We start from the raw sequence: 143805 nt of genomic DNA, 5'->3' as shown, positions 1-143805 counted from the left end.
TATCCAAAACAATGGAACCCATAGGAGCAATGCTCATTGGGCAGAGAGTTCAGAGAGTTCAGATCCTCCAAAATTTTTAAGTGAGTTGTTACTCAGTAGGATGCATCCTGATGTTCTGCTCTTTTCCATAAAGCAGGTATGATGAATCTCAATTTGGTGTCATCAAAGAAGCGTAGCATCACTAAGGGTGGAGAAGACCTCTGAGATCACCTAGTTCAACTGTCAGCCCACGCCCACCATGCCCACTGACCATGTCCCTCAGTGTCACATCCACACGGCTCTTGAACACCTCCAGGGACAGTGACTCCACCACCTCCCTGGGCAGCCTGTGCCACTGCCTCACCTCTCTGTCTGAAAAGAAACTGTTCTTAACACCCAACCTGAACCTCCCCTGGCACAACTTAAGGTCGCTACTTCTCATCCAGTCATCTTTATTTAGATTTTAATCCCAGCTGCTTTATGTACCTGCCTCCTTCCGTGCACCCACAAGGTCGCTCCTTCCAGTCCTACTCCTATGAGACTCACAAGGGTGTTGGTGGGCACCAACCCTGCACAAGTTAATCATGCATCATCACTGAGGGCTGGCAGCCCACTGGTTCCCTACTTTCCAAGCATGGCTGCAGAGCTCACCATGTGCTTCAGCACTATTGATTAAGTTCATGTGGTTTAATACACCTCACTTTGCAATTTTGTGAAACCTTCCAGATGCAAGAAATGCTTGTGTTTTGATGCCAAACACAGATTTTTGTACTCTCAGATTGGTGGCAACAGAAACTTCAGTTGTGTTCTTCAGGATGATGCTTTTTGCCCCATCCTGAGCTTAGATACAGCTAATAGAAGATTGGGAGGAGACATACACAAACAGAACAGAGTCAGTGACACAAGCAGATGGCATATAAAAGTACCTCTGCACTTCGGAGGTGAAGAGATACAACCTGCACTGATTTAGCCAACACTTTGTGTATGCAAAAAGGGTCTGACAAGCAGTGGGAAATGTGTGGATTTTTCCTAGAAGTAGTAACAAGTGCTGAAGTGCTCTTCTAGGGGAAGAAGGGATGCAGCTCCCTTAACTTCTGGGGAACATGATGTTTTATGAGATGCAGAAGAGAGCTGCTTGTCTGGCACTTCCTATCACTTCTCTGCCTGTGCTGGTGGAGCTGGAGCTGTGTGCATTTAATCCAGTGATGAGTCCAGCCACAGGCCTGATAGAAGCAATCCATGCACGGTTTTCATCCCAATTTAACAAAGCCCGATTAGAATTGGAGTAGTTAAAATGATCCAGACTCAGAGGGCATCCCAACAGGAGATGTGTAAACCTCAGGAAAGCAGTGCAAACACTGAGCATGAGCCAGCCCTCTGCTGTGTTCATTTTTTGTAACCATATTGGGGCAAGTTGGGCTGTATTGTTACTCAGCGTTAATCTGACATCTGATGTCTGCCTCGCATCACTCAATGTGGCACAGCTGGATTCAGCCCAGAAACACCCACTGGCCTTGCATCCTTCACTTCTCATTTCCAAACACTCGGCACCTTATCTGCAGGAGGCCGAAAAGGGGCTGGAAAAATCAGTCATGGTATAGTATGGTAAGACAGCCTGTTTTGCATTGGCAGGTAAACGATGCTTTGCAAGGCACAGGTGGCACAGCATTGCCACGTTTTCTGTTACTCTGTGTTTGACTGAATTTGGCCTACCTCAAGGTTAAAGGGGCTCCCCAACCATGAGAGAAGGGGTGGATGGGGCCCTGGACAGCCTGAGCTGGTAGGGGCAGCCCTGCCCACAGCAGAGGTTAGGGCTGGGTGGACTTTGAGGCCCCTTCCAACCCAAACCCTTCTGTGATTCTATGATTCCATGATTCTTTGATTCTATGACTCTATGATTGCAAGCCTGCTCACCGCTGCAGCTGCTTTCACACCTGCCTTCCACTGACTGCTGAGCGATCAGATCTTTTCCCCCAAAGTCACCGCTGCAGGTTCACTGTGCAGTTCGACTTGATTATCGCAGTTATTAGCACAACTCTGGAGTTAGGTCTTGAAGGTATCAGTTGTTAACTTAACACAGCTCTGCAGCGAGGATAAGAGCCAAGGTCGCGACCTTATAATGGCCCACCAGCCTATTAGTTTAGCAGTGCGGGACTCGAATGTCGCTCCAGCACCAGTCGGATGCTTGAATTTATTATCCAGAAAGCTCCTTACTTGAAAATGATGGGATTTTTCTGCCAGAAGGCCCCTTTTTAAAAATAATAGCTGCAAATCTGCACTTTAAAAGTTGTCTCTGTGCTCTCTAACCGGGAGGGTGACCTATGCCGAGTGAGGAGGCAGAGCAGGTACAGACATCATTGGAACCTGTGGGCTTCAGAAAAAGGGGGGAAAAAGCAAGATAAAGAATAACTGCCAATCAAATTTAAATGATGATCCCATTAAATAATGATTTTCATTCAGACCTTGCCTTCCACAGTTTTCACATTTGTGGTTACATCTTACGGGATACAAATTCTGTCCCTTTATTCCCTCCCCCCCATTATGAATTTGTGATATTCCATGATAATTTTAGTTGAGGGGAAAAAAAAACACAACAACAAACCAAACAGAGAGAAAAAAACTGACCAAAAAAATCTTGCTGCATTCAGTCCCCTGAGAATGTTGGGTCGAGTTTTTTGATCCCTGTTGCTCATTGATTTGAGGGCTGATGTAGTGCAAGGGGTCCCTATTAGTGGCGTCTGTCACTGCTGTAATGTTTTTGTTATTTTTCCTCATTTGTTCGCTCTGACATCATGTCATTACAGAATGGTGCTGTTCAGGCCCTGCCTTGGCTGTTCGTTAGCGTGTGTTTAATGAGCAGCTTAATTGAGCTGTCTACTAGGCCACCTGTCACCCTCCGGACTTATTAACATACTAATGGCCTGACATTGTATTCTCTGACAGGCAACAGGGTTTACTGATTTGATGTCTGGACATGGGGATTTTATGCAGGAATGAGAGAGGATATTGGGAAGGAGGTTTAAAAACGCAAATTAACTCTTTGGTATCTATGTATTTATGGCTTGCTTGTAAAAGTTCAACACAAAGTAGCAGGGGGAAGCGGCCTGCTTAGCCAGCCCTACTTTGTCACTGCAATTGCAGCACGTTTCTACAGAAGAAAATATGCTTGGTGTAAGAAGAGCAGGCTTTACTTCTATTACAGTATTATTGTTGGTGCTGCTTCAAAGGAGAAATCTTCTTAAGCACAGAGGAAAGTTTTGTGACTAGTCTTTTCTCTACTGTGGCTAAACAAATGAAAGGCAAGAAATTTCCAGTTAAGGGATTTAAGTGCATGACATTGTTCCCACCTTTTAAATCCAGATGAAGACATTCATAGCCAGTGAACACTGTGCTGAATTCTAAAGGTTCAAAGAAATGGCTTAAGTACATGCAAGCTTAATAAAACCACTTGTTTTGATTTTGTTGTTTTTTGTTGTTGTTGTTGGTTGTGTTTGTCTCCAGCAGAGGAGAAGCAGACCTTCTGTCACAAGAAAACTCGGGTTACCGAGCAGATAACAGATCCAGATGGGGCGGCTTTAAGTCCAGCACCACAGTAAATCCACCTCATATGCATACTGCACAACCAGACACCAGGCCGTGTTTTTGGGTGGCTTTCTTTTCCTTCCATGCAGAACAGGCTGGAGCCAGGATGGTCTTATCAGACCCTTGCACAGGTTCAACCAATATTTGCCAGCAGCCCAAGCAGCACTGAGATCCAGGCCCAGAGAAAACCCGCTGCAGACCATGGGGTTTGATTCCACAGTGCTGAGCACTGTGTTCGTCAGCACCTGTGAATGAGTCAGAATGTGGAGAACAGGAAGACAGACTGCATGGGACAAGGGAAGCCTCACCACCAGTGCTTGAGTGACACACGAGCCAACATGTTTATGGTGAACCACTTTGACCCCATCCCAGTAGTGCCATGTTTACCAACTAGTTCTGTGTTTGGCCTTATACGACGAAATAGCCACACTCCCGGCAATACTGTAGAGCTAGGTGGGACGAGGCTTGGGAGAATCATAGAATCAATAAGGTTGGAAAAGACCTCTAAGATCACCTAGTCCAAGCATCAGCCCATCCCGACTATGCCCACTGACCATGTCCCTCAGTGCCACATCCACAGGGTTACTGAACATCTCCAGGGACAGTGACTCCACCACCTCCCTGGGCAGCCTGTGCCACTGCCTCACCTCTCTTTCTGAGGAGTTTTTGAATGACTTTCTTTTAGGCATCTAATTGAAAACCAACTACCCAAATCTCTCCAGTTTTAATGGACCAATGTGTGGCTAGAGTTCCAATTACCCAAACTACGGACCATAAGAGACTGTAAGATCAATAGACCACCATTGTGATTACATTGAAAGCACATTTTGGTGCAATATGATCCATCAACTTCTGCTGTGAGCTGTAACTTCTAGTTGAGCCAAGGCAAGCATCTCTGAGAGTTCCTCATTATTTGAGGGAGATGCAGGGAGCGTGCACAAGAGGGAACTGGTGAGTGCTAAACTTCAGTGAAACTGCCCTAAAGTGGTGTAGGAGAGCAGCTGATGGCAATGGTATTTCTTATTTGTGGAGAGAATGTCATTTTGGTCTCTTCTGCCAAAGTTTGCTTTCTGGAAGTTGGTCAGAATCCCAGGTCAATTCAATCAACAGCAGCAACCAGACCAGCTATTTTCTATCTGCCTTTGGCAAAGAGAACTGTTCTCTTTCTGCTCAAATGTGGATGTTGCTAATGTGGTCTGTGCTTTTTGCCATGGCCACATCAGATTCTGTGTTTGGTTTCCTGCAAAATCAATGCGGAAAACAAAGTATAATATACAGAGGCTTGCTTGCCTCCAGAAACACATCCACCCATGTTCTGGGTCTGGTTATTTTCTGACCATCAGTTTTAACTCGGAGAGTACACTGGGTTCTCAGAGCTTGAACTGGCCTGTGGTCTTCCTCCTGTGGTCTTCCTCCTTGGAGATCCACCTGTAGCTTCATGGTACCACAGAAGAGACGAGCTAAGGAAGGGGAATTACTGATGTGTCATTTGGGGACTCCCTTGGCTTTGAGTTCATGCCACAGCACTCTGTGGGAAGAAGCCAGATCACACTGGACTTAAAAGGCTGCTGCTGCTGCATTCATTATTTTGGGTGTGTATCTTTGTGGCACACAGGCTTGTTGGCATAGTTCCTTTAGAAAACATCAGAGATATTTTCTAGGAGCCAGAAGGGCTTTCTTTGGTTTTGTGTGAGACTGGAGGGAACACTAGTATCACCAAGTATCTCTGTTCTCCTTACTTAGATGGAGTTATGATCACTTGGGACTGTGGTGTGTTATTGAGTTAGAAAGGCACGTTCATTTTTTTGTGTAGAGGAGCACGGCACTCTGTGACCAGAGGTGTGACATTTTTGTCTGTAATGTTATGCAATTGCCTATGTAATGCTATCTGGGCAGAGGTCCCATCTATGTCTGATATCTGGCTGCTATAACAGGGTCAAGCATTGGCCAAGGACAGATCTGCATGCAACCTAATTCAGGTTGCTCTGATGGCACCAAATTCTGTGTATTTCTGGCACAATGCTCCTAGCAGCACAAAGACACAGATTTATTTTATTTACCACCTGTAGTGCCTGCTGGGTGTCTGGATTTTTCTCTGGCAGATCTATGTACAAGATTATGCCTCATGATCAGCTTTCTTACTGTGCTCAGTTTGGTATCACCAAAACATGTGTCCATTTTTGTGAAAGGAAAGATCACCGTTACAGATCTGAATCACACCTGAGGTTAGTGTGACTCAGGGAAGCCCATGAGAGCTGCCAAGGGTGGGATGGCAACAATATACCTACTGGACAAAGTCCCGGAGGCTTTGGTTTTGCAGTGATAAAGAGCAATCTCTGCTCAGGTGGATGTGACTAATCAGAAATCTCACCTTGTGAGTGATTTCAGTAGCTGCCAAAGAACCAGCGAAAGTCAGCATGTGACAGCAATGCATGAACTTTAAGAGGAAAGCAAATGAATTTCCGTAGTAGTTTCCAATTAGTAGTCAAAGAACTCCAGGCCTCATAGCTGAAGCTCCAAGTACTGTATTTCTGTTTTCTGCAAAGCCGCACTATGTCTGAACAAGGCCCTTTTGCACACAGCATCTGTCTTTTATTTCCACCACAAAGCAAGTTCCTTTCTGTCTTCTCTTCCAGGATCCCCTGTGTGCGTAATGGGATGGGAAAACCTCAGGAATGTCATGTGGAAAACCTCAGGAAGAACTGAATGTTGAATATTTTGGATGGCGATAAAGTATACTGCTACCAGAGCATTGAAGACTACATTTTTGGCATCAGTGATAACAGAAGCTTATTGCTGCTTGTATCTGTGTAGCAGTCAGCCAAAATGCTTATGGTTATTGCATTAGAGGTTGCATGAACAGGAAAAACTGCCCTGCAGTGCTGGAAGGTTAAGGCTGAAGAATTTATTGCTGCAGGAAGAATGATTACCACCACCCAAGTAAGCAGAATAACCAAATATCTTTCTGCCTCAGTGAGAAGTGCTGAGAGAGCTCAACAACTTGTTTGCAGGTCACAGCTGGAACAGAGAAGGTCTCCAAGAAGTAGAAGATGGACATGAATCCAGCTCTTTAAAGCGCTTGTCCAGGATCTGAACCATAGAGTCAGTCAGAGTCTTGACTTGGGAACTGCTTTGTGGGGATCATTTTTTAATAAATAAAATACATGATAGAAATATTGTGGTCTAAATCTATACAGAAGGACATATCTGAAGTACCAAGGAGTTAATAATCCTAGATAAAATGACATTAAATGTGCTAACTGCTTGATCCCAAAGAGCTTTGAATAGATATGGTGAGATTTATCCAAGTTGACCATTTTATCAGACAGAAACTCGTCCCATCCCTGTATAATGACTTATTTCCTTTCTGCTCAGAATATTTAAGCTATTTCAGCAGACTTCTCTGAAGTCAATGACATTCACTACTCACTCTACTCATGGCTCCAGGTGTGGCTCCATCTCTGAGGCACCCTGACACAGGATTTAGGGGTCCAATAGCCCTCAAAGTTTCATGACCCTTCTCCCTCCCTATCACATTGTCCATAACTCTTAGCATTTGGGCTCTTGGCACACCAGCAGGCAAACCAGGTGCCCCAGACTTTGGGGTTTAAGGCTTCCTTGCCCTTTACCATGGAGCAGAGAGCCAAGAAATCCTGGCAGCCACAACGGGACCTCTAGAAACTGACACCCGGAGCTCATGGGTCCAGCCCTGGTGGGAAATTTTCAGGACAAAATATTTGAATAATTTCACAACTCCAAGAACTTCTTGCAGAAAAGAAATGTCTGTTTCCCTTAGATCCAAAAATAAGGACTTCTGGGGAGTCACCAAGTACTGGTCACAAATCCTCTCCTGATTCAAGTTACACCATCACCTGGGTATGCTTCTCTTTCTCACAGGGCTCTTTCTTTTAAGAAATGGTGGTTCCTACTTATCAGTTTCATTGAATTTTCAGTGTTGTCTGGCTGGTTGTCTCATGCCTTTGTGAGGGCATTTGCCACAGGCTGCATACACAGAGCTGCAGACTCAAATACGCTGCCCTGACCAGGTCTTGAATCAGGGGGCTTTGAGTTTAACATCTATCATTCAAAAATATGCTTCTCTTTCTGATGAAAACTAATTGGATATGGTTTTACTTGAAAATGTGAGCTAGCTTTCAAAAAGCAATTTCCCGACACTGGAAAAAACTTATCTCTGAAAAAGAAGGGTTGGGTTATCCCACCAATGCTCACTTCTTCAACATGGGTTTCACCAGTTCTGTTGAGGCTTGCACCACCTCAGTAAGAGAAGACACAAGTCTGCAGCTAAAGGCTAAGCTCATGCCTCTCTTAGGAAAGCAAGAGGATACTTTTGTGACCAAGAAGCCAAATGGACCTATGCCAAGGACAGAAGCCCTAGTGGTTGCATTGCAGGTCTTTGCTCCACCTCTTACACTTGCTGGTTTAGCTGTAATGGAATCATTGAGTTTTTCCTTTACTGGTTGGTCCTATCCTCTTCCTTCCAAGGATTTCTAATGGAACGGATTATATTTTTTTCTGAACTTTTAAATTTAAAAATCTCACAAGAAGGTCATTTTAAACTAGCCAACATTTCTGATGAACGTTATTTGTTTGTCAAAGCATACATTCCTCATTAAAAGAAATTGAGAAAGCAAGGAACCCAAACTTTGTGGCAGCATGCGCTGTGGGTAATGATGGCAAATTGGCTCAGGTAAGTGTAGGGCAAGGCTGCAGAGATGTGTCTTTTTGTTCCTGAAAATAAAGGGCAGAACACTGAAGCAAGGGAGAAGGTACAGAATGTTTTATATCTATTCCTATTCAGTGTTTAATTAGACAAAAAACTATTTGGCTCTACTATCATTGAAAATATGCATGTAAAATATTATTTATGAAAAGGTAAAAAAGTATATTTATAAATTCACTGCCATACTATTCAATTTGCGCTTGAATGAGAGGGAACACAAAGCGTGTGCCCCAAAACCATGGCAGCTTACTGCAAGCACAGTTTGAAAGGTCAAGTACAGTCCAAGGACAGAGACTTTGGTGGGATGTTCTATAGGATGAAATTACAGACCTGTACCCTGTGGAAGAGCACAAATGAAAAGATGATGGTGGAAAATTTAAGGGGACTGAGGGGAATAAATGAACTTGTGCCTCAGGGAAGAAAACAGTTCCAGGCTTGGTTTATCAGAAAAAAAAGGCTTGTATAAACTGCTAGGTATCTGCAGCTTGGAATAAGACGGAGCTGTCAGCTAGAAGCAGCAGAGGGGTGAGGACTTCCATACTTTAGAAAAACAAGAAAACAAAACTAGTTTATGATAAGCTGTGGAAACAGAGAGTTGGTGTATCATAGAATCATAGAATCATAGGGTTTGAAAGGGACCTCTGGAGATCATCAAGTCCAACCTCCTGCTAAAAGCCGTATTTGCTTCTGCTTTTGTATCCTCACCACCCCATGGAGCTGTATGCTCAGCCCATATTTCTTCAAAGTATAACGACATGGATGTCTAAGTAGCTGTGCAGAGATATGGACTCTGGGGTTCCACAGGCAGGCATAGAGGGATACAAACCATGTGGTGTGGTGATGTGGGGAGTAGGACTTATGCCCCAACCACTGCTTTGGGCGTGCTGGGTCTTGCTCCATCTATCCTGGATGTTTCAGAGGAGGCTCATATGCCACTCCGAGGTTGTATTATTTTTGTAAGGAAAACAGTGTTTCTCCCAGGGAGGTGGTGGAGATGTTCAAGAGCCATTTGGATGTGGCACTGGAGGACACGGTCAGTGGGCATGGTGGGGATGGGCTGATGGTTGCACTAGGTGATCTTAGTGCTCTTTTCCAACCTTAATGATTCTGTAGTTCTAAGTAGAAGAATCTGGAAAAGTGTTGATTTTTATGCACCTTAAAAATGAAAATAAAAAATCATTAAACTTTGGAAATGAAATGTTGGATTGGTCAAGATATTCCATATTGGTTCCTGTTGGTCTGCCTATATTTGTTGTATCATATTTGCTGTAACTCAAAACCAAAGCATTTTGATACAAACAGCAGGGACAGGTAGATCAGAACCTGACAAGAAATGAGCAGCATGTTTAGAATCACAGAATCATTAAAGTTGGAAAAGACCACTAAGATCATCTAGTCCAACCATCAACTTACTTATCACCACTATGTCCACTAAAGTTTCCAAAGGGCCAAAATATACATGCAGAATTACTGGGATCTTCCCTCTAGAAGAAAAACAGCAGCAAAATCAACTTGACTGATATTTGTCAATTTAGATTATTGTACCAGATGCATGATTCAGGTTATTAATAAGAACTTTAGGCTTCAAAGTACAAATTCACAATCTCCTGTAATAGCAAAGACCAAGATCTGTCTTAAAAGGGCCTGTAGCTTACCTGTATATGCATACTGTGCACTTGCAACCACTTGTTATACCAGAGTGATTCAAATCCAAGACTGACAGAAGCCAACTGGATCCTTTTTTGTGCAGGTTCCTCAACCAACCTTGCAGGGGCTGCACTGTCACCTGATGTGGTTTGCAGCAGGATGTGTTATTACAGGGGACATACAGATCATGCAGATGTGTCTGCCAGCTTCTGTTTCTTTCCAAGCAATGCATTATTTTTATTCTTGGCATTTACCAAGCAGGAAAATATGAAAATTGTTGATGTTATCCTGTCAGTTTGAGATGTAGCTGGGAAAAATAACGGCAGTGAAAGAAATGTCCGTGTGGTTTTCTTACACACAAAAACCAGAAATTTGAAAGCACCAATTAGCCTAAAACAGAAAATAAATATTCATTTTTGAAAATAATAATATTTCTCTTTAAAAAAAATAAAATAAAATTGTTCATAGGCTAAATTCCCAGGCTAGGAAGGTTTCCGCTGGGGGCAGAACCTTCCTCTGTATCATTTCCATGCCACACCTTCTCACCTGGCTTCCCCTGCTATTGGCAGCACTGCACCCACCCTGCTGCCTTCTCAGATCACTTCTTGGATGTGCCACCTTTGTGCCCTCTGCCCCGCACTGCCCCTGTCCCCTTCAGCAGGAGGATGAGGTGCTCAGGGCTCTCCCAGCCCAGATGCTATCTGTACTCTGTTGTCCCTTTTTGTCCCAAGAGGCACAGCCAGTGTTTTGGCTTGTCTTTTCATTAATTAAGTGTCCTTGTTGCCATGGATATAATGATCACCTCGATCTTTTTCCACTGGGCACTCCTCTGTGTACTTCTGTTTCTGAGGCTCAACAGGTTTATGGGCCATTGTGCATCCTAAAGGATCACTGCTCATGTTTCTTTGCATTCAGTGTGCAGAATTTCTGTGGAGCCCAAGGGGAAGCTTTTTTCCCAGGTGACCCTCAAGGTCTCTGTTGTGGTTGAGGCATGTCAGACACTTTTGGTGAGCCTGCACACCCCTTCTGTAACACCCACCAGCAAAAAAAAAGGACAAAACAAAACAACATCAAAAAATGGAGATTTAAACACTTTTAGGAAACACGGTTTGTGGTATACTTAGTTAAAGCAAAAAACACTGGCACTAGGGAGGAGCAAGAAGTGCTGCACTCTCAGAGAGATGCTTCCAGTTTTCCTAATCCTGAGGGTTTTCTAAGAGCAATGCTGCAGTGAGCATGTGGAAACGTCAGCTTGTATTTGCTTCAGTGCCTGGTTTTGTTCTCGGCAGCGTGCTGCACCCAACAGGCAGAAAGCATGCGAGGATGGCAGTGTCCTTGCTGCCCTCTGACACTCCACGTCCAGGCACAAGTCTGCAGTTTGCTTACCTGAGCTGGGAAACATTTTAACAAAAAGCACAGGCAGCCTCTGTCCCACCTCAGGGGCAGCGATGTCGATGTTGTGGCTCTCCCCAGTGTCTTGCTGCCCCCCTGGGGACACGGGATGCTGCTGTCCTATGTTTGGCACACTCAATGAGATCACAGAATCATAGAATTGATGAGTTGGAAGGGACCCTTAAAGGCCATCTGGTCCAAATCCCCCTGCAGTGAGCAGGGACACCTACAGCTCCATCAGGTGCTCAGAGCTCCATCCAGCCTGACCTTGAGGGTCTCCAGGGACAGGGCATCCACCACTTCTCTGGGCAACCTGTTCCACTGCCTCACCACCACTATCATAAATAACTTAATCCTTATATCCAATCTAAATGTCCCCTCTTTTATTTTGAAACCACTTCCCCTTGTCTTATCCCAACAGACCCTGCTGAAGAGTCTGTCCCCTTCTTTCTTACAGACCCCCATTAGGTACTGAAAGGAAGATGACCCAGTGCTCACTGCAGGTGAAAGGCTCACTCAAGAAAATCTATAGGCTAGGGAGATGCTGTCAGTCTCCCTCAGAAATCTTTCCACTTCTTAATGGTAGCAGTTGCTGATCTATATGGACACCCATTTTGAAGACAGTAACTTTATTCTCGTCAGTAATTCTATGCCCTGTTGTCCTTGCAAAACAGGCTGAGCTATTTCTGAGGTCATGGCCCAGATCTGTGTCTCTACAATGAACTTTGACTGGGGTCATGCATTTAGTTTGCAGTGTGTCTGCAACTGAATGGACATTACGCTGACCCTTGCTAAAGAAGCCAGTACTGAAAATGCTGCCTTCAATAATTAATAGTAACTCGCTCAGATCCTCAGGTCGGCCAGTTAGGGCAGCAGATGTTGGGAGAAGCTGGGGCAGATGGCCTTGAGCCTTGTCCTGCCACCAGTTGGGGGTCACAAAGTATATGGACTCTTGTTCAAGTGTGCTTTCAGTTCCTCTTTTTTGCCCCAAATCAAATGATAAAGCTGATAATTATCCTTTCAATTCCTGTACGTGGGAAGAAGGAATAGGAAAACTTTGCTATATTTGAGTCTGATTCTGAAGGAGGGATGTAGCAGTAGCATTCTGTGAAGCTCAGGAATTGAAATATGCTACATGGCATCGTAACATATGGAAGACAAAGTTTTTTTACAAAGCATGTTAAATCTGATGGGATAGAGAAGGAAAGGACTGCTCTTTCCTCATTGTGCCTGGAGAGAAGAGAAGAAAGGAGGCATCTTCAGTTATAAATGCACCTTGAGGTATTTCCTTATCCAGTCTCATTTTTAGTTGCAAATTTAAAAGATCACAAAATACCCTGAGCAGTATTTTTTCTTCACAATTTATATTCTGTCAGAACAGTTCCTGAAAATTAGGATGGAAGAAAGCACATCTGTTTGATTCTACCTAAATAATAAAATAATAATGGAATAAAATAAACATGAGGTTTTTTTTCTAAAAAGCTGTAAAATTCCTTTTTTTTCTTTTTTTTTTCTTTTCTTTTTTTTCTTTTTTTTTTTTTTTGAGGCAGCATATCACAAATCTAGCAACTGCTTCGCCTTTTTCATTAATGTGAAAATACACTCCACTGGTCAAAGCACAACCTCTCAAAAAACATTGGCTTGCACATGCTTGAACAGACCCATTAGGCTTCAGCCCGAAGCAGGAGTGCAGGGCAGGCTTCAAATCAAAGTTGGGTCCTTCTGAAACTGACTGTGGGCAGCACCAGCAGAAAGGAGGACGCGTCTTGCAGAACTCCTCACTGGGAGCTCACGTAACCTCAAGATAAAAACCTCGAAGATCAGAGGATGCTGCTTCTCACTCATCAGGAGTCCATTTCACCTGTTGCCATTTGCTACATCATCACTGAAGCTCTGAGTTAGGCTTCACTTGACTTAACTCAGGCTGGATGGGGCTCTGGGCACCTGATCTAGCTGTAGGTGTCTCTGTTCATTGCAGAGGAGTTGGACCAGAGTCCCTTTGGACTCAAACGATTCTATAATTCTATCCTATGAACTCCTTTGTCATCCACAGAACATTATCTACGGACGTTCCCATGTGGCCTGTGCTGCCGCTGTAGAGGCTCCTTTGGGGTAGAACTGGGTTTCTCACCATGATTGTACCCAGCTAGCAGAGATGCCAGCTACCTGTAGTGCTTCTGCAGAAGTCTGGAATTATAAAACACAGCCTTCTTTTTCCTTTAAGAGTTTGCAAGAAGTCTACACGCATCCACATAGCCCTTGTCAAACTACATGGTAGCAAAGATTAACCAGCAAAAGAATGTACAGCTGGGAAAATAATAGAAATGAATATCATTACATGCATCTGGTTTGCGGGAAAATTAAGATAAGGCCATAAGCCCTTAATAAGGCTAAACATTATAGACATACAGGGAGGAGATTAGGAGAATACCAAATAACAGTGTGCACAAAGTGATTTAGCACAAGGCTGTGATAAAGTGCTACCATACCCTTCTCTGCACAAGATGCTTAGAGTCTGACTTATGAGTGAAGAGCATCAGGCTCTCCGGACACAGAAGTTAAAGGTGACAAGATTTACTACGCCTATTTAGCCCTGGGCTCACAAAGAACTCAGCTCTCATTATTTTCAAGGAGGCTGCAGTGCTAAACACGCCAGGGCTGCCCTCCTCACTTTGGAGCGCTGCCATTGTTGCCACCAAGGGCCACCAGCATGGTGTCAGCTGCACCTCATGGCCCCAGCACTCCACGCGAAGCCGGGCCGGCTGCAGATGGCAACCAGCAGCAAGCTGTCTTGTGAGCCGCTGAGAGCTGATCACACTGCACGCTGCCAGGAAGAGTTATAGGGTGGCCACTTAACCCCAGTGACATTCTCCTTCCACTCGTGGTAGACAAAATGATCTTATTGTGGGTTTCTGGCTGTTTATCACACTAGTGTTGGTCAAGGAAGCATCAAGGAGAGAGAGTTGCTGAGTATGTTTTGGTGCAGTGCTGGCTTGTGGTACCCCCGTGTCCTGAGTCTAACAGGTGTGAGTTGTGAATTATTTTGATTCCTCCTTTCAGAGAAGATTAAAAAGTTAAGGAAAAAAATTGCAACTCCATTACACAATACAATGGTTTTCATATCAGCACTATTGATTCACTGCTGCTCTTGACTGGTGCACACCAGCTATTCTCGAAGGCCTCAAAGGTCATTTAGAAGAATATTTTGTTTTAATACCACTGTTTCAGTCTCTGCTGTTTGCAAGAACAATTAGCTTCTGTCACACTGTGTTGGGGCATTGCCAAGAAAAACCTTGATCTGACAGCAAAGTGGAGTTCTGAATTTTACGGTCTTCATGTGCCAGACTGGTACTTGGCTGCTGCAGCTAACCCTGTGTGGCCTGTGGCCACACTCTGTATGCATTTCTAAATGCATTTCTAGATCAGTGGTTCGGGACCCAAGAAAAGTCACATTCCCATGTGCTTTGTTTTCAGATGCTGAGGTCAGCATTGCTGGCGTTTCATTACACTGGAAGCTAGGGCTGCTTTAAAGTTCCTTTTTCTTTTTTATACCATAAATAATTCTTTAAGTAACTTTGTTGTTTCTTCTATTTAGACATTGCATAGAATCATAGAATCATAGAATATCCTAAGTTGGAAAGGATCCATAAGGATCATCAAATCCAACTCCCAGCTCAACGATTCAATTTCGTGGAAAGCATTTTGCCCATTTCCCCAAATCTTAGTTGTGTTAAATTGTCCTTGTTGGAAACTGGAGATCTCCTGAAGGCTTTTGACCCTGGTAATTATCTTATTTTTGCCCAGCAGATCTCCCAAAGTCAATGTTTTCAACAAAAGTCACCCTTGCAGTAGCCAGGCTGATTAATGCTGTTGATCATAGGGTTACGCTGTAAGGACTTCTTGACAGAAAAAAAAAGAAACCTCCAATATGTTCAGGAATTTTATCCCTTGCTGAGACAGACTGGCAAGTGGCTCTTTTGATGGGGTGCTGTGTTATGACACTGCATGAAATCATCAAAGGCAGAGGTGCCAAGGGGCGCGCAGACACAATCAACTCTTTAATTTCCAGCCATCGAGGCTTCTGAGTTAGGGAAATTGATTGCCTCCAGCAGCTCCTTTGCAGATCCGCCAAGAAATTAGGAGCGGATCAAGGAAACAGAGTACCAAAGGTGTTCACAGTGGCTGAACACTTGTCCACTGCCCCGTGTCTACAGTTGAGCTTCACTTGGGAGCTTTGTTCACTGGTTTTTGCTGGAGCTGGTGGGGGAGAAAGTGAATCAGATTTTCTCTGTGGTCTATCCAGAGTCCAAGAGCAGTCTCTGGGACAGTAAGCCAAATAATTATTCACCAAGCAATGATAAATAGTCAGATGTCAAGATTTCCTTCCCTGCTTATATGTAGGCCACTCTGAAAGTAGTGTCTCATATTTATTTCCATGGAAAATACAACAGATATAAAGAACACAATAGCATTGTTTGATAGAGCAGATTCTCAGCTACAAAACACTTTTTCAACATAGTCACCACCATTATCTATTCATTTTTGCCCACAGTGACCAAGAGCCAGCATGCTGCACTCATAAAAATCTGCACCATTGGAGGTGACAAACTGTTTCATGGGTGCTATGATGGCATCATTGCCAGGAAAATGTTGCCCATGCAGTCCGTCCTTCATTGGCCCAAAGAGACAGAAGTCAGAAGGTGCCAAATCTGGACTATGCAGTGGATGTGATAGGCAAGTCCAGCCAAGACTGGCAATGTGCTCCGTGATCTTCAAATTGGTGTGGTGGCTGGTGTTACCAAGTTGCAAGGGAAATGTTGTCCTCTTCTCTGGCCTGACTCTGGAAGTTCAAACCTTCAGCTTAGTCTCTGTTGTGATATAGCTGTCAAAGATGATGGTTTGTCTGGGTTCCAGGAAATCCAGAAGGATCATTCCCTTCCTATCTCAAAAGACAGTGCACATCACTTTACTCGCTGAGGGCGGTGTCTTGAACTTTTTCTTCAGTGGGGAATTCATGTCATCACTCTGTGGACTGCTGTTTTGGCCTCAGCTTGTAGTTCCACACCTTTTCTTTATACATGCATCCATGTCAGACATCATTTTGTCAGACTGCCCTGCCGCTGCTGTCACACAGCAACGAAATGTAATGGGATACTGGCAGGAAGGTTCAGTCTCTACTGCCACACCAGCACCATTCACCTTTGATGTCATGAGCTGACATAATAAAACAGGAGGCATTACTTTCGGAGTAGCCCTCATGTATGATGGCCCTGAGTGAGGACATCTTCAGACCAGTCCACATTCAGACGTACAGTCAGAGTGTCCCTGTTTCAGTGAACTTAAGTCAGTAAGGTGGGCAGCACGGGAGACGAGGCAGCTCATCCTGGGAACTGCTGCAAATTGGTTGCTCGAGCATCGCCTGAGCAAATGAATGTGTGGGCTTGGATTTCAACACCTGCTGAAGCAGAGGTTTGGATCATGCAGGGCTGTAATGATAAATGAATCTTCTATTCAGAAACTGGGGGGAAAAATAATCTCGGTTTAGCAAAGTTGATAAGCGATTCTCTTCTTGTTTAGACAAAATCTGAAGAACTGCACCAGAGCAAGAGAAGTGTGGGAAGCCTGCTAGTCATAGTCCTCTTCTGGGCCAGGAAAATACAATTTCAAAGCTCCATCATGAGGTAGAGGGGTGTCAAACAGGATCTTGCTCAGGTGAATACTCCAACTATCACAGCTCTCTGAATAAAACTGGCAGCAGCTCTTCCTTCTGCTACAAATCCGGTCATTTGGGATTTGTAGTTGTTTTTAAACTTGGGCAAAGCAGGTAATGTCAGGCCATACTGCTTAAGTTACCCCAGCCACATGCACTTGAAGGTGTCATTACTATTTCAGTAATTACCCTTTCAGTATCTAAAGGGGGGATATGAGAAAGAAGGGGACAGATTCTTTAGCAGGGTCTGTTGGGATAGGGGGAAATGATTTCAAACTAAAAGAGGGGAGATTTAGGCTGGATATAAAGAAGTGTTTTACAGTAAGGCTGGTGAGGCAGTGGAACAGGTTGCCCAGAGAGGTGGTGGATGCCCTGTCCCTGGAGACACTCAAGGTCAGGCTGGACAGGGTTCTGAGCACCTGACAGAGCTCTAAGTGTCCCTGCTCACTGCAAGGGGGATTTGGACCAGGTGGCCTTTAAGGGTCCCCTCCATCTCAGATGGTTCTATGATTCTATAACTGTATTTGGATAAATTTAACTCAGATCTAACTGAGAAACTTTCTCTAAGACAGGAATTTTCACCCCTGTGACACCCCTGGGTACTGAGGAAGATATGGAGAGAAGAGGGATCCTTTAGGGAGTTATTTAGAGCTCCCAGGTGAACACAGGTCCCTCCCAATGATCCTCCTCTTGGGTGTCCACGCTGGGGACAGAGGTGTTGATAGCGCCCTATGGAGACTGAAATCAGTGCCTGGAGGTGATATGTGTTCATCAAGTATCCTCCACCAAATGAGGACAAGACCCACAGGGAAGCCAAGGGCAGGGTGCAGGACTGAACATCCTGCAGTGGGGATGCAGACGCCCGCAGCCCAGCCCTTGCTCCCACTCATCGTCATTGTTGCCTCCCACTGACCAGCTGCCTGTGCTCCCTGGCCCACAAGCAAAATGGGTAACACAGTCCCCATTCAGCAGAGATTAAATGCCTGAAATGAGCCACGCCTCCCAACAATTGCATCCTCCAGGAGGAGTAGCATTCAATAGCCAGAGATCCCATTGATCCCTTCCATAAAGGCGGTGGGGGCCGGCTGGAGAAAGGCTCCACACCGCCCCTTGCACTCACTCCCGCTCTCCAAGTCTCATTCCTCTGATGTTCCCCTCTGCCCACATTGCTGTCACACTCGGTGGCATTTGTCTCCCCATACAGAGATCACAGCCTCAAAAAATTCCCCTGTTCTTGCTGTAAGGCACCTCACTTCTCCATGATCACATTAGAACCATCATTTTACAACTCTCTCTCTCTAACAATTAGTTACTATCATTCACACTGTGCAATCAGCTGTTAAATCCTCATTTATGTTAATTTGAATGTGAATGTGCTGTTCAGCAAAATGTTAGATTGCCATGTTTACAAATATACTACAGGTATTTAGAAATTTAGATGATACAAAACATACTGTTTAAGCTACTTGTGATGCCAGTTTAAATAACTTAAGCCTATTTATCAGTTATTTAGCAATTCTTCGCACATACTGCTGTTTTTCTTCATGCCACTCCTTGTCACACAAGCAAAAACATGCTTGCTTTTTAAAAAATACATATATAATCTAATAATTGGTAATCTCAGTGATAGAATTTAATTACATATAACCTCCACATGGGTAGCGCGACTTAACTGGAACACGTCTTTCTAATCCATGAAAGCATTAAAGAGGAAAATAACCTCTTTGGCTTAGTGGTAGTTAGAAGCGCTATCTTAGAGACTGTAATATGTCCATGTGAAGTGATTTTCCCAAAGCCATTTCAGTATAATAAGCTCAAGAATTAGTTTCAAGTTAAAGTTTATCTCATTATGTGCTCTGACCTGTATGCATCTCACACTTGCCATCAAAGCTGATTTCTTCTAATGGTTTTCCTTCTATGTAGTTGGCAGGCTTAGTCCACTTAACTGCACAAAACCTGCCTCTGACACAGAAACTCTTCCCCTAACCCTTGCTGGGACTGGTTTTGGAGGAGGTCTCTTCGCCTGGCAAGCAGCCAGGCTCTCCTCTTCTCTCTGGGTAAAGCACTGCCTTTCTGTCCAGAGCACTGGAGTCAGGGCCACCCTCATCCCCTGTCCAAGGACAGGGTGGCATTCCCATAAGCGGCTGCCTGAAACAGAAATGCTTTGGAAGCCAAGGGAAACTGCATGCTCAAAGTTCTGGGGGCACCTGAGAGGTAATACTGGTTAGCAGCAACATGCATACGAGAAGGGCAGTAGATCTTAGATGGCACTGATTTACTTCCCAAATACAGCTGTCTGACACACTTGTCCTATCCTTCCTCTATCCAAAGAGTATCTCATCTAAGAGGAAAGGAACCAGCCCAAAATGAAGTTGTTGTTGAACAACATGAGTTCATGAAAGGCAGGTCCTGCTTGATCAACCTGATTTCCTTCCATGATTGAGTGACCCGCCTGGTGGATGCAGAAAAGGCTGTTAACGTAGACTTCAGCAAAGCCTTTGATGCTGTCTCCCACTGTATTCTCCTGGAGAAGCTGGCAGCCTGTGGCTTGGACAGGTACACTCTTTGCTGGGTAAAGAACTGGCTGGATGGCCGGGCACGGGAAGTGGTGGCGAATGGAGTTAAATCCAGCTGGCAACCGGTCAAGAGCAGTATTACCCAGGGGTCGGTATTGGGGCCCATCCTGTTTAATATCTTTATTGATGACCTGGATGAGGGTATTGAGTCCACCCTCAGTAAGTTTGCAGATGTCACCAAGTTGAGAGAAAGTGTTGATCTGCCTGAGGGTAGGAAGACCCAGCAGAGGGGACTAGATGATCTCAATAGTCTTTTCCAACCTTAACGGCTCTATGATTCTATGAGAACAGCATGCATAGATTCAGACCAACTGACCCGTTCAAAGGAGCAAGGATGTTGTCCCAAGGCACAGTAGCCTGGGTGCAGCCACAGATGAGTGCAAAAAGAAGGGTTACTGCTCAGCCTGTGAACATTGTGATTGGTACCACAAGCCTCCTGATACATCCCCAGGTTCCGAGGAAGCCCCATAGCCTCTGTGGAAAATTTCACCCCAGCAGACGTGCAACAACAGCACAGTGCATTCACTGAGGGGCAGTTTGTTCTGTGGCTTTCTGCTGTAGTTTGGAGAGGAGATGGTCTTTCAAACAAACAAAAAAAGAACAGAAAAATAAAAGTCTGGTTGTTTTTGTGATGCCTCTTGACTGACAGAGTGATGTCAGGAGGTTTGGCCTCCTCTGGAGCCATAGTCATCTATGAAGGGTGGAAGTCATCCAGGCTTCCTGCAAGCTCAGGTCTTTGTGCACATCTCTGGGATCTTTTTGCTGACACCAGTACCTGCAGCAATGACCCAGGCCAAGAGAAGGGGAGAAATGGAGCAACAGAGAGTTGCCATATACAGATGTAAGGCGGGTGAAGGTGGATGTAAGGAGCACTCCAAGCACCATGAAGTAGGGCAGGATAGTGGTGGAAGCCACATGTGTGGCACAGAGTCAGGCACTTTCTGCTCCACCAATCTTTCTTTTTGACTTTGCAAACAAGTTTGCCTTATAGAATGGAGAACAGCCCGTCATGTGCACCCAGAAGCTGAGACCATCCCATGCCTGCAAGGTAGCCTTCTTCGTGAGGCTGACAAGGCAGCCTTCCAGCTTCTGGTGCAGGAGCAGGCCTTGGCCTGTTTTTTCGATATTTTCACTAATTTTCATGCTTTCTTAGTGGAGTTCTCTTCCCTTTTCCTTAGTGGGAGCTGTGATCTGCAGGTGACAGTGGCAAACAGGTTGCTTTCCTTCAGTGGTCACTGTGGAAAGAGGGACAACATGCCCAGCAGTGGTACAGCTGTTCCCTAGCCAGATTTGTAGAATCATAGAATTATTAAGGTTGGAAAGGACCACTAAGGTCATTCAGTCCAAGCATCAGCCCATCCCGACTATGCCCACTGACCATGTCCCTCAGTGCCACATCCACAGGGTTACTGAACACCTCCAGGGAGAGTGACTTCACCAGCTCCCTGGGGAGCCTGTGCCACTGCCTCACTGCTCTTTCTGAGAAGAAATGTTTCCTCATACCCAACCTGAACCTCCCCTGGCAAAACTTGAGGCCATTTCTTCTCATCCGATTGATGTTACCTGGGAGAAGAGGCTGACCCCCACTTTGCCGCACCCTCCTTTCGGGTGGCTGTAAAGATCAGTGAGGTCTCTCCTCAGCCTCCTCTTCTCTCAGCTGAAGAACTCCAGCTTCCTCAGCTCCTCCTTACCAGACTTGTGCTCCAGATCCTTCATAGCTTTGCTGCCCTTCTCTGGATATGTTCCAGGGTCTCAATGACTTTCTCGTAGTGAGGAGACCAAAACTGAACACAGCACTCAAGATGTGATCTCACCAGTGCCAAGTACACGGCTGGCTGATTCCCAGCACAGCAATTTTTCTTAAAATATTTATCTGTTACATTTTTTTGAAAGTAGAGCTGCCTTCAAGAAAAAAAGAAAATAACTTTCATAAAGATGAAAAGTCAGTTGTTCAGACAACCTTCAAAGCACTCCACTTAATCCGCAGGGCCTGGTGCTGCCTTTCGCGCAGTGGATTCTCCCCGCTCACACACCTTGAGACAAAGGCCAGGACTGAGGCTGGGAGGGGGCGGGGGGAGGTTTTTGTGCAGGATGCGTAGTAAATTTATGCCAGAGACTGCCTGGAACAGGCTTCAGAAAATGGATGGAGTGTCTTCTGGAAGAAAAGGCTCCTAAGTAAACTCCGCCGCCATTCAGGAGATTTGCTCCGACACTTCACAAGTGGAGCGGGAAGAAAGGAAAATCTGCTGCCAGGTTTGGGGTGTTTATCAGCTCCCCTCCAGACACTTGACCCTGTGCCGGGGACCCCCTAATCCGCTGATCTGCATGCGGGAGCCTGGCAGGCCGGCCGCAGCAGCCGCTGGATGGGCCGGGGCCCCCTCCGTCCCCTGCTGCACATTGTGCGCCTCTCACCTTCTCCCACCCCCGCCCTGCTCCCCCCCAAGCTTAATTCTACTCACAGATCGTGAAATAAGTTGTTTGGGCTGGGTTGGCCGGGGGAATTGTCTCCCTAATGAAACGGGCTGTTCATTATACGGGGGTGGAAGGAAGGTTTAGCGCTCCCATACCCCAAGACCCATGCAGGTTAGCGCTGTGAGATCAGCGAGGGACAAAGGAATGAATAGCCAGCGCTGTCAAATCAGGCTTACAAACAGCTTGGCATACAAACAGTTACTGCTTGTGTGCATGTGGATTTAGGGTCCCCCATCTCTTAATGGCTCAGATTTGTCAGTACAAATTGCCCAGTGTTCAAACTGTTTGCGAAAGGAATGAAATGACCAAAAATTAGTTTGTTTTAGGAGTGTTTCCTCTCCTCCACACCACAGAAAGAAAAAGAGAAAGAAAAAAAAAAGGTGGACGGAGAAGCGCCCGCTCTGACACTCAGCAAAGGGCAACCTGGCTTTGCCAGCACCCCGAGCTGCTTCTTTTCAAAGCAGCAGAAAGTCCGACCGAATTAATTCCCAGATCTGTGGCCTTGCAGAATGCATTTAAATTCTCTCTGATGCCTGCTGATTGAAACCGTCTGCAATATTTTTTAAGTTTTTAATTGCAGTGATCATTAACTATCGCTATTTAGATTTATGAACTCCTTTGTTCAGAAACGATGCTTGAGCTGGGTGAGAACAGTTTGATTTTCATAGGGTAGGGTGACTTATTTTGACTAATGAATTGAACTAAGCAGAAATCCCAGAGTGAGAGTGCATTGTGGAAAATTTTTACCAGGTGATTTATCACCAGAGGGACACTTTAAATCTGGCTTCGTTTTATTAAATCTGCCATGCATTTATTAAAGCTGAAGCAGGAATAATAGCTGCTTGCAATATCACATAATGACCGTCATTCCACAAAGCCCCAAAATAGCCAGCCAAATATGTTCCTAAAGTAACAAACAAGGATAATCTCAGGACGTGTCTGAAATAACTTGCAAGCCTCATCCGACAGGCATTTCAATGACAAGTACCTGTTTTCAAAACCCTCTGCCTCCACTCAGGCAGAGGAATGAAGGTGAGCAAAGGCCTGTAGAATGGTATACCCTTAGATGGCTGCAAAGTTTTGGGTTCCAGCTGCGCTGCTGCAGCTCAGACACATGACAGAGACGAATACATCCGGGCCTGAAACCCACAAAATGGAGAAAGCACCTAGCTCTTGCCCAGCACCACAACAGGAGGAAGAATGGCAAAGATCTGTGCCCACGGCAGCAGCTGGATGCCTCCCAGGGTGGATCAGGCAGGAGGGACATAGTCAGTGGGCATGGTGGTGATGGGTTGATGGTTGGACCAGATGATCTTAGAGGTCTTTTCAAACCTTAATGATTCTATGTGAAGTGCAGGAACCTAGGTGGGAAGGGAATGGAGCTGGGGACAGGAGTGAATGAAACGAATAGCACAAAAGGAAAAGCCCGGGAAAATATTGACTGATGGCAAAAAAAAAAAACAAAAAAAAAAACCTGGAAGTATGTAGGATTGCTGGAGCTTGCGATCAGGTAGCAGAGGAGCTATTGCATTTTGGAAAGAACAGAAGGCTGTGTCCGTATGGAGGTCTGGTATCAGAATGACAGTTCTAATGGCATTGTAGTAGTTTTAGATGAAAGCATCTTAATAAAATGATATTGTTATTGAGAGCTGACAGTCTACTGAAAAATAAGGAGGAATGCACTTTATTAAAGCCTTATCAACAAGTGCCTTCCCCCCACTTTTTAAACCGCAGTTACCCAGAATTTCTGAAAATCAGAGCACAGTGTCTAAAATTGTCTGCTCCAACAATGAGCCTTCCCTTCTCCAATGTGCAGACCCTTCAGAAAACACAGGGCTGAGACTTGCCAGCTGAAAGTCTATAGCCCTGGGACACCTGGTCATCCTTCAAAACGCTGCGGAGGCTAAAAGTTAAATGTATCCCAGCTTTTGTAGAGACGCTGAAGGATAAATAGCATTGTGTAGATTTTTTTTGCCTGGTATCACATTAATGAGAGAAGACTGAGAGTTTTTGTGTACAAGGACGGACAGTGCACCAAAACACCCTGGTAACACTGAGTCACTGCGACGTTTTGTAACTATTTTCCGTGCCAGCGTTGTGGAGTCTTTCATCATTTAATTTAAAGCATTCACATCCTCTTGATGTAAATTACCATCTTATTTGTGGGTTTCCCAGGATCAGTAGGCATCACTAGCAGCATATGTACTGTTTATGCACTGTGCTTTTAAAACAGTTGTGAACTGTGTTGCCATTAGAAATGGAAACACAATACAGCCTGGCATCACTATTTTATGCTTTTATTAGTGTGAGGAAGAAGGGAAGATACGATTTTTTTTTCAAATTCAGCTGCAGCTAAAGGTCCATGCACAGGAGTTCAACAGTAAGATTTTTAAAATTCAAAACATAAGAATAAGCAGCACTTCATTGCAGAGTTGAAAGATAATTGTGCAATTAACTGTATGAGGTCAATAATGCCAGAGCTGGATGCTTCTCACAGATAGGAATAATCAATTCAGCCTCTGTATGAAAGGCTTGGAGGTAGCAATGGAAAAATAACACAGCACTAATGTTTCAGTGTTATAATGAACACCAGACAAATCATTATTGATTTTTTTTTTAACTTACTATAAGTGCTGGCACACAAGTATCTTCTTTGATTAAATGTAACTTTAGAATATTGTTGTAAGTTCATTCTCTGTCCCAGTCCAAGCAAGGATGTTAATTTGAACATGCAGTGAAGTCTTCTTGTTGCTGTTTCCGTGCACAGGTAGCTGCCAGGAGAATGACCAGAAATGATCATAGAATCACAGAATCATGAAACTGTTTAAGTCGGAAGGAATATTTAAAGGCCATCTGGTCCAACCCCCCTGCAATGAGCAGGGACACCTACAGCTCCATCAAGTTGCTCAGAGCTCTGTCCAGCCTGACCTTGAGTGTCTCCGGGGATGGGGCATCCACCACCTCTCTGGGCAACCTGTGCCAATGCCTTACCACCCCTACTGTAAAAACTTCTTCCCTACATCCAATCTAAATCTCCCCTTTTACTGTTTGAAACCATTTCCCCTTGTCCTATCCCAACAGACCCCACTAAAGAGTCTCTCTTTTACCCCCTCTTTATATAATGAAAGGCTGCTATCAGGTCTCCCCAATGATGTCCTGTTCTGTTTTGCTGGGGGCGATCACCTGAGCTCTCCTCATGCTTGAGTATATCAAAATTCATTTAAAGGTCAAAAGATGTCCAGTGGTGACTACAGTGATGTGGTGACACTGGCAGAAAATGAATCATCCTCATGCCATCAAGTGCTCTCAGTCCTTATGGCTACAGCTTTATCCTGCAGGCCATGCTGGGGCTTTCTCTGGGTGTCTTCTGTGCCCTAAAGAATTTGGAGAGGAGTGGCACTTGCTGAGTGTGGCATCTCTCAATGCATCCCATCCACCTGCAGTGCCACGGTCTAGCCATTAAAACAAACCTCGTCCTGCAAAACAATTCAATTTCAAGTGATTAAAAGGATTAATTTGGTGATGCTGCAATCAGAGCGAGAGCACGTGATTCATTATTCATCAATTACGGGTCTCATCCGCACACGGCTGATTAGGGTGCATCATTGCCTCAAATTAAGCACGAAAAAGATGTTTTAATGCAACCATATGGTTCTACTTCAGAAGCAGTTAGCTTACAAATTGAGCACATTGACTAGTCATAACTATTGATGAACGAGGGAAGAGTGCACCAAATTTATTTAGAGTTCCCATCCATTGCTCTGCATGGGTTTTTTTTAATGTGATCTAATGAATAAGCGAGTCAGCTTTAATTGTCGACTCACTCTCGGATGAAAAAGAGAGCCTCCAAAAGACCCTTTTCCTCCTCCCTCTCTGCATCACTGGCTGGAAAAAAAAGGCTGGGGCGGATGATTTCTCCCCCTGGGCTGAAGGCAAACCCTTGTGTTTCCTTTCTGTGTACTCAGTGGAGCAAGGTGGAAGTTAATCATGGTGTAGGGGTCAGGCTGTGCACGCTCCTCCTGGGGGACAGGCGGGTGGTGCGGAGGTGCCACCACTGCCCAGCGGCTGGGACAGAGGCAGGGACACAGCCAGGTATGAGGGGCTCTGTTGTGAGGCTGGAGGTAAACCCAGAAATGATTTCAAAATAAATTACCGGGCTGTCATACAAGAGCTCCCAGCTTCCCTCATGCAAGAGGGGAGATTTAGTCAGGATATAAGGAAAAAGTTTTTATGATAAGGGTGGCAAGGCACTGGAACAGATTTCCTAGAGAGGTGATGGATGCTCCATCTGTGCAGACACTCAAGGTCAGGCTGGACAGGGCTCTGAGCACCTCATCTAGCTGTGGGTGTCCCTGCTCATTGCAGGGGCGTTGGACTAGGTGACATTTAAGAGTCCCTTCCAACTCAAACAATTCTGTGATTCTCTAAGTCTATGTAGAAAGATCTGTAGCCTGGGAGACAGCATCACAAGTCAAAGGAGAGATCCCTGCAGGCTTCACCAGGTGCTGGGTCAGGCCCTTCATCACCAGTAAAGCCAAGGAGGAATGCTAACGTATGAGAAAGGAGGCTTTCTGACCCAGCTTTCTGATCCCTGACTACTAGGGTGAGAGGTAGCTTTTGAATTATAAACAATAATATTTTCCTTCTTTTTGCAAGTTTATTTTCAGTAAAACTACAGTCTGTTATTATTCCTAAGGAACCACCCAAATAAAGGAGGAGAGCCGCTTTGAATAACAGTTTTTAGGACACAGACTGCATTACTTATTTGTTTGCTCCCAGCTGAACCAAATAGCGAGAGCTCCACTTGTTTGCAGACAATTGCTTCCTCTTGTTGGGTTATTTAATGCGCATTGCCAGGCTGTTTGGGAGCTGGAGCCCAGGACCAGGTAAAGCAGTATGGACCAAAACATTCTATATCGAGTTCATTTATTGTCATACTTCAACACACAAAATGTCTCACCCTCAAAATAAATTTGAAACGCATTGCAGTGACTTGAGCTGATGTTTGTTTGGTCTTGGCGTTATAAAAGTTCTCAGGCTTTCAAGGTTCTGTTCTTGCTCAGAATTGGAAAATTATTTAAATTCGTAGGAATTCCTGAAGTTTGGGTGAACTCTAACACATCTATCGCTGCCTGAACTCGGTGGCTTTGTGTCACAGCTCTGTAACTACAAAACACAAACTCGTGCAAGTTCATTGGTCGTTTTCTCTTTTGCTTTCTCGTCAGAATCAGAATATGTCAGACAAGCAGGACTTTACCTATGATAAAAATGTTCCTTTATGGGATCCCCATAGGCAAAATGAGAATCAGAAAGATTAACAATAATCAAGTATTTTCCTCCTATTAAAGTAAAAAGAAGATCTATGTTGAGTTTGCAGATCAGGGTGGATCGCATTTTCTTACATGGTTTTTGTTTCTTTTTGCATCCACCACATACACTACAATTAATTGCTTCCTCCTGAAGCTTTAAAAGACAGGGGGTTTCAAATCAAAAGCAGCATCCATTAAATTTAATTAACTTCTCCTGCAGCTGGCCTGGAAAAGAGGCACCTGCTAATTGCAAGCCATTGCTAAACTGTAGATCAGCCGGACTGTTCTGGTCGCCACTGGGAAGGGCATTAATATTGTTCTGTTGCATGTGAGCACTGCAGAAATTGCCACAGCAAATAAAGAAAGAAAACGTCAAGTTTAGGGCAGCAACAAAATGCATGCACAGGACAGCACAGTGCAGCCCTGACACCAGCAAGGATCCTCTGGAGATCGCCTGTGGCCAACAGGAGCAGCATGGGTTACACTGCAGCCAGCTGGTACCTTCGCTGTTGCTCATGGTGCCGCTGCCACTGCCTGTTCTGACTGCAGGAAATTGTATGCTCCCAGGAAATCTGGACATTCTAGCAACAAAAATGGAAGTTTTGAATATAGCATGGCCAACCCGCTCTGATGGGAGAATCCCAGCTATTTGCATTTCCGCACTTCTGTGGCTTGATTTTGCTACTTTGGTACTAGTAATATTTTTTCCTCATTCCCTTGTTTTCATTTTATCAAATAAACAGGAAAAAGTGGAGGAGGAAAATATATGAAATTGCATGATTTTGGTGTACTTTGGTATATCTTCCAGCTCTTGCATCATTGAACTGTGATGGGAAGCTAATTGCCAACACAAAAACAGCCTCACGAATTGTGCATATTTCCCCATTCTGGTCTAAACAGTTTGAAGCTTGTTCAGTATGAAATAGTTTTTCCTCAAGATTATATTGTTTCACAAGTATGGGAAATAAAAATTAGTAAAGATGCAAAATGCCTCTGTTACCATCATAGGATTACTCCTAGTTTGGGGATAAGCCATAGCAGTGATGCAGAGATACCTGAGCGGGCAGGCCTGGGGCTGGGTGCCACCTGTCCATTGAGGAAGTGCATCACCCTACATTGAGGGGGCTGCCAGGCTGATAAGGAAACATCTTACAGACACCCAGGGGCTGGGACAGTCTGATGCAGGGAGAAACCATGTGTGGAGTTTGACCAGGAAGACGTTTCTGTTAAAAGACACATGGAGCCATATGAACTCTGTTTCATTGAGTTGGTCTTTACCCTGTCTCTGCTGGACCGCGACTAATCCTGTTGAGCTGAATGGCTTCAAAGCCTCTGATCAGCCACCCTCACACACCCACAGCAGCTATCCTTCTGCCTCCAGCTACCTGACAGCAAGGGCTGCAGGAAGAGGTGCATGGCAGCTGTCGGCTCAAGCACATAGGGCTGGTCTCTATGTTGTCATCCCGCCCCAAGACGCTGCTCTCCTGGCCTGGAGAGATCCAAGTGGCTGGATCAGGGAGGGAGTGAAACATCATACCCCCATGCAGTGGCAATGCTAGGAGAGTACTCATAGCAAACCGTACATGGGGTGGAGTTGCTGTGCAGTCACAGCATCACAGAATCACAGAATATCTCAGGTTGGAAGGAACCCACAAGAATCATCGAGTCCAACTCTAGGCTCCACGCAGCACTACCCAAAATTCAAACTCTATGAGCATTGTCCAAATAATCCTTGAGCTCCATCACTCGGGACTGTGTCCACTGCCCTGGGCAGGCTGTCCCACGCCCACCACCCTCTGGTGCAGACCCTTTCCCCAACCCCCAGCTGCCCCCCCCCTGAGGCAGCTCCATGCCGTTCCCTCGGGCCCTGTCGCTGTCACCAGAGAGCAGAGCTCAGCGCTGCCCCTCCACTCCCTGTGAGGAGCTGCAGCCACCATGAGGCCTCCCCTCAGCTCCTCCGCTCAGGGCTGAAACACATCAACGGACCTCAGCCACTCCTCTTATTCTTACCCTCCAGACCCTTCACCATCTTCATAACCTGTAGGTACAGCTGGTTCTTTTGGCGCCAGGGCACACTACTGACTCAAATTCAATTTACCACCAATCAGAACCCCCAGATCTTCCACCACAAGACGGGAACATTTTACTGTGCTGAGACTGGATTCTGTGAGATCATAGAATCATACAATGGCTTAGATTGGGTTGGAAGGGGCCTCAAAGCCCACCCAGCCCTGTGCTGCCATGGGCAGGGCTGCCCCCCACCAGCTCAGGCTGCCCAGGGCCCCATCCAACCTGGCCTTGAGCACCTCCAGGGATGAGGCACCACAGCTTCTCTGGGCAGCCTGTGCCACCGCCTCACTGCCCTCTGAGGAAAGAATTTCTTCCTAATATCTTACCTAAATCTCCCCTCTTTTAGTTTGAATCTATTTCCACTTGGTCCATCACTATCAGATCATGTAATAGGTCCCTCTCCAGCTTTCTTGAAGGCCCTCTTTAGGTACTGTAAGGTCCCAATGAGGTCTCCTTGGAGCCTTCTCTTTTCCAGGCTGAACACATTCAGCTCCCTCAGCCTGTCTTCACAGGAGAGGTTCTCCAGCCCTCTGATCATCTTCGTGCCTTCCTCTGGACCCGCTCCAACAGCTCCACATCCTTCTTGTGCTGGGGGCCCCAGGCCTGGATGAGGTACTCCAGGTGGGGTTTCATCCCCTCCCTCAGCTGGGTGCACATCTGCATGTTTACTGTTGTGGTCCCTGCATCTTGTTCTGGCTTACAGCACTTCTTTCCTTCTGCTTTTCTAAAAAAGTGACAGAAAGCAAGGGCAGAGAGGAGGCAAACAGAACACTTGCAGTGCTCAAATCTCCAGTGTTCAGCCTTTCTCACAAGAGGGATGGGAGGACCAGCAGGAGGGATCTACCATACAATTAAGTCCCCAGGGTGAACGAGGATTTTTCCTGCAATGAGGAAAGGAGCCCTCTGCCTAAGGCAGTTTGTTGCTCATACTGCTTAAGGATCTTTAGTTTCTCCTTGGTGAGTACATTCAGTAGCAGGCAGGATTTTATAACAGGTTTCTACCTCCAGGAGTGTGTCACTCATTTGCTGCAGTAAGGATGGCTTCTTCCAAGCGAGCTTTGCCTCATCCAGTGCTTACAAGCACGGACCAGCAAACTAGGTGATGTGGTCTGACCTTGCTGCACACCAGTTATTTTGCATGAAGTGCTTACAACTGTGCTCTTACTCTTGTAACCCCTGTCAGGAAGAAGGACACTTTCTGCTCCCACAAAGAAGGGACATTTGTTTCACATTTACTGCTGTGTAAGAGCCCACTTGCAAACAAAGTGCCATGAAGTAGCTGTTGTGCTGCATGTTAGTGGCCCAGGTTGATTTACAGCAAATTGTCTGTCTGTCAATATCTCCAGAATAGAACCTCTTTCCAGGCAGTAATATTCATGACTAGTTAGTGCAGCCCTTCTGAATTTAGGAGCTGAGACCACACTTGAAATACAATGTCGTTCAGCAGCTAAATCACAGAAAGTGCTCACTCTGTAAATAGTGGCATTATCAGAAAAGTTTGTAATGGCTGATTTAGCTCTAACTAGAGCTAAATTCCCTGTAGGGGATCCAAAAAGGAAATTTCCACCCCCAAAAAATTAAAAAATCAGTGGGAAAAAGAAAAGAAAACAGACACCTCCAATGCAAACCTTTTGCTTTTATCTAGATAGAAGTGCTTTATTCCATTTTTAGGTATTTTGGTTTTAGAATGCAAAACAGATACAAGTTTAGCAAAAAAAGAATACCTAAGTAATACACACGTGAAATCTCCCATTATAAATAGTGAATGCTTCTGGTTTCTTTTCTCAGAGAGTTCACGTTTGGGTAAGCCTGGCATGAATGTATGGTATTTTGTGGCTATCCCAAGTGAGACTTCTTTTCTGCTCAATCACTCCAGACTGGGGAGTTGTAGAACCAGGTAACCATGTGCTACACTTGCAGCTGCACTTGAGGCACGGAGGAAGAGAAGCTTCAGAGATGAACCCAGATCCTTGGTACATCCTCAGTGCTGGGTTATCCTGCCTGCTCTCGTCAGGAGATACAAGGGCAGAAACACAAACGAGGATGAGAAGGATGTGCAAGGTTTATCTGTCTGCTTGTACAGGAGTATTTTGGGGACCATCTGGGAGTACTGAGGCTTGCAGGGACTGCAGATCTCTGTGGGGCTGCCAATCCTGCTCACACTGCACAGCAGAAGAATGGGAGCTAACTGCTTATGTTCAGTTTCACCCGAGAAATAATCAAGTGTCAATCAGTGGCTAGGACAAGCAAGCGGGTGGCAGCCAGGAGGTTGCTCTTCCTACCATATGTCTTTTCTCTTGTTTTGGACCTACGGAGGCATTTGTGAAGTGTCAGTACTCGATTCTTTCCATTACCTGGTTTTAATTAACCCCCTAAAGCCCCTTTGTGTGGCCGGTGCTATCAGCCAGGGCTCTGAATAGAAGCCACCCCTGTAAAAAAATTTTGGAACAAGCTCCTCTTGAATGGGCCCAATGAGCCAGGGGGCTGTTTCCTCCTTAATCCCACATTTAATAGCACGAGCTGGGGACAATAGGCAGCTTCTCCAGCTTCTTGCAGCTTGATTCCCTTTGACACATCCAGCCCTCTTTTGTCCCTCTAGCAAGGACACGCCACCTCCGCGTGCTCCGCACGGGACGTGATCCCCAAGTGTCACTGAGATGGAACGGCTTTGGGCGGTCTCAGCCTGCAGCCCCGGGCTGCCAGCTGCCTCCTGCCCCCAGTGCTGCCTACCTGTGGGGAGGGCTCGCTGCGCCAGAGCGAGAAAACCTGGACGCTGCCGTATTTTTTTTTCCTATACTTCTCTAAGGATGTGTTTTCATCAAGGAAGTCAAGGATTATAAGATTTTGCCATGGCAACATGCTATTAGGAATGCAAATGCACAACTGGAAAAGGTGGAAGCCTTTATTTCTGATAATTAGATGACAAAAGCATATAACATTATGATTTTCTACATACTTTGAAACAAGAAAAATCATCCTCTCCAGTGTGATCTTTTTCAGAAGAACTGTTCTTCTCCAAAAAAGAGCTTCTTGATTGAAAATGTGGAAGAAATGAACAAATTTAATTCCATTTAATTTTATTCGTTTGAGTTGTTCACCCAAAAGTGGCTAGGCCTGTGTGACCACCTCTGTTTTGGGCAGGTGTTAGCTATCTAAAAGGCTGAGCAAAAGATGGTTGTGATCATCAGCCCGGGAGCCACGTCTTCAATCAGGAGAATCCGCAAGCAGAAGCTGTCCCACTGGGGACCCTTCATTTCAATTTGCAGCACTGGATTCAGATTCGACCAAGTTCATTAGATATTTCTTCGAATGCCCACTGCATGCAGAATAGATGGACTAACTGGAAAAAAAATAAGCAACAAAAAGTCCCAGCACATGTATAGTTGGCTAAGTGCAAAATGCTGAGCAGCGCCATGTACAAAGGGCACCTGTTGGCATCCTTATTTGCTTGTCCATCTGTATTTATCTTTGTTTACATAAAAAAACCCCACAATTTTACTAACAACACAGAAACAAGTGGTGGTCAGCCGCAGTGTTGGGTTGCTCCCAGTTTAGGAAAAGAAGACAAGTTTGAATTACAGCATATACTAATCTGGTCTGCTTTTCATGTAATGGAAGAATACACCGTGATGTCACTGACCAAGTGCTGGCCCAGATTTCCATATGTGAACAGCTACGTGTGGGGACTCTGCTTTTGGGTGGTGCACTTAGGACTCTACTAACAGCCCTTGTTTTCCTAGTAACCAATCTTCCAAAGAGATTTTCTTCCCAGAAAACAGGCCTACTTACCAAAGATGAAGATAAAAATGAGTAATAACTCCTCTAATTTGTCTGTACACCATCCAATCAGACTTTTTTTCCCCCCCAGCTATTCATACAGCCCTCTTTCAAGATCCTTTTAAAAATAAATTTCTTTCATGATGCCCGCAAACTCTCATCCTGCCCTCAGAGGATTTTTTGCTAATTTGATGAAGACCACACACATGAAATCAAATGCTTTTGTCATTTGTTTCTCATTGTGCCCACTTTCTGAAAGAAAGCATCGCCTGCGTTGTCTGATCATAAACATCGGAGTTCACAATCTGGCGCATTTCCAAACGTTCATTTTTAAGGGCAGCATTTTAGATAATTGTTAAGCTTCACGGTAACTATCAATTATATGACTCGCTGGAAGCACTGATCGCTTTCTTGCAGCCTGGTGTGCCTTATGTTCTCTTACTGGACCTGCCTTAAGTCTCTTTGTGTTTTTAAGTCCCCACCAACTCAAGTAAGGCAGGATTTCATCTGGTGACTTTATCACTTTTAAGCTTATCCAGTTGTAAAACTATTCTCTTGAAAACAGTATAATTAAAAGCCACATAAATGGGTATGCATTATCAAGAATATTCCAGTGGAGAACAGAAATATCATATGGTATATAACACAAGTACGGTTCGTTGTCACAATTCTCATGTTAAGCAGTGGGTTTTTTTTTTAACTATTTTCAGTCCAAGAAAATGCAGGTGCATCACCCACCCAGGAGACAGAGGCCCAAACCTGAAGTACTGCCATGTCCGTTAACTCAATACCTAGCCCTTGTGTGCCTGGGTCCTGAAATAAAATTCCCACTCAGGTGTTTTTTACTCTCACCTTTGCCCTTTTTCCTTGCTGTCCATGAGCTCCTACATTGCCTTGGATGCCTCACTACCCTTTAAACTGTGAGATACAATTCATCCTAGGAGAAAAGCAGCTATTTCCCATGAGATGACGGCCCCTATTCCCTAAGCTCTTCTCTCACCCTCTCTAACACCCCTGGTACTGCTGTGAAATCTCCCACCAGTGCCCTATTGTCCAGATACTGTCCTGCCAGGCAGGCCAGAAGGGCTGGCATGGGGATCTCATAAAATCACAGAAGGGTTTGGTTTGGAAGGGAGCCTCAAAGCCCACCCAGCCCCAATCTGCTGCCATGGGCAAGGCTCCTCCCCACCAGCTCAGGCTGCCCAGGGCCCCATCCAACCTAGCCTTGAGCGCCTCCAGGGATGGGGCACCACAGCTTCTCTGGGCAGCCTGTGCCAGCGCCTCACCACCCAAGGGTGATTTCCTGAATTCCACAGCCAGCTGCCATCCTGTTTACTCCAGAACCCTGGAGTACACCACTTGTCACTGGCCTCCACCTTGACATAGAGCTGCTGACCACAACATTCTGTCTGCGACCATCCAACCAGTTCTTAATCCACCTAATAGTCCAGCCTTCAAATCCATATCTCTCTGCTTTACAAATAAGGATGTGGTGTGGGACCCTGTTAAAGGCCTTGCACAAGTCAGAAAGAAAACCTCAGTCTCTCTTCCTTTTTCCACTGATGCTGGCACTCCATCATAGAAGGCCATCAGATTGGTCAGGCACAATCCTAGTGAAGTCATGCTGGCAAATACAATAAATTTAAGCTAATGGAATCATCTGGGCTTTAAATGGACAGCTTGCCAAGTAAAAGTGTGAGGGGCTGTTGCCTCTCAAAAGTGACAATTTAAGATAATATAAACCAACCTAAAAAGGGTTATGTCAATCAAGTTATGCATATGCTTCCTCGGAAATAATTTGAGAGAATTATCAAATTTGGACGCCATCTTAAATTAAAAAAAAAAAAAGCATCAAATGAGTCTGAAGGAATGAAATGTAGAAGTTGTTACCATACTAGTAACGGAGCAGATGAAGGCTGTATGAAGGGGTAGTTCAAGGAACCAGTAACACGTTGGAGTAGCAACAGCCCTGTGAGTCGGGTGCACTCGACTCCACTAACAGGAGCACAGCCAGCATGATGTTTGATTTCTAGAGTTTTTTAATAGCTTTTTAGTGGTTTCACCCTCCACTGATTGCAACTGGGAGTTAATAAAATCCCATGCTTGTGAAATGTTTCTATTTGGTTATTGGGTTCTCTTACTTCCAGAAAACAAATCGCTTTCAAGTATCAGCCAGCTGATGCCCTCCGTCTTCCAGAAATAAAGCGCAACAGTGAGGTCCTGTGAGTAAGAAAAACTTCCTGCTTTCTGATGATCTACCGGCTTCTCATTTTTTTCTCCTGGGTGGATTTTTAACGCTGATGCATACGTGGTAGGAGCAGACACAGATCAGTAGTGCTGTTTCTCTACCCATTGTGCGCCTCTTTCCTCTGCGTGCTCTTTTAAAGCCTAAGCGCATCAAGTTAATAAAAGCCCTTTGCCTTGCACAGAAGGACAAGGCTTGGGTGGAAGCTCTGCTGGTATTGGGTTCAGATGGCCTCATCTGACAGGGAGCTCTAAATGTTTGAATAAATTGGTTGAATGGACCAAGATATTAAAAGCTCTGCTCTAATATTTCTTTCCCCCTTGTTGAGCAAGGAGCTGCCCTTGTCACGGGGTGCTGCCTTGCTTTGGTATGGTCAGTGAATATGAGAAAATCAGTTAGTCAAGGGGTCCCAACTAAGAATAATTTAAATAGGAAACAAGGTGCATTCCTCTTCAGCAAGAAATAAATCGCAGAATCACAGGGATTGGAAGGGACCTCTGCAGACCCTCAAGTCCAGCTCCCTGCTAAAGCAGTTCCCTACAGCAGGTTGCACAGGAAAGCGTCCAGGTGGGTCTTGAATATCCCCAGAGACAAAGACTCCACCACCTCTCTGGGCAGCCTGTTCCAGTGCTGTCACCCTCACAGTAAAGTTATTCCACATATGCACTATCTAAATGCCATACTTACCTTAGGTGAAGAGATGAAAAGGTGACACAAAGGGAATAATGCACTATAGAAACCCTGCGTGATGCTTGAATCAAGCGTGCTGCACCCATATGTAAAAATGGTTATGGACTGCTCTTCGGTTAAGGTACAGCCATTTCCAGTGATTCGTTTCAAACACAGAAACGTACTGAAAAGATTCTCAAAGCACCAGCAGTGGGATTGATTACTTCAGAGGTGAACTCGCAGCACTTAGGGAAAACTCAGAAAGAAAAGATGAACAAAGCCTCAAAAACTGGAAGGTAGAGTTTGTATGAGTGACACACATCTGGTTTGGTTTGGATTTTTTTTTTTTTGTAAGGGATTTTAATAGCAATGAAAACTATTTGCTTTCTACCTCTGCAGGACCACGAATTCCCCTGGGAGCATACGGCCAAAACTGCACAGGGAATGCTTCTCTCTTGCCCCAGCCAACTTCTTAACTCCCACTGAAATCACCGAGCCTCGAGCACCTGCTGCTTTGTATTTCTCAACAAGCCATAATGCCCTTCCATCGCCCCTCTCCCATAAATTCCGCCTTTACATTCAGTTCCCGGTGCATACAGATCGACGCGGATTCCTCCCTGAGCCAGGATCTCGGGAGAGCGACTCCGGACTCCGAGGCACGGCCCCGCTCACACCGCTCTCCCAGCCCCGCCCCGCAGCTCTGGCCGCAGCTCGGAGCGGGCCCGCACCGCCGGGCCGAGAGCGCCCTCTGCTGCCACAACCCGAACCTCCCCTGCGCAACTGGGGGGCCTCACCTCTCCTATTGCTGGTACCCGGGAGAAGAGGCCGACCCTTCTCCTTTCAGGTGGCTGTAGAGAACGATGAGGTCTCCCCCGAGCCTCCTCTTCTCCAGACTGAAGAACCCCAGCTCCCTCAGCCGGTCCCCAGCAGACTTGTGCTCCAGAACCCTCACAGCTTCGCTGACCTTCTCTGGACGCATTGCATTCCACTGCGAGGTTGAAAGCACAGGTGATCTCAGGACAGTATGTTTTCAGCTGCTGTAACTTGTTATCTGGCTAAGTCAAGCCAGCTATAGGCTGAAATCTGGTGGAATGGCTTCTGCCCTCTGTCCCTTCTCTTTCCGTAGCACCCCAGTGCTGTTTGGCGCAGTGCGGATAGGAGAGGGCAGGACAGGATGGGAAAGGACCACAGGTCAGGCATAGTCACCAAGTACCTGAATGGTGCCATCAGCCAGAGGTTTCAGTCCAGCAGTCAGTGGATGTTTGTGTTCTCTTACAGTTTTAATACTGTTGTAACACGTACACATAATGCACCTGTTTGTTGTCATCATATGGAATGTTATGCTATTCAGTAGCAAAGGATGCACGTTCTCGTCCGTAAGCCCACTGTGTTACTCAGCCTTTTACAGAATTGCTGCTTATTTTTATCAACCTGAGGCTGTAGACTTTCTGATACATTATAGGAATTCTCTTCACGTTCACTGGAGAATAATGCCCAGGGTTATGGGAAAGAGCATCCCAGCACCAGGCCTTCGCATTCTCCTTGGGGGAATGGTGCAACTCAGAGGAGTCTCTGGACTCAGGAAAGTACGCGTATGCACACGTGTACACAGAATAGCTAACCAGTATATTTACTTTCCTTCGAAGACAAATGGCAAAAGTTATCAGTTATCTTATGTAAGTGCTCCTGTACCAGTCCACTTTGCACACGGCTGGGAACACGTTACCATCACCCATGATGACATGCTGAGAGATTCTGGAAATGAGGAGGAACATTTCTGGACAAAAGCCATTTGGCTCACTTGTGAGTCTGTAAAAGAGAGCTGAACCCAGGCAAGGCTGATAGCTATCTCTCAGCCTGGCTCTGAAACAACTACAGGTTTATAGTCCAGTCCTGCAGTACTGTGAAGGCCAAACTGGCATGAATGGGAGTGCCAAGCATGTTGCAGAATCTGGTCTTCAGGGACATAGCAACTAAGAGAAGAAGAATCATCAAACAATAGTATCACAGAAGGGTTTGGGTTGGAAGGGGCCTCACAGCCCACTCAGCCCCAACCCCTGCCATGGGCAGGGCTGCCCCCCACCAGCTCAGGCTGCCCAGGGCCCCATCCAACCTGGCCTTGAGCGCCTCCAGGGATGGGGCACCACAGCTTCTCTGGGCAGCCTGTGCCAGCGCCTCACCGCCCTCTGAGGAAATAATTTCTTCCTAATACCTTACCTAAATCTCCTCTCTTTCAGTTTGAAGCCATTCCCCCCTGTTCTGTTACTGTCAAGCCACGTAAAAAGTTGGTCCCCTCCTGTTTATAAGCTCCCTTCAAGTACTGGAAGGCTGTGATGAGATCTCCCTGGAGCTTTTTCAGAGCATGTTGCCTCATGCTCTTTTAGGGTCCTCCTGATGCATTTCTTTGTGATCAGTAATGTCCATTTACTCCTTCACATTGGGCAAACAGTCTCTGGAGCAGGACCTGGGGCTCTGGAGGACAGACATCTTCCTGTTCTAAACCTACACACGCAGCCTCAGGAAAGCAGGCAGGGGAGGGCACGTCCCTCATGGCCGGTCCTGTTGGCGTGGGAGCAGCATGGGAACAGAGGTGGCAAAGACAGGCAGGGACCTGCTGTGGTGGCAATGAAATGGGCAGAACTTGGAGCAGTCTCCTGCTTGTCAGGGGAATGCTGTGGGCTGCCAGCCCCACACAACATTAGAGCAGCGAGTGGGAGAGCCGTGTCCCGCCTGCCCCGCAGATTAACCCTGGTTCCACACATCACCGCCTCCAGAAGGGCTGCGGCTCAGGGATGGATGCTCTGCTGGCACTAGGAGAAAGAGTGAGTTGCTGCCTTTGTTCTGTCCTAAGCAGGGGGTGGTAAATAGCAGGGGAATGCTTAATAGCTTGTGTATTCATGTCTAAGGCAGTTTCTCCCGCAGCACAATTATTTCCTTGCCACCGATGTTCTCTTCCTGGCAGGTACGTCTCAGATTTGTTGGTTTGTAATCACAGGGAAATAATGGGTTATGCAAAGTTTGTCTTGGATGTGTCGCAATTGTTTATACTCATATGGCCAAGTTAATAATTAATAGCTCTATGAATAATAAACTGAGAGTACTGTGGAAAGGTTTTGCTCCCTCTTGCAAACACTTCTTTAGGAAAATTGTTCACTAAAGGCAGCAGAGCTTTGCTGTCAATTATTCCTGCTGTCTTCTGCTAAAAAAACTGCCTTGAGAAAGGCACTGACAGAGGACTGTCAGGGGAAGAGCAGCTGGGACCTGTGCTTTATTCTGCTGCTTAATTTACAAATCAGGCCGGTGATGCAGGGAGTGGAAGACACAACAAGTGCTCCATCACTGTGTGGCTCTGCAATCTGCCGGCAGTGACACCATGCGCTGTCCCAACGCGTGAGCAGGAGCCGAGACGCCCAGCACCAGGTAACCCTGCTCCTGGACTCCAGCCTCCATCCGCTTCGTGGCCGTCGGCATTTCTTGGCATCTTTCTAACAGGTGGTTTTCCTTTCCCACATAATTTTTCTTAGTTTGAGATTTGAACAAAAGAAAATTGTTAGAATATACTTTGTATACCATTTCCACTAATGAATTAAGCATAACTCTTTGGGCTTGGTAAATCTCTAACTTAGTTTAATGCTTAGCTTGAACTTCTGTGCCAGTCAGGTTAGGAACAGTGCTTAGAAATGATACGACCAAAAATTTGCCATCGAAGGCTCTATCCTAAAGTTCACACAGTGTCAATATTTTTGCTCTAAGAAGTCATTGATTTGACACAAAAACCAGAGAATTTTAAAAAGTGGTTTTGAAATTACTGTCAGCACTTTGATGTCAAAGTGCTCCTCTTGGTTCAGCAGTGTTCACACGGGGTGGCCCCCCACCCTGCTGTCCCCAAAAGGTGTCCCCTTCAGCAGAGAGAGGAATATACAAAGCATGACTTGTTTTATGAAAAGCACATTAAGGAGCATACACAAGTCTATTATTTATGCATGTGTATATGCTTCTTTCTGAAGACCATGAGAAAGATCATGATAAGGTCATGATAAACACAAAAGCCCTAACATTGTAGCTTACATGTATTTAACGCATCCTGAGTCAGCAGCAGTACTGAAGGAAACTGTATTTGTTAAGTCTTCTCTTAAACAAAAATAAATAGAATCAGCCTATTGAATGGAAAAAGGATGGGTCATTCAATAACTGAATGAGGAAGATACTGAAAAGTAATAATATTTGATTAAGAGTAGAAGTAAGATGTTTTCAGAACGTAACACATATCCATGTGCTCTGCTTCCCCTTAGCACAAAGCCAAGGGTCAGTTTGGATGCCCCATCCCTGGAGACAGTCAAGGTCAGGCTGGACAGGGCTCTGAGCAACCTGATGTGGCTGCAGGTGTCCCTGCTCATTGCAGGGGGGTTGGACCAGGAGGCCTTTAAAGGTCCCTTCCATCTGAAACAATTCTGTGACTTCTGGCAGTTGTCTGTTCCAGACCAATACTGAAGCAGGGACACATACAGCTGCCCAGGATGTCTGAGGGTTCATGTATTGTTTAGGCTCAATACAGTAGAACTGCCTGATTTATCTTGCATTTCTATCATAACTAGTAAGGAATTAGTTCCCCTACGTGTGACAGCACATCCATGACAGCAGTGGCTGCTCAGCCCAGCAACAACAGCTCAGGCTTTTGCTGTACAGGCAAACGAAGAAACAATTTTCAAGTTATGAGCAACAAGCATGGCTCGTGCTGCAGTCCAGAAGTGTGCAGAATGTCAGCTCTTACTGCTGCTCTACCCACCTCCTCACTGCCACCTGAGCTGTGAAATGTGATATATTCCCCATGACCTTCCCATACCTGCATGCGCACAGGAAAAGAAAGAGGCAGTCCTCACTGCTCTCCTAAATGCTTTGGGCTTTGTCCAGGCTTTCGTGTTATTTTGGTCTAAATTGGGTGGTTTTGGTATTCATTCTGTGTACGTTGCCCAAGCTGCACAAGATTATATGGATTTAAGCTCCTCTTTGCTTAATACAGCACTTTCACATAGGCACATGCTAACACAAGTGATCAATGAGGGGTTTTAATTAGTTTTTTTTTTCTGAATAGAGAATGGAAGAAAGCACCCTGTGAAGAAATTAATTGTATAGGCTTGGGACTCCCATTGAATAGGATTAACTTTCCTTGAGACAGTAGCATTCTCACACAACAGTCAAAGGCTTTTTATTGCTTTTTTGCAGTTTTCTTCATATACAGGATCTGCAATTAGCGAAAAAAAAAATTACTGGAATGATCAAAGCAAATTCAGAAACCTGAAATGACACTATTAGTAAGTAAGTGTTGGAAATGTCCTGTAGCTATCAGAACCCGCAAAGAAAAAGGAGGGAGTGGAATCTTGTGCCAGGAAACTTTGGGGATAATGTGCTATAAAATGGGATTTCAGTGCTGGAAAGACGATGCGCAAGTAACAGCATTCACGGTTCGAGCAGTCACACCAGAACCGTTTTCAGCTGGTATCTGTGTCTAATCCAATTTTCACTTAAAAGGCCCCCTGCTCAGAGCAAAAATGAACAGATGACCAGCTGAGGTTAGATCATTCGAGGACATTTTTCTTCAGATTCAGGTTGCTGCTCTCTCCAGCACATGACACTGCCCCAAAACCATCACGGCTTGTGTTTGCCGCTAAGCAAAGACCCCAGCTCGGGAGAGGTACCGTCTTCCCCACTGCGGCCAGGCTGGGGGACACGCTGCATGTGCCAGGCCTCATTTTCCTCCAGTTTTTGCACTACTGAGCATGCAGACTTCTGTGCTTTCCACCTGCATCGGCTGAGACTGCACTCAGAGGTGGGGGCTCCCTGGTGGCGCTCTGTGGGTTAGGTATTGTGTCCAGCTACTCATAGGCATTCTTTACCATGGATTTATTTAGTTGTTATGTAGTTGCTCTTGGTACTTAGTGCTGAGCTTTCTTCCCCGTTCTCTAAGTATTCAACTCAACAGATCTGCTCATCACCAGAAGTCCTATAATTTGGGCTGATGAAGGAGTTTCACCTCCATGTCAAGGAGAATTTTCTAGATGAGTCTAAGAGGAAAACAGGATGGCAGCTGGCAGTGGAATTCAGGAAACCACCCTTGGGTGGTGAGGCGCTGGCACAGGCTGCCCAGAGAAGCTGTGGTGCCCCATCCCTGGAGGCGCTCAAGGCCAGGTTGGATGGGGCCCTGGGCAGCCTGAACTGGTGGGGGGCAGCCCTGCCCACGGCAGCGGGTTGGGGCTGGGTGGGCTTCGAGCTCCCTTCCAGCCAAAATCTACACTTCAAAACATTTTTTTGAGGCGTTTTAATGCAGGAATAGGCATGTTACCACAGGGAAACACCATCAGCTGCTTGGAAGAGAACTGGACCAAGCACCAGGAATCCCAATGGGGTGATGATACTCTGCCATTGCTTAGTGAAGCTGGGTGAATGTTCAAGATAAAAAACAGGCATAAAGAAGGACCTCTGGGGCCTTGCAGTCTAAGTGATATTTGAGGCACTGGCTTTTCACATACGCTGATTTAATTTTTCAGTTCATTCTCAAACACTGTTTATCTCATTGTCACTCTGGATGGCAAGTGTGGGTAATACAACTCAGTAGTTGTTCACCTGCTGTGTTAGTTGCCTATTTTTCTTCCACTTCTAATTGTATTTCCCAAATGAGACCATGTAAAGATGGGAAGAGAAGGAAAGCAGGCTTTATGTTATCTGGTTCACTGAGGTAGGAGTGGATTTGTTGGAGGTGGCAGCTGTAACAGATGACCAGTCACCAATAAAAGGAAACATTGCAATTACAGCACATAATTCTATAAGACTGTCTACTTGTCAGCTGACTGTATAAGGCTAACTTCAAAAAGGCATCAGTGCAGCTGGGTGAAGGGCTTGTTATAGTGCCCCACCTACCCCTCATTTGAAACACAGTTGTTTGAGGTGCTGTTAAGTCAGTACAGCCATGCATAAGCTACTCTGTTTGAATAAACCATCATCAGTTTGGACACTGTTTCTTTGCTGCATTGAACTAACAGATGAAGACATAGTGGCCTCCACTGCTGCTGCAGGTCATCTTGCAGCCTTGCAGAGCTCTATACGTCACTACTGGAAAGTTTAAACCAAACTTCCAGCAGCGGCAGAGAAGTTCTATAGCACATGTTATGCTTAGGCTACAAAGCCACTTAGTGTTTTAATCCAAGTGTATTTATCAGACACCTCTCTGCAATTGCTTAATGAACAAGCTCAGTCATTTATCATCTGTATGTATCATCATTCTAATTTCTGAGTCTTCAGTTAAAATTACATTTACTTAGTTCACACTCATACTGTTAACATTGTCTAGAAATTCTTCTGGCAAATACTATCTCTGAAATAGATAAATCCCAACAATTTTATTGTCCTGTGAAACAGTGTTGATTTTACAGATCTGTGATTTATTTTCTCGTAACTGTTAGTCATAACTGAAGAGTCAAGCAAACACATTGTGAAGGTTTAGTAAATAGGATTTTCAACCTGTTGTATGATTAAATGCTTAGATAGCGGGGATCAAATTCATCTAGCAGTGAGATGAATGTACCAGAACAGTCACAGCTTGGACATGTCCGACCTTTGAAGTTAAACGTTAGCTAACAGTTGGATTGGTATTTCTGGTATGTTCTGCAATAAGTCTGAGGAATGTGGGTTAAATATTTGATTTCAACATTAAAATGTCTGTATTCTTCTTTTAAGAAAACAACTTGCTACATTCAAGGAGTACATACTGATGTGAATGAAAGCACATTTGAGTCAGTTTGCTTACATTTACACTACACAAGAATATATAAGCATGCATAAGAGTGGCCATAATCTGTCAGACCAAAGATCTATCTAGTCAAGTAGACATCTCCCAGTGTAGCTCGGAGAAGTCTCACTCTTGTGCCTCAAAAAATCAATGAACAACTGATCTTTACACACTATCCCCATGTTATTTGTGCTGTTGCAGTTTACCACTATATCCTTCTTCAACCATCTCTTTTCCTGGCTAGAGTTCTATCTTACCTAGTTCTGCCCTACTTAAACAGAAGTCCTTCTATATCTCATTGTCCTTGTAGCTCTTCTCCAGGCATGTGGCATCCTTTCTGAAATAGTGGGATCTGAACTGCATACAGCAGGCAAGCGTGAGCAAAAGATTTATGCAGAAGATCAACAACATTGTCTGTTTTTCCCTATATTTTCCTACTACTTCGTAGAAATTTAATTACTTTTTGGCTGCTGTTTTTTCATGCAGGTGTCTATCATAAACTAAAAATTTCAGTCCCAGAAAGGATCTGCTGGTAATGTCCAGCCCAGAGACCATTATTTCTTATTGCTGATTTTCTCCTCCACGTGCACGTTCCTTTTTCTTCTTTTTCCCATGGATGCCAAAGTTCTGGCCATTTGCAAATCACAATTTTCTGTCAATTCAGTGACAGGAGACTGAACTTGAAAGAAAAAAGGTCGACTAAAGTACTATATCCTCTATAAATGAAAAATGTGGAATGTAAGACACAAATTATTTGGTCAAAATGCAATTTTATGTATGTATTTTATTTAATATTAGTGAAAGAACACTCTCAGCTGGATTTTCAGCAGGGACTGAGCTTAAAACATTCAAATCTAAATCGCACATTTTTCCTTTATTTTCTGTTAAATTACCATGAAGTTTTAGCAGATGATTTCATTGTCTAACAGTGGGAGACTGAATAATAGAAACAAAACAACATGTATTTTTATTGTAAATACTATTATTTTCCCATTTATCTGGTATGTTTTTCCAAAACTGTAGTTGCATCGCCATGTCTTCTGAAGTGCTGGACATGCATTCTGGACATGGAGCAATCTTCTCACATTCTAAGGACCAAATTCCTCCCACTGCATGCCCTACTGTTGCCCTCACTAAGACCTGCTGCCTTTAGTCAAAATTTCTTGGTGGTTCAAAATAGTTACAGACAAATCAAACAAACTTTGTAACATTTTGTAATTTGTGCTGAGAAATGCTATTCCTCATCTGTGCTTGCACCGTCATTTAATAATATGCCAAATGTGTTTGCTAAGATCCAACACTGCTCTGAAAACCAAAGGGCTGGTAGCTGAGAATTCTCACCAAACCCAATCCCAACCATTTGAGGTGGAGCACGACTGGGATGGAAAATTGCTCTATGGTGTATTAGAATTCCTGGAGGCGCTACTGTGCTTTACCGGGGTAAATGAAGGGAGCCAGAGCAAGCAACAAAGCCAGAATCTGTCCTATACTGGTTGCCATGCAGAGGCGGTGAGAGATGGTCCTTGCATCCCAAAACTTACAGGCTAAGGTTGGAGCAGATGTAGCTTTATACGGATGAAAAGCAGACTATATTGGCAACAGATTGTTACCGTACCACATAGCTCAGAAGGTAACGCGCTGCATCCAGCACTGCTTCTTCCAGCACTATTCTTCTGAGAAGAATAAAGAATAAAGTAATATTAACTGTTGAGTGGTCCTCAGTATAATAAAGAAATTGTTTTATTTCAGTAGGTTAAGACAAGTGATATAATCCACTGTGTAAAAGGAGAAGACACGTGGAATCTTGGCACCAGTACTAATGAAGCTAACAGCCTTCTCTACTTTCTGTTTTTGGCTGGCTCTCTTTTTGGCTGGCTTCCTTGGCGTATGCATTACTGACAGTTTTGCGGGAAGTCAGAAGAATCATACACTAATTTTCACCAAGGAAAGCATAATTCGCAACTGCAGTTGCTTGGCGGATATCCGTGACTGTGATTACAGCCTGGCAAACCTGTTGTGCAATTGCAGAACAGTACTGCCTTCTACCATGGAAAAAACTGACTACAGTAGCGACCTGACCATTTGGTTCACAGACACCTCTGTGCTGGAGATGCTTCTCAACTTCACAATGGTGTGGGATTTGAAACTCTCCTTCTGTGGCTCCACTCCTCTACCAACAGAATACTTGACCATTTGGGGACTGAGAAAGCTCCGGGTAAAAAATAAGGTCAAGGGACAATTTCCAGAGCAGAGCGTAACCATCTACAGTAGCAGCAAGAATGAAAAAGAAGACCTACTCACAGTGCACAACAAAGACAGGCAAATGTTAGTATATATTTCTTTTCTAGATACCTCTCTTTTCAATGGATATTCTTTGCTGAAGTCATACAGCGTGGAAAATGTCTCTAGTATCACAGAGCACTTTCACAACCTGCTGTACTCTAATGTTTTCTCAACCTCAGATAACAAAAGCTATGTTGTAACATTCATTTACTGAGTTCTTTAGCACCATCAGTCAAAGGCATGGCAAACTGCTGAGAGAGAGATGGGACTTCTCTGTTTGGTTTGGCCAGAAGCAGCCATTGCGGGATGAACAGTTTTGACTGTGTAGTCTACAAGGAGGCATTTAAAGTAATACAGACTCATCTGACTAACTTGGTAAACGCTTCCTAAATGAACAAAGAAAACTTGAAGCAATGTGAAAGCATCACTACAAATCTTATACATTGTAAGCTAAGAATTAAACAAATGCTCTGGCCCCTGACTATCTCGGTGGCTGTCCACTGGGGACACTCTCGTTGATCAATACTTCTACTGAGGGAGGCCAAAACTGCCAGTAGTACTCTGCACATAGTCTAGTACAGAGAATAACCCCTTCCCTACATTTACTGGCCTCACCCCCGCTGACATATCTCAGTACTGTGAGGTTTGCAGCATCTGAGGTTGTTACAAGTTACCAGAGACAAACTGAGGGTGCTGGTTGTCCTCATCTTCTGCTGCGTGGTCAGAGCTGGGACCCCCACGCTCGGGCTGGGTGACAGAGCCTCTTAGGACAGCAGAGGCAGCTTTGCAGTCTGCCTCCCACCTCGGCATAACCAGCAGTGCATTTGTGAGATGGCCAGTGATCCATGTTGGCTGGAGGTATGATGGACTGAGTTTTCAGCAGGTGATGGATTGCCAGCAAAGGATTATATATTTTTTTCTCTTGATCTGGGATAAAATACTTGTACTGAAGGGAACAGTTACTAAGATTCTGAGAAACCAATGAATTTGCTTCAACAACTTTAAGCTAAGCCTTGCCCATAATTGTAATCAATAATGGAGCAGTTTTGCTAGGTAACACAGCTTGATTTTTCAGAGTATTTACATACATACTTCATTACTGCAGGCTTTGCCACAGAAATCAACAATGTAATAACTATTGAGGTAATCAGATCAATTTGAAATCGTAAAGTAACAGATTTAAAGACACTGATGTTTATGGGCTGAGGAATGAACTCAATTTAACTCAGAGAGCTATTAAATCAGCTATTGTAGAGACTTTTTTATTTAGCAGAACACAAATTGAAAGTTTTTTTTCCACACATGAAAAATATTTCTAGAGTATTCCACAGAAAGAACACTCTATGGTTTTGTCCTAAGTTACAACATGGTTAGGAGCTGAAGCTGAGGTGACAGAGGTTGGGAGCAGGGGTGTTGTTCTGAGCTTGTATTTGCCTGGTACGTATTACAGAGGAATATAAATCATCTTGGCTGCGCAAAAGTACTAACATTGCCCTCACAAACTGGCTAGTCATTAACCCTGCACAGGATACTCTTGTTAAAAAAAAATACACATAATTATATTGATTTCTAAAGGTTATTAAACCTCTTTTAAAAATCAAGCCTAAATCTTCAGTGAATTCACTGAGGCTCTGCTGCCCTCTAGTAAAAAATGTGCTGAATAACACAGAAACACAGTACTATATTGCCATGACAGCAATGATTGCTGAGGTTATTGTTTGAAATCCACACACAGAGAAGAAACTGAGGATATATGTATTCTAGCCTTCTTGGGGAGAAATCATATTAATAGATCTATGTGCTTTCTAATGCTGTAAATTTTAAAGTTTCAATAATTTTTGCCACAGCTGTGTTCTGAATAATAATCAAATAAAAGATGTCTTATTCCTATACAAGTAAGCACTGCAGAAATCTTCCTGGAGTCAGGAAAAATCCTGCTCTCAGTTACATAACTGGCAGAAATCCACAGCACCAAAGTTGCACTGATCTTTGCAGTTCATACATTCCTCTCCAACAGACGCCAGGAATCTGATACTCCCAATTTACATTTGATATGATTTTGCCATATAAAAGCACTGTGTTAGAAACTTACAGAATTTCTTCAGAGCAATTCAAAGAGCAAAATACAAAGCAAAATATATAACATAAACATTGTGAGCTTTATTAATTCTGTTGGCAGGGATTTCTTTACTTTGCATCTGAACAACATGCAGTGGTACATTATCCCACTGCAGAAATAACTGTATGATTTCATAGAATTATAGAATGGCTTAGGTTAGAAGGGACCTTAAAGATCATCTAGCTCCAAGCCCTGATGTGGACAGCGCTGCCACCCACCAGCTCAGTCTGCCCAGGGCTCCATACAGTCTGGCCTTGAGCACTTCCAGGGAATGGGCAACCACAGCCTTTCTGGTCAGCCTGTGCCATTGCCTCACCACTATCTAACAAATTAAATGTCCCCTCTTTCAGTTTAAAGCCATTCCCGCTTGTCCTATCACCATCAGACAGTGTAAAAAGGTGGCTTTGCTTCTGCTTATAAGCTCCCTTTAGGCACTGGAAGGCTGCAACAAGGTGCCCCTGGAGCCTTCTCTTCTTCAGGCTGAGCAAGCTCAGCTCCCTCAGCCTTTCTTCATAGGAGAGGTGCTTCAGCCCTCTGATCAGGACCTGCTCCAACAGCTCTGCATTTTTCCTATGCTGAGGGCCCCAGATTTAGTGAATCCATTAAATGTCAGTATAAGATACGTTCAATCACACCCCAAAACTTAGCATCATCAATTTATGGTGTTTCATCACATATTTACAGTAACTAATATCTACATACACAGCGCTTTCATTCTCCGTATATATGAAGTCCAATCTCATTTGCTGGTTTTCAGTCTTGGTGTATGATTATGGGATATGCCAATGAATAGAAATTGAGCCTTTTTTTTTTCCACAACAGGAAGAAAAAATGGGATTTAGAAGCTGTAGCTTTAGAGTTTTCCTTCCTGGCAGAAAATCTAGTATAACTTGAGGAAGTCAATACAGAGCGCCCACAGCACAAAAGCAATGCAGTGCTGCCTGTAGCAGCAGAGAGGCTGTGGGATGCCAGCCAAAGCCTTCTGTGTCACCTCCCATGCGTTTGGCAGAGGGGCTGCAAGATGCATGCTACTTGATCATAGATTGTTTGAGTTGGAAGGGATCTTTAAAGGCCACCGGGTCCAACTCCCCTGCGGTGATCAGAGACACCTACAGCTACATCAGGTTGCTCCTCAGAGCCTGGAAGGATGAAGAAGCCCCTCCAGGTCCCAGCACTCGCACCTTGAAGGAGTTTTTAAGAAGGCCAGTGACACATGGGCCGCCAGTTCAAAGGGCCCGCGCGCCCTGCCCGCCCCTCCCCCGCTCTACCGCGCGCCACTTTCCCGACACAAGATGGCGGCAGAGGCGGTCCCATTGGAAAGAAGGGGAGGAGGGAGCGGCACGCGGCGCGTCTGGTCGCTCTAGTCCCGACTCTCTACGCTCCCTGTCGGGTACTCTCTACCCTCGTTTCGCCGCGTCTCTATGATCGAGCGGTCTCTCTCAGTTGCTGGGAGGGAGGCGGCGGGCGGCAGCCGGCAGGGGGCGCTGTGGGCGGCGGGGCGGCGGCCATCATGCTCGGCGAGCCGGGTCTGGGCCGCGGCGCGGGGCGGCAGAAGTGGGTGGTGCCGGTGCCGGCTCTGCGCGGCGCGGGGGGTCGGCGCCCGGCGGGATGTTCCGCAAGGCGCGGAGGGTGAACGTGCGGAAGCGGAACGATTCGGAGGAGGAGGACGAGGAGCGCGACGAAGAGCCGCCTCAGGAGCCGGCGCCGGCCTCCGGCGTCGGGGGAGAAGGGCCTGGCGAGGCCTCCGCCGTGGCCCTGGCGGCTGCGGGCACTGGGCTGTTGCCGCTGCCGCCCGGCTGCGTGCCCCTCGCCCTTCCCGGTAGCCCCGCCGCCTTCGCCTGCGCCGCGGGCTACGGTGCAGCCCTCGGCCTGGGGCTGGGCCTGATTGGGGGCGACCGGGCCGGGCTGGGGGCGCTGCCGGCGCCCTCTCTGCCTCCCCCCCCGCAGCCGCAGCCGCCGCAGGGCAACGGGCTGCCGGCCGCCGGGCGGCCCAAGGAGAAGAAGCGGCCGCGGGAGAACAAAGAGGTGCCCCGCGCCAGCCTGCTCAGCTTCCAGGACGAGGAGGAGGGTGAGGCGGCGGCGGCGGGCCTGGCCCTGCGCCGTGGTTCGGTTTGTTTCTTAAGGCAGAGGGGTGGCCACGGAACGGGGGCTACGAAGGGCTGCGAGCAGAGATGCGCTGGCAGGGAGCTCCCCGTCGGCCGCACCGGGTGGTGCTCCGTCCTTTAACTACTGTTTAGCGGGATGAGTTACGGTCACAGCATCCCGAGTTGGAAGGGACCCACGGGGATCGCTGAGTCCGACTCCTGGCTCCACACAGGACTAGCCGGACCTGGATTTGCACGGTGCCAGGCGCTAGGCTCAACCTGTTGGGCATCAGCGGGCCTATGGTGCTGATGGCGGGGGGCTTTGCTGTCCTTTTGCATCAAGTTTATTTTCATCCCGCACGGCTGTCTGAGATCACCTGTTGTCCTACTAAACTCTAGGTGAAATCATGGGTATTTTGTTGCAGTTATTTCCTCTAGTGGTTCATACAGGTGACTAGATTGCCCTTCATAAATAGTTGGAAAAGTGACTGACCAGTTTCTGCACTTTGGAGAAATAGCATAGCTGCATTTGTGCAGTGCTCCAGCAGTAATTCTGCTAGAGTCCCGCAGGTGCTGCACCTGTGCACATTTCCATTCACACACTCTCCTAATCTGCTAATGGGTAATAGTAATTACACATCAAAAATAGTGAAAAAGCATTCCTCAAACCACTGAGTCTATTGCGTCCCAGAAGTTGAGGGTTGATCAGAGTTTTCTTGTGATAAGCAATCTTGTGATCTTTTGTTAGAGAAGAGTTAGTGTGCTTTTTGATATTTTGTTTCAAAGAACTTTCTCCTGATCGCTGGACCACAGATTTTTTGGATTTCCTACATCCAGCTTTGAATTTTTGTATGCTGTTTGGTTTTTTTAACTTACTGTGTACCTTTCAGTAGGTTGTAGTTCTGCAGGCATTCAAGCTGTTAGTGCAGCAAAAAACAGTTGATCCCTTTCTCGTTAGTCATACTGGCGTAAGTGTGGCTATGAAGAGAGTGTTAACACAAAATGTTGAGGGTCCTTGTTTTCTTCTGAGTCTGTGTCACAATGAAGAATCTGCTGCTTAAAAAATAAAATTAAAGCAACAACATCAAATACAGTCAGATAAAAGCAGGTCGTGTTTGTACTCTTCAACTTCTGCCTTGCTTTTCTGTGACTGTATAGTGACTGACCCCCCCCCCAAAGAAACAAGGGAGACAAGAGTGCTTGTGAAAGGATATGCAGCTCCTGTTGTTACAGCGGTGCAAATGTGCGGTCACATGAAATTACATTCCTAGTGGCGCTTCTTTAGTACTAGGTGCAAAAGAGATATAATAGGTAAGTATACTTCTTGGCAGATCTAATGTAGTGTTTTTCATCTTTCTTTTAAAGAAACTGAAGAAGTTTTCAAAGTGAAGAAATCAAGTTACAGCAAAAAGATTGTAAAACAGTTGAAGAAGGAATACAAAGAAGATCTTGAAAAATCAAAAGTTAGAACAGAGGTCAATTCTCCAACAGATGGTAACTGCAAAATTAACAGTAACTTCTGTAATGGCAAAGATTAAGAATTGTAAATACAGATTACTTGTTTTCGGGATGAGTCATCTGTTTTTTTTTAGAGGATTTAGCATTTAGAACTGAAGTCGAGTTTACACTGAATGTGTTCAGTTGAACCTCAAATGCTATTTCAAAACTGGTAGAGATATTTGAATCTCTGTTGTGTAGAAACAAATGTTGAAGGATGCAACTTCTCAGATAGCTGCCTCTACAATTGTCAGTAGACTTCAGTAGTTTGTTTCAGCTCTGTTTATGTCAGATCCGTTTTGTTTCTTCCTATTAATTATTAGTTCAGAACTACATCAAGTGCTTATCTGACAGGATGTCCTTGTAATGCGGCTTGTCAGAAAGGAAAAATTACAGAGTGAGCAGTGATGGTTTTTGTTATTAAGGAAGTTACTCGACAGCTGTGCGTTTCACAGTTTGGACCTTAGAGCAGAGTTGGTGATCAACATGACAGGATGAAAGTATTGGAGAAGGGGGATCTTTTAACAATACGTAGTCTTCCAGAACTTGTAGGTAGAGCCTTGGATTTTGGTTTTGTTGTACTTCTGCTGTTGGTTATTGGGAATATCATTGGTAAAGTGTCTTGATACGTTTTCCTTTACCAGCTGCTTTGGGTAGAGTGAAACCTACAACCCCATGTGTACAAGCGTTATGATCTAAAAAATCACAGTGATAGAGCTGAAGCTTATGAAAGTTGAATGCGGTCCCGTGGAGAAATTTGCCTTTTCTCAATCTCAGACCTCTTAAAAATGCCTCTTTTAAAAATCTTTAAAAATAACTTTCTGCATATTGAAAAAATGTATAGATTCTTTGTTGTTAGAACCTTTAAGTTGCCTGTGCACTGGTACAAGGCGCAGGTAGAAAGGGAAATGGTGATTTCTGTGACTAATGTTCAGATCACCTGTGGAAAGCTGGATCTTCATTCTTGCTTCTGTCACTAACACTCTGTAAAGATGTGTGTTTTGCATGTGACTAGTGTGTGTTTATTTTCTCTTTGTCTGTTGTACAGTATCTGTAGTTGGCTTGGTTATAGTGCAGAGGCCTCCTGCCTGCTACTGAATCGGTGGTCAGGATTTTCTAAACAAATGCTGAAGTCTAAAAGTCTGAATATATGCAGGGTCGTTGGACAGTTACATTAAGAAATCGTGTTAAATTCAATGTTTGTGCCTACTGTCAGTATTTGTATATTGCTCACCTAACATAGGGCAATGTTGTGAGGAGGGAAGTGAAACAGTTCTTTTGAAATAAATCTGTTGTTGTATAAAGAGTTAGTGCAACATGGGCAAAGCTTTTCAGTTACATAAGAGGCTGTGTGAAGGTTGCAGTTTGATTTTAATTATTGTGTTCCCTTGCTTTTTAAAAATTTTTCGCAATATGTAAAATGGCTAGGGGTTGTTAGGGGTGTCTGCTTTGTCATCTTTCATTTTGAGAGGGTGTCAGAGACTTAATCGCTATTAAAAAAGCATATTTTGCTGCATCCCAAATAGTAAAATTGTAACTTAACATCTTCACTTGGTTTTAATGCTAGAATGTTAGTCCTTTAAAAAAAAAAATGCCTCTGAGTGACCTTTACCAAAGAGTAAAATGTAGGCTTTATTGTCTTAACAGTCGAGCCACCACTAGAAAAGACAGGACAGATTAAGGATATAGGTCAAGAAGATGGGACTGCAAACAGTGAACATGGTGAAGAAGAAATGGAAGTTGAAAGTGAGAAGGAAGAAGAAAAACCAAAACCTGGTGGGGCTTTTTCAAGTGCTCTATCATCTCTGAATGTTCTTCGCCCAGGTTGGTTATTGTAATATGTCTGATACGTTAAACAAATGCTTTAGCCAGCGTTTGTCTTTAATTTGAATGTCTCAGTTACAGGTCTGCAAGGTATCTCAAATGTTATCCTATCTTTTTTCATCTGATAAGTTTTCCGTCAGGCCCTGAGGCCAAAGAAATCCAATTGAGAAAGTAGTTTGCCAGTTGGTAGCTGACTCGTGCGATGGCCTGCTCCCCAAATAGGAACTCCATCTGCATGCTCTGGGTCCACATTTCAGGGGAAAAAAATAATTTCCTAGTTGATTCCTAAGTGACTTTTCCTTTTAGGGGAAATTGCAGAAGGGTACGGTATGTATGTTATTACATCTGTAGAGATACTGTGAGCTTGAGAAGAATATCTTGTTTCAAGTATAAAGAGAATATGAACTTTAACCTTTTGTCCACAGCTAGTCAAAGTAACAGTAAAGATTTATTAATGTTTCAAAAAATAGATTTGCGGGGGCTATTCTTTATATTATGTAAGTAGGCTGCATTAATCATGTACTAGTGATTTCACTTTTTTTTCTTCAGAAATCTGGGTTTGTGGGTTGGGTTTTTTTCCCTCTTGATTTATTAGCGTTGCCCTTCCTATTTGGTGTCCTTTGTTTCCTGAGCTGCCATCATCCCTTGAAATGGCTGAGGATTTTTGTTTCCCTTACAGTAATAAGAGTTAGGGGCAATATCAGTAAAGGAAGTTATGTTAGAGGAGCCTCATTTTCTTCTTCCTAGTGCAGCAGTCAGATCCTGTAAAAGGCACCCTCTTCTGGAGGAGCATTTCCCAAGGGGACATCAAGCTTCTGCCGCTATGGCATTTGAGCTAACGAAAGCAGAGCCAGATGGTTTGGGAAAGATTCTGTATCTGAGAGCTATTGCTCTGAAAGTTTGCACGTGTAGCTTTTAGGTTGCTTGCAAATGTTTCTGTGAGTACAGATGTTTTTTTCCTCTCGCTTTTTTTGACGCTTACTAATGTGCTTTGGTAGGACGGCAGAGATGAGTAATAAGGAGCTGTAATACCTGCTTTACTACACTGGATGTTTAACACTGTGAACATCTATCTCTAGGAGAAATTCCAGATGCTGCTTTTATTCATGCCGCTAGGAAAAAGCGTCAAATGGCTCGTGAACTTGGAGACTTTACTCCTGTTGACAGTGAACCAGGTAAAAGCCGCCTTGTTCGAGAAGATGAAAATGATGCCAGTGATGATGAAGATGATGACGAGAAGAGGAGGATAGTTTTTACAGTGAAGGAAAAATCCCAAAGGCAAAAGATTGCTGAGGAAATAGGTAAAATCTTCTCAGAGAGACAGCTGGTCAATATTTGCACTGGTTTTATTGCAAGTGCTCCCTTTCAACGTTTTTAAACAACACATTTTTCAGACTGAAATCTGGAGTTAAAGTTTGTTATTAAGAAAAGTACTGCATAATGGAATCTACTTGTAAAGTTTTGTGTACGGACTCTGTTCCTTTGGTTAGAAGCATACAACTCTATTTAATCTGGTAGAAACTTAGACTAAGGAGCAATTAGTATTGTTCCTGTGCTGTTTTAGCAAGTATATAGTTGCCAAAAGAAAAACATTAGTTGTTGAATGTATGATTCTGCTTCCTGGCAAAGAGGTGAAATGGCCTTCTGGAGGAGGAGAAATAGCAAGAGAACAGATTTGTATTATTGGAGGGCTTTACCGACAGTAAACTGCAAACTTATCCGTTAGGTTTTTGCAGTGATTCATGGACTAGCATCCTTAATTTCTCGTGAAGAAAAAGAGAACGCACTGAGATGTTCCCACCAAAGCTTGGTCTTTTAGGTTTTGGAACTCATGGCACTTACTATGAATACGTTAATTTATTTTTGTTACCCGCCTGTTTTATTCCTCTTCAGGTATTGAGGGGAGTGATGATGAGGCACTGGTGGCAGGGGAACAAGATGAAGAACTCAGTAGATGGGAGCAAGAACAGATACGGAAAGGAATCAACATACCTCAGGCATGTATTTCGTTGTGAGCTCTTCTTGTTTTGTTTCTGCTGTATTGGCTAAATCCATTATAAACTTGGGTAGTTTACAGAAGGCTGTTTTGTCTGAGAAGATCAGTATGTCAGTTCTGATATTCTTTTAAAAAGCAATGAAAAATCAGATTTTAAGTATCTAGTATCCATTTCTTTAGTCTCTCTGTTCGGGATAGATACTGATAGTGTAAGCACATACATTTGCAGCCTAAAACAGAGCTAGAACAACACCACTTTAAAGAGACCCCTGTTCCTATTAGTCAGTGGTTTTACAGTTTGCAAACAGAACTCCTTTTCTGTTTCTGTAACTTCTCTTGTGGTATAAACATACAATTGGAATTGGTAGCAGGCTGTGCCATATGTTGTCACGGTGAAGTTGCTACTCAGTTGAAGATAATAATAGTGCTTTTAGAAAACATTTCAGAAAAATTCTGAGCACTGATTCTAATAGATAGTCTTAGTGAAATTTAGTGTAGTTCAAAATAGCTTGTTATTGGAGGAGTTGTAGGCTGGTTAAAATTATCATGTAATGACTTGCTATAAATGTAAACATTTAGAATAATAACAATGTTAAGACTTTGTCCTTTTAAGAAGGTGCTTCTGAGACCTTAGATATTGGAAGTTCTAGGCTCAAACCCATGTGAATTTGCCGCACGAGTGCATTTCTGGCTACCATTTTCATTTTATAAGGTTTGAGATGTGAAACAATGTTTCTCCTTTCTCTGAAGTCTAACACAGTACAACTGCATGTCCTCTTACTTCAGGTTCAACCAAGTCAGCCTGCTGAAGTGAATAATCTGTACTACCAGAACACTTACCAGACACTGTCTTATGGTTCATCATACGGCATTCCGTACACTTACGCTGCGTATGGATCATCGGAAACCAAGTCTCAAAAAACAGATAATACAGTTCCTTTCAAAACACCCAGTAATGAGATGACTCCTATTACTATTGATTTGGTAAAGAAACAGCTTAAAGACAGGTAGGACAGACCATCTTTTTAGACTTAAAGACATGTCCCCTAGCTTTCTGTTCCTCAGGCATCTTTTAGTCTCGAGAAAACACAGTTTCATCGCTGGAAAAGTACTGACTGGCACATCCATTAAAAAAAAATTAAAAGGCAAACAAAAAAAAGCTCAAAGTGAAGATGACATTGACACTTTGTTCGAAAGTCTCCCTGGATGGCTTCTCTGGAAGTGAAGCTTTAAATATGTGACCATTGATCTTGTTGAAGACAGGTCTGAGTTGCACCTTCTGGACACTACACAATCTTATAGTCAAGAATTGAAAGGCCAGTGAGATATTTAGCTTTATCAGCAGGTTTCATTCTTTTAAATTGTAAATCAAAATTTTAAGCTTCAGTAGAGAAAGAATTTACATTTTAGTGTAAGCTTTTTCTTTTGTTTAAAAGTTGTAATCTGTCAGGTACACAAAAGGTCCTACTAAATGAACATTCCAGTTGCAGAGAGAAATTATTAGTAATGAACAACTTGCACTTGTCTGCAGTATTGGTTTGTATTCCCACTGTAGTGTTAGAAACTCCACTAGTAAATGAAGTTAGTAGAGCAAGGCAGCTGCTTTGTAGGAGCCATAGTTCATCTGCGTTTGTTTTTGATTTTTTTCTCTCTCCATAAAATACTTTCCTCTCCATTTTTCTGTAGGGCCAGCCTTGTAGTATTTGAAGTGCTACCAACTCCTTTTTACCAACAGTAAAAAGTTGGAGGAGTTGACAGCATAACACACTCAGCATAGTCTAGAAAATTAATTTAAATCATTAGTCTCACTGTTTATATAGAGAGGAGAGAAAGTGACAAGTGAAAGTTAGAGAATGTCTCTTTACAGTATTTCCATATATATACTTAGTACTTGCACTGTCTAATATCTCAACAGTCTGAAGAATAGAGACTTCTGGATGTAAATTTGTTATTTATCCGTTGCCCCTCAGGTTGGACTCTATGAAAGAATTGCACAAAGCTAATCGGCAGCAGTTTGAGAAACATCAGCAAAGCCGAGAGGACTCTACCAAGGCAATTGAAAGATTAGAAGGGTCTTCTGGGGGTATTGGTGAACAGTATAAGTTTTTGCAAGAAATGCGAGGGTATGTCCAAGACTTGCTTGAGTGTTTCAGTGAAAAGGTAAGGATGTAAAAACATTCATCTTTTTTCAAAAAAAAAAAAAAAAGTCTCTTAGTACATGCCAAACAACACATCGTGGTTTTTTCAAAAAGTCCCCTGAGAACAGATTCTCCTAAAGGTTTGGTTATTCAAGTGTTGAAGAGATAGCATCGTAAAAAGTTACGTTGGTTATCAAAAACCTTTCTTTCACAGTGTAACTCGTTAGGGACTTCAGATCACCTAAAAACATTTTTAGATTCTCTGTCTTCAGGGCATTTCAGCTTTACGTAGATGCCACTTTTGGCCTGTGTTGGATATCTGGTGAAGAAAAATTATGACTGAATTGCATTGCCAGTTCTTTGAACGTTTTATGAACACAATAAGAAAGATTTGTATTTTGTATCATAAACTTCCTCCTGCCAGATAGTTTCACAGCTTTGTTAGTGCTCTTGTGTCTGAAGAAGAAAAATTGTAAGCGTCTGAAGACACTTAAAACAGGTACACCTTGTAGTATGCATCATGTAGTATGATACTCTTGCATGTTAATAACTTGAGAACTGAGTCTTTTTTTCACTATTTTATTCATTATGCTATATTTAATTAGTGTTCTTTTAAATATATATGTGCGTGTATGTGTATGTGCACACATACAGGAGCTGTAAAATTCAGTTAGCAGTGTACAGGTTTCATTGTCTTGCCATATTATTGCATTCAAGTCATCTTTTTATTGTACTAGCTGCCAGAATTACTTCAGTGGTTAAAGATGCTGCTTAGATATCTTGTTAGGTGTGAGAGAGGACTATTGAAGCATTCTGGCTGCTAATCAGTTAGTTGGTAATTTCCATCATTAATGGTCTTGGGAGATTCCCATCTTCAATCTTGTAAGCTAGAGAAGAACTATCAGTTGTGGACAAACCCAGGATGTTCGGACCAGTTAATTTGCCCAGCTCATTAATTAGTTGTAAGGAGAATTGCTCACTAAAGAGGCAATATTCCTGAGTCTCCATTAGTGCACTAGGTATTGAGGGGTAATCAAGGTCCCTTACTTTTCTTTGCTGTTCTATCTTTTTTGGTTGCACTGATGCCTAAATTCCGAACTAAAGAGAAATTATATTCTCTGTCTGAGATAAGTTTGTATTTCAGAAGTCAAGTATCAGTATCTCTACTCAGCATTTGCTTTTTAAAAGAACTCTTACAATGGAAGAGAACATCCACAGGACTTAACAACACTTAACACTTAACAACACCAGGAATGTGTTGTTAAGTCGTGTGGATGTTCTCTCTGATTGTCCATGCAGTCTTGTTTAAATATTTTCTTTAAACAAATTGTTTTGGAATGTGTTGCTTTGAGTGTAAACCAAGCCCTTTAGTCTCCCAGACTTCGTGTAAAACCGGGAAAGTTTACTGTTAATGAATAGTGTAACAGTTTGTGTTCAGTTTTTCAGAACAAAGTTCACCTATCTAGCTGTACTAGGAAGTAAATCAATTCCAGTTGTGACGATTAGCTGCTGATAATTTAACAAATAGGCTTGTCAAAGCTGCTTTCTTGTAATATCCTTTTGCTTTCCCAGTGGCTGGTTTTTTAAGGATTCTATACTTGAACCCTCTTCCCCACAGCTTTCCCAAAATACCCACATGCCAGTCCCCCAAACTCTTAAGCTGTGACTTTTATTATCTCATGCTTCTCGAGGCCATTTTAAGAGATGTTTTGTTTTTTTTTCAGTTAGAGGCTGCTATAGTACCCGTATCTACAGTGAGTTGCAAAATTAGGATGTCAAACAGTGTAACAGACACATTTCGTTAATTACAGTGTCCTAGGTGTTCCTCAGTTCTTTGGCCAAATAATCCATTTCAGAATTCAGTACTTTTAGCATGACAACATTACTATCAAATCCAAAGTAACCCACAGGACATCGCAAGTTCTTTTTAAAAAGGGGTTGAGAAGGAGGGAGTAAAAAGTAATAAAATGATTATCGGGTTTTAGCTAAGTTAAATAATGAAATGCAGCAGGAAAATAGATTCCTCCTATTTTTTGAGCGTAGACATAAATTACCCTCAGTTTTGAAGAACCTGTGGCCCTTACTGCTATATATTTGAAACAACTGCATTTATCTGTGTTTATGACATAGAATGTATATAGCTATTATTATTATAATTATAAACTATAATTATAATATATAAAAGCAAAAAAATATATCCTTATGTGCATATATGTAATAATACTGTGGGGATATGTGTGTGTATATACACATATCCTAAATCTGAAAAACCAGGGCTTTCCCTGTCCTTTCAAATATGATGCGTTGATGCTCTCTCTTTATTGTGTGAAGTCTGGTCATTATTATTAGTCAAATTCACACTGGTATTGGTCTGAGTAAGGAAGGTGTGTGCTGAACAAGTACAAGTGGATACACAAAGTACTCGTCCTCTCCAAAAGAGCCCGTTGCCTTAGAGTTTCCTTGTATGTTCATAGACTTAGTTTTGGAGAATAAAAGATAACATCATAAAGTAGACCTTCTTTCTCTGATAACCTTATTTCTGCACCTATGTGCCGTGTTCAACCCTTTGGGACCCCAGCCAAGCAAAGCTATTTTGTCTGTAGTCTGATTTTGAAGAAACGCTGAATGTTATAAATGCTTGTTCACTGGTAAGGTGTGATGGAGAGTATAATGGGCCAGGTCTTACAAGGACGTTAGAAACAAATGATAAAAGTGCCAAATCCTGTGTGACGTTTCTCCCCATAAATGTTAAAACCAAGGAAATGGAATATTTTTGCAGCACTAGTAGCTTCTTCACAAGTAACTGTTGTCAAAATTATGCCTTCAGAGAAGGCTGGGAAGTTATAATGTGTCCCTTATTTTCTCATTTTCAAAAAGTAGGGGATACAAAAAGATCAAATCGTTCCAAGCCTATCTTTGCCAGCATGATTAGATGAACTCTTATTTTACCTGCAAGACTCTGCCAGGAAGGGGGATTGAAGTTAGGTTAAAATTTTCCTCGTCTGCTAAATGTTCAGAGAACTTTTCATTTTTCCTCTCACGCTGTTCACAGTGAATGTGTGGGGGGGTAAAAACTGTAAAACAAATTGCTGAATTTAAGGTAATGACTAAAAAGAACAGTGAATGAATGAGAGCTCTGTAGTAGTTGGTGAAACTGTCAGTCACTCATAAACCACAGCACTGATAAAAGAATGATGGCTTCTAAGTCTCTTTATGTTTTAAATGGGAAATATTTTGAGTTCACATATTTAAATACTTAGAATTTTTTTTGTGTGTTTTTAATTATTCTATTTGTTTGTTTGTCCTGAGGCAATTATAGAAGAACCTCTAGAGATGCTGTCAAAAATTTTCGTTTAGCTTTTCAATTTTACAATTCCCTTGGCACACTTAAGGGAAGAAACAATATTTTCTGTGGCAAGCTGTATTATTTCTTCTTTTTTTTTTTCCAAAACTGTCTTGAATTCAGAACATGCACTTTCAACAGTGGGATTTTTCATCCCCTTCACATTCTACTTTTTCTCCAAAGGAAAATTGCATGTATTTTGAGTTACTCCGATTTTAATCTCTGTAGACCAGTTTATACCACAAAGAGCTAATATTTCTTTCATTTAATTTGTCCTCTGATGTGTGTGTCATTCTCAGCTGAAATGGCCCTGCAGTTGTAATGTCATAGTCTTAAATTTTACTGGAGGAGTTTTTAAAATAGCTGCTGAGTCACATTCTAAATTACATCAGGAAACAAATTCTGATTTTATCTCTTTTGGGGAAAAAAAAAAAGTAATCCTGGATGGTAGGCAGCAATGAAATATCTGAGCTAAGGCTGGAAGACTGGACTAAACATATGTTTTGGAGGTAAGGAGGATATGGCATAGAAATATTCATACCAGAAGTGACTGACTCATGGGACTTGCCTTTCCAAATTAAGAGATCGTGAAAAATTCTCTTTTGCATTTGAATATTTATGCTGGTCTAATTTTAACTTGTCCCAGGAAATGAAGTTCTGCAAAACTAGGCAGTGAATCTGCTATTTAATGTCAGGAAATTCCTGGCTGTTACCATCTATTTTTGTTGCTCCTGAAATTCAGTCTAATTTTTTAAGTTTATTTTTAAGTAGCAGATCCGACTAAAGTCTGTATCCTTCAATGATTATATTTAATGCAGAACTCCCACTATTTGTACAATTTTGATTTTAATGATAGGCTAGAGTAACATTTTATTGATTTACCTGTTCACATAATGTGTTTGTGTGTGCTGCTTTACTGCATTTCAGCAATATTTTGTTTTACCGTGCTTTAGCAATATTTCTGTACATACTAATAAAAGTTACAGCAAAACAATACGTGCTGATGTTCAGGAGGTTAGATTGATTATTTGGTTTTCTTTTTTTTCCCCACTGGGTAGAGTCAGGTTCACCTAAGCTATAGGATATTGTTAAGATTCTTGCTTAAAGACAGTGGATACAATGATTGCATTGTAAGCTGTGTAACAACATTTAAGTGCACTTAGCAGAGAAAACGAGAGGACTTGAAATTGCATTTCACTCTGAAATTGTTGTCTTACTGTTTAGCCTCATTCAATCAACACCAATTTCTTTCAGAACAGTAACTGCTATGATTGAAAGCTGTCAGCGTTGTTAAATGCATGTGTTTTCTCCAAGTTGTCATTTGAACCAGTAAATATTTCACCAGTGGTTAAAACAAAACAGCTTATGCTGCTAGAAGTGCAGTGACAGTACTATGCTTCGGAATAGTGTGGTACCCCAGAAAGCTAAGCACCTGGAGGATTTGATATTACGTAGTGTGTTGTATTTTTACAGGTGCCTCTGATTAATGAACTTGAATCTGCAATGCACCAGCTGTACAAACAGCGAGCTTCCCGCCTTGTCCAAAGACGACAAGATGATATTAAAGATGAATCTTCGGAGTTTTCAAGCCATTCAAGTCAGTCCATCTTGAAGGTTTTTATTATTCATTAAACAACCTTGTTTACTTATTATGGCTAATTTTAAATGTAAATGTTTTAAGTATGACTGCCTTGAAGTTTATCCTAACTCTTGAGATAGGTAGAAGCAAGTTTAGGTTAAAAGTTCTCTAATCCGTTTTGGTTTCAATTCAAAGCCACTCTAACTCTGACCTCATCTCTCCTTTCTGTTGCTCTTAACTACATTTCCTCTTTTCTAGCACTGTGAAATATACATGGTGGCAGTGGCCGTACTGGTGCCACGTGACTCCACAATTTTATGTCAGAATTTTTTTTTTTTAACCTCCTTGAATCTGGAAATTTCCTGCAACATCTATGTTTAACTCTGTACAAAGCTATGAAACATTGGGCTAGAGATTACTTTTTTCTGATGCTCTACTTTGTAGGTAGCAGAAGTATTTCATTTCAGACACTTAACTGGTAAAGCTAAGGAACTGGAAGAGACTTGCCATTGTTAAAAATCAGACTAATACAACATAAATCTATACGGATTACCGTTCAAAATTAGTTAAAATACTTGCTTGCTGTTAGTTTGGGGATGGGGGATTCTCACTGAGAAGTTTTCTTGTGGTAATCACCTCAGTATATAAAACACTACGAAGGTGTAAGTGTTACCTTAGATGAAAATGTACATTCCTTGGAGGAAGTTTTATTCTGCATGTTAAATGATAGGTAATGTGCATTAATAGTGGTCTTCTTTCTGCTTTGGAGAGTACCTCATTTTTAGAATGGCTTTCTCGTCTGTCCTATTGCTGACTTAATATCCTATAATAAAAGCCATTTCCTATTCTGTCACGGTGTCGCCAGAATTGAAATGTTGGTACCATTAGATACAATTTACTGAGTATGATAAAGCATTAGGGTATAAGAGTTGGTCATCTCTTTGCAGAGTGGTCAGCATACGTATTCCTTTATTTGGAGCCCTAGGCGTCACACATTGGCTTTGCAATTTTACCATAAAAAATGCTTGTGAGAACTAAAGATCTAGTGTACTTTAAATAGATTTCCTAAAATAAGCCTAAACTTGATTATTTTGGACTGGAATTTGACGGTGGGGTGTTGACAGATGTTACAGTCAAGGGAGATGTTATTTAGTATCTGGGAGTCTTGAGAATGAACTGCACTGCATCTTGAAATAGTTCAGTTCTTTCCTTCAGATTATCACAGAAACTAGTTAACTAATGTCAGCCTTTGATGTGATGTGTGATGCAGACATATGCAATCTGCATTCCTTCACATTGTGTCAGAGCACTAATGGGATAGAAGTCAATTTAGATTTGTCTGCCAAGTTTTGCTTTACTTTTGTGTAAAGACAAGTAGCTTTGAATAACAGCATTTTAAAAAAAATGGGCATGATTTAAGACTCTTTGTACTTCTGCTGTAGAGTTGTAATACTAACACAGAACATCACTGAACGATAGATTCACAAATGGGTTTAGTCAGAACATTTAAACTTACTTCTGAAATTTGGGTGGGCTTGTGTTTAAATTTTGATGTTTTTACCTTAGGGGGTGGACTTCAGCACTGGCTAACACTCACTCCACTTCTAAGCATTTACCTGAAAAGAGTAAACAGGTCTCAGTATTAGCTGTGCTATTGTCAGGAATATCTTTAATGAATTGCTGCTTAAAAAGAGGAGGGGAGAGGATCTGTTTTCCTATAGATTTTGATGCAGTTGAAAATGTAGACAACATATAGAATACAGATATATAGGTTATTAATAGAACTTTGGAACATCATATATTCTGACTCTGGTAACTCTTCTCCGTCTTTCTTTTTGTTAATTTTATTTTCAAAAGATACGTGGTGAACATGTTTATGTAAGGAGACCTAAATGTCTTGGAATATTCCATTTCAGCAATTTCTGTTTAAAATGTTAACTTTATGTAGTTGAGCACTGTTGTGAGAGGGACAAGAGCAATGTATGGTGAAAACATTCTTCTGTTTGACATTTAAGTGGAGATTTTTCTGAACTCCATTACTTCCTCTTTTAACCTCTACATTTGCGGGTTCTAGGCTTCTGGATGCATCTTACACTCTCTACTTCAAATTACACTTAGTTTAAAGTAGGTACAGGGCTCTTGTGAAACAGCCTGTAGTATATTTCTATAATCACAGAAAAGCATTTTAATTTTCATCAATGTAATTTTACAGATAAAGCGCTCATGGCACCAAATCTTGATTCTTTTGGACGAGACAGAGTGCTCTATCAAGAACAAGTCAAGCGTCGGACTGCAGAAAGAGAGGCTAGAAGGTAGAGTACTGGGATTTGTTGTCCATCAGGAGTATCTACCTGTTCTCAGAATGCAGTTTTCCAGTGTGATGTACTAGCATAAATAGCAGTGTTTGTTCCTCTCCTGCGAAGAGAAGAAAATACTTAAGCTTGTATTCTGGGGAGGGGTATTCCTAAATGTCCCAGTGTAGCACCTGAGAGTTCAAAACAAATGACTATTAGATTATGCTAATTTATAATTGCTAAGAGAGTATAATAAGCCCGTTTGGTTTCTGTATGGGTTCTGCTGTTTCCTCGTCCTTCCATTGCTTGAGGCAGCAACATAGTGGGATGTTTGAGGCAGCGACGAACTGGTAGCTGTTTTCAACCTGAATTTCCTTGCACTAAAAGATATATCTGTGTTCGTGATATACGAGGAAAAAAAATGTAATAGCTGTATTATACTGCTGATCCCTTTTAGAGCTCGTCGTAGACAAGCAAGAGAGCAAACTGGGAAGATGGCAGATCACCTTGAAGGCCTTTCCAGTGATGATGAGGAGACTTCAACGGATATTACAAACTTCAATATGGAGCGAGGTTAGAAAACATACAGAAGCCTTATGCTATCAAATGTAGAAAAAAATGAGAAAAAACAAAAGTTGACCCTGTGCATGTATTTCACCATATTTTAGAGAAAGTTTAAGAACCATTCCTTAACTAGCTTATCAATGTCACCACCATGGTCTCTTACACCAACCTGATGTGTGATTTGCAGCTAAATAAATACCGCATCCTTAGAGAGATGCTTTTTATTCAGTGCAGGCATTGTTTTGTTAGTAAGCAATTAGCTTTTGTCCCTTGAGTGGACACTAAGTCTTGGAATGTGGTTTGGAACATAGTTTTTTGTTCTTCAAAAATCTGTTGAGAACTGATTTTATGTTAATGCATTGTTTTGTTTTATGTGTAGAATTCTGAAGATCTCAGTCCTTTCAGAACTTTTTGCTTGAAAAGAAATGACAGGTGAAGGGTCTGGAGCACAATTCTTAGAGGAGCAGCTGAGGGAACTGGGTTTGTTTAGTCTGGAGAAGAGGAGGCTCAGGGGAGACCTCATCACTCTCTACAACCACCTGAGAGGAGACAGGGGTGAGGTGGGGGTCCACCTCTTCTCCTGGGTAACAAGAGATGATACGAGAGGGAGTGGCCCTGAGATGCACCAAGGGAGGTTCAAGTTGGATGTTAGGAACCATTTCTTCTCAGAAGGAGCAGTGAGGCAGTGGCACAGGCTGCCCAGGGAGGTGGTGGAGTTCCTGGAGGTGTTCAAGAGCCGTGTGGATGTGGCACTGAAGGATATGGTTAGTGGGCACAGTGGGGATGGGCTGACAGTTGGACTGGATGATCTTAGTGGTATTTTCCAACCTTAATGATTCTGTGATTCTTTGGCATGTTTTCTGGAGCGTCCAGAAACACTGTGACAAAAATTTTATAGGCTTTTATTACAGCAAACTTTGCAGATGGCAGAAAATGATGTTGACTGCAAACATTGCAGAAAGGTCCTATACTGACCGTTTTGAAATTCCTCCATGGTTTTATGATCGATTTGCTCAAAGTAGCCTTAATTATGCATAACCCTAATGATACAATTAATAGAATTATAAGTTAAACGTAATGTCTCATAAACATAAACACTAGGAGTAATGTAAGAAACTTGAAATTGGGGAAAATATAAATAGTTTGATTAAATGGTTGAAAGGCAAACAGAATACTAGAGGTAACTGTGAAGCCAGTGGCAAAGTAATAATCCTATTACTTTTTCACCTTGAGTACAGTTATCACTAATGAAAGAAAATTTAATCAAATTAGAAGAAACATGGAGAAGCAGATCAGTAGAGACCATGTATACAGAACTGTATGTATATATGTGAGAAGGGATGATGCAGCCAGGAGAGTGATGTTTATTTTGTACATTGTGAGAGCTGGGGGCATGAAGTGAAATGATCAGAAAATGAGTCGCTTTTTGCAGAGTGTGTAGTAAAAATGCTGAAATCATAGCTGTAGGTGGTTGTGGAGAGCCAAAGTATACCTAGATTAAAAAGCAATTAAATAAGCTGTCCAGAAGTGCATCAGAAGTGCAAAAAATCACACCTTTAGTTACTGGCCCATCACCAAAATTGCAGATGCAGGCTGAGAGCTCTGATTGAACTTAGGAGCTACTTTAGAGTTGGTAGGTGCTGTAATTCACTTTGCAAGTTAAATGATCTAGATTAAAAATTCTGTGTGGCTGTATTGCCTTTTGTAACTCAGCACTCCTACATTTACAGAAGTCTTTTTAACAAATATTGTCAGTTTCTGAGTAAGCATAGGATTTGTGAAGAGCTTTTTAATCATTCGTAGCTAACCCTCACGACAGCCCAGAATGAGTACTGAGCTACATGAACAGAGGGATGCGCTTCAGACCTGCTGCCTTTATCTGTAGCATTTTTATCTGGATCACAGCATGAACAGTGTGTTAATGTAACATTATCTAACTTCGTGCTGACTCCTCTCGACCTGTTATTTGTACTAGTTATTGTGTGAAATTAATAATTGTAACTGGACATTTAAACTGACTGCAGCAAAAATGTCCAATTAAAATCGAACTAACCCTGGGAAATGTTGGGAAGTGTTGTGTTGTTGTGTCTGCCAGCACCCACTCTGTCTGAAGCGCTAATTCAATTGCTACATCTCAAGGATGCCCTGCACTTGCACTTGAATGAAAAAAGTGGAATAGTGTGAGTTGGAAGGTACTTAATGATCAGCTGCTCCAAATACCGGTGCTAAACAAGGCCAGCTTTGAAGTTAGATCCATGCTGTTCTCCTGCCTTTATGAATGCATGTAATTATTTAAGGCAAAATGACTAGAAGTTTTAAGGCTAATAGTTTTTTTGGTTATGTTGGTAGGAGTTGGCTTATGCCAGTCAGCATTGAAGTCTGAAAGAGGTTTTTATGTGCAGTAGGTGATTAACTTGTTGCTATTTTTTTCTTCCTCGTGACCAGACCGTATATTGAAAGAATCCAGCAAAGTTTTTGAAGATGTTTTGGAAAGCTTTTACTCAATTGATTGTATTAAGTCACAGTTTGAAGCTTGGCGTTCAAAGTACTTCGCTTCCTACAAGGATGCCTATATTGGCCTCTGTTTGCCAAAGTTGTTCAACCCTTTAATCAGACTTCAGCTGCTTATCTGGACTCCTTTGGAGGTAAGGTCCTGGGCACGCAGTATTCACAGAAGCTTCTGTATAGTGTAGTTCTTTCACACATCTGCAGAGCAAGGTGAATTGTACCTTTTGACATGTGCTTCTCATAAATGCATGTTGTAGGCCTGAAGCTCAAAGTGGACACCTCTTTTGGGTTGAAGTGCTTTTCTGGGGAGTTCCTGGACTATTGCCCTCCGTGTTCCTAGCAGGCCAGAGCTGAATTCAGCACATGCTGGCACCTTCTCAGGGAGAAATATAGACCAAAAAACAAATTCTGTATTAAATACACATTTAAGTTTTAAAATATTTCAGAGAAAAATGTGATTCTAGACATGATATTTCTTTAAGAGAAGTGGACTGAAAAAGCCTGTTTTTCAGTAGGGTTGTGATCTATGTCTCTACATTATACATCTTTCTTTCTCCCACCTACCCCTTCGTACCTCATAGAGCTCTGGCTGGCAATTTTCAACTCTTGCTCATAGTACTCATCGCCCAGTAATTAGGTAAGGAACATGGGAGGAGCAGGACAGCACAATTGCAACACAGTGTCCCTGGCAAGTATTCTATGTCCAGCTTGTATGTGTGCTGTCATGAGTAGCCATCAGGACAAACAGTTCACCTAATTTTGGCCTCCCATTGTTCTTCCTAGCAGTGAAAGCTCCTTAAGTATTTATTCTGCAGTCAAGAGCTTATTTTCAAAGTACTGGTAGGAACTTGCTTTTTCCTGCCATGTTGGCTTTTACTGGGAGGTGTATTTTTATTGTTTTAACGTGTTGGCTTCAAATGTCTGTTTAGGAAGCTAATATCTTCTCAATTCATTTTATTAGGGCAAATGTCGAGATTTTGAGACTATGTTGTGGTTTGAATCGTTGCTCTTTTATGGCTGTGAAGAACAGGAGCAAGAAAAAGATGATGCTGATATTTCACTGTTACCTACTATTGTTGAGAGAGTCGTTCTTCCTAAATTAACAGGTATAATCTTAGAAAGAAAAAAACAAAGAGGGGGAGGAGAAGGAAGTTGGTGCTTATTTATGCCATTAGATTTTACTGCTTTGTAAATTACTATCCTAAATGGCTGTCCTTTTACCTGTATTTGAGCATTTGCAAAGTGGAGTAATTCTTTAATCTCTTCTAGTGATTTCTGAAAATATATGGGATCCTTTTTCTACAACACAAACATCAAGAATGGTAGCAATTGTACAAAAACTAGTAAATGGATATCCTTCGGTGGTTAATGCTGAAAACAAAAATACACAAGTAAGTTTGTTGTTTTGTCTTGTTTTTTCATAAATATCTTGGATAAGTTAAGGAATTTGAGTATATTTGTAATACACTGTATTGGAAAAAACGTAGGATGTTTAATGAGGGTCAAAAGGGAGTTGTTTGGGTCTTTTTAATTATTTGATGTTCTGTTGACTAGTTAGAGATAGCAAATGTACTAAGACTTGTTGGTCTGCAGTTTTTGCTTTAAGGATCAGCTTAAACCTAGTTAGACTTTTCTTTTTCTCCCAAATGTATTGGGGAAAAAAATCATAATTTGGTGGTTTTGCTTGTCTTCTATGAATATAAGACCTAATGTCATGAGTTCAGGTTCCATGTGTAATGCATTGCCTTTAGGACAATGGGAGATTGGCTGAAGTTTGTGTGTGCAGGGAAGACAGCAGAGGATTAAAAATGACAAAACCGCTGACTTCATTATAGCTAATTGTGTAGGCAGGCTTAATGATAAAGTAATTCCATTACCTTCAGTATTTATTGAAATTGTCAAGTTTCAGATCTAACTTCTAACCATTATAGATTTCTCTAAGACTCCGCATGTGTGCTTAAGTATGTGTGCTTTTGACCTAAATGTTCTTTATGGTTTCTTTTTTTTGTGATCCTAAAAGTAAATTTCTGAGTGCTTAACTATGAAGTATTACTTTGGTTGCTATTAAAAAATAAATAAATTAATCTGTTTCAGATGCTTTTAAAGGCACTGTTGCTAAGAATGAGGAGAACACTAGATGATGATGTATTCATGCCCTTATATCCAAAAAAGTAAGTTTGCTTTCAACTATGGTATTAGACCTCTCTATTAGCAGGTCATAGCTGGTAGGGTTTCTTCATACCTCTATGATTTGCTGGCTGGATGCAGGAGAAAATTAATTACCATGAGAAATTATCAAAAAACAAGCAGAATGGAAGGGAGTATTTATAGAAATGAACTTTGTGTGGGAAGGAGGAAGTCAGGAAACTTCAGACAGAAGTGATCTTGTTTGCTCATTAAAGAAATCTCTTACTTTCCAGCATCTTAGAAAACAAGAACTCTGGTCCATATTTGTTTTTCCAACGCCAGTTTTGGTCTTCTGTTAAGGTAGGTCCCTAAATGCATCTGGTAAATTTTTGGTACAGACAGTGTAGCAATAAAATCCCCTTCATATTTGTGGAAAATGGTAGATGGAAAACTGCCTTCTCTTCTGTTGAAAGAACTCTGAAGTAGGATTCTTAGCTTTCGATAATACACTGTACCCTCTTCAAAAGATTGCCAAGTGAAAGGGCATCATTTTAATTTCTACACAGTGGGTTTATTTGGCACATTCAACAACCAAGGTTTTTTGATGTCATTGTGTTTGTCAAAAAAAAATGTTTTTATTTTACTTTTGCAGTAATCAGAGGATTTTTTTCTGTGTTTATTTTAAGTAGTAGGGGAATTTTCGTGAAAATAACTTGGATAAACAGATTATTTTCTATATCCTCCTGGAAAACCTGTTGCTATTTGTAAAATATGCAGCAGTTCTGATCTTAGTCTGCATTGTGTAGAACGTGCAGTATAGAGTTGTCAGAGGTCTGTAAGAAGCTGTAAGTGTCGTAATTTTTATCTTTCTATTGGAAATGTTAACTCAGCTAAATAGGGAAGTATGAGACGTTGATTGAACTGCTGAATTCCATAGTCATGCAAACAGAAGTTTTATCTGGATTTTTTTCTGTTTAAAAGTGAAGGAGAACCTTATATTGAATGGGTTTGCAATCACATAATTTACTTTAAACATTCAACTCTGAATTCTTTCACTTAGAAATAAAAGTCAACTTCTTAAATGCTGTCTAGAGCAAAAAGGGCATGAAGCTTATTTATGAATGGCTTGTGTCCCTTAAGAATGAAATTGCCCACTTCTGGCAGTATTTCTTGGAGCACGGGCCACTTAGAACTATACGTGCAGTTATCGCTTTTTTTTTTTTTGAAAGCTATAGAAACAAGCAAGGCAGTTATAGCATCAAAGAAGATCAGAAATAGAAGCTGGGAAACAAGCCCCTTATTACTATTTTCTGCCGATCTGCTTTAACAGTGAACTGCCAGCCGTGTTCCTTTCTACTAGGCTGGCAGCAGTTTTCCACAGGCTGTATGCCACTGGAGAATAACAGCTGTACTGCTGGCTTAGGCAGCACTTCCCTTCAGACAATTGCTGTGCCTGTTGTTTCAGCGTGCCTTGGAAATAAGGGTATGCTGACAGCATGCATGGGAATCTCATTGACGAGAGGCTGTGAATTTGCCCCCATGTGGCGTATGCTAGCCTTACTTGACTTGATTTTGACATCAAATTTTGAAAACAAACTGGCTTGAAACTTTAGGGTTTTTTTCACTGATCCTTCAGGCAAAACATAAACAACATTGAGATGATGGTTGTTGTATGAGAACTTATAACACTCTAAACGGTTACTTGAAAAATTCTGAATACTTTTGGAACTAACAGAAGGCATGTTTTCCTCGCTTTACTTAAGCCAAACTGTTGCACTTAAAGAGTCTCTAGATATTTGATGAACTTTAAAGATTCATGACAATTTAAATAATTATTTTCCCTGTATTGTATTTTCAGTTATTAGGAAACTTTCTCCAGTGGTATGGAATCCTTTCAAACAAAACTCTCCAGGAGCTGTCAATAGATGGTCTACTAAATAGATACATTCTTATGGCTTTTCAAAACTCTGAGTATGGAGATGACAGCATTAAGAAGGCACAAAGTGTGAGTAATATCGAACAAAATATTTAAAATGTAGTTAAAACTTGAGGTTACCTCTGGCATCTTGGCTGTGATATTAATTAATATTGTAATATCAGTGAACCAAAGAGAGAACCTTCTCTGGCTTATACTTGCAGGTATTTCAGATATACTGGAGATTTAGTGCTTTACTGCTTGAATTTTGGAATTTATGGAGGGGGTTTCCTGTTTTATTCAGTTGAGCCTTGTAACTGCAGTCTTAGCTGGTGACTTAACAAGCTGTGTCACTAAACTTTTAATATCTTGTTGTTGTTTTTTTTTTTTTAACTTTTCTTTCCTGTTCTGTCTAGGTAATTGCTTGCTTTCCTAAACAGTGGTTTGCTAATCTAAAAGGAGACAAGACTATTTCTCAGCTAGAAAACTTCTGTAGATACCTTGTTCATCTGGCTGATACAATTTACAGAAACAGCATTGGTTGCTCTGATGTAGAGAAAAGAAATGCAAGGTGAGTTAGTTTGAGCTATTCAATTGCAATTCTTGTGCTTTGTGTTATTTGTATGCAAACGTTGGTAAATATCTCCATTCTGCTGCAAGTCTTTTGAAAGTTTGTTGAATTCAAACTTTAATTTTTTTTGTGGTATGGTAGATAGGATGGATTTTTTAAAGGTATTTGAAAACAGCAGCTGCTGAAAATCATTAAGCATTCATATCATTTTGCAGTACTTCTTAGTGGCCTCGATTGTGGCAGATTTTGTGGTTACTTGTTCTGGACTGCTTTACCTTGTAAACCTGTTACAAATTCCTACATAATGGCTCCTGAATTACAGATTGTGCTTTTGTATATGGTGCAAAAATTCTGTCTTCGCTTATGCAGCCAACTCGATGAACCTGTTTTCTCCTTGATCAGAGTAATTTTACTTGTATCTGATTACCAGCATAATTAAAAGTTTGGGTGAGGTGCGTGCATGAATGTGGCCACTAGCCAAGTAACCTGAAATGCTTTGTAGTGGGTTGTTTTAATCAGTGATAAACTTTAAATCCATGTTGTTACACTGATATGCAGGAATATAACTATATTGGAAGATTGTTTGTTCTTGTGCTGTTGCATGGGGAGAGGTTGCAAGGTCAGTAGTTCAGCTGTTCCAGAAAACCTACTTAACAAACTGAAACTTGAATCCCTGATACCTGCATTAGTCACTGTTGATATCTGAATTTGCCTGAGCCATTGTTGAGTTACTCTTCAATTATTGAGACTCTCAGTGGAATTAGATCCTTCTTTTTTTTTTTTTTTTTTTTAAATTACGCATAGCACTGAAATACAGAGACAGGAATTTCCCTCGGCGTGTAGCAGACAAGTCTTGCTTAGGAGCCTTTTTTTCTGTATCAGTTGTTATTTTGTCCCCGTTAAGCACATAAAATAAGTCTGCAGCAGAAATATTATTTTGCGTAATGAAAGAATGACATTTCTGTTCATGTAAAACTTAGTGTAGTTGTTTGAAAGAAAAATGCGTGAATTTCTCCTGAGAAGGAAGCCTGTCTTTTATCCATATCTGTTGATATTAGTTTTCCAAATGTTGGATGCCTTTTCACAAACCAGCTAGTTTCATTTTTAAGATGAATTTTAAACCTCTTGTATTTTTTAATGGGACGTGGTGAAAATTCATGTCCACATTCCTTGCTAGATACTAAAATTGTTCTTGACAGTTGGAGAAGTACATTTCTCCCAGGACTGAGATTGACCTGAATTGTAATGCAATTTGGTGGTGGCAAGCTTCAGACCTTTTCAAGGCATCTGTTAAAATGCATTTGCTGTTTGTTGTTTGTTGGTTGTTTTCTTTTTTTTTGGCTCAAACGTAATTCATCAAGAGAGCTGTGACTCACTGTACACAGTACCATAAATAATCCAAGACTTTTTCTTTAGTTTATACTGCGTCTAATATTGAATGACTAATTCCTACTTCCTCTTTCCAATTTCATTGCTAAGCTGATGACCAACTTAATATATCAGACTAAGCAAACAGGGAGATGATGCAAAGTTACCCGAAACTGATTTGCTGTACTGTCATATTGCGGTATTCTGTTAACACTTCTGCATGATTGTTATTTTTTTTGTTTGTTTTTTTAGGGAGCAAATAAAGCAGATCATAAAGCTTCTAGCAAGTATACGAGCACTGGATCATGCTGTGACAGTTGCAAATGATCACAATGTAAAAGAGTTAAAAATTTTAATAGAAGGAAAATAGTCTTTTCTGACATCTCGTCGTGAGCTTTAAAACCATTCCTGTTGTGTAATTTATGTACATATGTAAAGTTTCTTAAACTGTAAAGTATTGATCTTTGTTTTAATACAAAGTGCATTCTTATACACAGCATCCTTTAAAATAAATGAAAAAGTTGGCGTTCTTTGGAAACAAAAATGAAATTCCAAGGTAGTCATCTTCCCAGAAATCAGGCTGTCCTCAAAGTTTCTGAAAATCTTGTTTACAAAAACACTTTGTACCCACAATTAGTAGTCATCTACTCCTTTGTTAATTGTTCCATGGCTAACTGGAATGTGTATAATATATTAAGTGTAATGCAATGCGTGCATATATTTATACCACCATGTTACTTTCACACTGGATATGGAGATCTTTTACTGTTAAAAGCTTTTCCTTTTTCTAAAAATTACTTGTTTTGGAAATAAAATGATCATATTATTGGTCAAAAGCTTAAATCTGTGAAAATCATTTGGCCTAATTAGTAGAGACGTTTTCAAATGCGACCAAACCTTTAAAAAGCAGCTGTGCTGCGCTCAGACTGGAATTCTTAAGACTATTCTTAGAAACAAGAGACAAGAAAACTCAAATCAGTGTACAACTATTTTCATAATTCAGGCAGTCAATGTAAACTTGTGATTATTGTGCAAGTTTACAGTATTTCCTAATCCCCAAATACCTTTCATTTGCAAGGAAAAATAGTTCACCTGTGAACTCTGGGCCCTCGGTGGTTAAGTTCACTGTTTGTATCCCTTTTTTAACTTCATATCGGCAATCTATTTCTTCTGATTGATGTGGCTAAAGATATAAAGCCAAATGAAGGTGGAGAAAACTTTATATCCTAGAATTTGAAGTGTTTATACCGTAGTAAATATTCAAATGTTACATTTCCTGCTAAATACCAGCTAAGAATACAGTCTTGGAAAACAAAGCATTTAATTTTTTGGAAATTAGAAGGAAAATCCTTTTAAAACAGGGTGATCCATGTTGGAACACTAATGATTTGATCTTGGGGTCTGAGGCACGTTAACAACTGTAATAGCCTTGGATTAAGAGCTGTTTTCCTGGTGAGCCCTACATTTTGGGGGAATTATAGCAATAAATTGATATCCGGAATAACATAAGATTCACTGTATTTTAAGCTCATGTTGTGGTATAAATGAGTATATTAAAAATGTACGATTTGTAACATGCACACTTCATTTGGACACTGAACAATTGTTTTTCTGAACTGTTGGGATTGATGGAGTACATTCAGAATATCTGCTTTTAAAATTTGTTTCAATAAACTTGTCTGTCAAGGAGCTGCTGCAGTGCAACTTGTTAAGCTTTATTCCTTTACATTGTAAAGGAACAAATATATATGCTAACTATCTCAGTCATCTCAAACTTTTGCTTTTCTTCTAACACAGCATATATACACCTTCAAAACTTAAATGCAGGTTTGCAAGTGCAGTTTCAGTAGGTGTGCACTACTAATAGAGCTACAAACCTTAAGACAACTTTATATGCTGTTATTAAAAATGTAGGCATTTTGCTCCAGTTTGGATAATGATAGAAGAAGAAAATATCTTCCTTCTAACCTCTTTAAATCTACAGAAAATCTTTTTTCGCGGTAGGTTGTAGTCATTTTCTTAATTGACTGCTTAGAAGACCAGCTAGTCAGACTGCATTTAGCCCATCCTCCCTCTCCCACATTGCTGCTGTGTGGCTGTGATGTCTAAGCTGTTGCACATTGGAGGAATTTCTCCTTTGTATCCTTATACGTTATGTTTGGAGAACGACGCACAGAGATATGCGAAGTATTCTTACGAGTTGATGAGTAATATAATTTCTCATTTGGGGCAACATTTCCCATATAGGAATGGCTAGGATTGCATTGATACTTAGACTTTATGTAAATACTGTTAGCCAAGTTCTTTTATAAACAAAATAACCGCTTCCACTTCAACCATTCTTCAGCCATATTTCTCATTCCTTGACCCACATTAAACGCTAGTAGTAAAGCGGTTGCACTGCATGAAATGGTCTTTAAAAACATTGCACATCTGCTGCTCGGTTGAGCAAACTGCTTTAAAATTGAGCAGTTCAGCACAACTGCTTTAAAATTACTTCTCTCATGGTTGGCTGTGTGTATCTTACCATTTACCATCAAAATCGGCACACGTAAAACATTCAGAGGCTGATGTCCTGGAAGATGATGAAATCCCGCATGACATGGCAATCTTATTTCTACTCAGAACTATACAGGGATTCTCAAGATCTAGTAACCTCTTTAGTAGCTAGCATTGTCTAGAAACAGGAAAGAGGTGTAACACTACATGTAAAATTTGGGTCATTCTGAATTGCGATGCATAGGATAATATGTTACAGAATGGTTACAGTTATTTTATTACATTACTACTTTATGATACAATTATTTTTGTAGTTTTGTAGGTATTACATAATTACCTTTTCCCGAAAAGTCATCCATAGCAAAGATAAAAAACCTGGCCCTTTGCTATTACAGACAACAAAGTGAAAAGCTGATATTTAAAACAGAGAAGCTTGAGGAAAATCTGCAGATATACGGAGCCGTGTGGTTCCTCTTTCTCCTCCTTTCAGCTACCTCTCATTTTCTGCAAAAGTTTCCTATCTGTTGTTCTGCTTTCAGTTCTAAGTTGTTCTACAAAAAACACACGTTCAAAGGAACTCTAAATATACATACACATGTATGCATGGAAGAGGGGATGTGAACCTGCGGTTTTTATGTGCTATAGTGCTTTGGTTTCGTGACTTCATGAGGTACGCTTCAGCAGGCTGCACTCTTCTTTTATGAGTGGCAGAGCAGAAAAGCAGTATCCCTCAAGTTTGTTAGTTGCCTCAGTGAAAATTAAATATTTCTGCGAAAGTCTGCGTGGTGTGTTCAGAAAAGGGAACTGTGAGGAGGCTTCAAAAATGATTGTTGCAAGAAGGATGGTTGTGGTTTTCTGGGAAACTCAATAGAATGGATCAGAGTTTTTCCTCTGTGTATGGTACTCCAAACAAAATTTTTGATAGCCTTGCAATACAATGATTAGTTGAATTGGTCTATCTGCAGCATGAAATAATGTATTATTTTTTGTTCAAGAGCACTTCATTTTTGTATGGAACTAAAAGTCTTGCCCTAAATATTCAGAAATAGGTGAATGGGAATAAAATAGAGACAAACATACTTAATAATCTAAGATCCTACAGTTCGAGTCTCTGCTCCAAACAACGACTTTAGCATGTTTTTTTTTTTCATATATGTGAACTGTCCCATCGACTCCACTTTTGTGCTTTACACGCATATTTAAATGTTTTCATAGCACAGATGAATCTCCAAGATCTGGTGTGATATTCTTCATACATCTTTAAACTTCATAAATCTTTAAACTTCAAATTTAAAAATATTTTCATAGCCTAAATTTCAACAAAGCTCCTGAGTATTGTCTTATTTACTGTCTTAAGACTAGTGATACCTTGCCAAGTACCTCCAGCACTTGCTCCTGTTCAACTCTATGCAGTCAGTGATTGCCCAGCCTTCCCATTTCTCAAGCTCACTCTGTACGGCCTCTCTACCCTCGAGGGAGTCAACAACTCTTCCCAGTTCAGAGTTGAACAACAACTTAACCAGTATACCTTCAATTTCCACACACACACACGTTGTTTATGAAGATATTGAAGAGAAGTGGCCATAAAATGGAGCCCTGTGATAGCCCACCAGTGACTGGCCACTATTCTAATGGAACCCCATTCACTATAGCCCTTTGAGCCTGACCCATCAGCCAACCGTTTACCCATCACATTATGTTTTTGTCTAGCCATATGCTGGACATTTTGTCCAGTAGCATACTGGGGCGAACAGCATTGAAAGCTAAAATATTACATCTACTGGCTTCCTATGGTCAACGAGGTGGGTAACCTTGTCACATAAGGGAATTAAGTTAGTTAAACAGGACTTTGTGAATTCCACTTCTCTCAATTTTATGACAAAGCTCTCAAACCTGTTCTGTAGTCTCCTCTGCAGCTTGTAACAGAACTCAACACAGTTCAGCAGAGCTCCTGTGAGGTAGCACCCCTCCTCCGCTTACATGCTGGATGGAAATTTCCAAAGTGATATTTAAGGTCTGGAGGTGAAACTTTTGAGGCCTGTCAGGAGGAAGCAGGGATGAGCCATGGCTCAGTGTTCCCTGACACTTCCCATGCCCTCATTGCACCTTTTGTGCACATCTTCCTGTGTGCGCTGCCATTCAGGAGCCTGTCCCTATGGCATTTCTGCCTGCTGTAATAAATATGCAGCAGGGACTGGGGCTGATTGTCTTTCAAAGAGAATGCAAAGGGAGAACTTCATAGAATCATAGAATTGCTCAGGTTGGAAAAGACATTCAAGATCATCAAATCCAACTCAACCTAACCATACTACCCTAACTCCAACAACCCACCGCTAAATCATGTCCCTGAGCACCACATCCAAATGGTTTTTAAACACATTCAGGGATGGTGACTCAACCACCTCCCTGGGGAGCCTGTTCCAGTGCTTAACAACCCTTTCTGTAACCAAGTTTTTCCTGATATCCAACCTAAACCTCCCCTGGCGCAACTTGAGGCCATTTCCCCTTGTCCTGTCACCTGTCACCAGTGAGAAGAGACCAGCCCTGCTCTCACTGCAATCACCTTTCAGGGATTTGAAGAGAGCAATGAGGTCTCCCCTCAGCCTCCTCTTACCCAGATTAAACAGCCCCACTTTCTTTAGTTGCTCCTTGCAGGGCAAGCCCTTCACCAGCCTTGTTGCCCTTCTTTGGACCTGCTCCAGCACCTCAATGTCCTTTCTGTACTGAGGCACCCAAAACTGGAGATAGTACTCGAACTGGGGCCTCACCAGTGCCGAGTACAGGGGCAGGATGACTTCCCTAGTCCTGCTCACCACAGCATTCCTGATCCAAGCCAGGATGCCATTGGCCTTCTTGGCCACCTGGGCACACTGCTGGCTCATATTCAGCTGACTGTCCATCAGCACAGCAAGGTCCCTTTCCGTCACGCAGCTTTCCAGCCATTCCTCCCCACACCTGTAGGGTTGCCTGGGGTTGTTGTGACAAAAACGCAGGCCCCGACACTCGGCCGTATTGAAACTCATATGGTTTACCTTGGCCCATCGATCCATGTGGGATCGATTCATGCGGGGGGGGGGGGGAGGCGTCTTATTTGTTCCTAAGGGCTCGGGTCCCTCCCGATGGCCCCATTACGGCCCCTGACTCGCCCTGACAGGAACCCACCTCACCGCCCCAGGCAGCGGGAGCTTAACAGCCGCCCTCGCGCCGTCGCCTCATGCCCTTCTCAGACTTCCGGTGGCGGGAGGCGCAATGCGGAAGGGACGGCGGGGCCGGAGCGGAAGTGAGGTGCCGCCGGCTCCCGCGGCAGGGAGCGGAGCGGGCGGCAGCTGGCGCGGCCGGTGAGCGGGCGCGGGGTCGGTAGCGGGGCGGGTACGCGGGACCGCGGGTGGCTGTCGGTACGCGGAGAGTGCCTGCTTTGCTGTCGCTGTCGCGAGTGTCGAGCTGCGGGGGCGCCGCGGGCGCCAGACAAGATGGAGGCTCTGTCAGCGCCGCGGGCACCGGGCAGGTGGAGGGGCGGGGGCCGCTCGCCCGGTGCCGGCTTCTTGTCCGTCCGCTCCTGCCCGGGAGGGGAGCGGGGCGGCGGGGGCAGTGCTGTGTCGTAGCAAGAGGCAGAATGTCTGTGCCGCTGTCAGCCCTGAGGTTACCGGCGTGCGGCTCGGGGAAGGGGCGGGAGCCGGCTCGCGGCTTTCCAGCAGCTCCTCTCCGCGCTGTGCGTTTCTTCAGCTTCAACCCCTAACGTTTGGCTGGGCTCCTGGTGGTTTGCAGTTTCTTATTGTTTTTTTCATCGCTTCAGAGGAAGACGTTACCTTTACGGCTTGTCAGCAGTCTCTCTCGTGCAGCGGAGGGCTTAAGTCTGGACAAAACCCCGCTTTCATTTATAAAGCCAAACCAAGCAGTGGGTTATCGTTTCTGCGTGGTCTTCCAAAGCCTCTTAGCAGCTTTACTGTTTGAAATGTACTGTCCTTTTGTACAAGGTCAGAATGAGCAAAATGCATCATAAAACTGCAGCTCCTGGCCCTCTGCGTTCAGTAGAAGGTCGCTGCCACTCTTACGTGTTTGTGGAGACTGAAGGAGAGCCTTATCTTCAGTTTCACTGAGAAGAAATCTTGTGTAGGTGTTGCGAAAGAGATTCTGGCTGTCCTGGAGAAGATCTTAAGTAAATCCTTTCTGCTGCTCTGGGCAATTATGTTTTTGCAACACTGGCATGTTGTCTTTAGACTATCTTTAGATATATTTGTTTTGAAACGTAAGGTGAAATAAATCTCATGAGGTAGAAAGAGTGAGCATCTCTTTTTTTTTCTTTCTCTCTCTTTTTGTTGTTAGATCTGTACAATTCTTAGGAAAGAATGGAAGTCAGACCTGCTCTGCAGAAGGTATCTGGAAGCACAGGAAGCTCTCACTAACATCATCTTGTGTTGGACAGGACTGCCACTGATAAAGGCAAAATGGCTTTCAGTAAAGGATATCGTGTCTATCACAAGCTGGATCCGCTCCCGTTCAGCGTGATAGTGGAAGCCAGAAACAGAGAAGAATGTCTCATGTTTGAATCTGGAGCTGTGGCTGTCCTCTGTAAGTCTCTATGTTTTGATAACTACAGTAAAAAAGCTGGCAGGCTTGACATTGCGTAAGCTGTTTATTTTTGTTTATGACAGACAAAGAAGAAACGGCAATTCTGGTTTTTATCTGCTAATGGAGATTCTTCTGATTTAAATGAAGGAAATGTTTCATATCTCTATCTGTTGAGAGAGAATTTTACACATTTAATTAGATTTCATCATGAATATGTATTGTCATGTACACAAAATATTCTTCCAATAACTGTCAGCGTCTACTTATCTTTGGTCCTGAACAATTGTCTGGCTTTGCATACACCATGACTCATTAAAAAGCTAGATTTGTGGTGCACTTCTTATTACAAAGTGCTTTATTCTTAGATGGTACATCATCTTAACTTGTTTATTTCACTTTGTATTATGACTTCGATGGCTTTTTTGAATTTTAAATTTACGTTGCACAGGTATTTTTAACCTGTCACCACACTTTGTGTGTTAGCTCATCTCGTAATAAAGTCGGTCAATGCTTAGAGCAAGGTGTCGTGCATTGCAAAGTCATTTTTGCATGTTTTCAGTGATAAATGTATTGAATGCTTCTATTTTTTTCAAGTTGTAGTTGAAAGAGGGCTCTAAAATGAGAAGTGTAGAAAAGATCCTCAAAGCCTGTAGATAGGGTCTAAAAATGTACTTTGGTTTGTATTCTTCAGTAAAAAGGCCTGAGCACCAGGTTGCAAAGAGTTTCTAGGCTCGTTTTTGATTTTTACAGAAAGCTTGCATGCTGTGGATGTACTTCTATTGAATGAATTGGTTTTTGATGAGTTAACTCTGATGGCTGGCGTGAGGTTGTGATGCATTGCCTGCAGCCTGACAAGGCCCACAGGTGGGTGGTTATCTCTCCATAGTGTGCTCTGGCCCAGAGAGGGTAGAGCGGGCTGAGCTGGCAGCATGTTCCCTCCTAAAGCGAGGCTCAAGGTTAGAAGTGGGAGTTCCAGTGTGGGATTGGAGATGCAAATACCAAAGATAGGGAATGTATTTGTTTGTATGCCTGATGCGTTCCTTGGCTTGTCTATTTGTGAGGCTGTCCCTGTGTCCTGCAAGTTAGGTGCTTGGAAGTCAGGCCCTAGTTCGTGCTGAACCGGCTGTGTCTCAATCTATACCTTAGGAAATGTGCTGTTTGGACAAGCTGCCATGATCTGTTACAGTTCTAGCAGTGGGACATGTTAGCACAGTTGGTATTATCGACGAAATTAACTCATATGATTATCCAGAAAAAAAAACAAGTGCTTTCCTCCCATATTTTGAGAATTGTTTTTATCTGATACAGTTTCTTCTTAATATTTATGTAAGTTATCTTGTTGACTTTGCCAGCAGTATTTGAAAGACATTGTGTAGTGTGGTTTGAGCTGGAAGTAAGTGTCTGATCATGAAGCTGGAGAACATACTTAGTGAAATCAGTACAGCATGGGAAAAACATTGTAAAGATTTATGGAAATCTTTTATTTTAGTGTATGTTTAGTAATTAGTGCTCTTGTTTAAGGTACCTGAGGAGGAATGTATTCAGAGTAGTTTATTCATGGAAGTTATGCTCAAAAAGTAAAACGAGTTAAGACTTCTTGTGCCATGATACAGTGCAGGTAGCTGAGTAGACTGTCTTCTCTAGAAATTCAAAATCTATATCCGTGTTGAAATTCCTGCTCTCTCCTATGCCTTGCATTGTTATCAAAGAGGAATTAAAACCCGAAAGAACTTCAAAAGCCTAGCTCTTCTTGGGTCCTGTACTTAGTAGTAGCTTGTTATTACTCTGTAAGGGTTGTTCTTGGTATTTTGATCGGTAGGTTGCAACATAGTAAATATTTATGCCTAGTTATAAGTAGTTATTCTAAATACTGTTTTCAGTAACGTAAGATTGTAAACTTCTTACTCTGTCTGATAGATGTGCTTATTTTCCCCATGTGCTAACCTGTGGCAGTTTGCTTTAATTCCTTTTTTGCACCTAAATTCTTTACTGAATGATTGTTTTAATGGTTGAAAGATCACAATCATAACCTTGATTTGATAGCAGAAAGGTGCTAAACTTCCCTTGCTTTGATTATTTTTCTTCTATTCTGCTTGCATTTGGCTTTTTTTTTTTTTTACATATGTGTTTCAAGGAGTACAATGATCTGCACTTGGTTAAGGTTTGCGAAGTACTACTCCGTCTCTTTATTCATCTCACAGAAACTAACCAGAAGTTTCTACTCTGAGCCTCATGAATTTCTGCTTGTTGGTACAAACCTACCTTTACAGCCAAACTTAATGAGAATGACAGTACTGATCTTAGACTTTTTTCAAAAGATTTTATTAAATGCTGAATATTAGTTGTTTAGCCTTATGCCTGATCTTAGCTCCTGCCTGGCTGTGGGATGCATAACATACATACAACCCAGTGCAATACGCTTAGAATTGAAAGTGATTCATGTGAATCAGTTCTGAGCACCTCGTCTTTTGGAGTATTGCATGTGCAGTAATCAGAACTTGAACTGGGCTGAGAGAAAGGAATGCAAGCTTACCGATCCCTTAAACGTCATCTTAGCAGAAGTCCATCTGTCATTTTGCTGAGGGAAGGATAATGGTATTAACTTTCGTCCCCTCTACATTCAACGAAGCATTGCAAGATAATTCAGAGGGTTTTGTTTGGCCTCTGTATGCAGTGCTCTACAATTCATATGCTGCGTGGTTTTCCAAAGCGTGTTGTATTTGTGCTGAATGTGTTATTCAAGAAGAAAGGAAGAGGGCAGAAGGGGTAGTTCACAGGGGTTATTGTTGCATAATCATTCAGTCTTAAAATGGAAGCAGTCCAAGCCGTGCCTCTGCTGGAAGTGTTCTGTGCACTGGTTGTAATGTGCATTAGTTAATGTTACTGTGGCCAAAAGATCTGCAATATTTCTTCGCTTGCCTTACATAAAAATATTAAGTACTGCTTTGATCGGCTCACTCCTAGTACCAGGTTAGCCCAGGATATTGAAGTCTGAAGGGTTCCTGCCAGCTTGCTTCTCAAGGCCTTGTAAGAGCATTTGGTTTTAAATGTCAGCAGCTTGACTGTTTCTTTGTTTAGAATTTAGTTGGAGGATGTCACGGATCTATTTTTTTAATTATTTGGCATGTAAAACTAGGCGGTATATTTCTTCTCTGAAACAGGAGTCTTTAATGACATATCTTACCTGCAGAGATTTCATTGACCGAACAGCAGTGTTCTCTCTTGCTGTGCCTCTCTGGTGAGTCATAAAGACAGGAGTGGGAAGCTGCTTTTACTCCTGTCGCCTGTGATGAGTAAAAGAGAATGTTCTGTCATTTGGGAAGATACTGAGTGCGGAGAGCTGGAGCTTCGTGCGCATCCTTGGAGTTTGGTCCCATGCAAAGCTGAAAGGGAGCAGGTGTTCTGGAGGTTGGTGGCCCTGCCTGTGGCAGGGAGGTTGGAATTGATGATCCTCGGGGTCCCTTCCAACCCAAGCCATTCTATGATTCTATGATTTTCAGGCGTGAACAGGAAGAGGCACTGTGCTCACCCTGAGCTTTCTGTAGGGCTAGATAAAGGAAGAACTCTTACTACCTATGCCTGCTGCGGGCTTCCCAGTACTATCATCCATTTACATTCCACTTTGAAAACTCTGATACGCTGCACTGGGAGGAGAAGTAGCAGATAGGTTGTATCTATCCACAGTAGCAGATGGAGGTGTAAGCATTTTGCAGGAGGCTTTAGGTTGATGACGGTTTAGGAAACTGAGCCACCAAGAAAGGAAACATAGCGACAGATATATTTTAGCACCACCTATTTGTGTACATAATTGTAAGGGGGGTAACACAACATGCCACTGTGTGATATTTTTTTCCTCTTCTTCTTTCTCACCAAATAATGCTTGTGCAGCATTCTGAGTGGAATCCCGTCCCCCTGAAATTAGGGAAGGAGACTATTTCAATAGAAATTTCTACATGCTGTTTTTCATAATGGAATACTTAAAAAAAAATAGGTTTTATATTTGCATATATATATACACAAATGCATCTGTGTGTCTGTGTATATATGTGTGTTTGTATATGTATGTGCATTGCAAATACATAATAATTTAAAATAATTAAATAACAGTGAAAAATTCTTCAAGTAATAGGCATTCTTTCCAGAGGATACATTGTGTTAGAGAGGAAAGGTCAGCTACAGGCTTTGGTAGGAACTGTTTTTGACTGTGTTGTGATGTAATGTTGTGTTTATCTGAAGGCAATCTTGTGTACCAATGTGAAGGGATAAGGATGGATGCAAAGGGCACTTTCCACCCCCCTCTCACTCATTACTGTTTTGACGAAGTGTAATCTTCTGGGCTACACCTACCCATTAAATAATATCCTAAGACATTTTGGAAGCTGTAGGGAAGCAACAGTGGTGGTGGATGCCGAGTGCAGCCATGCTGCTGGAGGGAGATGTTATCTGTCCTCCTGTCATCAGGTGCCTTTCCCAGAATTCTGCCTCTCTCTCCTTTCAAATCTGCAGAGAAGATGCTCTGCTTGTTGCTTTCCAGGCATTTCCAACAAAATTACACGATTCAACAAAGACCAAATATGTTAGCCTAGCACACTTCGAAAAGTTTTTACTTACAATAAGAATTTTCCTAGGAGATTGGTGGAGGCAGTAATTTTTGTCCGGGTGGACCGATTTTAATGGCATAATAGAGCTATAATAATTTGGTCCACAATTCTGGAACATTCTTTTTTCAATTCAGTATGTTTTCATTTCTAAGTTAGCACAGAAGTGATAGTAAAAGGCTTAGCCTTTGCCCTATTAGACATCCAGTGAATGATGGTTCTTGCTAATTAAATGGCTGTTAAGGTTAGTTTGCGTACTTCTGGAATTACTCTGACATCATTTAGAAAAACTAATTAACATCTCTACATTTGAGATAAGTTGGAAAATTTACTGCATGCTAGCATGTATTTAAATGGAAAATATTGTAATGGTATTACATGGTATTATAAATTAATATGTGTAGAACTGACTTATACAGGCAAAAAGCTCTCCTCTGTGTAAAACACTTTATATATTTTAATCAAATCAGTTGGTATGGGAAAAAAAAGGAAACACCATTGTTGATTCTATAGATTTTTGTTTTCAATGGAAAACATGTACTTGGGTCAGAAAGCTCAAATGTGATTAAAAACTGTAGGCTCTTAAGTAGGACAGCTTTATTTTATTTTTTTTCCAATTTTCAGTATTTAAAAGGGTAAATTTTCTGAAGTTATTAATAGTAAATTTGCACAATATTGAAATATTGTTTTAAACCAACCATTCATTTTATCTGTTCATCTTTTACAAACTTTTTTGTCTTATTCCAAACATTGTTTTATTTGGTGTGTATTCTTTAAATGTAGTTGCTAACATCTAGAAATCTCTGTGGGTATTGTTGTTTTTTTTTCTTTCTGGTAGAGGTGACTTGTTATTTGGTAGTTCCTCCCCTCAGTCTTAAGATATATCTAGATGACAGTATCATCTACACTTCTTTGAAAGTGTAATAATATAATAGTTCAAATAATAATTTGAACTAGTCAATAAAATGGGGAAAAAAAGTCATCCTGCTAATTCAAAACAGTTCTATGAATTGTGACAAATTTAAATATCAGCCATCTTCCAATTTTCTGTGAATCTATTCACGTTGACAAAGTATCAAAAGGATCAAAATGGCTCTTCAGTTGGTTGAGTTATAAGTGAAGGTGATGATTTTAATGTCTCCCAAATACGGTAATATTGAAGTATTAGCTTTCATTTAAATACTGAAATCTTAACTGTACTAATTTGACAAAAAGTTTGAAAATCTCAATCTTAAATGCTCAAACAAATAATAATAAAAAAAATTTAAATCATACATTTTTCAAATTTTAAACATTTTCAGGTGGCAACTGCATGATTTCTTTTCCCTTTGCTAACTTAAATGAGAATTATAATTTCAGGAGGTATTCCATGTTCTAGTTGGAAGTTATTGCCCTAGCTCATGTGTCATAATGTACCTTATAAACCCATTGAGAAAGGAACTGTAGAGAGCCTAAAGGATAACTCTTCATGTGATCTTAGCTTTACAGTTCTTGTAAAAACTGTAAAACTTGTTTTTAACTGGGAATTCAACAGAACGTGTTGTGAACCTGAAGTTGTCCTGAAGACTGGATTTGTAAATGAGTTCCCTTTGTGTAACAGTAAGACAGCTGACATAATCTCTCTAAAATAGTGTAATCAGTCACCTCTCTTAAATTTGAGTCAGTGGCTCGTGAGGTGTGATATTACAGATACATGCAAGTGAGACATGACCATTTAAAAAATACTATGGCCTATTAATTTTTAATAAATATTGAGTTAAAAATATTTTATTCCCTTTCTCTTGACACTGCAAAGAGTCTTGATGGCTTTCAGTAAGAATGCATTACAATGTGACCTGAAAGCCACATTAAAGATATTGTGGGTTTGTTGTTTTATTTTCGTCCTGTTAAATTGCAAGTAATAGCAGAATACTGCCTCATAATATTTTGTATCCATCTTTATACATAGACACCTGCTTACATTATGTTGACTGTTAAGAGCCCCATGCTTTGTAATTTAAAAATTTGTGAACTTCAGCGTTATAGATGAAGGATGTCATTGAACTGCAGATTTCTGGCTTTAGAAGTTGTGTGCCTTGACTCGTTCTTCACAGTGATTGTTTAGCTTTTTTATTTTGTTCAGATAGCTTCAATATGTGCTTACATCCAACTGATAAAAAATAAATAGAAAGGTCTGTTTCTGAGAGAGAAGTAAACTTGTTAATTTGCAGGAGCTTCTCCTTTCTTTGAATGCATGTTTATGTCAGCTGCATGTTTTTTCAAGGTATGGAGCTCATAAATCAAAGTCAAAAGGGCTCTCATGGCTGCAGGCCAGCCCACCATTTGGGAAAGAGATGTTCTCATTTGTTAGGAATGTTGCAGAAGAAACGAGGAAACACTCTTGGAAATGCTGTCTTCTTCTGTCAGGATTACCTTTGTTTTTTATTTTGTATTTTACCTTTAGCATCAATGAATGAAAGTCATGCTTTTGCTTATTACTGATGGAGACGCGGGTTTAGGAAATTCTTGTAAATGTGTGGCTGAGTGGACTTTTTGGTCTGAACCGCCAGTACAGCTACTGTTTTAATAATAATGCAGATGGCTCTTATCAGGACACCAGCAGCCCTGGCTGTCCCTGTGCACCCCTGGGCCTCTCGCACCTGCCCATGTCTCAGGACCCTACAGCAGCCCTTCAGGGCCATCAGGCTGCAAGGCTGCAGCAGGGGTTGGCTCAAGCTCCCTACAAGCCTTACCCGGCCAAGGGCCCACCAAGGCGTGTTGATGTCCCAGCCATGTCCCATCCCTACCCCCATGGCCCTGGCCATCCCCTCACCAGGCCTGATCCCAAATCCTTTCCACAGCCTAAAGTCATGGCCTGGCCTCAGCCTGTCTTCATGGAGTCTGGAGCTGTCCTTGGCTGCCTTAGTCCCTGCCTGAGGCAGTGGGCCAGGTGCTGGCTGGTGAGGTCCCTGCCTGTGGCTCCTGACCACCAGCGAGCTGCTGGTCCTCACGGTGCCCCCACAGCTCAAGTGGGGAAAAGAAACCAACGGGGAGGAGAGCAGTGTAGCTGTGGAGGCTCATGTGGTAACCATTTGTTGTCCCTTCAGTGGTTTTCTCTATTGGCTAACACCAATCATCTCTACATCAGAATTCTTTTAAGATTAATGAATGCTGACAATGAGAGGTATCACAGAATATCTTGAGGTGGAAGGAGCCCACGAGGATCATCAAGTCCAACTCCTTGCCCCACACAGGACCACCCAAAATTCAAACACTATGTTTGAGTATCATCCAAACGCTTCTTGATCTCTGTCAGGCTTGATGCTGTAACCACTGCACTGGGGAACCTGTTACAGGGCCTGACTGCCCTCTCTGTGTAGAACCTTTACCTGATACCCAACTGGTGCACTCAAAGAAGAGGACCTTGCCTTAGGGTTTCAGTTGCGTTATAAAGCTGTAGTCACTGTGTGCCTTAGGGGAGAGTGATACAAATACATTGCAGCTCAGCTGCAGAGTTCACACAAGCAAGGCCTTTAGAATTCAGGTTGCCTCTTGTAGGGCAGCACAGATGCTGATTTCTTGTGCATCTTTGAAATGCACCTTGTGCCTGAAGTCCAGTTCTGGGGAGGCAGAAACATTGGGGCAGGTGAGAATGGGCCAGAACAGGGTGTTCTGAACCTTCTGAGGGGTAAGGTGTCTACCGCTTTCCCATGTGAATTTTGGCCTTAAAAAAAATGGAATATCAGCCAGTGCACATGAGAGAGATATACTTAAGTTCTGAGTGTGGAATTGTTCAGACTTAGACATACTGTAACTGAAAACCATGGCATGAAACCTAGGTGCTTTGGGATGGTGCTTCGGAGCTTGGCTGAGAGCATAATAATTGACTGGCTACGGTAAGTTGTTCTAGTTTCATTTTCTGTTTGTTTTTGCTACCTTTTACTGCTTTATTAGCCTCTATTGGCCTTTTTTGTATGTCTGAATTTGCAAAGCCCACACTACTTAATTCACTTCAGGCATTTATTTATTGAGGCTTAGTGAGGATAACAGGCGCTCTGTGCAATGAGAAAAACAGAATAAATCCACAGAAGACAAAAAAAGCCATTGTTTTGTGATATCATTAAATGTTGCCAGGCTCCCCCAAGAAAAACCCTGCAAAAAGATATTAGGTGGAAAGAAAACCTCATCTATCCTTAATAATTTGAAATGTAGAGGAACACAGCAGTTTTCTGCTTACCAAAAGATGAGTTTAGAAGAGTACGTTAATCTCGTTAAATGCATAGTGGAAAAATGGACTGGGAGTTTGAGAGTTGTTCTTTCCAGCCTGATGGTGTTCTAGTTAAGCAAAATACAGTTTGATGATGCTGACAAAATCACTGTCTATAAGCAATTGTTTGTATTAGCTGTGGCTGATAACACTATGGATGAGGATTTTGGAAGAATTCTGCTTCTATAATTCTCATTTTCTTTGGCTCTGGATTCCAGAATACAGTGTAAATAGTTGAAGAAGATTTTTTTTTAATGTGCATTTTATATATTGAGCGAGCTTGTATTTCAGACTGAGGTTAAATAATTCTTTCATCTATAGAGTGGATTAGAATCTCCAGTAGGAAAGGAACTGGCAAACATTTAAACAGAAAGAAAATAGACTTGTGCACAGGCAGAGCTGTGCTAGGCTTAAGGAACACTCAGTGGGAAGATTCACAACAGCTATTGTAAAGAAAACATAGCTAATGTGAAATAGGACGTGACATAGTGCCAGAGCAGTAGGTATTTCAATTTACACTTTTCTTTGCGTTGAATTGATAGCCTGCTTTTTAGCATCAAAGTGAAAATAAACTATTTTTGGGGAGGGAGAAGATGCTGATCCTTGATGACCCAAAAATCTCAATTAATGCACATCCAGTGGCACAGCTGGAATTGTTGGTCCTTGTGCTTCAGGAGCAGACTCAGACATGAGCAGCAGCTTAGGGAGTGGAATCCTATCTCTGCTCTGCTCTGCAGGCTGTCACCTGGCTCCACCACCAACCTTGTTTGCCCATTTTTTTTTGAGAGCAGATTAGAGTTCTGAAGTGTGTACACTAAAATTAACTCCTAGTTAAGAATAGTAGATATACTTTAGTTTCTTCTAAAATACTACAAATCCAACTTTTTTTCCTGTGGATAAAGACTTGGATTTTAGATACTGTCATCTTATTGCCCCAGAAGACTTACAGTTTCCTTGGAGTATAGTGAAATCTGGTTGAAATACACTCAGTATAACCTAGTTATCTGGAAATAATATTATCATTTCATGGTTTTATTTTTGGAAATTATGAATTTATTTATTGAGAAATAAAAAGCATTTAACACTACCCTAATTTTAAGTAATTACAGAAGAGCATTCTCGTGGAAACAATTTACTTGTGTTCTTGTTATCCTTTTTATATTAGGATGTGATAATGTTAATACCTATCACTTGAAGATTATGCAAGTATTTTTTGGGGGGGGGCTAAAAACATAGAGTGATCATAAAATCAAATACTCATTTTTCACTATAAAATGCCTCATGCTTATAGATTCTGATTTCTTTTTGGCAGTGTAGCTGTACTTTCTTGGATTTTCAGTATAGAGTGGACTCATTCTCCGTACCATAGCATGCAGTCTTTAATGTCATAAAACCTTCTGTTTTCTCTTCATAGCATCTGCAGAAAAAGATACAATCAAGAATACCTACTCCAAAGTAATGGATGCATATGGGCTTCTGGGAGTATTAAGATTAAACCTGGGTGAGTAAGCTTATCTAAAACATTAATTTCTCATTTGGGGAAGAAAATTGTGTTGCTTCTGTAAAACTGAACAGCTCAGGATCTCCAGACTGGGTGCTGTGCTTACTTTTTTCTTTTGTCTTTGTAGAGTAATTTGCAAGTTGGGAGCACTCCCAGAAAAGAGGGAGTGGACGAAAATAACTTCCTTTTTCGCAATCCCTGTTATTTTCAGCGTAGTTTCTCCTATTTGTGTTTCCTTTTATTCTGTTGAAGTTGGGAATGGCTTCTTCATGTTGGTTCTGTTAATACTTTTTTCAGCCAAGTCAGGGTCAGGTTGTGTGCACTGAAGAATATAAATACATCGGCATCACAGTCTAAGACTAATTCTCTTACGTGTGCCTTTTCTGCTTTTCCAGGAGACACGTTGCTACATTATTTGGTTCTAGTAACAGGATGCATGTCTGTGGGAAAGATTCAAGACTCTGAAGTCTTTCGAGTTACTTCTACTGAATTCGTATCGTTACGAATTGAATCAACGGATGAAGATCGTATTTCAGAAGTGCGCAAAGTTCTGAATTCAGGCAACTTTTATTTTGCGTGGTCTGCAACTGGTGTCAGCTTAGATCTTAGTCTCAATGCTCACCGCAGCATGCAAGAGCACACCACTGACAACAGGTTTTTCTGGTGAGTTCACAGTGTGCTTTATCAGACATTCTGTAGAGTAATGTATGTCTGTGCAAACTAAGCTGTGGTAAGTTTTCAACCTTGTCCTTATCAGCTCTTAAATGCAACCTACCCTGCAAATATTGATTAGCTAAATAGCATTATTTTAACTCTGAGGACAAAAGTATGATCTTAGTGATGTCATATTTCCATGGCCACTTGGAATTTCTTAATTGGATGAGAAAGATTTTTACTGCTTCTGGTATGATACTTTGATCTGAACAGTTGTTGTGATGTTATGTTTTAGCTTTGGTGTCTTTTAATTCTTCATAAATGTGTTGATTTTTAGAATGAGTGTGGTAATGGAACTTCAAGAAAAAAATAAATCTTATGAGCATTCTGGGTGCTAAAATTGTGTTTTTTAACATGTGGTTTCCAAATGACTTTTCACATACTGAAGGGCTTTAAAAGTTTTATCACAAGGATAATTGTGTTGTTGCTAGTTTTGTTGAAACAGAGCAGGTATGTTATACTATAATACACATTGACTGGGTGCTGAACTTGCTATCATTTTGCAGAATATCTTTCAATAAGGTACAAGTTTTCACACAAAATCCTTGATTAAGGGAATACTTCTGTTTCTGCCAATAAGTAGAAGGTGATCATCTCCTTGTGTTCAGCGCTGGTGAGGCTGTACCTTGTGTACTGTGTCCAGCTTGGGGCCCTTCCCTACAAGAAAGATATTGAGGCCTGGAGTGTGTCCAGAGAAAGGGCAGTGAAGCTGTGAAGGTCTGGAGCACAAATCTGATGGAGAGTGGCTGAGGGAACTGGGGTTGTTCAGTCTGGAGAAGAGAAGGAGCAGGGGAGACCTCACTGCTCTCTACAGCCACCTGAAAGGAGACTGTGGCGAGGTGGGGAGCACCCTCTTCTCCCAGGTAACAGCGGTAGGACGAGAGGGAATGGCCTCAAATTGTACCAGAGAAAGTTCATGTTGGGTGTTAGGAAACATTTATTTTCAGAAGGGCAGGTGATGCGTTGGAACAGGCTGCCCAGGGAGAGAGTGGAGTCATTGTCCCTGGAGGCATTCAATAAACGAGTAGATATGGTACTTAAGGACATGCTTTAGTGGGCATGGCAGGGATGGGGCCAATGATTGGACTAGATTATCTTAGTGTTTTTTCCATCCTTAATGATTCTGTGATTCTATGAAATAATGCCAGTGATGCATTCTGACCTTTAGAAAAAGTGAACAAATTCTGCTTGCTTATTTTCAACTTTGTTAAAAATGGTATGTGTCCATGACCATTGGAAGGGTCCTGAAGACTTGGTAGCATGCTTTTTTAAACAAGTGAAAAAACACTTCTTCCCTCTCTTTTCTGTTCAGTATGCAAGACACCAAAAAGCTCTGGCATACCATTGCCACTGTTTTGTTCAAATAGAGGAGTATGATCAGATCGTTATGTTAAAGCAAATATGTGTATCAATACTGAAAATAAGGTGCAGTCCTCAATGACTTCCATCTTTATGTAGAATTACAGGAATTAGGGGAACCTAGCTATTTATCTTTGTGTCTGGAAAAGAGCTGTTCATAGGATGGTATTTCAAGGTGTGGTGATGCACGCTGATCCTGCCCAAATCAGATTGGCCTAGCATTTTGTGCCTTGATATAAAACTTCTCTGTTACCTGGCTTTTTTTTTTTTTCAGTTAGAATCAGTCTTACTTCACCTTCCTCCTGTTATCATGGACTCCAAGACCTAGTATTCTGCTTATGAGTTTCAGTAAGCTCTCCTGGGCTTTTTCTGTTCAAAAGTTCCAGTCTCAGATTGCCCAGGGAGGAATATTGTTTACTTTCTTAACCTTCTATTGTAATGCATCCGTGAAAAATCTTTCAGTAAAATGAATGTATTCACATGATTTGAATCTTCATTCATGAGTATTTTTAAAGCAGCTGATACGTTTGATAAGTTACAGGTTTATTTTATTTTTTTCTTACTTAGAAGTTTAGAACAAAAATGCTAAAATTAAAGTAAATAGTTTCAACCATTCCACCAAACTTTAATTGCAATTGTGATAGAATTTTCAGTGCACCGTCAGCAGTTCTTTTACTAGAGTTTGCTTTTCTTTGCTACACAGAAAACTTTACTTCCCTTTTATACAACGCATGTTTCCTGAGAAAATCAGAAGCCAAGCCCCATCAGAATGAGGTTAAAAAAAAACAAAAGCAACAATACACCGACTCACACAAACCCCAGCCTTCAGCTTTATGTACTCACTATAGTGTTAATGGGTACTACTTAATGTGTAGGTACATCCAGATCGTGAGTCTTCCTTTAGTTTCAGCAGTCACTGGTATTAGAGTTGGCTATATGCAATAGAAAATGCAAGCATGCTTAGCCCCGAAACTGATATTTTCAGAATTCTGAAAATCAGTTGGTTATAATGTATTTCTGCCTTGGAATGGGTTTCTTCTTGTTGTTTTTTTTTTTTTCTCTAGTTGAAGAACAGATGCTATGGGTTCTTTTTAGTTTTTTGTTTGTTTGTTTTTTAAGATCATTAAAATTCATGACTCTTACTGCGCTGTCATCAAAGCTATTCCTTTGTAAACTCTGCTATTTTAAGTATGTTTAAATAAGAATTATATCGTATAACTGTGACTTACTTCTTTCCTTTTCTTGTTTGTATTAGTGGGCATAAGATATAAGAAGTTAGCATCTGGCTTAACAAATTGATCTGTGCTTTATTTTCTTCCCATGTATTTTTTTTTTCCTGATAGGAATCAGTCCCTGCATTTACATCTGAAGCACTATGGTGTGAATTGTGATGACTGGTTGTTACGTCTCATGTGTGGAGGAGTGGAGATAAGGACAATTTATGCAGCTCACAAGCAGGCAAAGGCTTGTCTCATTTCACGACTAAGCTGTGAGCGTGCTGGGACCAGGTTTAACGTCCGGGGAACCAATGACGATGGTCACGTTGCTAATTTTGTTGAAACAGAGCAGGTATGTCAGACACAGTGCACATTCACTTGCCCGATGAGCAGTTTTTTGCCCAAACCCATCAGATTATGAATCAAGTCTGTAACCAGCAGATATGGGAATAGTTCCTTTGCTGCTAAATGAGGAATCTAAGTAGGTTACATAATTCGCTGATCTTGGTTTTTAGCGTAGCTTAAGGTCGGGGCACGCATGGGTCTGAGTTTCACTAGCTTAAGTAGGTGTTACCCATCAGCTGAACTGCTGTAGGTGGCCATGCTTGCTTTTAGCTTGAGCTGTAGGTGTGCTTCTTTTAGCCTGAGCTAATTGTAAACATCAGCAAAAGAGACTTTGGCAAATACATGTTGCGTGGTGCCTGGGGAAAGATAAAAGCATTCCTGTGGTTACTTAATATGGCTCAGCTGAAAGGTAGTCTTTAAAGCCACTGTAATTCCACTGCATTTGGTTGCATTTCCTTGCCCTTATCATACCGAAATGCAAGAAGCCATTAAATCATTCTTTGAACTTTCTTTGCCCTCTTCTTATGATAACCTAGTTACTAAGATGTTGTTCCTGCAAAAGTATTCATGTGAGTAGGTATTTTTGGTTGACTCACTGCAAACCCTAGGTGACTTCAGTAGGATTTTATCTAGCTAGAGCTCTGCCTGTACACATCCAATTTGGGGAGCTTAGTTAGAATGCTATTCTTGTGGTTTCTCAGTGCAAGCCTTCTGCAGATAATGTCACTAGATTTCTGTGGCATATCATCCCACTGAGTTTCCTTTCCCCTATAGTCAACAGACCATTGCATTTCGGATTCTGATGCACAAAATCTGTGTAGGTGTTCTGAGTAGGCTGCATTGTTATTTTCTGTGCATTGGTTTACACTCAACTATTATGGGTCTTGTGATTTTTACAGGAAGTTCTTATCAAGATTTTTAAAATAGTTACTGTTCATACAAAAGTCATTCAGGCCCAAGCAATAAAATCTTGCAACATTTTCTCAGCCTTTCTGAACCATGTTTCCAGAGGAAGCATAGAAGTGCCAGAACTTCTTGTGAATTGTTCAGATCTGGGAGAGGAATAAGTATGAGGAAGGCAAATGGTATTTTGCATGGTGGAATAGGCAATGTGTAAATAAGTTTTATTTACTGTACATTTAGCTAAGGCTGAGAAACTTAAAGCTTCCATACATTCCCTAATGCCTGTTAATACTATGCGTTGTTTTTTTCTCAACAGGTGATATATTTGGATGATTCTGTGTCGTCTTTCATCCAGATTCGAGGGTCTGTTCCATTATTTTGGGAACAGCCAGGCCTGCAGGTAAACAAGAGATGGATCTAATTATACACGTAATTCTTATTCATGTCTTTTTAAGCATCATGGAGTAACTTTTAGGCTCTTCTGCAGTTAGCTACCAGGATGAGGCTGCCCTTTGGGACCAAGTTGGTGCTGTTGCTTAACACAGCAAATCTGCTGCTTTTGAGTCTCTGAATGCTGTCTTGCATAAGTTTGAATGTCCATTAATTTGAGATGTTTGGTTTTGGAGTTCTGTGTTTTTCAGTTTTAATTTAAATTGCTGTTTCAAAGTTGATTATCTAAGGGCGTGCAAAGAGACTGGTTTCCTCTGAATTGTTCTCGAGTGTAAGGTTTTTCAGAAAGTCATGAGTGCCAGCGATATAGTTAAATCTCAGTTTTCTTGGAAGAGGGATTTCATCAGAAATTACTATTGGGATATAATTTTTATAGGGAAGATTTTTTGAAGTTCATGCTTCACCGTTACTTTAGGTTCTTTAAGTTGGGCATGTAAGTATGCTGCAGTAGAGCCACTGAAATGTTTCTATACCTTTTATTCAAAACAAGAAGTAATTAGATGAGATGACTAAATATATTAAATTTTACAAAGTTGTTTGGGTTTTTTTTTTTTTGTTTTGTTTTTTTTGTTTGTTTTTTTAGAAAAGTAAAGTGAAACTTGAGGAAAGCCGATAAAAGAATGCTCACCACAGCAAACAGAATAAATTTGGGGAAGTTTGTTTAGATAGTGAAATGAATTTTTGGGCCACATTTAGGATTAAGAGGCCTTAAAAGAACAACTAGTCAAATGTGTTATGACAATAATGTTTGTATTACAGGTGGGATCCCATCGTGTCAGAATGTCAAGGGGTTTTGAGGCAAACGCACCAGCCTTTGACAGGTGATGTCTTGAGTTTTTCTGAAAGCATTACAAACCACTGATAAGTGACAAATCAATGTGGTGGGATATATTATTTCCAATATATTATATATTTACATGTATTTTGTCAAACAACGTTTTTGATGCTATTATCTGAATTAAAGAGCATTCAATTGTTATATGCTGTTAGTGGATTACGTTGGCCTGTATGGCCATGACATAATACAAGTCTTGCCAGAGATATTAGAATCTCCACTACATTTGTGCAGTGTCTCAGCCACAGTTAACTTGAGCTCCACGGGCTCATGTTAATTTTCAGCATGCCAGAAAATGAGCGTGGAATTGTTCTTCTGTTAACAGGCATTTCCGAACTCTTAAAAATTTATATGGCAAGCAAATTATTGTGAATTTACTTGGGGCAAAAGAAGGGGAGCACATGCTCAGCAAAGCTTTTCAGGTAAGAATTACTTTTCTCTCATTGTGCTTTTCCTTGGAATTGGAATATGCGCTATGAAGCTTTTATATAGCCTTTGAAAAATGAAATACGATACAGTACACTCAGCAACAACTACTGCCTGCAGTTTAAAAAAAATCTATCATAAAAATACTGCTGAAGATAAATAGCATGAAGTGAATTTTTGAAAGCTGTTTACAATCATGTTTTGATAGTGTGCAGACTGATTACTGAAAAATTACTTTACTGAAAAATTATCATATAGACAATATTAAGAGATTTGCAGTTATTTTCATGTTTCATGCTTATTAGTAGCTTAATGGTAAAGGAAATCTTTTTTTCCTTGTAATGCTGGAAAATGGTCCTTTGTGACATTTCATAACGTGGTGTTTCTTTTTAAAATCTTCCCCTTGGAATTCTAGGATATATTACTTAATATCTTTTAAAAATTACAAATTTTGCTGTGTAAACTTAAAAGCTGCTTTGTGATTAAATAGGAGCTTGTGCTCAGAAGGCATTCTCTGTATATGGTCTACATTACAAATTCATGCTAGGTAGGTTAAAAGCAACTGTCACATTGTAGTCCTCAAGTTCTGACAATCTGAGCAGCTGTGCTTGAAGCCAGAGAACACTGCAGCTGCCATGTGTTGCTTTCCTTTCCCTTTGTATTACAATAGTTGAATGTTTTAGGCCATTCACTAGCATCTTTTCTGTATCCAGGCATCCTGGCAGGACGCACTATTGTTCCCAGATGTTTATCGATGCCCAATAGAGCTCACAGCTCTACCATCCCTCTATCAACAAAGGTTTTGTAAGCAGTTGTAAGATTTTTCAGGGAATTGAAGGGGAAATTTTACTCAAACTTTCCTCCACAGCAATCTAAATCATTTGTCTGTTTTGTCTGTTATTTCTATAATGGTGACTTTAGTGGAAGGGGCTTCTGCTGAAGCAGCTCTTTGTAAAGGGAAGTGTTTTAACAGAAGAAGCTGTCGTGTGTGTGTTTGGTGACCCCCAGTATAGTAAGGAAAACAAACAAACAAACAAAAAACCTATTTTGATTGTGGCAAGAAAAAAAAAATAGAGAAAACAAAGGTGAAACATTTATCAGTTCTGAATAATTTGTTGCACAGTAATGATAAAACATTTTCATTACAGAAAGCACAGAATAGCTAATAAAACTGCTTTTAACATGTTTAACCTCTTTAACCTCTTGTTTAATTTGTGCTACTCCATGATCGTGTATTAGCATATTTATGTTCTTTTCTTCTCTATTTACAATACCAGAGCCACTTAAAAGCATCTGAACATTCGACTGATATCAAAATGGTGAACTTTGACTACCATCAAATGGTTAAAGGTGGAAAGGCAGAAAAACTGCACAGTGTGCTTAAGCCTCAAGTCCAGAAATTCTTAGAATGTGGATTTTTTTATTTTGATGGAAAGGAAGTTAAAAGGTTTGCATTTTCTTTTTATTGCTTTTTTTTCTATAACTTAAATTAAATTATGGTTCTCAGGTGCTTTCTACCTAGTAGCCAGAAGATAAGAGAAAAATATTTCTAGTTATTTACATTGTTGTACTTCTGTTGTATATAATATGATGGATGATGTTCAGCAACTGAAGTATGAATCATTTATTTTATCAAAATTTTGTCCTGTTCTGAAAATGTTCTTAAAGTCTTGATAGAAACCGTCTCTGTAACATTGGTGGGGGTGTGACTTAATTTCAGGTTCTTTGAACTCATCATTTTGTGAAAGTGGTCTACTGCCCTGTTTCTTGGGTGAGCTCCTAGGAGATTGAAGAATGAATGTTTTTCCCATTCCTTGTATAACTTATTCATATTTTCCTCTGCAATGGAGCATACTGTTTTCAATTTGTTGTGAATGTCGATGTTCAGTGGAGTCTTTCTTGAAATTTTTGTCTGGATTTTCCCCAATTGACAGATTCAGTTCTCCAGAAAATTTGAGTCACTCACAATAGCCATAGGAGTTTAAATTATATAATACATCCTAATACCTTCTTATTGTATGATCTTCACCCAAAACAAATGAGTTCCAGAGGATTTAAAATAAAGTTTTGCAGCTGTGGAGAATTATTTCTCGAGAAGCATCGTATTGAGATGCAAGAAATGCATCTGATTGAGGTACAAAAAAACATATGTTGAAATGTCCTTGTGGAAAAAAAAAAAAAAGAACGGTCAGCTATTCAGTAGCCTTGGAGGCAACATTCATTACTGAGTTTTGATCAGCAGTCTGTGCTTTTTGCAGATCATGTAAGAATGTGCTGCTGACGTAGCAAGTACAGCTAGTGGTGGAAGAGGAGACAAAGGTAGTCTAGAGAGGTGTTTTCAGCAGCTCGGCTGATATTTGCTTTAAGCCATGCATTTCTAATGTTATCTTATTATTTTTAGCTCTAACATCTGCTAAGGAAATAAATTCTTTGTAGCACTTGTGGAAGTATTGAGATATGCAATGGACAGTAAACCAGTACCGTGATAGTAGCTGTAATTACAGTTATATCAGAATTCTGGGGCTCTGTACCCTGTGGTAGCAGGGATGCATGTTGTATTTCCTGCTGTGTGCTACTCAGTCCTGCTGTACATAAATTGTTGTCCTTATTTCCCCTTTCTCCTTCCTAGAGCAATGATCTCAGCAGGAAAAGGCAGGGCTAGGAACGGGCAACATTCCTGCTCTTCTCCCCTTCACACCCTTCCTCCATTTAATTAACACCAGAGCAAAGCTTTTATGTTGGATTTTCCATGAGAAGAATTGTTGAGTGGAGGAATGTTGCCACAGCATGGGTTCCATCTGCTAGTGCAGTGGGACAGGAGAGAGTTCCAGTGCTGCTCTGGGCCGTGACCTCTCTGTGGGTTAAGTCCTCCAGGGGCAGATTTCAGTAGACCCGAATAAGATTAAATTTAGTAGGATGGTAGTTAAATCCCATCCCCACCTCAAAACTCTATTTACTTCTCTCCGAAAGTTTTAAAAGCATATTTTCCTTTGTTTTACATCATAAAAATAGTATAGTCCTATCACTTTGTGGGGCATGCTATTTGATCTTGCTTGAGATTCAGTTAATATCACCACCCATCAAAAAGACTGACAACAGAATGAGAGCAAAACAGGTTGTGACTTGTGACAGCTTTAAAATTACATGATGTTTTTTGACCATCTCCATTGTAGAATGTCAGTTTTCCCTCTAATATTGATACGAAGTTTCTTTCTATTTTGAATCAAATATAGAGATAGCAATGAAAGAATTTTGAGGATTTTCCAACGTTTTCAAGAATTTTCTGATCAGATGTTCAAGTAGACTAAAAGTTATCGACCTTTACTGACTTAATTGGACAAAGTGTGTAGTAGGAATGACAAAAGATAGGAAAAACACAAATCACTGAGAGAACCATCAGATGTTTATCCTCAGAGCCAGCCAAGAAGAATGTGAACATTGCCTAGTATGACCCTTCTGAGAGCTTTTTAGCAAAGATTAATGGGCTTTTTTCAGAGAAGGGGAGTGCTTTAGGGATCCTGAGGGCGTCAAGCATCTGTTGAGTTAAAGGGAAGAGGTTTAATTTTCATTTGTGTTTGGGGAGGAAAGAGAAAGTAAAGAGGGATTGAAATTGACTTTAATATTGTCACAAGTTCTTGTTATTTTTATTAAGACAGTTCTTTCTATTTATTTCTTTGTTTTTTCTTTTTGTACTTATTTCCCTCTGAAGTTCTTACCAAACGTGTTAGCTAGATTCTTTGAAAAGAAAACTTACTCTTGTATAACACCTTAACCAAGAAAGCAAGGAGAACTGCAGAAAAACTTAAAGGCTCATGTTATTTGCAGAAAACTAATTACTTTTGTGTAGTCAATGCTGTTGCAGAATTACTGCTGTTATTGTAGCTAACCCTCTATTGCTGATGCATTTATAAATACCCTCAAGATGACAGTAGCAATGCAGTGACAATACTGTGATGTACTATTCTGGTTCAGATCTTGATGTCCCTGACTTTGCTGATGATATGTGTTAAATGAGTTATTTCAGTTGTTTTCTCTTTCTGTCTCTCGTTGTCCTTGGCACAGATCTCAAAGTGGTACTGTCAGAACAAACTGCTTGGACTGTCTGGATAGAACAAACAGCGTGCAGGCTTTCTTTGGCTTAGAGGTAGGAAAAATGGTGTACGTTTCCAGATACAGAACTGTTCCTGATGCTTCTGTTGGAAGTAGATTGTAAAAGTAGTTGTACCTTCCATGTGATAGCTGAATTAAAATGAATGGTAGGTGGCCATTTGATTTATAGCATCATACTCTCTTGTTTTGTGGGCACCCAGCTCTTAGTTGTTTGATGAAGCAGTTACAATTAAACTTGTCATGTAGCATTATGAAAAACGTTTCACTCTGTTAGGTATCAGTTTGTCTTTTAAGATCGAGGCTTGCAACTACAGAACAGGTAGTGGTGGTGTAGTCTTTCACAAAACATTCACAGTTACTCTGTAAGAATCATAGAATCCTTAGAGTTGAAAGGGACCTTTTAAAGGCCATGTAGTCCAACTCCCCTGCAATGAACAGACATGCACAGCTGAATCGTGTTGCCCAGGGCCTGATCCAGCCTCACCTTGAAAGTCTCCAGGGGTGGGGCATCAACCATATCTCTTGGCAACCTGTTGCAGTGCCTCACCACCCTCACTGTAAAAGACTTTTTCCTTATATCCAACCTAAATCTACCCTCTTTGAGCTTGAAGCCATTTCCCCTTGTTCTAAGAGATGAAGCTCTTCATGCGAGATTACAGTTCCCAGCATCTGCTAGTTCCCTCTTCTTATTTTCATGGCTCTGTGCTGTGAATTCTTTGTGGGAGAATGTTGTGGTTGAGGCTTTGTCCACATTCACATTGTGTAGTTCACCTTTACTCTGGGATTCAGTCCTCTTACAGGGCTCTGCTTCAGCAAACCAGTTTGTTATTTAAACACCGTGAAACATGACCTCTTGGATTGTAATGATATCACAGTAGGATTTATGGTGCAATAGAAAGTATAGTGCAGTACTCACATAGAAAACGTAGATTAACAGCTCTACATTGACCTTTGTAATGCCTTTTAAGAGCTGAATGAATAGTATATTTTTTTTTGTTGTTAAGCGTGTCAAACTCTGGTGAGAGCTAAACTATGATTTCAGCTAAAATTGTAAAATTAATTTGTGAGCAGGAAAAATCTAGGTCCTCACCAACTGCTTTCTTAATTTTAAATTTTTACTCCTTTAAATCTTTTTTTTTTTAATGATATATATTCTCTTGATGTGTGAACTGTGGACAAAAAGCTAAAATTACAAGATGAAATACACAATTCCTGAAGCTTCTTTTCTTGTTTATTTCCACTTTAATTTTTCTTTTCTGCCTGTTGTTAATTCCCATCCAACCTTCAGAATGCTATCTGTACATATTTTTTTCCGTATCATTTTAGACCCCTTCTCTTTGCCAGTGAACCCTTCAAGGTTTAAAAAATGTTCTAAAACTCTTAGAATCATAGAATTAGCTCGGTTGGAAAAGATCATCCAGTCCAACCATCCACCTATCACCAATAACCCCACTAAACCATGTCTCTCAACGCTATATTTAAACGTTTCTTGAACATCTCCAGGGACGGTGACTCAACCACCTCCCTGGGCAGCCCGTTCCAGCGTCTGACCACTCTTTCAGAAAAGTAGTATTTCCTAACATCCAGCCTAAATCTCCCCTGGCGCAACTTGAGGCCATTCCCCCTCGTCCTGTCACTAGTTACAAGAGAGAAGAGGCCGACCCCCAGCTCACTACAACGTCCCTTCAGTTAGTTAAAGGGAGTGATAAGGTCTCCCCTGAGCCTCCTCTTCTCCAGACTGAAAATATCTTGAAAATATCTTCTTTATTAGTTTTAATCATTAGTATTTATTTTCCCTATTACATTGGTGGCCCCAAACTTAGTTGATTTTCTTCTAAGTAAACTTGATTCCGGATTTCAGGAAGGGTACAATGGTTCATTTCTACATCCCTGGGCATAATGCTATGTTTGAAATTGTGTATTATTTTACATTTAAATGCGTATGTATTTACTACATGCCTACAATATAAATGCATTTAATGTAGAAGGCACAGTGAAAAAATTAATTCGAGTATATTGACTGCAAGTGTGAAGATTGCGGTTTGTCAGAAAAAAAATTACACATGAAAACAGAATGAATGACAGCAGCCATTGTAATTTCACTCATCACAAAGCTCTGTTCGTGTTGCAGTTTGCTAATAGAGGTTAATGTGTTTGCTGGTACACTTTTTGTTGGGAAACATCAACTGTTCTAAAAGATTTAAGTAGAAAGACTTGAGAATCAAAGCCATCCTCCCTTGTGACTTGGCAATTTTTAGGTTAAAATGTTTACAGATCATTGACGTTTTCCTGTATTTCTACCTGTTTTTAAACCAAAATGAAATGCTGAAGCTAAAGCTCCAGGTACAATACTATTTTACAAACATGACATGGTATTAATTTGTTCAGTATGATATATCAGGTATAAAAAAAAAAAAGATTTTTTTGGGGGATGCATATATGCTGAAAAAAATGTGATGTATTTTTTAAAAAATATATTGGAAAAGATTGAAGATCTTTCTCTTGCAAATGTTGCCTTCAACTGTTGCAGATGCTAACAAAACAACTGGAGGTGTTAGGATTAGCTGAGAAGCCTCAGCTGGTGACTCGCTTTCAGGAAGTTTTCCGATCCATGTGGTCTGTGAATGGAGATTCTGTCAGTAAAATTTATGCTGGAACTGGAGCTCTGGAAGGAAAAGCTAAGGTAAAGTGCGTTTTATTTAAAATTTTAGCAAGTTTCAATGTGTATTTATTTTTTTAGATTCTGTCATGAATTTAAGGATCATCTTTTAAGAAGTGCACTTTTGCTGTAATCTTAATAAGCCAATGAATGGGGAAAAAGAAAAGCTTTTAATGAGAAAAGGTTGGTTATCTTGACAGCCAGATCTTGTTTCAGTGCATCCTTTCTTAGCCATGCCCCTGCTTCCCCAATAATACTATCCTCTAGGAAAGGATGAGGCTCAAATCTTTGATTTCATTTGATCATAGCTTTAAAAAAAGGTGTGTTTTCAAATCAGCTCTAATTTCTTTGATCATTTCACTTTTCTGTCTGTACCTCTGCCTTCTATTGTTTTAGTTTCATTCAGTGCATCTCCTTTCTTTTCAAATGTATTCCACTGGAGATTGTTGTTTGTGCTTCTAGCATTTATTAACAGTGCTAAAATTTAGCAGGTTATGGTAGAGTGTTCTTCCTCTGCATGCTCATCTAGCTCTTTCTTTTTAGTTCTGCAATTACTGGAAAAACAATAATAATAACCCCCCAGACCATCAAATTCTGTTTCTACCTTCCTTTTCAATGGAGTAATGTACTACATGGCACTGTAATGCTCTGTTTCTCATCAGTTTGTTTTGGTTTTGTTGATGCTGAGTAATTCAAATTTCCTAATGCTGCCTCTAATTTCTCTTTTTAACAATGTTGCTTTTTTTTGTTTCTCTACCTGTAATACTTGTCAAGACAAAAAAAAAATATTGAACCATGGTAATTATTACCCTTAGTTCCTTCAAGAATTTCTTTTCATACCGTTCTTTTCATTCAAGAATACATTGCTTCACATTCCATGATCTCTGTTCATCTCATTTCCACGTTTACTCTGTATTCATAGTTGACTGTTTTGTTTGCCACTGTTTCTTCATTCAAACCATATCAGGGTCCTTCTCTGCACAAGTAGAAGGCATCGCAAGTAAGCTACATAAAAACAACTACATGGGCTTGTTGCTGAGTCTGCCCTTAATTGGTGCATCAAGGCCTTCTCATTTGGTAATTGCTCATATTTTAGTATAGAATGGAATTTAAAAAAAAAAACAAAAACCTTCAGTTTTAATTTTTTACATCACCCAGACCCTCAGGAAAGCTACAGTAAGTATCTTATGGGGTGTTTCCCCTTCTCCTGACTTTTTCATTCAACTTTATTTGTTTCTTCTCCTAAATTAATACTTTCCTGGCATTCATTAGACTACTTATTTATTTTTATTTTTTTTTTACTTTGTGAAATGCTTTTATTGTATTTACACTTCAATTTTTAATGTGTAAAATGCAGAGTATATTTACTCTGCTGTTTTTGTAATAATACAGAATAGTCCATCGTTGTCATAGGGATCCCTGTCCTGGTACAACTAGTTAGTGAGTGCTGTAATTCAAAGGCTCTACCTTTGAATTAGGTTAGGGCCTCTAATACTTGCAAAGCCATCCATTAGTTGCCATTCTTTCAGTGAAACTTGACCAGGTCACTACTCGGTATCTTCGTAAGCACTCTGCTAATGTATTTTAGAATTTTGTTTTAAACTTGTTTTTCTCATTTCTCAAATGAAAAGTTGGTCAGTTTGATTCTTCAAAGACCAAGAGTACTTTAGAAGTAAAAATATGGAAATTTGGGATAGGAGAGAATGTATTTTAACCTTAATCATGTTAATGTATTGAAAAACAGTCCTTTTTTAAAGAATGATAATACTCATTACATCTAACTCCTTACCTACTCTTTCTTTTGCTCTCTCTGGGTTCCTTTCAATTAATTGCCTGATATGTGAATGGTGAGTGTGTTTTTTGGATCATGTCTTAAGCTGTACATTTTCTGACAGAAAACGAGCAGCAGCCTATTAGAATTCTGTTGCAATAGTATGCTTCCCACTGCTTCATCCACATTGTCTTACAAAATCATGCTGCTAATCTGCTACTACTTATCTTTGACAAAACAGTAGTTCCTTTTCTTGTTACATAGTACAGTTCATTGAACTACGTGATGGATTGGTTTTGTAGTTTTCTTAAGCTTTTGCCTTTTTTCATACGTGCATTTAAGAGACCTTCATGAACAATGCCAATTATAAACTTAGGGTGTTTTTAATGATAGTATAATACCATGCAGCATCCCTGATGGATTATGGTCTGTATATTTCACACACATTCAATAGCATGTGTTTACATTTAACGCAAACACATGCTATTGTAAAATGCTTTGCAGGCAAAATCCGTTTGTGTACATAAGACGCAGTAATCCAAGTAATCAAGAAAATGTCTTTGTGCCAGTGAAGTCATTGTCAGTGCTGTGCACGCAGGTTCACACTGCTGGCTTTTGAGTCAAGTAGGAGACTGCATGACATGCTGTTCACATTTTCTTCTGTAAGTCTGACCCTCAGATACTGTTTGTAGTACCAGTACATCTCTTGAAGATTCTTCTTTCAGGTTGTTAGACACTGCTCTTTTGGAGGACTATTCCACTGCGTTGCTGGTATGCAGTGTGTGTAGTGACAGTGTCTTGGTACATATGTAGCTATAGATTGGTGTGTACATTCCTTCTGGGATACTGCATGAGACTTGCATGTTACTTTAAAAAGTTAAGGAGTCTTAATAAATTGAAGCTATCCCTTCTGTAATGTGGATATTTCAGGATATGAATTCTGAACTAATATGCTCGTATGTGCATATATGCATACATATTCATGCATCATGGCACATGGACTTAAGTGCTTGTTCATTTTTCATGATTTGGGGAAAAGCCCAAAATCCTGTATCATGGTCTAAACATGGCATTATATTGATTTAATTTTTGAAGACTAAGGGTTTAAGGGAAAAAAAAATGTATTCCCCTTCCAGCAGAATTTTACTTAATTTGAATAATTTAAACTGCAATAATCTGGTTATTAGATGTGCCTTGAAGGTGTTAGCATGTGGTTTAGCATTTGGGGAAAAAATGGATATAGTACAGTAGTCAGAAGGCTCTTATTTAACAGTGAAGGAAGGAAATTGCCTTAGATTTTAAAATTATTAATGAAGTTTACAAAAATGTTAATGAATATTGCCAATGTTTTTATGAGCGATGTCCAACATAAAATATTTTATACGTATTCCTCCCTAACAGGCTGGAAAGCTGAAGGATGGTGCTCGTTCTGTGACCAGAACGATTCAAAATAACTTTTTTGATAGCTCCAAGCAGGAGGCCATTGATGTTTTGTTATTGGGAAATACCCTAAATAGTGATTTAGCAGATAAAGCACGGGCTCTCTTAACCACCAGCAGTTTACGCGGTATGTGTCTTTCAGGATTTTCATCTGTCTGATAACTATTTGGTGTAAGAAAGCTGTATGGAGTCTGTTTTCAAAGCAGTAATGGCAATTGTAATTGCTTTTTTATATTCTGTTGGCTTATTAAAAGATAAAAGTTGCTTCTCCTTAACTAATATTACCGAACTAACGTGCTGCAGTAATTTGTTTACGGTTTATATTTTGTTCATATCTGGTGGTTTAATAGGAAAATATTTGGGGAGTGTATTTCTCAGAACTTTACAGTAGATGCATTTGAGATAGGGTTTGTTCACTTCTTCAAATCCATTTATAGCAAGCATTAGCTACAACAATTACACACTGAATTTGGGGGAAAAGTAAATCCTGGTTTATTTTAAAAATGTTTTTTTGATTGTTTGTCTTCCTTTATTTGGTCTGTCATGTCATGTCAGTGAAGAACTTCTCACTGTGGTGTTAAACCAGATGCAGAGCATTTATTCTTTTTTTTTGCTAACTTAAGAGCACTTAATGATTGTATTTATCATTTTGGTTTCCTCTACTGAGGGGCAAAAAGGTTTTTTTCCTAATAGAAGAAAGTTTAAGCTAACAGGAGCTATCAGAAAATTCCTAGTGAATGAGTTTCCATCACAAAAAAAAAAGTGTTTTTGTGTGTAAACAGACCTTTCCCATGAACGTGTGCACCACCAAAGTATGTCAGGGAATGGGTGAAATTCTGCACCAAGGTCAGAGCTTACCTGAATCTAGCTCATCTGATGAGAACGGGGCGTTGGATTACAGAACTCTGCATTTCCAAGCAGAGGCGTAGCCTGTGCAATCCCCAGGAGTGCAGTTGTGTTGCATCCATCTGGAACTCCTACACACAGGGAAAGTAGCAAGTGGTGCAAGAAAAATCTTGCCCAGTTGTAGTGTTCATCTTGTTTACTACATGGAGCCCAAAAGACTTTTCCTCTCACTTTTTTTACCACAAGATTTCATGTAATTGTAATTTTTCCTGCATCAGTAACTTGCTAAATTGACCCTGCCTCAAAGCTAATTGAAAGTCCTTCTTGTTCCTTCTCATTTTCTCTGTGAATGCAAGCTGGCCTTTTGATATTTGCAGCTTCTGTCAGTGGTAGAACATGTCAGCCTTCACAGAACATAAGGTCATTGCGTTTTCTAGTAGGCGAGGAATTAACTAGAGAGATACTTCAGCGTACTAAGGACTAATATTAGTAGGGCAAGAATGGAGACTTTGTCAATGCTGTTGTGAAACTTTTTAGATTTTGCAGCATAAAAGATGTGCTTGACTGATGCGAACAGTTATGCACAATAAAATGTATATTATAACATGTTCTCTCTGAATATTTTTTTTTAAAGTAATTGCCTGTTTGACTAATTTTTCTCTTGTTTCCTTCTTACTGCTTCCGTAGTTTCAGAGCAGTCATTACAATCAGGTATAGTATAGAAAATTAAGCTTAAATATCCAAGCAGCTGTTTTTCTCTGGCTTTTTTTCTTGTGTCTATTTCCATAATACTTGGTCTTGGGCTCACATTTTCTCTGTATTATTTGGAGCTGATGTTTCTCTGCCAAATAATTCCTTACTACAAGCAAGTCTCTCTAATACAAGGGAAGTGAAAGTACAGGAAGTGAAAAAGGTTATGGTTGTGCTTGGGTGTGGATTATGAAAACAGACAGGTTGGTTTTTGTTGATTTATTTTATTTTTGCAGCTGCTTTAGTCTAGCTGTAGAGGACTTTGCATTTTTATCTGATTTGAGAACTTCAGTGTTCTTGTTTTGTCAAAATGGTTGGTTTTGGGGAGATATAAGGTAAAATTCCTTAGTACAATTTGTAACTTCATTGTCTTTGCCCTTAGAAGGCTCTACCTGCTTGTGTCCTTGCATGAAACTGACTGTGTTAATCTCCCAGTGACGGCTTATGTTGTACAAGAATAATCTGAAATAATGTGCTGAAACACACTTTTGTGGAGTGAAAGTACAGTCAAAACTACTGAGATACGATTATCTTTGCGTGCAATGTGAAAGTATTAGAGCATCTATTTAGGTAGAGCTCTCAGTGAAGAGAAAACTCAAAGAGGAACCATCATAGTTAACTCCTAATCTTGAGACATGATGTTAATAATATTTTTGACCATTGTTTTTTGAGCTTAAAATGAGATATTGGCTTGTGAAAATTCTCCTTTCTGTTGTAACTTTATCTGGTCACATGGAGCTGCTCCATTTGAAGAGATGATTTATACATGCTATGTGTTTTTAAGGGAGGACTGTGAGTACTTCTCAGCTGTTCAGCACTTCATCACCTCCTTGCTCATAGAAACTATTAGTTAAAAAAACAATATTCCTAATGCTTGTATATTCAGATTTTAGTGTATACTGAGAAAACTTAAACAGCAGTTTCTGAGCCATTGTATTAATTGGGTTCATTTTGCTACTTTTTGGAAGTAATTTTGCTCAAGTCAGATTAGATGCTTGGTTTCTAGGCGAGGGGAAAAGGTATATACTCAATACCTGGGAAGATAAAGGGAGAGGGAGAGAAAACAGGAGGCTCTTAAAATTAAAAAAGTATTTGAACAATTATTTAGGAATGATGGGGTTCTGCACAGTCTCCCTGGAACTTGAATACTCAGGTAGTAGCCATGAGCCCCATGTGCTGCAGAATGAGTGGGGAGGATCCGTGGAAGAAACACTTAAGAATTTGTTGTTGACTAAGTTTTTGTTGAGAAACATCTGAAGTGTTTGACTTTGTCATTTATGGTGTTACCATCTAAACTATTATCAGTCTTATAACTCACCAGGAGTCATAAATGTTTTTTTTTTAACTTACTAATGTAATATTTTACTTCAGAATATCCAGAACCTGGATACAGATTGCATATGTTGAAAAATATCTGCAATAATTTAGACATTGCAGCATAAGTGTTCAGTTGTATAGAATTTTGAATTAATATTCCTTTTGCGGAACTGATTTCCAAATGTGTGCCTGCTTAGTGTGAACAGCAGTTAAAACACTCTTGTTACAAATAGAGTGGGACAACCTTTTTGTTAAAAGGGTAAATGCATAGAAATGTGAAGGAAAATAATGTATGCAGGAGGTTCAGGAGCTCTGAAAAACCATTGGCTCATTTACTGTTTTGGAAAAAGGTGTGAAATTATCTTGTTTCTCCTTTCTTATTCTCATTTTGAATGAAGAGTCATTCTACAAATTAGAAGTTTTTCTAACGTAACAATATCATTTTTGTGTTTGCAATAAGCATGTTATCAGATCTCTGATGACGTTACATTCTGTTCTGATATTATTTTTCACGTTAGGGACTCATTACAGTAGCAGGAGTTAAGTAGGCAGTAATTTGATTTTGTGTGGTAGGAAATATGAATTATTTGGAGCAACTGTTTAAGCTCAAAGGTACTACTGAAAGAAAAAGGAAGAGGGGCTGAAGTGAGGGAAATAGAAGTCCAAGCTCAGTTTTTAAACTTGCTGGGAACTCTACAAAGACTAATCTATGCAGATCTTCAGAACTTCTCTGTGGTACTGTTTTGGGTTCCTTGGGTTCAGCTCACCCTTTGTGTGATGGGGTACTTGCATGCATTCTGGCTGCAGCATTCTTGGACTAGTTTCATTTCAGTGGTCAAGTGCTGGGGTAGTTTCTCTCTTTGACTCTCATTGGTTTTTCTTGAATTTGTGGACTTCTTGACTTGACTGTTGCTTAGCATGTAGGTACTTCTGGTAGTAACCTCAGTAGGTGGCTGTCCTCTGTTGACTCCTTACAGTTTTGTTGACTTCATTTGCCTGGACTATGATAAGGAAATTAATGGTGCGATCACAAACATGATCTGCTTGCATTACTCTTAGACACCAGTCAATTCGCTGGCTTTTGTGTGTGATTGCCCCACATACAGCTATATAATGCAGTCAGCAGTGGAGTTCTTCATAAACAACAAATACATTATATTTTCTTCTGTTAGTTCCAGTTTGGTTTAGAACCACTATGGCCAGAGGATCCTTGGTTTTTGTTTTAACTGGGTAGCCAAAATTCTGGAGCAAATTTAAAGATGGTAAATATAAAAGAATAACTAAAAATTTGACAAAATCACAGCTCACTAGTAATCCTGGTGGAGGGAAGAATTCCATCTAATGAAGTTTACATGATTCTCATAGGCTGATAACCATGACAGTCTTATAAGTAGATAAATTAATATTGCTTGAATAAAGTACAGTGCAAGCAGTAGAGTTCACATCTAATGCAATTTCTTTCCCACTTAAATTAGAGGAAAAAAATAGCTTAAAAAAAATGACCTGTTTGTTTGCTTCAAGAAATAACTATATTTATTATATATACATAGCGGGGTTGGTCTCTTCTCACTGGTGACAGGTGACAGGACAAGGGGAAATGGCCTCAAGTTGCGCCAGGGGAGGTTTAGGTTGGATATCAGGAAAAACTTTGTTACAGAAAGGGTTGTTAAGCACTGGAACAGGCTCCCCAGGGAGGTGGTTGAGTCACCATCCCTGAATGTGTTTAAAAACCGTTTGGATGTGGTGCTCAGGGACATGATTTAGCGGTGGGTTGTTGGAGTTAGGGTAGTATAGTTAGGTTGAGTTGGATTTGATGATCTTGGAGGTCTTTTCCAACCTGAGCAATTCTGTGATTCTACATATATTATGCAGCTGATCTGTGAAGGGACTTTTCAAATCTCTGTAACTTCAGTGTCTAAGCATTAAATATATATATTTTTCTTCTCACAGTGCCCTTTACAAGTAGGTCACTACTCTTTCCCATTTGGCACATAGAAACAAAGCACAGAAAGGATGCGGTAGCAGAGAAGATAGTTTCAAATCCTAGTCTACTTCCCTCATTAAAACAGAGCTTCAGTCTTTCAACTTACCTAAACAGGAATTTGGATTTGTGATTTTAAAAGAACATATTTTGATAAGATAATTTACCTTATCTGTTTTAGTAAATTGATTTATATCAATCAATCATTTTTTCATTTCAAGAAATTAACATCTGTAAATTGTTGTGTTTTTTAATGAGATTCTAATTTCATAAATGCAATCTATGTAAATGAGATATCTGTGTTGGCATGTATTCAAAATAAATTTCCATAGGGAATCATAGATAGGTTAGAGAATTGTAGATATTTATTATATATTAACATATATATTACTATATAGAGAAATATAAATATAATAGAATCGTAGAATGGCTTGGGTTGGAAGGGACCTCAAGGATCATCAAGCTCCAATCCACCTGCTGCAGTCAGGGCCACCAATCTCCACATCTAATACTAGACCAGGCTGCACAGGGCCCCATCCAACCTGGCCTTGAACACCTCTAGGTAGTGGAGGTGTATGTAATATTAAATATGTATTTCTGTATATAACATATGACTACATTTAATTTTCTATAATAATATAAATACCATATAAAATATATATAGTAACATGTATTACTATATATGTAGTGTGTGTGAGTATATATATTACACAATACATAATTTTGAACAAATTATTTCAATCTTTCATTCAGTCGGTATCCTACCCAGGCAAATAAAATGTCTGCAAATGTACTTCACCTGGTGAAATGCTGCATCCATTTTGCTTTCACAGTTTAACTTTCTGTATGTCTGTGCATGGATTTATTGCCTTTTTTTTTTTTTAAGGAAAAGATCTCATTGCCAAATTTTAAGGGGAAGAAAAAGGAAAATAAGCAAAAAGGAAATCCTGTATAAGAATAACATATTTTCAAATGTTTTTGCAGCATCTGTAAAAGTGCTAAAGAGTATGTGTGAAAACTTTTACAAGTATGCAAAACCGAAAAAAGTTCGAGTCTGCGTTGGGACATGGAATGTAAACGGGGGGAAGCAGTTTCGAAGTATTGCCTTTAAAAATCAGACCCTCACTGACTGGCTTCTAGATGCACCAAGCATAGCTGGCATTCATGAATTCCAAGGTAGGATTTGTATTTTGGCTTTTTTTTTAATTGAAAACTGACTTTCTTAATTAGACCATGAACATTAGAATAGAAATATGAGGTCTTGGTTCTGAAGTTAATTGTAACCAACAAATAGCTTTTTCAATATTTAAATGCAGATCGAAGAAGCAAGCCTGTAGACATATTTGCCATTGGATTTGAAGAAATGGTGGAGTTAAATGCAGGAAACATTGTGAATGCAAGGTAAGTGATAAAATTTACAGAAAATTAGTTCCATTGACAGCCAGATTTAAGTATAATGGTATTTTTTTCTTTAATTGTAAAGGTTGGGATTGTTCTATGTTAATTTTTGCCTGTATTCCAGTTCTCTCTGACTGTGTCTCTGCTAAGACTGCAGAATCATCTCAGCTTTCTTTAGTGAAGCTGTGACCACTTGAGATTACTTACAGCGTAATCTCAAGGATCCAAACAGTCAGTACTTGGCTATATTTTGGATTGCACTGAAAAAGTTCAGTAGCCCCTGAAATTTTTTTGTTGTTAAACACATTGAAAGAATTTATCTCTGATGGTGGTAGTGTTCTGCAGTCTGTGCCTTCTTCCTGCTGGGAGCAGCACGTTCTGTGAAATTCCTTCCAAAAGCATGAATTGTTGTGATGCCTTTGTGTATTACCTGGCATCAAATTTTGGTCTATATAAAACAAGTACATCCTCCTATACCATCAGTTTTTGCTGTCGTCAAAAGCAGAAGTAACCTCTGAGCATAACTTGATCTATTTGTAGTTTGTTTTTAGCTCTGTTGTTCCATACTTTGTGTGTATATGTTACTGTGGAGTTTGGGTGTTTTTGTTTTTTTTGCCATTGGTGAAGTGGGATATGAAAATATGCTTTGGTCAGTTCTGGGTGATACCAGTGATGAAGTCTTCGTGTGTAATCCTAGGATAATATTCACTTTGTCCATTGTTTTGTCTGCCTGTTTTGCATGTTCTTCTGGTGTTTGTCAGGCTTTACCTCATCGGGGAAAAAAAAAAAACATCTAAAGCCTTTTGCACTGTTTGCCTTTGCAGAAGCTTTTGTCCTGAGGACAAAGTGACAGTTTGTTTCATCCACTAATGAACACTCTGTCTAGTTAGCAGTGCTTCCAGATCTGACATTTTTTCATGTATATCCTATGCTAGCTCTGAGAACCATAGTCTTTATGTCTCCAAGGAAGTTTCTTCCTGATCTAAGACCACAAGACAACATGTTTTCCAAATTTAACTGAGCTCTAGGCTAGGAGGTAACTCCCGAGAAAAGTTGTACTCCTCTAATCTATCCTCAGAAATACAGGAAAGAGTCCTGACTTCTAACATAGTCCATGTTATTGTGAAAAGTGAGGCAACATTTTATGAGTTCGAAATGAAGATGTACTACAGTCTTCTAGGCTGCGACTCTGCTAGAAGGCACACTCACAGCTTGGCTTTGGCCTACTTCCCCATTGTCTGGTTAAAATTACTGCATGAAGGTGATTGAACTAGATTGGTACTTTCATTGCCTGCTTAATTTCTTTTATTTTAAAACTGGCATTTTTAATCTCACTGCTAGCACAACCAATCAGAAGCTCTGGGCTGCAGAACTGCAGAAGACCATATCAAGAGATTACAAGTATGTGCTGCTGGCTTCCGAGCAGTTAGTAGGCGTCTGCCTCTTTGTGTTCATCAGGCCCCAGCACGCTCCCTTTATCAGGTCAGTGAATGCACAGCTGTGCCCAGGGCTGGGTCACCTGGACATTGTTGGGTATAGCAGACTGATGTACAAGTGTACTAAGAAACGTGTTGGGCTACAAGAGACCTGTCCTCTGGAGAGCTAGCTGCTTAAATTGTTTTATTGTAGTTTTTGAATGTCCTATCAGTTGACTAGAAGGCTTGAAAAGTTGGTGTTATATTGTTACCTGCTTGATAGCTGTTGACATTTCTTAAGAGTTCAGTGGCCTTAATGCTGAAAGAACAGTGTGTCATTTTCCCAAGATAAGGTCCTATTGTGATCCTTTAGTTTATTTACAAAGGAATTTGTAATATTTACAAAAAATATTCAGGGATACAGTCCACCTCAGGCAAATTTGGAGCTGTTCACCCAGAGGGCGGTGGGCATGGAACAGGCTGCCCAGGGCAGTGGGCGCAGCCTCGAGCTGCTGGAGCTCAAGGAGCATTTGGACAACGCTCTCAGACAGAGGGTTTCAATTTCAGGTGGTGCTGTGTGGAGCCCTGAGTTGGACTCAGTGGTCCTTGCGGCTCCCTTCCAGCTCAAGACGTTCTATGATTCTGTGATTTGAAGGTTTAATGCTTGTTTAATTCTTTCAGGGATGTTGCTGTTGATACTGTAAAGACTGGCATGGGAGGAGCCACTGGTAATAAAGGTGCAGTAGCAATTCGGATGCTGTTTCATACATCCAGTCTTTGCTTTGTCTGCAGCCATTTTGCTGCAGGGCAATCACAAGTTAAAGAAAGAAATGAAGACTTCGTAGAAATAGCTCGCAAGCTCAGTTTTCCGATGGTAAGTAAGAGTGTTCAAATTCCTTAAGAAATGAGAAATTAAACCTCTTGAGGACCAGCAGCGTCATCCAAAAGTTTTATTTGTTTTTCTCCCCTTCCCAGATGCCTGTGGGGAATTTCCAGCTTTCCTTGGATTAGATGTCTCAGAGATAAAATAAATTCCCACAATTTTATTGAAATAGAAGACTGGAGAAAAATAGAGCTTTCCACAGCAATGACTGATGGAAAAGATAGAAGACTGAGGGTTTAGCATAGGGAAGAGATCCTAGAGATTCCTGAGATGTTGTAGACCTTTTGTAGGTACTAAAGTTAATCAATTATGAGGGGGAAAAAAAAAAAGATGGGAATGGCTCTATTTTCAGTACACAATGATTTTTTTTGCGAACTCAGCTTCTTTTTAACTTACTTTTGTCAAATTAGATGGTGCAATTCTGTAGCTTATTCTCATAAAAGGTATCAAATACTAATTAAATAGTAATGTCAACACTGCAATAAAATGCTTATTTGAGACAAAACTGTCTTAAATTGCAATTGTTAGCTTCTGTGGCACCATGCAGACAACTGACATCTGATTTTATTGTGTGTCTTTTTTTTTTTTTTTTTAATTTTTCACCATTGTTCTATTTTAGTTTTTCTTGAATTTATTGTATTTTTAAGGTTTCCAGAAACAGTTCTGGAAATGCTGTTGTTTTAATCTACTTCATTTGCTTTGATTTACTTAAGGGCAGTAGAAAAATCAAAACAAAGTAATAATTTTCACATAAGCCCTAGGCCTTCTTAAAACTAAAAGAGCTCTTCTGTCTCTCCCTGGCCTCAAAAATCGTATGTAACTGAAAAATCTTCAATTAAGTCTGAATAATAAAGCCTTCAGCTTGCAGTTTGTACCAGGATATTCTGCCAGAAGATCTCAGGGTAGTACTTGTGACACAGATAGCAGTCATCATCATCTTAGAGCAAACATCCAAAACTGGAGCAGAATGATGAAGAATTCTTGGGATCCAATTCAGATGATTCATGTTTCTTTAGAAATGCAAACTGCATAGGAAGTGTTATATCTCCTTTCGTATCATGTATGTGTGAATATCATACCCTTGGCTATGTGGTTCTAGCCATATGAATGCTAAATACTAACACATGTCCTATTCAGATAGAAATAATAAACACTTTGTGATTTAAAAAAAAAAAAAAAAAAAAAAACCTTCCTAAACTGAACAGCGTCTGAAACTAATAAATTTCTGCCACTTGATTGCTTTTTAACTTCAGTGTGTGCTTCTCTTTTACAGGGAAGGATGCTTTTTTCCCATGACTACATCTTTTGGTGTGGTGACTTTAATTATCGAATAGATATTCCTAATGAGGAGGTTAAGGAACTAATCCGACAACAAAACTGGGATTCCCTTATAGCAGGAGACCAGCTTATCAACCAGAAAAATTCTGGACAGGTATCTTAAATATATCACTGCATTCAAGAATACTGGAGAAGCGCTCTAACCTGTTGTTTGATACAGACTTGGCTACAAAATTCAGGTTAGGTTTATAGTCAAGTCAAATGCTGGTGCAAGAGTAGACTGTAGATTAGATCTGATTTCATTAACTAAAGAGTCTTAGCTTATGTTTAATCTGAACACTGCAGGAATGTGCAAATTTTCTGGCCTTCTAGCACCTTGTGTTGGCCAGCTTTGTCTGTTAATGCTGGGCGGGTAATTGAAAGAAATGGTGATAGTATTTCTTTAATCTTTCTCATAATGTCAAGATGTATTGATTTTCAAGTCTATAGGGTTTTTTGTTTGTTTTTTCTTTCTTAACTCCTATTAATTTGCACACGAGGCCCTTGCCTTTCTGAGTATGCTCTGTATGTTCAGAGAGGTACGTAAAATATAATCCTCAGTTCCCAACTTTGCTGACAAACATGCAGCTACTCAACTAATTAAAGTGCTGCAGACAGCGTCGTCATGGCCTCAAGTTCTTCATGATATTGGAGGAACAGTAGGTTGCTGAGGAGTCTGGGTTTCAAGACATAATTGTTGATGTACTTCTCTTTAATGATGATCTGTCTGGGTTGCTGTTTAGTCATAATGGCAGATGTAGAATGCTCTCAGTAAATAAAATTTGGAAAAAGATCCATATTATCAAATGCCTTTTTCTTTTGGAGATGTCTACACAGGTTTTCACAGTTAAAAAAAGAGAATTCTCATTTGTTTCAAGCTGTTTCCCATCTGTTTCTGTCTCCTGGCATGACATAATTGTTTTGATTTTTTTTATAGATTTTTAGGGGATTTTTAGAGGGGAAAATAAATTTTGCTCCTACATACAAATATGATCTGTTTTCTGATGACTATGACACCAGTGAAAAATGCCGCACACCAGCGTGGACAGATCGCATTCTTTGGAGAAGAAGAAAGTGGCCCTTTGACCGATCAGGTTTGAGCGCTTCCTTAAATTCTTTTAAATATTCTTTCAGCTGGCTTACAGAATCTCTTTAGTGACATTCACAGTGCCAGCAGTTCTGAGCTTGTCTCCCTGGCTTTGTGCCAGGCAGAAAGCTTGCAACGGAATTTTTGATAAACAGAAGCGACACTGAACAGGTGGATCATGAAACAGACCATAGTTACTGACATTTCATTTGTTCAAAAGGAACTTTTTCTTCCTGTAAAATGCTTGGGTTTGGTCTAATATTTTTTTTTTTACAAGTAGTTTATTTTTTCTTTTTAGCATGTTTCTGCAATCATTGTGTCTTTCCCCTTTTGTTTCCATTAATATTAAACATAGCTGAAGACCTGGATCTTCTGAATGCTAGTTTTCATGATGACAGTAAAGTCCCTTATACATGGAATCCTGGTACTTTGTTGCACTATGGAAGAGCAGAGCTGAAGACATCTGATCATAGGTTTCATTTTTTATACATTACTTCCTAATCCTTGAAAAATTAATTTTAAGGCATCTTATTTCTGTGTTTACAACCTTCTTTCTGTTTTTGTTTTTTTTTTCTCAAGGCCTGTGGTGGCATTGATTGACATTGACATATTTGAGATAGAAGCAGAAGAGAGACAGAAAGTTTATAAGGAGGTGATTGCAACGCAGGGACCGCCTGATGGCACAGTAATGGTCTCCATCAAAAGTTCTTCAGCAGAAGAAAACTACTTTGATGATAACTTGATCGATGATCTTCTTCAAAAATTTGCAAACTATGGTGAAGTTATACTTATAAGGTTAGAAAGGCTTTTTGTTCCTAATCTCTGTTCCTCTTCATTGTTCCTTTCTATTTCCTGAATTAAGTGTCTTAGTGGGCATTTTGGTTCTGATCTGCTTCATTTCTAACATTCAGTTTTCAGCTCTGATTTTAATATATCAGGAGCTGAAGATTAGCTTTACATAACTGTATGCATTTCAGTTTTCAGACTTAATTTTTTCTCATCTTCTTTATTTTTGAGATAGAGCATCATACCTTGTTGGAAATCAGACTTAAAATCTACTATTATTTGTATGATTTTGTACAAATTTCTATTCTAAATTAGGTCAGTAGTTTTTAAGGAACTGAACGTGAGAGGATCCCTTTGACTGTTGTTTTCACTTACCTGTTAATGGAACTCATTGACTTTTTCTAGAACCCTAAGAGCACGGTCCCAAGTGCACAGTTTGATCTAATGTGGAATGCCTGATACAAATACGTAACCTCTAGCCACACAGTTAATTACGGATGTATAACTGTAGCTGCATAATCTTAAGAGGACAGTGGTTTCTGTGTAATATTTGTCGATTTCTTCTGTCTTTTTTTCCCCTAAGGATCCGTTCACTTAAGCTTATTAGCCTGAATACGTGTGTGTGTATATATGTATATATCATGTATGTATATATATAGATAGATAGATAGATGAAATTTAAAAACCAAAACAAAAAAAAACCTTGACAATCAAGTTAATCATTGAAAAACCTTTAAGATCAGAGGCTTCAAAGGACTGTAGGTAGGATAAAATATTTTTAACTATCGTTTCTAAAGTATTTATCGATGGACTTTGCAGGTTCGTGGCAGACAAGATGTGGGTAACGTTTTTGGAAGGAAGCTCTGCCTTGAATGTTATGCATTTGAATGGTACTGAGGTAGTGTAAAAATTACTAAACTTTCTTATACCAAGAGAAGTATTTTTAAACACTGCTTTGTTTTGGTTTGATTTTTACAAGATTTTCATGTTCCACACTAGACTGTTGCATCTGGTCTTTTTTCTCCTTTTGATAGCCTCATAGCATTTATATCGTCTTCCAAAAACCAACGTGAGGAAGTAACAAGATTAATTTAGTTTTGGGATGAGGGCTATTAGGGAAATTAAGATCCTATGCTTAGGGGGATCTTCATCAAAAAAAAGATTTTTTAATTTAATTTTTTTCTTTAATGATGTACACAGCGCAACTTTTACCTCAAATTTGTAGCAGGAACTAGCTCATCATTTTTATAGCCTACTATTATTAAGAAGTGAGCACTCCTGTATTGAAACGTTGATATATTTAAGTGATTGCAGCTCTTTCATTGACTTCACAAGGGCCAGTATTTCATTTTTGTAAAAATGTAAGTTTTCACACTCACTACACTCCTGTCAAAACTTAGATTCTATACAGTGATACTTGCAGATGGATCTTCACATCCGCTGAGATTTTCACCAGCAGTCCATGCACTGTAGGTGCTCATTGTCATGTATCAGTTTGTAGAATGATGGCTGTTTATCAATCTAATAATGACTTTGTTAATATAGTTTATAGGCAAATCTGTTTTCCTTTACAAAGAGTAATCTTTCTGTCAGAACACAGAACACAGAAATGAGAAGCTTTCCTATTAACTGAAAAGAAAAATCTTGTCTATCAAGTTATCTGTTTTACTTTAGAAAAACATTAAGTAGCTGCAATTAATCATACAATCATAGAATCCTTAGAGTTGGAAGGGACCTCTGAGGGCCATCTAGTCCAGCTGCCCTGCAGTGAACACACACCACAGCTAGATCAGGTTGCCCAGGGCCTTATGGTTTAAACTATATAGATGCACTTAATTAGAAAAAAGAAATGAAAATGTTAATTATTTTTTCTGTGACATGTCAGTGTTGTTGTTTGGTCCCATAAATTCTGATAACCTTACATGTGATATTCTTAGTAATTTTTTTTTTCATCTGGAATGCTGAATTTTAATATCCCTATTTTTAATGATTTTTGTTTTACATGTACCTTCATGACAATTCAGATACTAGGAAGGATTATAAACATAAGTTTAAAAAATCCAGACTGGATCAGAAGTTTGGAGGATGAAATGAATCTGGAGAAGATTAATGTTGGGCTGCCTTCATCAACAAGCTCCACTTTGCTTTGTGAAGATGCTGAGGTTACTGCAGACTACGATATGGAAGGTTTGTTGGAATAAAATATTATTTTTGAAATGCTTAAAATTCTAAATAATCTAGGTATTTTAATACATGTATTGACGCTGTAATTTAACAAGTGTATGCCTAGCAGAAACAGGTAATTAAAAGTCTTAATTTCCAACAGTATCATGCCAACTTATTGAGCATTGTCATTTCTGCTGGCAGTTTGCACTGTATGCCTAGGTTTTACTAATTTACTCACTCTTTTTTATCCTTTTCACTTGATCCTGTAGTATCTCAGGGGGTCACTTCATTCAGGCAGCTTTTATGTTTTTATGGAGAAGCACTGTAAGAAGGATATCCAAATTCAGAGTACAAAGCAGTTATTTTTCGGCCATGTAACAGATAGGACTAACGAACTCCCATGCTAAGTGTTGATATGCTTACCACTCCTAACAAACACCTGATGAACTTTTTAAAGGTAGGCAAGTATCAACTGGATGAAGAAGCCTTCGTCCTCTGTTGCTCCTTGGAACAGGCTCATCTTCAGCATTCATTTGCTGCTTTCCAGTTTCTTGTTTCTGTCTTTTTTTGTCAGCGCTTTTGTAATGGAATCCTTGAGCTGCTAAATATCACTGTTGCATCCCTCACACCTCTGCAGTTTGCTTTTCTTCACTTCTTATCTATGTACTTTCTCACAGTTTTTCCGCTAAACATACACGAAAGGCACCTTGCCTGGTGACACTTCTTGTGGTATTGCATTCCTTGAGCAAATTCCTTGAATCCGAGAAACTCGATGGCTTTTTGCAGAAGATCCCACATCCAGAATCAGTTCATAATTTTCCCACTTTTGAAAATAAGTAACTGTAGCTCCCTTTATTTGACATGGTTTTTCTTTTCTGGGTGACGGTCATCTAGGTGACATTGATGACTACAGCGCTGAAGTAGAAGAAATCCTTCCTCAGCACCTGCAGCCAACCTCAAGCTCTGGCCTTGGAACCTCCCCAAGCTCCTCACCACGTTCCAGTCCCTGTCAGTCCCCTACGCTGTCAGATGGACCTGCGCTCCCAGTGAGACCGAGCCGAGCCCCAGCAAAAACTCCTGGACCACCAGTTTCCACGCCCAGTGTGTATTATGTTGCTCAACTTCTTCTATTACTGTATGGTGTGGCAGTGGAATGGCCTAGTGGTGGAATACTTGCTTGTAGGTTATTTTTAATAGCCCTTCTAGAGTAATAAAAAAGGCTATTTTTGTCATTGCATTTTACATATGCGCAGCCTTGGGTAAACCACCTCAGTCTTGAAAAGCATATACTTACGAAAGCACATGAGACAAAAATCAGCTTGTTTTCACCGTTGGTTTAATTTTGTTTCCTCCTCCCTCCAAACCTCAGTGCAATTCGTTTTTGCGTTGTTTTCTGTCATGTTCTCCAGATGAAATTCAACCTGGTACCCAGCAGAAAGACACTTCTCAGACCTTGGAGCCCAAGCGCCCTCCGCCACCTCGCCCTGTCGCTCCTCCCGCACGGCCTGCTCCACCACAGAGGCCACCTCCACCATCAGGTAATGCGGTGACACGTATCGGGAGATTGGGAATATCTTGTTTTGGCTCTGGGAGATGAGCTTTGAAGTTCCAGACCCAATGTGCGTATGGTTTGGGACTCAACGCAACCTTACCAGAGTTCTTAAACAGAATATTTAGTTGATACATTTTAGTAGCAAAATTATGATGTTGAAGCAACAGCATTTTTCAGCACCATTTAATTACTATTTTATTAAATGAATAAGTTTTATAATGTTTATAAACTAATTTCTACAGCTTTAAAATGTGGGCTTCCCACAGCATTGTTTAATCAACATTTTCATTTTTGTATAGCATCTTAATTTTTTATACAAAAGATAAAGGAACTTGTGCAATCATTGATTTGTATTCCTTTAGTTTTGACATCAGTACTTTATCATGTCTGAGTTTTTAATATAGAATTCATCCGGATCATCTGAAAATGTAAACAATTGAGCGTTAAGAGAACCTGGATGCTCAGAAGCATACGGGCAGCATAGTTACTAACACACTGACCCTTGTCATTTTTAACTTTCTCATTCTTTTTCTTCCCTCTGACCATACCGATATTTTTCATTATTGCTGCATTCATTTCTTAAATACTGTAAGGCGGTAGGAGTCCTGCACCTGCTAGAAAAGAATTTGGAGGTAATGATTTTAATTGTTTTCAAATATGACTATATAGCAAAATGTCAATGGTCTCTTTTGACAGTACTCAGTATTGATGTCCAAAGGCAGAAATTATACTGGTATTTAAAAAATTACTCCTTTTTATTTTCCAGTATTTGTATCCCCTGCTGAATTACACTTGATTTCTTAGTGTAACGATATTTCTCCAGAAGCTGGTACACTGTAGTCAGATTAGCATTGTTCCGTGTTTCTGTCTTGTTCTTTGTCCTTGTCACAGTATACCCAACTAACTTTTCAGTGAAATCTGTCTTGTTGGTAGTTGTGAAAGAGGTTTTTTTTTCCTTGCTGTTCATGATAAGGCGCGCTGTGAAATGAGTTGTGATTGTAGCTGCTTGGAGTGATTATCCATTAATTGTTCAAACTGAAACTGCTGCCAAAGTCTGGCCAGATTTCCCCTGGATGAGCACCAGTTAGCAGAGAACTGCAAATCACTGAGCTGTATATGTTTCTAGGCTGAGCACTGACATCTGCGCAGTTTATTTTCTATTTCCAAGTATCTGAAACATGCTCCTAGGCCTTTCCTAGACACATGAAACATCATCCCCCGTAGTTCTCGGAACTAATGTGTAATTCAGCAGTACAGATTTAGCAAAGGAGTTTATGCAGTTACTTTAAAGGCACTCAAGAGCTATGAGTCTACAATGAAACAAAATCCTGGAATAATTCTCCCCTAATTCCTTTCCTTTTAATAATGCTGAGGGCCTTAAACTCTTTGGACAGGTTTTATTTTTTCCATCTTGATCTGGTTTTGCATGTTATAACAACTCACCCATTCTCAGAGTGCTTCTTGAAATTAATCTTTGTCCCTTTTTGTCACTTGCTTTGTAGTTGAGCTGTCCTGCTTGGACTTAATTCATTAATACATGGGATACAGTGAGTCAATGGAATACTTTCTTAATGGTATTCAGGTGTTGCTGCTCAGTTGGTAGGAAATAAGGTTTTTTGGTGAAAACAATTATAAAAGAAGTAATCTATTTCACATTGTGTATAAATATAAGATGATTTATTCTATTGCAGGGCCAGAGATGTGCACAGCTCTTAGATTAAATTGAGAGAAGGGGGTTATTATGCCAAAGGCATAGTATTTCAAATTTATTAAAATGCTTAAGCTTTAGAAAATAGTATATACGTAATGCATAACATATGTGAGATTCAATTTGTTGTACCACTTCAGTCCTATATAGCTTTATGTGCATTGGTCCAATCGTGTTTGCCTAGTTTCAATGTCAGTTGTACAAAGACAAGCCTTCATTTCTTGTTCTCTCCCAGCATGGCTTTGCATAGAGTTATAACTTACATAAAACTTGCTTTTTATGCCAACTTTTAAAAGACCATAGTGTATTTTTTTCATATATTATTCTGACCTGAAGCTCATCCTACTTTTTCTATCCTCTGCGTTTTCCGCTCATGGAGTACATTTGTAAGACGTGATGCTTTGCTTTCCAGGAGTACCTGAGCTTAGTTCAGAGGAAGTTAGCACAGGACTGGAAGCAGCGTAAATGTCATAGTGCTTGTGTAAATGGCATCTGTTTCTCTTACCTAGAATGCAGGCTCCTAAATCACTGTGAAAATAGCCTGCGTACTGTAAAAGTACTTCTATAGCATGTGAAAAATGACATTGCTCATGTCTTTGAAATGTCGTGCATTTTAAATGTTAGGTTTTTTCACCCTGTGTTCTGACCTTTTATTCTGAAGGCTTCACTCCCTTCAGTGCCTGTCATGTTTTTGTCATGGCTATGTATGCATTCAAGAAAGGACTGTGATTTGGGCATCTAAAGGTTTTTTTAGAAAAAAAAAGGTTTTTTGGTTATACTTCATATCAGAAGTAATTCAGATTTCAAGGAATAATGGAAAGAAAAACTACATGTTAATTGTAGAGGATTGCAAAGGATCGACTTCTTGCCTGCTAATGTCATTTTGAGGATTCCATAAGCTCTCAATTGTTTATAGCTCAAAATTAAGATGCTGTACTGCATTATAAATTCTTAGGGAATATTTAAAATGAGAGAGGCTATTATCAGTTACTTGAAGTTAATAACATTTGTTTTGCTTTTTTTCCCTTTAATAGTAATACTTAAACTTCTCCTGATTAATGCAGGAAAGTCTGATGGTTGTCTTTTATCATCGGTTTAAACTAATAAAACGGAGTTAAGACTGAGAGAATGCACAGTATCTTCAGTATATGCCATCATTTGGGTAACGTGTGTTACCTCTTCACTGTGATGATCCTCTAAATAAGGATTATAAAACTAGAAAATACAGCAGCGAAGTTGATAGGCAAAAAAATGCAAATATGCTAAGATGCGAAAGCCGATGCACCCAAGCAGCAAGTACTGGTTAGCGTACGTTGATATTTACGGTCACACATTAAACTTAACCTTTCAAGATCCGTTCAACATCTTTATTTTTCCTCTGTCACTTTTTTTTTAAACAGAGCTAAGGTTGTTTGAGTACAATAGAGTATGGGCCATTGCAGTTATTTTGAAGAAGATATTTTTTATTGTTTAAAAAAAAAAATCAAACTTTCCTTCCTCTCCTGAAGCATTCAGCAACAGAGGAAACAAGAAGCCTTAATGCTAAAGCAGTTATTGCATTTTCAAATGTAAGCAAATGGCCTAGATTTCTGAGATATGCATGCATAGGGTCTTAGAATGGTTTGGGTTGGAAGTAACCTTAAACATCACCTAGTTCCAGTTCTCTGCCATGGAGAGGGACATCTCCCACCAACTCAGGCTGCCCAGGGCCCCATCCAACCTGGCCTTGAGCGCCTCCAGGGATGGGGCACCACAGTTTCTCTGGGCAGCCTGTGCCAGCGCCTCATCGCCCTCTGAGGAAAGAATTTCTGCCTAACATCTAATCCATGGGTGTCCAACCTTCTGACTTGCCTGGGCCCCACTGAGTGAACAGGGATTGTCTTGGGACAGATGCACAAAGGTTGTTCTGAAAGTAATGCCTCCTATTTATTTCCATAGAAACTGCGACTGATATAAAAAGCACAGTAACACTGTTTGATAGAGCAAAACCTCAACTACAGAAAACTCTTTTTCAACACAGTCACTACCATTAGCTATGCGTTTACACCAGCAGTGAACAAGAGCCTGCATGCTGCACTCCTAAAAAAAAAAAAATAATAAAAAAATTCTGCACCAGCAGATGTGAACCTCTGTCACCACTGTTGAAATGCACCACCCACTGTGCTCACAGCCATTGTTTGGTCTCCAGAAATGTTCACCAAGCACTGATAAATGTCAGTGGGAGCCATTTTTTCCACATGAAGGAATACAATTCCACATCGTTGCTTCACCTGCACACGCCAGATGCCATTGTGTCAGACTGCCCCTCTGCTTCCATCTGTCACATGGCAACAAAATGGAATGTGGTTGGAAGGTTCAGCCTCTGCTGCCATGCCACCAATATCTGCCTCTGATACTGTGGGCCAACATCATAAAACAAAAGGCATTATTTTTGGAGCAGCCCTCATAAAATATAAATATAGTTCATGTAAATAATAACAAAACTTACTTTAATCTTTAATATTTTTTATTAAAAGAGAAAACAACAAAAGCACATAACTAGTGGGATATGTGATCTTGTTTTTGTGAAACCAGTGCACCAGTCTCATTCGATGGCAGTGGCTGCAATTCTTAGTGAGTTCTCCAGGTGTTCACCAGAGATTTTTGATGACATTTTATTCCTCCTGTACTTCATACTTGAAAATAGTTGTTCACAAATGTATGTATTGCTAAAAAGTGATGACACAAATGAGGTGTTATTGTGAAGTGAGGAATGTTTTTCTCTGGTAAGATAAAGCTTATAAAAGTAAAGAGAGATGGTCAGATTTTTAAGTTCAATGTCTGACTGCAACTCTGTACACTTTTTTTTGAAAATTCCCAGGTCACGCATTTATGCCAACTGAAAATGGAGTCTCAAATACATCAAAAAATTGATGACTTTTTTTTGGCAGCCTTGAAACCTGTTCTCAAATTCCTTTATCAAAACAGAAAGCACAGCTGCCTGTTTTTTGCTGTTCACAGAACTGTTTTTAGTCAGTGACTCAAAATGCACACAAGTATTTGCTATAACTTGTGCTGGCACTGCACACTCCCCATGCACTGCGTTCAGCTCAGACACAGCTAGTAGCACACTGACATCTGGCTGTTGTTGAGCAGTGGGTACGCTGCCGGGGCTGGGCTGGGCCGCTCGGTGGGACAGATGGTGAGGGGCAGGGGCCGGGCCGCATGTGGGCCACAGGTTGGACATGCCTGATCTACCCTAAATCTCCTCTCTTTTAGTTTAAAGCCATCACTCCCTGTCCTATCACCATACACTCTGATAAAGAATCTCTCTCCAGCTTTTCTGTAGGCCCTCTGGGTACTGGAAGGCCACAGTGAGGTCTCCCTGGTGCCATCTCCTGGCTGAACAAGCCCAGCTCCCTCAGCCTATCTTCACAGGAGAGGTGCTCCAGCCCTCTGATCATCTTCATGCCCTCCTCTGGACCTGCTCCAACAGCTCCATGTCTCTCTTTGTTGTCGGCGGCCCAGGCCTGGACGCAGTACTCCAGGTGGAGCCTCACAAGAGTGGAGCAGCAGTCAGTGCTCACCTCCTTTGCCCTGCTGATCATACTTTTCTTGATGCTGCCTAGGACGCAGCAGGCATTCTGCGTTCCAAGTGCAAATTGCCTGCCCATGTTGACTTTTTCAACCAACACCTCCAAGCCCTTCCCTTCAGGGCTGCTCTCAATGCATTCTCTGCCCATCAGCCTGTATTTGTGTTTGAGATTGCCCCAACTCTGGTGCAGGACCTACATCTATCTACATCTATTTATGTATGTGCCTGTATATATATACAGGCCCCACACCTGTGTGTTTGTGTGTATGTATATACACATATATATACATACCCATGCATTTAATTTAATGAAAGATTGGAGTTGTTTTATTTTTCCATTAAGCTAATGTGTAAATGTAATCTTTGCAAAACATGCAGTTCTGTATAAAAGATGTCAGGGCATAAGTTACAGATTTATTTTTGTATAAATCAAACCCATTTCCTTAAAACTCTGTTGTTAAACAACTGTGTGGTATATGTACCTGCAAAATACTCTATCAAGCTGCAATTAGAATTTTCAAGCTGTGTGGTGCGTCAGCGTAGGAACACGGGTCTATGTGCCTATGGCCAGAGAGGTTCTCCCCATTCTTTCCTTTGAAAGGAGTTGACTTTAATCATCTTGCATAAAACAAGATTTACTTAACAAAATGATCTTGAAAATATCTGTTCAAAGTATGGGCTGAGGTGAGATTCATAACCCTAACCCTTCTGGTTAACAAGAGATGTTTTATTGTGTCCATTTCCATTAATACTCTGACAGGAATAGTTAGGGTTAGAGGAGTATCCTGTACTCCTTGGGGATGCTCTCCACCGCCCTGTTTTTCCTCCAGTTAGCAGGTTGATTTCTTATAGCCTATAGGTTACTACAGTCTTTTCTTCCCCAGTGCACTCTTGGGTAACATATATAAATCTGAAAGCAGTGATATGCTGCGACATTTGCTCCTGTGTCCCCCTACATTCTCCGTTCATCCCTCTGCGGTGCTGGTTCTCTCTGAGAAGTTTGCTGTCAGAAACTTTTGCAATGGAAATCTAAGGTTAATTGGCAGAACCTGGAACTCACCCAGAATATATAATGTGCCAGTATTGAACATCTTGGAACCAGATGTTCATCAAAAACAGATATTTGGCATCTCTGAAGATAGTCACACACCAGCCTCATCTGCAGCCTTTAATCTTCCTACTCTGAGTGACACCTCAACCCATATCTGACAAAACTTACAGCACTCTTTCTAGATCATAAAGAGCTCCTGAGCAGATACCACACGTTGGCACATGGTTTAAAAAAAAATCATGAGGCTGTATCATTGCTAAGGCAAAAGTTGCTTTTAAGGTAGTATTCTTGAACACTAGCTCCCTTCCCCTCATATATGCTAAAGCCATTCCAGAGTTTCCAGGTATTACTTTTAGTTATTCCTACATGCACACCTTAAGGGTTCCTCCTTTCATGCCATCTGGTGTTACCTATTCCCTGCCCTGTTTTTATCATACAAGCTTATGGACTCCATGTACACCTCATATTACAGATAATAATTCAGCATGATAATTCAGGATGGAAAATCTTCTTTCTCTCAGTCTGAACTTTAACATCTAACTGCAGATATTCTCTATGCAAGTTGATACGGCTTTCTGATGTACAGAGTGCTGCTTGGAGATAATGATATAATTCTGTATGATAGAATACACTTTATAAAATGGAAACCCGAATTATTCCATGCATTTTCTCATTCAGATGTAGTCTTGTCAGAAATATACAGTATTCTCCCAAATTCTAGGAAGCGAGCCTAATGTTGCCGAGTGTAAGTGATGCACATTTGCTTTCAAGTGTTATAGTCTAGATACATGCTTTAAGAAAAAAATCAAGAATTACATTTAGTATCATTCTGAATTTATAAAAGATTGCGGAGAGCATATACTGAAGAAACGAAGATCTTTTTCAACTGTAGTGTAAAGTCTTTCTAAACATGCTCTTACTTGTTGATCTCTAATTCCTATCAGTCTGGTTTCCCCATGCTGCTCCAAACAGTTCTTCTACAAGCACCTACAATCTAGCTAGGCCATTTTAAAATGATATATAGCTGTCTTGGGGCAGTATCCTTGCTGTTTTTACTTTCTCAATCTACTGCTTTTCTTATGCAATGTACAGCTTCTCTTCTTTCTCTGAAAAGGTCTTGGAGCTCCTCCCAGTCCTGGGGTAGCTAAGAGAGAAGTAGAAGGTAACATAACCATTTTTGTATTCTAGAAATGAATTTCTATTTTAATACCTGAGCGATATTGTTCTTGTGATACCAAAGGCAGTTTCATTACGGCATTTATTATATAGGATATTTTTTCTTTCATTTAACATACTTTTCAGAAAGGCGAGTTGTTTGCCGCTTTTCAGTGATGGTGTGAATTGTTATAGAAGCAGTCTTCAATAACAAAAAACAAAATGAAAACTTAGACTGCGCTATCAAGAATACTTTTAAGGCTGACTCTCAAAGGAAGATGTAACTGACTGATTGCTAGAATAAATACTGTATCTGTAACTAAACCAGAAATCTAGATTTTTTTCATAACTACACATTCATGTATTTTGACAGAAGTTTCCATTTAAATAATTTAGCCTACAATTTAATATTTTATCTCTTTTGAAAGAGTAGAATGTATGTATTTTAATTCTAGTAACTTAATCTATGTGATATACATTTATGATAAGCATTTTTCTTGCATTATTCTAATTGGAGTATGTGCGTATCATTCTGAATGGGTCCTGTTTTAGCTTTGACAGCAGAGTTTGGGGTTTCTACTCTTTGTAGTAAACGTAGGCGTGGTAGTGCGAGTCCTAACATAGTCACAATCAGAATGTACTCCTGTATGCCATTGTGAATTTTGGCTGTACTACTGGTTCATTTTGCTGTATTGCCAAAATCACTATATATATATAGGGTAGTTCAGGTTGGAAGGGACCTCTGGTGGTCATCTTAGTCCAAACGCCTTCCCTAAGAAGGGTGAACTAAGCCAGATTATTCTGGGTACAAGTTGTATCTACTGAGAACTGGACCCAGAAACCCATTCTAACTGGTTCTAAGAAAGCAGGATTGTCTGCCAACTGGACACTGATTTGATAAAGTGTCTTATGTACCACAGAGTGTTCCTTCCAGTCACTGTAACTGACATGGTGATTTTACCTTCCTGGGAAACAGGCAACAGAAACACAAGCCAGAATCTTAAATCTCTTTGCCTGTTCGAAATTGTGCACTTATCTGAGGTAAACGTAACTTTTTCATATCTTGCACTTCACAACTTGAATGTTGCATACAAGGCTGTCATGAGCATCTGCATGTAAGTGTTGAGGTTGGTGCTGTAATATATTTATCCTATAAGCAAAGAGAGTAGGTTCAGGAAATTTGGGGTAGACCCTTTAGATTGCTGAATCATGTTTAATTACAGATGTACACTTCTGATTGTGTGGTTTTTTTTGAATCAGCATGTTAAAAAAATTCTCTTTGTTTTAAAGACTGCTGTTAGAATATCTACAGGATATACTACAAAGAAAACTGCTTCTGGCAAGGTTCAGAACACAGGGTAACTGTACAAGTTGACATCTTTAGCTTGCAACAAAAAGGAGGCAATTTGACTTAATTTGCAATTAGAAGTGTCAAATTACTTCACGGTACAGTGTGGGGTAAGAGTGTGCTAGTGTAACAGTTCAGCTGATTGATAGACTCTACTCTGTAACAACTTGAATCACTAATGTCTCTTTGCTCCTGTTTCCATTAGTGATAATGTACCATTACTGTGTAATACGTGTTTGTATCTTACCTAACAGAGATAATCTGATTTTTTTTTCCATGCTTCAAAGCACAAAAAAGTCCTGGAACACAAAGAAAAGATAACTTAGGTAATACAGAGACATGCTTTGTACTAATTATAATACAGAAGTAAGTTGATTTTTAAATATGTTCTAAGTCAGCGGTTTCTAATATCTGTTCCAGTTCGTAGTCAGCCTCCACCTTCAACTGGATTTTCAAGTGCAGGAACTGCTGGATATGCTGCTGCTCGACCGGTATGCATTCTTTCTCAAAATCATTTTCCTTCTACATTTCTATAGTTTATTACTTTGGTGGTGTGTTTTTCCATGTTATAACAGAAGCAAGATCAAAAGATCAAAAAACATCTAAGATATGCTTTGTTTTTCAAGCTCTAGCTCAACCCTCTTTCAGATTTCTGAGCTGACATGACATCCTTTTCTCAGGTTGTTTTTTGGGCAGCGTTCCTTTCACAGCTTTCAGGACCAGGGACAGTAACTGCTGCATGCTCTGTTTCCCTCAAAGTATTCCTGAGGATTATTTTAGGCTTAGTTTCTCTTGGTTTTGGTGCATAACTTTGGGTTTGCATTTTGGAATGTAATCCAACCGTTCTGCCTACTTTCCAAACATAAAAAAAAAAAAAATTAAGCCTGGTGACATGTATCTTGGCAGTAAAAGGGAAGTCAGATATTTCAGAGGTTATGTGGCATAAAGCATGAGACAATTGTTAAATGGACTCAGCCAAGCATGACGAATCACACATTAGAAAAAGCTTTCAAAGTACACTATGTACATCCAGTAGAAGTAGCCTCAAGTATAATACTTGAAAACAAGTGGTGAAGTTTGTTTGCGTATTTTTAGATCATGTTTCTGTAATGAATTGCAAATTTGCTCTGAAAACCATTTCTAGAGCATGCATTGTTATTCAGTTCTTGTGAGAATATATAATGTACACAAAATTCTAGAGGAAACAAATTTGAAATTATCTTGTCTCATGATAATTATTTTTTTCTGAAATCCACTGTTTTTATTCTAGTGCTTTACATTTGGCTTTCAAGTGTTAGTAACTCATTCAGCTTCAGTTGTAATCTACAGTAGTTTCCTATTTCTCTTTAAATACACACGTAGGTTCTTTTACTTTGTATGAGAGAGCAATTTTATTCCTAGCATATAAGCTTCTTTGGGAAGACTGCAGCCTTCAGCTGATGCAGAATGTATGTTTCACTAATCCTGCTTTCTGGGGAACAAGAGTAATTTCTTTCCAATTAGTAACCTTATGTTTGTTAAAAGAAATAACTATCATCTCTTATGCATATCTTGGAGCTTCTGTAAATAGATCTGGCTGTAGCTGCTGTTTGCAAATAGCAGGCTATAGTTGTAACCTAAACAGTAGAGAGTATCTACAACCTGTGTTGACAGTGTGTTATCAGTGTGTACTTACTAAATAAGGTACTTACAAAATAAGGTTCTTGTTTTGTTGTTGGTTTTTTTTTGTTGTTAAAATATTTCACAGACTTAGGTCAAATTCAGTTACTAATTGTGACAAAATAGTAAGTGTTTTAAATGATGTTACATTGGTAAATATTATATAAAGTAGAAGACTGTTGTAAAAATCCTTTACTTTGACTTGAACACTCGGAATATTTTGAGAATATATTCTCTTCTTGTATATATGCATGAAAAAATAGCTCAATAACTATTATCAAAGAACTTATTTTTCACAGTCAATTAGCAGTAGATAACTACAAATCTGAAGCTGAATTTTAAATCCTTTGTCTTTACCCATTATTAGACAGTTCCACCTCGAGCTGGAGTAATTAGTGCACCACAAAGCCATGTCCGCCCCTCTGGTGGAAGACCAACACCTGAACCTCAAACCAAACCAGCTGAACCACCAAGGGGTAAGTTTTATTTCTTTCAAAGTGTGTGTATATATATAAGTATACACACACACACACACACACACATATACACTTAGAAGTTAAATCTAAATGCCAGTGTTTGATCAAGAGGTACTGTCTCTGTTTTAACGTTTTGCTGTCTTCATTTTTCACAGATGTCTTCGTTTTTCACTACAAATGAAGGTTCTCAAACGCAATAACATCTGACACTTTCTGTTAGTGCTGATCATCAACCAGTACTGTAAACCTTTACCAAATAGTAGAATCATAGAACTGCTCAGGTTGGAAAAGACCTTCAAGATCATCAAATCCAACTCAGCCTAACCATACTACCCTAACTCCAACAACCCACCGCTAAATCATGTCCCTGAGCACCACATCCAAACAGTTTTTAAACACATTCAGGGATGGTGACTCAACCACCTCCCTGGGGAGCCTGTTCCAGTGCTTAACAACCCTTTCTGTAACAAAGTTTTTCCTGATATCCAACCTAAACCTCCCCTGGCACAACTTGAGGCCATTTCCCCTTGTCCTGTCACCAGTGAGAAGAGACCAGCCCCGCTCTCACTGCAGTCACCTTTCAGGGATTTGAAGAGAGCAATGAGGTCTCCCCTCAGCCTCCTCTTCCCCAAACTAAACAGCCCCAGTTCCTTTAGTCTCTCCTCGTAGGGCATATTCTCCAAGCCCTTCACCAGCCTTGTTGCCCTTCTTTGGACCTGCTCCAGCACCTCCAGCCTCAATACAGAAATGTCCTTTCTGTATTGAGGCGCCCAAAACTGAACACTGTACTCGAGGTGAGGCCTCACCAATGCCGAGTACAGGGGCAGGATGACTTCCCTAGTCCTGCTCACCACAGCATTCCTGATCCAAGCCAGGAGGCCACTGGCCTTCTCGGCCACCTGGGCACACTGCTGGCTCGTATTCAGCCGACTGTCCATCAGCACATCAAAGTAGGCAGCATCGGGAGAAATCTGGGCTCACAAGTTTCATTCCAACAAGAGAAACTCTTCTATCAGATTGCTACGTTCTGGTTTAGGCTTATCAGCCTCTCTGATCAGAGGTGTTTATCGTGGATCGTTCTCTGCAGTGGTTGCTCTGTAATCATATTTTTTGGAATAGGATTTATGTTTCACTTCCTATACTGAAAGATAAAGGGTTGGTTTTTTTTCAGTGTGCTAACATCAAATTATGCACTTTATAATAGTGATGTCAAAAATATGCTTAAATATAACTGAAGTACATTTAAGAATGGCAAAGCTTCTGGCTCTCTATTTTCTATCTGGAGTAATATTTTTTTAAAGGAGATATGCTGGACTTTTGACTTCTAATCTAGAACACCTGCTTTTTCTTGCAGCCACTCTTTCTGCAGTTCTGTTCGGTGCTTCCACATCCACACATTCTCATTCATGCCATTTTTAAAGTTTCTGTAACAGTTCTCTATATTGAACAGTACTGAAAATATAATTGCAGGCTCTCCATTGCTTCCTGAACCGCTAAAGCCTCAGGCTGCTCCTGCCCAGCCCGTGACTCAGCCACCACCTGCGCTAAAGATGCAAGAGCCTTTGATACCAGTGGCATCTCATCCCCCTCAGACAAGTGCCCCACCAAGTCTGGAACCACCCCCACAACCACCTCCTCGTAGCCGATCGTCCCACACTTTGCCTTCTGAGTCTGCTCCTTCACAGCAGCAAGTAAGTTTAAAAAAAAAAAAAGTATATATTTTTTTCGTTAAGTAAATTAACGTTTGTACTGCATGCTGTAGATTTGTGAGAACAAATAAAGGTCAAGAGATTGGATCCGTAAATCAGCTTCTGATTGGATAATACTTAATGGCTTTTGTATTGTCTGTAAATAACTATTATCTTGAATACTAAACTTTTAACTTCAGGTTTCTTAAGACAGACTTACAGCTTATGAACAACTTGTTCTTACAGTTATGTTGTTATATCTAAGCTTCTTCACTAAAGACCGGTGGCGTTAACTTCTACAGCATCAGGTGCTAGGCCAGATAATCCTCACTTGTATAAAAATGTGCTTTCATTGAAGCTGAGAGATTCGTGCCATCTTAACATCAAGAGTAAATTTGTTCTTTTCTGGCAATGTCATGTTTTTAGCCTACACTCAGCTCTCCACATCTGAAGCCCACTTTCAGAAAAGCTGTTTGTTAATACCTATTTTGTACAAGAGTGCAGCAGCCTCCCTGAGATGATGATTTTGAATTCTATTGGAACATTTAAAAATGTTCTTCCTTTCTTTCTGCTGAACCTCTCTCTTTACCTGTTAACTTTTTTTTTTTATTTGGAAACTTTGCCCAAAGAAGGAGGATGTTTTTGAATATACAGGTAGAATATCAGGACTTCTGGAGTTTGCTAGAAAGCATGAAGTTTTGACAGCAGAGAATATATATGTAGGCATAAGGTACTTGAGGATGTACCACTTTCGTGACTAGAAGCAGATAGCATTGTATCGCTTTTGAAAGCCTCACACCTTCTAAATGCAGTTTTACCACAGAAAGTCTTGTGAACGCAAGCTGTTCTTTCAAAATTATTATGAGATTACATTTATCTGTGTGTATACACAGCAATCAGAAGTATGCCTAAAAACACTATCAACAGGTTTACAGCATTTTCGATAAAAAGATGATTTGGGTTTTTGATAGAGTGAGAAGTCTTTATAGTTTTTCAGATTCAGAAGCTATTACTCTAGCTGGATGATTGTATCAACACAGTTCCCAGAAGGGGGCTGTGGTGTTTTTCATATTAATGGGTGACTAGAATTAGGCCATCCATAGGCAAATTTCTATATGGGTGATTTTTACAAACAAGCACAAGTCAGCTGCACAGTGAATGTCAGTATGGAAATAAAATTAGAATTGGCTCGAGCTGGTTTTTTGGACTCTTAATGGTAAAGCTGATAAATATGACAATAAAATACAACAGGAATTTTAAAATTGTTGAAGTGTTTTTTAATAAATATTATTATTTTCATATCACTAAAAATGTTCTTGTTAAAACAAAGTATTTTTAACATGAGATTGCTTTGTTACTTGGATTTTCTTCCTAATGTTCTTTCCTTTGATGTCTGTTTCTCTTTCACAAGCAGGAGCAACCGTCAGGGTAACAGGTATCTGACTATTTACCAATATTGTATGTGGTCTCCATCTATTCAAGCAGAAAAGATGTATGAATCTGCTTTTCATACATCTGCAGTCTCATCCACATTAAAATCACCTGTTCACATTAATGGATTGACTGGCATACCATAGTTTGCTTTTTCTTTTCATAATACAGTAAAAATTGATAGTGTTAACTGTATTTACTAGTGCCATAGCAAAAATGTTGCTTCATCATCTTTAATGAAACAATTAGATCTTACATATGCTGTTTAGTCTGAATCTGCTGCTCGTAGTCTATTTGGAAAAAAGCAAGTAGGTGTTTTTTCAAAGTAAAACACACATTTCACATTTCTTAAAGAACAGAGATCTTACTATTGCCCACAGTAACACGTACTGATTGTTAACGCTTAAAACATTGTTATACTTCGGACAATTTAAAAGCATTTGTTTCCAGAATTATTTAGACCAAATTTTACCTACAATAAAGAGCGATTGGGATTCCTAGTTTCTTTGGCATTTTGTACCTGCTCATTACTTGGTGAGTGAACATAGGATTTAACCAACTTGTGCCAAGCTGCATTTGATTTAGATTCATTCTACGGTTCAGTGTTTTACATATTTCCCCTCTGTTACCTGATGTCTTTGTCTTAGTTCTGTTTTCTGAAACACTATATCCTTGTAAGATGAATGATTCTGTTTATGGTTTGGTAATCTTAGGCTTCATCTATTTTAGAACCTCTCTGGCTTAGTAATACCAGAGATGCATGTAACTAACGTTGTTCTGATAAAAACACAGAACTTCAGTATTTTTGTAAGTGCTGAGAGTCTCTAAACTGAATCGTGCTATTTTTTATATAGCTGCTTAGTAAGTGGATGTAAGGAGATGTGCTTCAAACTACTGACAAAGAATGCAGTAAAAACACCTTTAAAGGCTGAGGTTAGGCAACTTAATGATACTGTATTTCAGTTGATAATTTTAGCTAGCATCCTAGTTGAGCAAAACAGTAGTTAACAGTTTTCATGCTAAAGATCTAAACTGTTTTGCTATATTAAAGGAAGGTGTTAAAATGACAGCTGTTCATGAAATTGGAACCCTCACAGGTTATTTTAACAAACTGAATTGATTTGCTTTAGCTTAATAAGGTGGAACTCCAAAGTTTGTTCTGTCAATGTCGTGTCTCAGACAAACTGAAGGTAATAAATATTCTGCCTTTTTGGACAGTTGGAACAAGGTATAATAATTACGTTGTTGTTTGAAGAATATTTTGGTTTTAAAAGATATGGAAGTTCATGGAGAAAACTGTCTTCTCCATTTGGTCTTATTCTAAACAATGATAACTTGCCATTTTAAAATTAAAATGTGTTTTAAAAGAAAGTTCCTCCCCTTCCTGCCAAAGATGATGACTGTAGCTTCACATGTCAAGAAGCACTGGAGATGCCTACAAAACAGACATAGAAATGCCTGAAGTGCATATACTAATAACACTAATTTTCTCTTTCATTGTGATGCTTAAATATTGCTTTTAACATCCCTGTTGGAAACTCTCCAACAGTGAAAACTAGAGCTGTTCCTTTCACATCTGTGCTGGGTTATCACTTGTTTAGAATATAGCATAACTGCCCAAGTTTCTTGAAGAGCTTCTGATACCATATCCAAAAGAGCTTTTGGCCAGGGTTCTGAGTTGCATGAGGCTGTGGGATGGGGAGTTAGGTTTAGCTACCAGGAAGCTTTTCTTCGGAAAAGGAGCTAAGGGTTTTTTACTCCAGAAAAAAAGCAATATTTCTACAGTAAGAGCATTGTGCAAGTCGCAGCCAAGTTGTATTGAAGTTTCAGTCTCAAACTGAGAAATGGGGAGTTGGTAATAATGTTAAAAACAGACAGGCATGTGATCACTAAACACCTTGTTTTCTTTCCAGATTAAAACAAATGGAACCTATGGCACTAAACTTGAAATGCAGTTAAATAGCGACCCGTTTGAAGATTTGTCATTTCAGCTGCTTGTGTCAAAGATGCAGACGTCTGCTCGAACATCAGCCGTTCCAACCTTAAACCAAAAGGAATCGATGCAGCTGCCTTCCGCAACACAAAGAAATGATATCTTGAATACTGTAAGTTGCATGCCAGCAATGCCTCCTGCTCCAACCCTTAACATATCCCAGGAACCCACGCGCAGCTCTCCAAATCCATTTGTTACCGAACTGAACCGCACAAATCCGTTCACTGAAAGAACGCTTACTGCTGGAAACCCATTTAGAACAGAAACTCAAGAATCTGAAATAACTTCACATTTACAGGAAGGACACGCCGCTTTCAATCCTTTTCCTTCTCTACATCCCCCCACTTCTAATACGAGCAAGCCTGTATTTTCTGTTGATGCACCTGAAAACAGTTTTTGCTTGCGAAGTAGATCTCTCATGGTAAAAAACGTACAGCCAAAAGGATGGGTAACGTTTGACGACGAGGAGGAGAATTTCCACGTAAAGCTAAAGCCATCTAAAAGTGTTCCAGATTTTAAGCAAATGGGTTCCAGGAAGTCAGCTGGATCTCCAGATTTGCTGGGCACTGAACAAAATACTTTTCTTGGTTCAGACTTTACCTTTGATAAAGACTGGAATAAAAGTTCTACTGATTGTTTGTATACGATGCCAGCAAGAAGACCACCCGCACCTCCTGTCCCATCGAGAGCAACCAGCAACAGATCCCCTGCAGATCCTTTCACTTACTTGGCACCTAAGGTGTCGCCAATGCAAGATTTTACAGAAAGATAGATCTTCAAAAAAAATATAAGAGGTTACATTCGTTGCTACATTTATCCAGTAGAATAATTGGGCATTTGAGATTACTCTGTGTGCAATAATTACTTGTCAAATGCACTGAAACTTTACTCGTAAACAGCCACTATTGTGTATAAATTTTGAATATGTATATATGGTAGAGCACAAGAAATGGTCTGAAGTTTATTAAAATCCCAATGTAATAGTATTTGAATAGACGGAAAAAAAGAAGGATGAGCTACTAATCTCAGTAAAATATATCAATCTTGGAAATAGTTTTTGTCTAGGGAGCTCTCTCTGTTCTGTTCCCCTTTGTGGAATTTCAAAAAAGGGGGCTCCCTGCTTGGTAGCCTTCCCTCTCCCTTTTTACTGTTTTGTTAATTGCTATTTATAAGTATTTACCAAAGAGCTGCCAAAGTTTATTGAGATTTGAATGTTGACAAGTATTGTTTAGAAGTTGTTTAATTTATAACAGAAGCTATGGAGATTTGTAAGGCTTATATTTGAATTTGAGGCACAACAAAAAGAGTTTAATTTCAAAATACAAACAATACTTTGTATATTAATATATTCAATATTTGACTTTAATTTTCTGTGTCAGTACATTTCAGCTGTTAAATATCATTGTGACGTATACTCACCATCATTAATTCAAAATTACTGTTCCATATCATCCACTTATTCACTGCTATTTTAATATAATTTTTTTTTTGTCCACAAATTGGAAACAACGGATACAAGTTTTCCCTCGACCTCTGGAAAAAATCCCCTTGAATTTTAATAAAGCAAGCAGTCTTTTACCAGTTGCAGACAACATACTGCCATTAGCTCGTCCTACTCTTCTTTCATGCGCTGGAAGGGCTTTCTTGTCCTACAGAAGGACCTGGGTGAAGGAACTGGAAGTCACATTACAGCAGCGGAGGAGAAATCATCTTACGTTTTCGGGCTGTCCTCCCAGCCTCCTTCCTGTCTACTGTTATACTTACTGCTGTATTTTCAAAGCCTTCCCTTCAAAGAAGAGAACGTTCTCTGAGCCGAATGATATCGTTCTGTCACTTTCGCAGTAAAACTAAACAAGTGACCCTTTGTCCCCCAGAGATGGTGACCGTCCTGCGTTTGGTGCTGCTTTGAGGCTAGCAAAGGCTAAGTCACAGTTCTGCATATTATGCTATAAAAAGGCAACTCTGCGCTCCTATGTTTTCTAAAGCTCACATAATGTTACATAAAATGTGATATTTTGTTATCTTGAGGCAATTTAACTGATTTCCTTAGCTCTACTTACACACGCTAAAACCCCCTGCCGTTCTCCTTACGATTCACGCTATCTCGAGCCATAACTTTTATAGGCAGTTGTGTACTTCCGTCAAAAGCTGAACGTGGCACAATGTTGTCATCTCCTGGGGGACTGCAAATGCCTGCCTACGCTCATTGGCTTTACTTGCAAACAAGCTGTACTGGTTCTGCAAAACTAGTGACTGAAACTCAACATACTAGCATTAGATTTATAGCAGCAAATTACACGAGGACAGTACTTTTTTAAATTCTCAAATGCTATTAAGAGGTTATTTATAAAAGAATCCACTTTTCCTTTAACACTGTCTGGTTAGCCATGAGCTGCGGTTGGAGAGAGGAGTGACTATAGTGAATTTTATATTGTGCTTTTTTTCTGTTCGGCTCATTAAACACTACTTGTACATTTGAAACAGCAGTGGTACTCTAATCTTTGTGCTTTGGTATGTGGATTACCTTGTTTTACACTGTTGCTATAAACATCTGTGTGATCAGTGTTTTGGTATATTCTTACATTAGCAAAACATTTTGGGGGGAAACTTTTTCCTAGTGGGAGTTACGTGATAAATATGTTCTTTGTTGAATATTTAATTACAGTGATTAAAAACTACTGTCTAAAATGCACCTGGTATACAGCACCTCTGCACTATACAGGATTACGGAGATGGACAGCAAAGTACTGCAAAGATCACGAGAACTGCTCCAAAACTGTAGTGTGTGTATATATATATTGCTAACCACTGTAACGTGTACTAACGAAAAGAATTACTAGCAGAAGTTCTGAACATACTAAGAATTAAAAATAGAAAAGCTCAACACATTTACACGGATTCCATGTTCCCTGTGGTAAATTGCTCTGTTAAATGTAACAGTTTTATTGCTTGTGGCACACAATATCTATGGCTGTATACTTTACAGAACTGCAGTATTGAAACTCAGTGGCGTACAACATTCCGTATATACCCTGTGGAAGGCGGTGTTGTATTAACGAAATAAACATACCTGCCCTTAAGAACTTACCTTTTTCTCTTCTCGTGATGGATACTTCCCTGGGGCCCTATTTACCAGAGCAGCTTGCGGTTGTCGCTCTGGGACAGTCACCGCTCTAGCCCTCCATTTGGAGGACTTGAAGAGACCTGGCCGGCTGTAGTCACTGGGCAGAGCACACAGGTAGTGCTGGCCTTGGAAATGCTCTGACTGCCTTGGGAAATGGACGTGACACAAACCACAGTCCTTGGTAAAACATACAGGCCACAAGACAATGCAGGACGAGTTCGTGGCTAACTCCTGGCGTTTGCTGAGGTCAGGGTCAGTCCTGTCTGCACTAGCACTTTTGCACCTCCTCTTGTTCAGGCTGAACTGGATGGTAAAATGGCTTTTTCATCTCAACTCTCTGAATGGCAACAGCCTTTTGACACATGCAGTGCTTACTTCCCGTGATCTTGTGGGTGTACGAAATTTGACAGTAAAGGCTAGGCCTTTCCTGTTGCTGCTGAAGAACAGCTGAGGCCCATCCCATGCCCCTGGGGCCAGGCTCCAAATTGCACAGGCAAGGAGGCCCCAGGGTCTCCAACCACAGCCTTGCCTCTCTCTGCACTGTGCTCCCTTGGCTGCTGGCTGGTGGCATGGTGGTCCATGCTTCATAGAATCATAGAATATCCCAAGTTGGAAGGGACCTGCAAGAATCATCTAGTCCAAATCTGGGCTCCACACAGCACCACCCAAAATCCAAACGCTATGAGTGCTGTCCAAATACACCTCGAACTCCAGCACTCGGGGCCATGCCCACCACCCTCTGGGGCAGACCCTTTCCCTAACCCCCAGCTGCCCCTCCCCTGACGCAGCTCCATGCCGTTCCCTCGGGCCCTGTCGCTGTCACAGAGAGCAGAGCTCAGCGCTGCCCCTCTGCTCCCTGTGAGGAGCTGCAGCCGCCATGAGGCCTCCCCTCAGCTCCTCTGCTCTGGGCTGGGCACACCAAGGGGACTTGGCCACTCCTCTTAGTCTTACCCTTCAGACTCTTCCCCATCTTCATATCATCTATGTACAGTTTGCTCTTTTGGCTGCCAGGGCACAGATTCAATATATCACCAGTCAGAACCCCTAGATCCTCCACGAGGCTCTGCAGCCCCTCATTCCCCAGTCCGTACACACACCCAGGGGCAGACTCCAGTACTTGCTCCTTTTCAACTCCATGTAATTGGTGACTGCACAGCCCTCCCATTTGTCAAGCTCTCTCTGTAAGGCCTCTACCCTTGAGGGGAAGTAGAGCTCCTTTCAGTCTAAAAGTTACCATACATTTGAGTCCTGCATCCCGATACCTTCTCTAGATCAAATCTTTCCCTTACAGATAGA

The 143805-nt window shown here is 40.7% G+C and overlaps 3 protein-coding genes and 1 long non-coding RNA gene across 18 annotated transcripts; 3 read left to right on the top strand and 1 right to left on the bottom strand.

Moving 5' to 3' along the window:
• C1H21orf62 (chromosome 1 C21orf62 homolog) lies at positions 39278-48723 on the top strand. 3 transcript variants are annotated; one of them, XM_021404498.1, is made up of 2 exons: positions 39278-39589; positions 45702-48723. In XM_021404498.1, the coding sequence occupies exon 2, from the start codon at positions 45772-45774 to the stop codon at positions 46447-46449; it is 678 nt and encodes a 225-aa protein (XP_021260173.1). In that variant the 5' UTR covers positions 39278-39589; positions 45702-45771; the 3' UTR covers positions 46450-48723. The 3 variants fall into 3 exon arrangements, with proteins under 3 accessions (XP_021260173.1, XP_021260166.1, XP_021260157.1); XM_021404491.1 differs by having other exon boundaries at positions 39278-39661; positions 45705-48723; XM_021404482.1 differs by having other exon boundaries at positions 39278-39661.
• PAXBP1 (PAX3 and PAX7 binding protein 1) lies at positions 49336-75851 on the top strand. Of its 3 annotated transcripts, none has more exons than XM_021404454.1 (18): positions 49336-49744; positions 51804-51932; positions 53583-53759; positions 54839-55060; positions 55653-55756; positions 56542-56762; positions 57726-57915; positions 62710-62833; positions 65028-65127; positions 65567-65682; positions 68119-68318; positions 69143-69287; positions 69451-69572; positions 70276-70352; positions 70602-70668; positions 72167-72313; positions 72640-72794; positions 74415-75851. In XM_021404454.1, the coding sequence occupies exons 1-18, from the start codon at positions 49351-49353 to the stop codon at positions 74530-74532; spliced, it is 2808 nt and encodes a 935-aa protein (XP_021260129.1). In that variant the 5' UTR covers positions 49336-49350; the 3' UTR covers positions 74533-75851. The 3 variants fall into 3 exon arrangements, with proteins under 3 accessions (XP_021260129.1, XP_021260138.1, XP_021260119.1); XM_021404463.1 differs by lacking the exon at positions 49336-49744 and adding an exon at positions 49851-50422 and having other exon boundaries at positions 54839-54934; XM_021404444.1 differs by lacking the exon at positions 49336-49744 and adding an exon at positions 49852-50422.
• Positions 64061-79912, bottom strand: LOC110402413. Its single transcript, XR_002441074.1, has 4 exons — positions 79824-79912; positions 78555-78699; positions 65167-65230; positions 64061-64431 (listed from the first exon to the last, which is right to left on the bottom strand). It is a non-coding gene; the product is annotated as an uncharacterized LOC110402413 (long non-coding RNA).
• SYNJ1 (synaptojanin 1) lies at positions 79886-142472 on the top strand. Of its 11 annotated transcripts, XM_021404433.1 has the most exons (33): positions 79894-79999; positions 81085-81230; positions 91489-91575; positions 91971-92238; positions 94992-95217; positions 96430-96513; positions 97323-97384; positions 97724-97820; positions 99102-99271; positions 101887-101968; positions 104465-104617; positions 107766-107931; positions 109338-109361; positions 113683-113874; positions 114015-114099; positions 115438-115578; positions 116193-116385; positions 117668-117826; positions 118649-118805; positions 119154-119271; positions 119378-119593; positions 120404-120482; positions 121609-121771; positions 122645-122851; positions 123160-123288; positions 123896-123934; positions 130750-130797; positions 132426-132464; positions 132559-132629; positions 134165-134273; positions 135744-135964; positions 137373-137396; positions 139306-139373. In XM_021404433.1, the coding sequence occupies exons 1-32, from the start codon at positions 79911-79913 to the stop codon at positions 137391-137393; spliced, it is 4041 nt and encodes a 1346-aa protein (XP_021260108.1). In that variant the 5' UTR covers positions 79894-79910; the 3' UTR covers positions 137394-137396; positions 139306-139373. The 11 variants fall into 11 exon arrangements, with proteins under 11 accessions (XP_021260074.1, XP_021260108.1, XP_021260027.1 ...); XM_021404399.1 differs by lacking the exon at positions 137373-137396 and having other exon boundaries at positions 79886-79999; positions 80985-81230; positions 139306-142472; XM_021404352.1 differs by lacking the exon at positions 137373-137396 and having other exon boundaries at positions 139306-142472.

This window comes from Numida meleagris, chromosome 1, assembly GCF_002078875.1.
Source record: "Numida meleagris isolate 19003 breed g44 Domestic line chromosome 1, NumMel1.0, whole genome shotgun sequence".
Classification (NCBI taxonomy): Eukaryota; Metazoa; Chordata; class Aves; order Galliformes; family Numididae; genus Numida; species Numida meleagris.
Note: the sequence above shows the minus strand (reverse complement) of the source record. Positions and strands in the feature narration are given on the sequence as shown.

Excerpts from the sequence above, each read along its gene's own strand:
- C1H21orf62 (XM_021404498.1), top strand. The coding sequence starts at position 45,772 with ATGAAGCTAACAGCCTTCTCTACTTTCTGTTTTTGGCTGGCTCTCTTT.
- PAXBP1 (XM_021404444.1), top strand. The coding sequence starts at position 49,963 with ATGTTCCGCAAGGCGCGGAGGGTGAACGTGCGGAAGCGGAACGATTCG. Across the intron at positions 50,423-51,803 it reads CTTCCAGGACGAGGAGGAGG|AAACTGAAGAAGTTTTCAAA; the intron begins GTGAGGCGGCGG and ends TTTCTTTTAAAG. Across the intron at positions 53,760-54,838 it reads TCTGAATGTTCTTCGCCCAG|GAGAAATTCCAGATGCTGCT; the intron begins GTTGGTTATTGT and ends ATCTATCTCTAG.
- SYNJ1 (XM_021404352.1), top strand. The coding sequence starts at position 79,911 with ATGCGGAAGGGACGGCGGGGCCGGAGCGGAAGTGAGGTGCCGCCGGCT. Across the intron at positions 97,385-97,723 it reads AACGCACCAGCCTTTGACAG|GCATTTCCGAACTCTTAAAA; the intron begins GTGATGTCTTGA and ends TTCTGTTAACAG. Across the intron at positions 114,100-115,437 it reads GGAAACATTGTGAATGCAAG|CACAACCAATCAGAAGCTCT; the intron begins GTAAGTGATAAA and ends TCTCACTGCTAG.